Genomic DNA, 134,908 nt, shown 5'->3' with positions numbered 1-134,908 from the left:
TTTTTTAAGTATGACACAGGCCAGGGCCAGGTATGAGGCAAAACACTTCTCTGTTAAATATATTTTTATTGGTTTCAGAGAGGAAGAGAGAGACAGAAACATCTATGATAGAGAAACATCAGCAATCAGCTGCTTCTTGCACGCCTCACCCTGGGGATGGAGCCCGCAACCCGGGGATATGCCCTGACCGGAAATCGAACCTCGACCCGCTGGCTCATAGATTGATGCTCAAATGGTTGGCCATGCCAGCCGGCAGGCAAAACACTTTTTACACAGAATGCTGCCAGATCCTAAGGGACATGCTCCCTAATTGTGTTTTAGTCTTTGTTTGGGGATATTTTTGTGGAGGACCCTTGGGCTCATTATTTTTAACATTACTTTTTTTTTTTCTTTTTTACTTCTGCAATCTCTGACATTTCCTTTACATAGAACTTCCCTTTAGCAGAAAGGTTAGACTGAGTGGGCACATTTATAATTCATCCGCTGGATGAAAATGACTCCATGTCTGAGTCCCTGACCCCATGGTCAAACACTGAACTCTCCCCGGCGGCTACCTCCTACGAGCTCTCTCATGTGAAGACAAGAAGCTTCATTTAATATGGGAAAGTCAGGTTTCTGTTCCCTGCAACTGAATGCATTTCACAGGGAAGCAACTGGCTTGTTTTCACGTGGGTAAAAAGAATACCAGCTTTCCAATAGCTTAGGACCACGGCTCGCGAGCCACATGCGGCTCTTTGGCCCCTTGAGTGTGGCTCTCCCACAAAATACCACGGCCTGGGCGAGTCTATGTTGAAGAAGCAGCTTTAGAAAAAGTGTAAGTTTAAACAATGTGGCTCTCCAAAGAAAATTCAATCGTCGTACTGTTGATATTTGGCTCTGTTGGCTAATGAGTTTGCCGACCACTGGCTTGGGAGGTCAGTAGATAATTGTGGTTCATCTCAGTTTGGGATTCACCATGAAATTCTATTCATGTGCTATTTAAAAGAATTGTGTCTTTAAAATTTTTGTTTAGATAGTATGCTCTGAGATCATATGGCACCAAAAGTAAGTTGTTTTTATAGTGGGAAGAATAGCTAATGAGTACCCTACTATTTCCCCAAGTGGTTGGCTAAACGTGTATATTCACAGCTCTTTTTTTTTTTCTTTTTAAAAAATATATTTTATTGATTTTCCACAGAGAGGAAGGAAGAGGGATAGAGAGCTAGAAACGTCGATGAGAGAGAAACATCTACCAGCTGCCTCCTGCACACCCCCCACTGGGGATATGCCCGCAACCAATGTACATGCCCTTGACCAGAATCGAACCTGGGACCTTTCAGTCCACAGGCCAACGCTCCATCCACTGAGCCAAACCGGTTTCGGCTGTTCACAGCTCTTCACCAGACAATAGATGACATAACTCCATGGACGAACAACCATAATGAGCCATGTCTGATCCCTTGCCCTGCACTCAACCCATACATTTTGACACAGTCCTTTTGTCCCCAACCATCCCTTAACAGCTATTGGTGTCGCACATTGCCAAGAAAAGTGCTCCTGGTGGCAATGCCTTGTCCACTAGGCTGGCCCAACGTGGGCATGGCTGCCTCTGTGGGAAGAACCAAGGTGAGATGCAACATGAACTAGGTTAAGCCAAGAGGAGTTGTGGCAAACACTGCTCATACTTTTCTCTAAATTGCCTCTGCCCACCTGCGTTCTACTGCAGCTGTAGACAGTTCTCAGAACACTGGCAGCCTCACAGCTCAAAAGCCTGAATCTCGCTGCTTCTCCCCACTGGTGCTCTCTCCCTCTCCAAGGTAGGTTACCTGGGTGTGTTGTAGGCATGACCCATGAGCGCCGGGGAATGGATACCACTAGGGACAAAGCTCTGTCGATGGGGATGAAAGTCCGTGATAAAACCTCCCGGTTCTCTGGTGGAATGATTCTGAGATGTGATCCACAGTGTCCCAGAGGCCCCTTCAGTACTGAGCCCCGGTTGCCCACTGCAGGAACCTACTCATTATTACACTTTATTGGCTTTCTCCTTTCCCTGGCCCACTTGTGTTCTCTGGGGTCAGCACCCAAATAGAGCACTTGCAACCAAGTCCTTGTCTCAGTGTCTGGATTTGAGGCAACCAGACCAAGACAAAGAGGTTTATAGGGAAAGTTTCATATTGTGGAAGGAAAGGCAGGGGTTATTCAGAAATAACTAGAACCAGGAACTCAGACCTCACTAGAGAGTGCCAAATTGATTTCTCCAACTCCAGGTTTAAAGATACTGGAGTTCTGATTGCCCAGGGGGTGGGGCCAGGCAAGCGGGGGGAGGGGGGAGGAGGAGAAGGGCTGTGGGGATGCCGTTTGGCCAGCCTCCCTGCCTTCAATCAGGGTGGGAGAGGCCGATGGGGGCGGGGCTGGCTGGCAGAAGGGGCTGCTGGAGGTTGGCTGGCTGGCCCCCACCCCTGATCCGGCCAGTTAGTGGCCACAGTGGGCGTCATAGCAACCGATAGTTCAGCAGTCTGGTCGCTGGCTTTTTATATGTATAGATCCCCATGACTATTCTGTAACTACCAATCTGTACTTCTAAATCCCTATACCTTTTCACCCAGTCCCCCAACCTCCTTCCCATGTGGCAACTGTCAGTCTGTTCTCTGTATCTATGAGTCTGTTTCTGTTCTGCTTCTTCACATATAAGTGGAAGCATATGGCATTTGTCTTTGTCTGACTTATTTCACTCAGCACAATGCCCTCTAGGTCCATCTATGTTGTTGCAGATGGCAAGATTTCATTCTTTTTATGATTGAGCCATATTTCATTATATATATTCACCACTTCTTTACCCATTCATCTATTGATGGACACTTAGATTGATTCCATATCTTAGCTGTTTTAAATAATGCTGCAAAAAACATATGGATGCACATGTCTTTTCTATTGAGTGTTTTGGGTTCCTTTGGGTAAATACCCAGAAGTGTAATTGCTTATTCCTTCTTTGTTTTATAAGCTTTGTATCCATTTTCATTAAATATATTTTTTCTTTCCCTTTCCCTTTACATTCAATCTGTGTGTCTTTTAATCAGAAGTGAGTCTCTTGTAGATAGCATGTTTAAGGAACTTGTTTTGTTTTCCTTCCAGTCACTGTATATCTTTTGGTTGGACTATTTTTTCCATTTTCATCAAAAGTAATTGTTGATATGTATTTATTGCCATTTTATTATTCATATGTTTAATCTTTTTTCTTTTTTTTTCTTAAAGAAGACAGTATAACATTTATTTTAATACTGGTTTGATGCTGATAAACTCTAATAGCTTTTCTTGTCTGGGAAACTCTTTATCTGACCTTTGATTCAAAATAATAGCTTTGCTGGGTAGAATAATCTTGGTTGTAGGTCCTTGCTTTTCATCACTTTGAATATTTCTTACCAATTCCTTCTGACTTACAAAGTTGAAAAATTAGATGACAGTCTTATGTGAACACCCTTGTAGGTAATTAACTGCTTTTTTCTTGCTGCTTTTAAAATTCTCTGTCTTTAACCTTTGGCATTTTCATTATGATGTTTCTTGGTGTGAACTCCTTTGGATTCATCTTGTTTGGGACTCTCTGTGCTTCCTGGTCTTGTATCTATTTCCTTCACCAAGTTAGGGGAGTTTTCTGTCATTTTTTCAAATAAGTTTTCCATTTCTTGCTCTATCTTTTCTCCTTCTGGCACCCCCATGAGGCAAATGTTGGTATCCTTGAAATTGTCCCATAAGTAAGTTACACTATCCTCATTTATGTTTATTCTTTTATTTTTGCTGTTCTGCTTGGGTGTTTTCTGCTACCCTGTCTCCAGATTTCTTATTTGATTCTCTATATTTTATCTACTCTATTGTTGATTCCCTGTAATTTATTCTTCATTTCAGTTAGTATATCCTTCATTTCTGACTGGTTCTTTTTTATGCTTTTCATGTCTTTTTTTAGGCTGTTGAAGTTCTACATTCCTTGAACATCCTTATAACCATTGTTTTGAACTCTATATCAGGTAGTTTGCTTGCCTCGATTTAATTTAGTATTTTTTCTTGAGAATTCTCCTAGTTTTTCATTTGGGACCTATTTCTTTGTCCCCTTGTTTTGGTTGCTTCCCTGTGTTTGTTTCCATGTATTAGGTAGAGCTGCTATGTCTCCCAGACTTGTTAGAGTGGCCTTGTGTAGATGTCCTATAGGGCCCAGTGGCTCAGCCTCCCCAGTCAACAGAGCTGGGCATGTCATGTGTACCCCCTGTGTGGGCTGTGTGTAGTGTCCTGTTGTAGTTGACCTTTTATTATTGTTGGCATATCACGGGGGGGGGGGGGGATTGACCCCCACCCTAGTTGATAACTGGCTGCAAGTACAGTAGAGGAATGCTATGTATGTGCCATCCCGGTGGAGTAGGATTTGCTTCATTGGGATTTTGGTGCCTGCTGAGTCTGCCCCTTGAGTGTGCCCCTTGTGGGAGAAGTTGGGTGGTGCTTTGACATGGTCTGAATCTGTCCACCAGTTGCACTGGCTCTGGAGCCTCCCAGAAGGTGCAGGGCAAAGTCAGCTGCCACCTGTGTTCTGCCCTAGTCCACCCAGCATGGACTACAAAGCTATCTGCAGATGACTGCTATTTGTGGTGGGCTTGGAGGTGCCCTGGAGAGACCAACCTGCAAACAAAGTCTGGCTGTGCTAGTGTCAGGCCTGGGGCCATTTAGCAATAGGTTTGGGGCACACAGATACCAGATGCTACTTGTTTGAAAGATTTTAGGGAAGTCCACAGCTTGGGTAGGCTTGCAAGCTGGGTGAGGTAGAGTCTCAAGGAATTACCAGGGTGGGACAAACAGTATGAGCTAGGTTGGAGTCTCAGCTATGCTGCCCCCCTGCTGGTTTTCTGGGGGGTGGGGAGGCGGGAGGGACAGGTTCATCAAAGGAACAATGGCCTCTGCCAGCACTTCTGTCTGGGAGAAAGCTGCCCCTCCAGCTCTTGCCCTGATGTGTGGGACAATTCAGTTCCTCCCTACGTAACCCTGGTGCCTTTTGAGTTCTACTGCATTGCTGCAATATTTAAACCTGATCAGAGCAAGTAAGTCCAAGTAAGTATCTGTGTGGACCCTTTAAGAAGAATGCTGGGCACTCAATATCTTTTGGTTGTTACAGCCAGAACTAATGGGGACTTCTCTTCCCACCACTGGATCACTGGGCTGGAGGTTCTGATATGGGGTGGGACCCCTTGCTCCTTGGGGGTGATCTCTGCAGCCAAGATATTCCTCCCAGTTTTTATCTGCTACATGTGGGTGTGGAACCTGACTGTTCCTCCACTCTACCCCTCCTACCTGTCTCCATTTGGCTTCTTGCTTATATCCTTAGTTTGTAGGACTTCTGTTTAGCTAGATTTCAGGCGGTTCTGCATGATGGTTGTTTTGTAATTTAGTTGTAATTTTGATGTGGTCGTGGGAGGTTCTGAGGGCCAGGTCTACCTATCCCAACATCTTGACCACTAATCTTATTAGTCATTTTCTAATGAGTGTTAAAATAGACTATTTTTGAAGGATTTGGACAGCCTGTAAGTGTATTTAGAATTATGTTTTCCTGCATTGTCACTCGAGCACTTTATAACCTGGCTCTTTTTTTAAAAATAAGGCAACTCTACTACTTTGTTGACACATGGTACATAGGAGAGGGTCCTCCTCCAGGATCTGAAGCAGTAGCCACCTGGCACATGCACCAGAGATCTGTGGAGGACCCACAGTTCAGCTTCTGGCTGTGCAGCACTCCCGCCATGGGAGTGCACTGACCACCAGGGGGCAGCTCCTGCATTGACCGTCTGCCCCCTGGTGGTGAGTGAGTGTCATAGCAACTGTCATTCTGTGATTCTGTCAATTTGCATATTACCCTTTTATTATATAGGAGGATTCTTGAAATTGGGCCAGCTGGGGCTGGAGGACCCACTCCCAAGATGGCTGCTCCACTCCCATATCCAGCACCTTTTGTCAGGGATGGCTGGAAGACTGGCTCAGCTGGGACTGTCCACCAGAATGCCTACATGAGGCCTCTCCAGAATGGTAATCTCAGGTTGTTGACTTCTTACATGGAGACTCAGGTTCCAAGAGGAAGTTATCCAGTAAAAGGAACAGAAACTGCATGGCCTTTTATGCCTAGCCCTGGAAGGCACATAGCATCACTCCTACTGTGCTCCATTTGCCAAAGCAGTTACACAAACCTATACAGATTCAAGGGAAGGACCTCTTTCTCTATGGGAAGAGGGCCACAAAATGTCTGGCCATATTTAAAGCCACCTCATCATGATTATCATTTAGAGCAGCCGCAAGCTGCAGGGACCTGATTTACACAGATGGCAGGGCTGGCCTCTGTAGAAGCAAGGGCAGCTGACGGGTGTGATGGGTGTGACAGGAGGGGGAAAAGGAATGTGTATGCAGAGGTCAGCAGATTGGTCCACTTGCCAGGGGAAGGGGAAGGGCGTGCTCTTCTGACTGAGAATCATTTTGCAGTGAAATGAGAAGCAAGGTTGACAGCTGAGAGTGAGATGTGAGGAAGACGTTTTGGAGTTTTGAGAAGGTTTAAAATAGCTCTCTCAGAGAGGGAGAGGGAATTACTCCAAAAATATAGTAAGACCATGAGGCAGCTCTTGAGGCCTAATTAAGGTTTGTGGTCATAAATTTCAAGTGAAACCAGGATCAATGTTCATCTGAATAGGTATCATTTTTATTGTGAATAGTAATTGCAGTTTTTACTTCTTTCATTCATTTATTATATATAAGAATTTTAGCCCTAATGGGTTTGGCTCCGTGGATAGAGCATCGGCCTGTGGACTGAAGGGTCCTGGGTTCGATTCTGGTCAAGAGCAAACGCCTGGGTTGCAGGCTCAATCCCCAGTAGGGGGCATGCAGGAGGCAGCCAATCAATGATTCCGTCTCATCATTGATGTTTCTATCTCTCTCTCCCTTTCCCTTCCTCTCTGAAATCAATAAAAATATATTTTTAATTTTTTAAATATGTGTCAGTTAAAGTATTTTTTATACAAATACAGGCCACCAAAATATATCAGTCATGAATCTCTAAGTACTGACAACATTTTGTCAAAATAGAGATTATTATAAATACAAAAACAATTTTTTGGCAAGCCACCTCCTCAGAATTTGGAAAACTGTTTACTTAAAAATGGATATTAATTTTTTTAAATAAAATAAAAATGGATATAGCCCTGGATGGTGTGGCTCAGTGGTTGAAGCATCAGCCCATGCACAGAAGGGTCACGGGTTTGATTCCTGGTTCAAGGGCATGTACCTGGGTTGCAGATTCGATCCTGGGCCCTGGTTGGGGCATATGCAGGAGGAAAGCAATCAATGTGTCTCTCTCACATCAGTGCTTCTCTCCTTCTCTCCCTGTCCCCTCCTTCCCTTCCTTCTACTCTCTCTAAAAATTAATGAAAAAAAATCCTCAGGTGAGGATTAATAACAACAAAAAAAGGATATAAAAGATTGTAATATTACGGTTAGTAAACATAATTGGATATATATGTACACACATACATGATTATATGTATAATACAGATACATTATATGTATATACTAGGGGTCCCTCGGCCTGGCCTATGGAGATCATGCCGAAAACTGCTCTCTGACATCCCCTAGAGGTCCTGGATTGCTAGAGGATGGTTCTCAGGTGATGCACCCCAGAATCCGGCTCCCTTCCAGCTGCAGCTGCCAAGTCACCACAGCTCAGCATGTCTTATGTTGAGCATCTGCCCCCTGGTGGTCAGTGCATGTCATAGCTACCAGTCAGATGCTTGAACAGTCGATGGTGGCTATGGCTTTATATATATAGATATGCATACATACACACACATAAATTTTTAATTCAACATTCATTTTTTACTGCCAAGAAATATTTACAAAAGTGTTTAAGGTACTATGAGATCAAGAAAACCTTGAATCTCCAAATTTAGAAATTTTATATTCCAGAATGCCTGACCCAAATTCTAAAAAGCTAGAAATTAACAACAAAAAGAAAGAAAACTACTTAAAAGACTCTTAAATATTCTTCTAAATAATTTGGGGATAGAAGAAAAAAATCAAAATTCAATCACAATCCTTTATAAATTAACCATAGTGAAAACAGTGCATGAACAGTAAAGGGAAATTCATAGCCCTAAAACTCTACCTCTTGATGGAAGAAGCTGCAAGATAGCAAGGCCATGTTTTTCAATCTACCACAAAGGCAAAAAAAAAAAAAAAAGGAAGGTTTAGTTATGTAACTAGGAAATTGCTGCGGTGTATATCGTATTTTTTCATCTATAAGATTCCCCCATGTATAAGATGCCCCCCACTTTTCCAACACAAAATTAAGAAATTTATATTTTTAACATTTTGCTGGTTTTCCTCTTACGGCCTTTTTTATTATTTATTTATTTTTATTTTTTTTTCATCTTCTGGAGTTGTTCTTCCTGTTTTCTCCACTGTCTGATCCTACACTCAGTGGGAGGAGGTCCCAATTGTCTCTCTGCAGCTCTATTTCCATGCTCTTTTGCAGAGCTGATTACATTCAGTTTGAATTTTTCAGAATAAGACAATCGCTTAAGGGTATTTATCATTTTATTTTTTGACATCTTTATGGGCTCAGAACGCTCGGGTCCCTGTTGCATCTGCAGACTCTCCACCTAGGGCGTAAGCTGACGTCAGTAACAATAAGGCTTGTGATTGGAGGAAGCCTTACTATAACTAACACCCATGCCGCTCCCTCCTCAGATGACTTCTGTGTATAAGACGCTCCTTGATTTCCAGTTTAACAATTTTAGAAAAAAAAATAGCATCTTACACACGGAAAAATACGGTACCTTCTCTTTTAGACAAGGCTTTTGAGATCCCATTTAGTGAGTTCAAATACTTCCTGCCTAAGAATAAGGGGCTCGAAGTGGGGATTAGCAGCAGTCACAACTTCATCCAAAAACAATCACTAACATCTCATCCTGTCCAGCCTACATCTCAAGGATATGACCAGACCAAGAAAAAAAGCATTCTACCTTGCTTCCAAGTCAGGGGAATAGTGGGATAGGAGACTGACTTCTGTCTTTTCCTTCTTTGTTCACTGTTCCCACATGAATAGTCCCTGCTTTCTTTTTAAGTGTCTGGTGGTGGATGCTCAACTAGGTTCATCCACATTGGCAGATTAGGTACGATCAGGGAAAGCCCTTGACTCCACCCTAATTCTTTAGGGCAACTGAAATATCTTTCGGAGTCTGTATAAATACTCGGCATAAGTATGGAAGCTCCAAATGTGTACAAGGGTCACAGGAATAGCTGCTTGGAAGTTTAAAATGCATCACTGAGGCAGGGAATGTGAAGTAGGCAGGACAATACAATGTGTACATTGAATTCACAGGAAATGAGTTAATTCAATACACACTGCCGGGCACTGGAAAATAAAATATGAAACACGCCAAAACCGGTTTGACTCAGTGGATAGAGCATCAGCCTGCGGACTGAAAGGTCCCAGGTTCGATTCCAGTCAGGGGCATGTACCTTGGTTGCGGGCACATCCCCAGCAGGGGGTGAGCAAGAGGCAGCTGATCGATGATTCTCTCTCATCAATGTTTCTAACTTTCTATCCCTCTCTCTTCCTCTCTGTACAAAATCAATAAAATATGTTGGTTTTTTTAAAAAAATATATATGAAACATGTCTTCAGGGAACTCACAGCTCTCATACAGCACACATTAGAACTCTCCCCTCAGTGGTAGAAAGAGTTGAAAATGGAGTTTGCCCATGGAAAACTTTATGTGGAACTACTTGAAAGGTTACAAAACACCGAATTCTATAATATTATATTCACTGGCATGTGATCACAATTGTCTCCCTAATGATATGCAGCAGGGGTCAGCAAACTATGGCCTGCTGCCTGTGTTTGTAAATAAAGCTTTATTGGGACACAGCCAAGCCTGTTCATTCACATACTATCTCTGGCTGCCTTCCCCCTACAAAGGCACAGCCTGCAAAGCCTAAAATATTTACTACCTGGCCTTCACAGCGAAGTCTGTCAACTTCTCATCTGTAGTGTCATTCAAATGTTTCCTGGGTCACTCAATTCTGACTCTTCTTTCTTTTCCCTGTCGGGGGGGGAAGGGGGGGATGGACGGACACAATGACTCTTTTCTTGTATGAAAATTGGTACTTTCATTTAAACAACTTCTTTATAATCATGTGAAAAATATGGGAGGGTATGTTCTTAATTGTTCTAACAATATATCTAATTACTAGAGGCCCAGTGCACAAAATTCATGCACTTGGGGGGGGGGGGGGGGGCTCAACCTGGCCTGCAGACAGCTGTCAGTCAAACCTCCTTAGTGCTGCTGCAGAGGCAGGAGAGGCTCCCATCACCGCCACTGTGCTCGCCAGATCTGAGCCCGGCTTCTGACTGAGCCACGCTCCCCCTGTGGGAGCACAGTGACCACCAGGGGGAAGTTCCTGCATTGAGCATCTGCCCCTTGGTGGCCAGTGCATGTCATAGTGACTGGTCGTTCTACTGTTTGGTCAATTTGCATATTAGCTTTTTATTATATAGGATAGTTATATGTTAATATAATTAACACAGTAACAGCTATTTTTGTTACTTGATATTTTACTGGATTCTTAGACCTGACTTTTTTCTTTTACAAATAAAAAATGTATTCTACATATAGTAACTTACTCTTTTCTATATGCAAGTTTTTTTCCTTACATTCTGACAATCTGTCTTGTAGAAGTTTGTGTCAGTGACTTGCTTTATTCTGTTTTATTATTACCAAGCAACCTCATCTTAAATCTCAAAGTCCTAACTTCTTTTAATAGACACAGAGGTATCTGAGTTCCAGGAATTTATATTAAGCTCTTACAAAGTGTATTATGAATGTAGCCCACACAAACACTGAAATATAACTCTGGGACAGCTGCATGAACCCAAGGTTGGTTTCAGTTACCATTTAATCTTTGAATGTAGCAAATATCCAGCAGTGAAAACCCATTTGAGAAACTAACATATTAGTTGGCATTGGATTAATCTCACATATGCCTTTGTGATCATCGGAAACCTACAGCCACAGCCATGTGGCCTAACCAAGATGACAGCATGAACTTTCTTCTTCCCTGCCAAGTAGCACTTCATTTGTTTATTTGTTTATTTTTTAAATAAATTTTATTGATTTTTCACAGAGAGGAAGGGAAAGGGATAGATAGCTGGAAACATCGATGAGAGAGAACCATCGACCGGCTGCCTCCTGTACACCCCTTACTGGGGATGTGCCCACAACCAAGGTACATGCCCTTGACTGGAATCGAACCTGGGACCTTTTAGTCTGCAGACCGACGCTCTACCACTGAGCCAAACCGGTTTCAGCTAGCACTTCATTTGTATTCTAAAAGTCATCACTATTCCTAGAACCAAGAGGTTTGCTACCCTTTGATATTTAGGTTGTGGTTTGTGTGGGGTTTTTTGGTTGGGGGTTAAATCCTTCGGGTTCTTTTTTAACTAGACCTTAGGAAACCATTGATAAGGCCCTAAAGAAATAAGAACTAAGCAAATGTCCGTTTTGAAAATCCCAAAGATTGTCATACTTAAATATTTACAGTCTTCATTATATTGCCATTTGGACACATCCCTCCCCAAATTCCTGAATTTTCTTCTAATTGTTTCTTCTAGTCACCATCCATTGAATGGCTTAGAAAGTGTTAGGTCACCTTACATTGTCCCAAAATAGAAGTGAAGAAGCAGCCTAGGGTAAGAAAGGGAGAAACATGAGCATGAACAGAAGATGATTCTGGAAAGTAGATGAAAGGGATGTTTTCAGTTCAAAGGAAGGAAGAGCCAAGACCGGTTTGGCTCAGTGGATAAAGCATCGGCTTGGGGACTGAAGGGCTCCAGGTTCAATTCCGGTCAAGGGCATGTACCTTGGTTGCCGGCATATCCCCAGTAGGGGGTGTGCAAGAGGCAGCTGATCGATGACTCTCTCTCATCTATGTTTCTAACTCTCTGTCTCCCTCCCTTCCTCTCTGTACAAAATCAATAAAATATATTTTTTTTAAAAAAAAAAAAAGGAGGGAAGAATCCTGTTTCGTTAGAGAAATGTGCTAGAAAGATTCTTGCTAATTATGAATATATTTTCTGTCCACACTTTATCTGAAGGGCTTACCCATTAGCAATCTACTTCTGGGGCACAGACAAGACTTAGAATCAGCATTGATACTTTCCCTAGTAGTAGGTATTATGAATTGAATTTTATCCCCTCAAATTCGTATATTGAAGCTCTAAACTCCAGTACTTCAGAATGTGACCTTATTTGGAAATAGGATCACTGAAAATGGAATCAGTTAAGATGATGTCATACTGGAATATGGTGGGCCTCTAATCCAATATGACTGGTGTCCTTGTTAAAGGGAAAATTTGAACACAGACATGTGCAGAGGGAGAATGTCATGTGAGGGTGAAGGCAGAGACCCGGGTAATGTATCTACGAGCCAAAGAAAGCCAAAAATTGTCAGCAAATCAACCAGAAGTTTGAGGAGAGGCATAGAACAGATTCTCCCTTACAGCCTTCAGAAAGAACCAACCGTGCCAACACCTTGATCATGAATTTCTAGCCTCCAGAACTTAAATATAAGAAATTTCTGTCTCTTAAGCCCCATAGTGGATGATGCTTTATTATAGCAGCCCTAACAAATTTATACAATAGAGTTACCATCAGATTTTCAGTCAGCACCACTCTAGATCAGAGAGCATCCCCTAGGTCAGTGGTCGGCAAACTCTTTAGTCAGCAGAGCCAAATATCAACAGTACAATTATTGAAATTTCTTTTGAGAGCCACATTTTTTAAACTTAAACTTCTTCTAATGCCACTTCTTCAAAATAGACTCCCCAGGCCGTGGTATTTTGGAGAAGAGCCACACTCAAGAGGCCAAAGAGCCTCATGTGGCTAGCAAGCTGCAGTTTGCCGATCACAGCCCTAGGTTCATTCTTCTGTAGACCACTCTGGAGAAAACTCATGTCAACTGTATTAAGTTAGTGTTCCTATATAAAGTAATGGTTAGTTCACTTTTCCATTCCTCTACTGAAGCAGCTATTTCTCAGCTTATTAATTTTTCACTTCTGGCTTCCAAATGAAAGTTCTTCAGTAAATTTTTTAATTCCCTCATTTGATTAGAATGAGTCAAATGTCTGGGACTGGGAGTAAAGACACTAGTTTCAAACTTCAGATAATCAGAATACTCACATAATACTGTTCTAAGTCAGGATATGTGTAATTACCTCTAGTTTATAATCTCGATTTCTATTTTGTTATTGTTATCCTGATGAGAATAGTAAATATACAAGGACCCACCAAATCTCTCTACTTAAAGAGTTTTGTTTCATCAGACCAAAGAAATCTCAAATATGAATTATTCAAATTCTCTGTCAAAAAGTAAAATTAAGGTAATAAAAGAACACTAACAAAAGATTAATAGACAACTTTGTGAGAGAAGGGGGTTTGGAGACTTTAGCTATGACCAAATTCACAAGACATGAATGAAATGGAAAGAATCCTATATAATAAAAGCCTAATATGCAAAGCAACCAAACGGTGGAACAACTAGTCACTATGACATGACATGTACTGACCACCAGGGGGCAGGCACTCAGCACAGGAGATGCCCCATGGTGATCAGTATGCTCCCACAGGGGAAGCGGTGCTCAGCCAGAACCCCAGCTCACAGCTGGAGAGCACAGTGTGGTGGCAGGAGCCTCTCCTGCCTCCAAGGCAGTGCTAAGGAGCAGTGAGCTGAGTGGTAAGGAACAGCAAGCAGGAGGGCAGTAAAGAGCAAGGGCTCCTGGGCTGTCTGCTTGCAAGAGGGCACAGGCCGAGCTGAGGGCCCCTCCCACCTCTGAGTGCACGGATTTTTGTGCACCAGGCCTCTAGTATACACATAATAAGGTAAAACATATCTGTTTACTATATTGAGTATGCTGAGTGATTTAGTTGTATCAAGTATTCAATTGCACAATTTTATAAGGTAGTAGTACTATTATTTTCTCTATTTTATAAATGTAGAAACTTACACACAAAGAAATTAAGTTAATTGACCAAGATCAAGAGCTAGTCTTGGTAAAGAAAATAATGCTCAGGCAACTTGATTCCGAAGTCCACATTCTGGGCCCTTTGTGACAGCCTCTCAACATTCTGGCAATACATATTTGTATTTCATTTCTTTCCTTCTACATGTGGGAAGTAGAGGCAATTTTTTGAAAATATTACTACTTAAATAAAATATTACTACTTTTGGAGAGAGGAAGGGAGAGGAAGAGAGAGATAGAAACATCAATGATGAGAGAGAATCATTGGTTGGCTGCCTCCTGCACTCCCCTCGCCCACTGAGAATTGAACCCGCAACCAGGGCATGTGCCCTGACAGAGAATGAAATGTAACCTCCTGGTTCATGTGTCAATGCTCAACCACTGAGCAACGCTGGCTGGGCATAGAAGGCAATTTTTTTTAAAAGATAAAAAACCTGGTGACATTTAAAGACATTGAAGGTCAAGAGTTCAGCAAACTGATTTTAATGCTTACAAGGACTCAATTATCATATTTTCTAATTGTAGTTCCACCATCTTTTTATTTTTTTAAATAAATCTTTATTCATATTATTATAAATGTTCCTCATTTTTTTTCTCTCCATTGCTCCACTCCACCAGGTTCCCACCCCATCCTCTGCCCTTTCCCCACCCCTCACCCCTCGTCCTCATCCATAGGTACACAGTTTATGTTCAGTCTCTTCCCGCACCCCCTACTCCCCTTTTCCCTGAGACTCATCAGTACACTCCCTTTCCATACCTCTGATTCTATTATATTCAACAGTTAATATTGTTCATCAGATTTTTTTAACTCCTTTGGTTTTTAGATTCACTTGTTGATAATTACATATTTGTTGTTCATAATTTTTATCTTTATTTTCTTCCTCTTCCTTAAGAACCCCCTTCAGCAACTCATATAATTCTGGTTTGGCGGTGATGAACTCCTTTAGTTTTTTTTTTTATTTGTGAAGCTCTTTATCTGGCCTTCGATTCTGAGTGATAGCTTTGCTGGGTAGAGTATTTTTGACTGTAGGTTCTTGCTATTCATCACCTTGAATATTTCTTGCCATTCCCGTCTGGCCTGCATGGTTTCTGTTGAGAAATCAGCTGACAATCGTATGGGTGCTCCTTTATAGGTAACTACCTGCTTTTCTCTTGCTGCTTTTAATATTCTCTCTTTGTCTTTTGCTCTTGGAATTTTAATTATGATGTGTCTTGGTGTAGTCCTCTTTGGATTCCTTTTGTTTGGGGTTCTGTGCGCTTCCTAGACTTGAAGGTCTATTTCTTTCACCAGGTGAGAGAAGTTTTCTGTCACTATTTCTTCCAGTATTTTTTTGGTATCTTGCTCTCTCTCTTCTTCTGGGACCCCCATAATTCTGACGTTGGTTTGCTTGAAGTTGTCCCAGAGGTTTCTTACATTATCTTCAACTTTCTGGATTCTCTTGTCTTCTTGCTTCTGCAGAGGTGTGTCCTCTGGCTCTTTATGTTTCAAATTTTTTACTTGATTCTTGTGATCTTCCATTCTGTTTTTAGGACTCTGTGTAATATTTTTTATTTCAGACAATGTATTCTTTATTTCTAGTTGATCCCTTTTCATATCCTCATAGGTCTCGTTGATTTTATCGGCCTTTTCTAGAAAATTCTTGAAAAACCTTATAAGCGTGGTTTTTAACTCTATATCCAGTCGCTTTTTGTCCTCCATTTCTTTCATTTGTGATCTGTTTCCTTGTCTCGGCATTTTTGCTGCTTCCCTGAGTTGGTAGGGTGGCTTTGTGTGCTAAGGTGTCCTATATGGTTCAGTGGGTCAGCCTCCCAGTTACCTGAGGTGGACACTCTTGGTGCACCCCTTTGTGGACTGTGTGTACAGCCTTGTTGTAGTTAAGTCTCAATTGTTGTTGGTATCACTGGGAGGAACTGACCTCCAGGCCAATTGGCTGTGAGGATCAGCTGTGTCTATGCCAGGAGACAGCCTTACTCGACTAGACTTGGACAATTGCAAAAGTTTCTGCTCAGCTTGGATGGGGCGGAGTTTCAGGGTAGAGGCCACAGCCTTCGCTTCCGTCAGCCCCACCCTATGAGGTGCCTGAGTCTCAGTGTTCCTCAGTGTCCTTCGGTACTCGCTGCAAGCACCTCTGAGAGAAAGGTGCTACCAGACAGTCTAGTCTCTCCCCCAATGAGCCCGGAACTGGGGTTCAGTGCAGTTGGAACTGGGGTTGGAAGTGGGGTTCAGAGCAGTTCAGAGCTTTTGTCTCCTTCTCACTAGGGTAATCCAGTGGCACAGTCAACGGGACTGCCTTTCACCGCTCCCCTGAAATTCCACCTTACAGCCCAGATTCCCCTTTATATGTAACTACCTGCTTTTCTCTTGCTGCTTTTAATATTCTCTAGTTACCCTTTATAGGGTATGAGCCTGGGTCCCCAGGGTCTGGCCTAGAACTGGGGTTCAGTGCACTCGGAACTGGGGCTCAGCACAGTCCAGAGCTTTTGTCTCCTTCCTGCTAGGGCAATCTAGCAGCAGAGTCAACAGTACATCCTCTGCGAGTAATGTGCGCGACTCTGGGACTGCCTTTCGCCACTCTGCCTTACAGCCTAGATTCCCTCTGTATGAGCCTGGGTCCCCAGGGTCTCGCCCAGAACTGGGGTTCAGTGCTGTCGGAACTGGGGTTCAGCACAGTCCAGAGCCTTTATCTCCTTCCCGCTAGGGAACGCCAGCCAGGCACTCAGCTGCCCCCTCCTCTCCCCGCGCACACGGTGTCTCCGTACCTTAGGCTTTTACAGCTCCTCTGATTTTCCTTCTGGTTTTCTCTTTCCTTCTAGTTGTAGAATTTCCAGTCAGTCAACTTTCCTGTAGTTCTGGGTAATGTCCATTTTGTATTTTAGTTGTATTTTTTTTTTTGAAATTGTTGTGTGAGGCTACAGTTGGGCGTTTACCTATGCCTCCATCTTGGTTCCCTCCCTCTTAAGTCTCCACCATCTTTTTAAATTCTGCTTATAATTCTGAGAAGTAGGACTTAATTTGGTTTGGGGAGTTTATTCATTTGTTTGTGGGGTTTGGGTTTTGTGGTTGTTGTTAATTCTCACCCGAGGATATTTTTCCATTGATCTTTTAGAGAGTGAAAAAGAGAGGGAAAGACAGAGAGAAACATCGATGTGAGAGAAACACATCAAATGGTTGCCTCTTGCAGAAGCCCTGACCAGGGCCCAGGCCAGGGAGGAGCCTGCAAACAAGGTACATGCTCTTGACGGGAATTAAACCTGGGACCCTTTGATCCGCAGGTTGATGCTCTATCCACTGAGCCAACCTGGCTAGGGTTTATTTGGTTTTTAAAGACAAGGAATCCATAAGGAAAGATTCTGTATGTACTTAGCATGAATAATATCAGGTACAAAGGAAATCTATGACATAAGTAGGAGAGACTCTTGCTTTTCAAGGCAACTAACAAACTTTAAGCAAAGGCACTGATTATACAAAAATAGATTGATTGCTATGCCAAATCCAAGGCCAAATTGTGAAGGCAGTGAAACTTAGGTTCTGTGTCCTGATGCCTCATTTTGTATTCCTATCTTTAATAAAACCACCCATTAAAATTTTAAAAAGAGACCTGTTTGGCTCAGTGGATAGAGCATCGGCCTGCAGACTGAAGGGCCCCAGGTTCAATTCTGGTCAAGGGCATATACATTGATCGTGGACACATCCCCAGTAAGGGGTGTGCAGGAGGCAGCTGATTATTATTTCTCTCTCATCGATCTTTCTAATTTTCTATCCCTCTCCCTTCCTCTGTGTAAAAAAAAAAAAATCAATAATATATATATATTTTTTAAATTTTTTAATTGAAAAAAGAAAGAAAGAATCTGTTTGAAAAATAAAAAGTAAAGCATTTCAGGGAACAATTTGGAGTATGAAAGTTCAGCCATAGAAAATCATTTGCCAACACAGTGTGCACTGCGTGATTTGCAAGATGTTAATTCCAATTGGCACTTCTGAGGCTGGTGTGAGGTGTGCTGGCCCTCATCTCAGAGTTGCTGCTGACCTGCTTTCTTCCTGACCACCCACCAGAAAAGAGAAAACTTTGAATTTGCTTTAAGTATTTACCAGAGTACTTTTAATTAAAACGTTTTGAAGGATAATGTGTTTTCGTTAAAATTATAATGGCAGTTTTATTTCTTTCATACTTTATATCAGTGAGCTATTCTGACCTAGATTGAACAAAATTTGGACCTGACTCATTTTTCTATTAATATAGTAATAATCCCTCATGAATATTCACAATAACTTTATTCTTGCTGTTTTTATACATCTCCCTTAGATGGAAGCATCTTAAATTTTCCATTTTATCATGGAAGAAATAGGCATAGACAATTTCAAATAGTTGATGTAAAGTTGTACCAAACTTGGGTTAGTTATCTTCATTGATTTTTGTGTAAGCATAGTTAATTCTCAAATGAAACTTAAGTCAAATGAGTCCCAGTCTTTGAAGACCATCTAATACATCAATTCTTTCTTCCCACTCCATAACGTTTCTCTTCATCTAGTAAAATCATTGTGTGTTCAATTGTTAGCTGCTCAAATGCTCTAGTTTAAGTGTATTTTTCAACAAATATTTATTGGTACCTTTCTGTATGATGAACAATGAACTAGAACTGGGGATACAATGATAAATAAGAAGTGTTCTGCCCTAACTTGTTACGGTCAGTGGGTCCCAGGTTCAATTCCAGTCAAGGGCATGTACCTTGGTTGCAGGCACATCCCCAGGAGGGAGTGTACAGGAGGCAGCTGATCAATGTTTCTCTCTCATCGATGTATCTGGCTCTTTAGCCCTCTCCCTTCCTCTGTGTAAAAAAATCAATAAAATATATTTTTAAAAAGTTTTCTGACCCCTGAGGGTGTCAGGGTGAGGACAGATAAATCTAACCAGATTGGTGGTATAATAGAGGCAGGAACTGAATGCTGTGGAAGTACTGGGGAACTCACCATTAATCTGTTGAAAGGATTTAGGAAAGACTTCAAAGAAATAATAATTTTTGAATTGGGTTCTGAAGGATAAGTAGTTTTCCAGGTTGAGAAGCCTGGGGAAAAAAACTCCAGCTTCGAGATTAAAAAATGTTCAGAAAGCAAAATTGATTAAAAAGTTGAAATGTAAACTTAAATACATCAGTCAAAAAATTGAATAAGAATAATACAAATAAAATACATGGAAATAACTGCTTCTACAAAGGGGAGAAAAATGGGGAGAGAGATTTCAAGTTTATAATGATTACTTCTATATATTTAAAAACAAATTTGATAAGATGTTAATCATTAGCAATTATGGCTTATAGGTACAAAGGTATTTATTATAATGTGTCTGTATTTTCTATATATCTATTTTTTTCAAAATTAAAAAGAAATAAGTAATACCAAAAATAATAAAGGAATGTATTTTATTTATTCTGAAGTGGAAAAGGTTAAGGAAGCTAATAAATTCAATTAGAAGAAAGAGCAAGATTATATTTTATCTATCCCTTATATGAAAGAGTTCCCCAACTCATAAATTGTAGATCTCCTAGGATATCCTGAAATTTTACTTGATCTACTTCCAAACCATTTGCCAAACCAATACCTTCCATCTCTGAACACTAACCTCTATCCCTCCAACTTCCACCTCCTCAATCAAGAATGTTGAAATTATCCCTGGCTGGTGTGGCTCATGGTGAGAGCATCCCCCTGTATACCAAAGGATTGTGGGTAAGATTCACAAGGAAGGGCATGTACCTGGGTTGCAGGTTCCATCCATGGGCTCCATTACCCCAGTCTGGGTGTATGCAGGATGTAACAAATCTCTCTCCCCCTCTCTCTCTGTCTCTCGGGGAGGAAAAGTTTCATATTCAATTAAGTTGATGATTAAATCAGGTAGGTCAAATTCTATAGGCAAAACTATATAGCACAAGACTGAAATGAAAATAGAGAATTTCATTTCAATGGAGAATTTGACTCAAATTCTTTTCTAGAGTTCTTTTACATCATTCTTTCAGGCAAAGATGCTCCCAATACCACTCTCTACCACCTTCACCTTGTTGTTGTGTGGAAAGCTATTGTGGCTTATGTACCTGGTGTTCTTTTGATTGATATTCTATTTTCATCATGCAAATAATAAACAAATTGTTCACTGTTACCATTTTCTAACATAATTTTCTCATTATTTGTTCTCCAGGAGTACTTTGCCTATATATAGTTGTATTTCCTCACATTTCAGTCACTCGCTAACTTTTATTGTCACTCCTCAGGTATTGGGACAATCCCCAAAACTCACTTCTGATGAAAACTTTGCTGACTAGATCCATTAGATAAGTCTTCCATAATGTGCTTGTTAGCACATGTGAAACAGTTTTCATATTCCAAAACCAACTTCAACCCAATTTGAATTTTGTTTAATCCTATAAATATATTTGGAATACATACTTTCATAGAGCACTCCGCTTGGGAAAGGAATACAAAGAGTAATAACTTATGTCTTCCTAAATTTTATCTTCTGTTTGAGGAAATCAACATTGTGATGAGCACTATACTGTATCCAAAGTTTGCACACAGCACTGAGGAAAGGGGGATTCATCTGACTTTGCAAGGTGGCTTTGTAGAGGAAGTGATACTTGAGCTAGGTATTGAAGGATGAGTTAGCCACATGCAAAATGTAGTAAAGGCATAAAGGGAAGAAAGGCCAGATCTTGAGGACAAAAAATTGGGAGAGTGACATAACTAAATATGTCTTGGAAACTCATCAGTGTTTATAGCTGGTAGCAGTGTGAATCATGCCCATTACCTCCTTCTGTTCCATAACCTTAACCACCAGGGTGTCACACAGATATTCCCAGGAGAGAGAGGATCTAGCCTTAAACACCAAAGGAAAGTGCCAGAGAGAATAAATGAAATATGAAGCATCATGGTGTTAAATAAGATGATGAGGAAAAACAAAAGAAAGCTGAGGGAGAAGAGTATATGCAGACATCCAGTGGTTATTTTTGGCTCAGTGGATAGAGCATCGGCCTGCGGACTCAAGGGTCCCGGGTTCGATTCCAGTCAAGGGCATGTTCCTTGGTTGTGGGCACATCCCCGGTAGGGGGTGTGCAAGAGGCAGCTGATCGATGATTCTCTCTCATCGATGTTTCTAACTCTTTATCCCTCTCCCTTCCTCTCTGTAAAAAAATCAATAAAATATATTATATATATATATAAAAAAAAAAGAGCAGGAGTATGGTGTAGCTTATCTCTGTTGTATATGGACCAGACTTCAATCAGCAACTGTAGCCTTTTTGCTTCAGGGCTTTCTTTGGCTGCTACACCCTTCTCTGTGTGTAGGCTAGAAATGACAGAGAACTCAAAGCCGCTAGCAGCAGTCCACGACCAAAAACTGGTAGGAATTGTTAGATCAATATTCCAACTCTCTTTCCCCATGAATGGGATATCTCTGAGATATGTGTTTTACATCCCCAATCAAATAAAGCTCTAGTTGCATGGAGAGGGAACTCTTGATAATGCATCCATTATTGGCTGCCTTCCCTTCCCTGTCTTACTTTCCCACCCCTGAACTGGAATTTCATAGGATCAACTCTCAAAGAAATGACTTGTACTTGACCCCGCTCCCATATGTTGATTAGAAGAAAGTAGGTGTGAGGGAACAAATGAGAATGGAGATGTGAAAGGTTGAAAAAATAAATATGAAAATTCAAACAAGAGGCAGGAAAGATGAAAAGAAAACTTGCCAAGTCCTGGAAGAGATGAAACAGCAGAATCTAATCATAGATCTCTTAAAGCAGAGGCTTTAACTTTGGCTGCACATTAAAATTACAAACAAACCAGTATCTAGGTCCCACAGAGAAATTCTGATTTACCTGATCTGCATGGGGTTTGGGAACATATGGTGTTTTATAAAAATTTCTCATGTGGTTCAAATGTGCAGCCAGGTTGAGAACCACCGCCTTAAAGGGACAAAGACACTGTTTAAAAGGTGGTGGGGACACAATTATAAACATACAGAGTCTGTCTTTTGCCTCTTCTGCCCCCTCCAAGCCTGGTTTTATGCTGCTGTGATATTCAGTATTGTGATCAGGGGATTAAGTAGAAATGCATACTTGTAAGAGCAAGTAGCTGAAAACAATGGGAAAGGAGGGAGAAATAAAAAGAAAGTTAGCTGAGTATTAAATAAAGTTCTCCATTACTCTTGAAATCTTTACAGTTACACTGGGCTTTTCTTTTAGATATGACCTCAGCATGATCTAGTATTTTTCAGGTTCAAAAAATAATTTCTATAAGCATTTGATCTACAAGATCTGTAAGAGAAATGAACAGAGCAAATGTACCTAAGAAAACATATGGCTGGGTCTTGGAGTTTCTTTTGCTTCACTGAGGACAAATCCAATAAACTAAATGACTGTTATTTATTACTAGAGGCCCAGTGCACGAAATTCGTGCATGAGTAGGGTCCCTAGGCCTGGCCAGCAATCAGGGCCAATTGGGGCCTTCTGGCTGCCAGCCAGGGCCTTCCTTCCCTGGCTTCCAGCTGCTGGCAGGGCCTTCCTCCATTCCACACCACCCCCTGGTGGTCAGCACACATCATAGCAAGTGATTGAACTCCCAGTCTCCTGGTAGAACTCCTGAGAAGACACTTTGCATATTAGCCTTTTATATATATTGATGATCTCTATTGTCCTGGGTTAGTGTGGAAAATAATTTCCATATGATTTTGGACAAACTTTTAAGGAAAATAACAACATTGGTCAATGTTTGTTGAGGAACTGGTTTGGTAGGGAGACTCGGGATGGGAATAGATTGAGGATTGGCTCCAAGGACCATCATTGAGTAAGGAGCCAAGGATTCTTACTGTAATGAATGGGAGGGAAATAAACATTGTAATAAATGCAAATTCCCGCAAAATTTATCTCCTCAAAAGTTAGTGGTCCATATAACATTAGTAGCCCCCAAAAGAAATCCACATCAAATTTAGAACTAGAAGAAAAATCAAGTTAACTTATTCTTCAGCTATTCATCACTTGTATCATTAAATTACCATTTTAGAGATAATTGGTGGTGAATGACACTGTATTGTACAATGGAAAAAGTTGGACTTTGAAGTCAAACACAACTGGATATGAATCTCAGGTTACTAGGTGTGTGTTCTGGTGCCTATTTCATTGACTTGTTGCCAGAATTAAATGAGGTAAAGAAATACCAAGCATGTGCCTGATGCATAGCATTTGCTCAATAAAATGAACCAGCAGTCACTATGGTAGCAGTAGTATCAATATTAATTGCTGCCCTTTCTGAGCCTCACTTTCTTGATCTGTAAATGAGAAGTATAAGACCACTTTGTAAGGGTTTTGAGAATACATTTTCAAATGAAATAACTTATAAGCAGGTGTGTGGCTCAAAGTAGGCATTCAATTAATGTAGTGGTTATTGTTATTGGTGTACTTTTGTTTGCCAAGGACCTCATGATCTTCCCTCACTGATCCCAGTCTCTACTCACTGGACATGTCCTCAAAAAACTCTGGGGGTGGGCTATTTGGCCAGGTTTTTCTAGACCATAGTTATTGCTTTATCCTAGGGCACAAATCCTACCCTTAGAAAGGTATACCATGCTCACGAAACAGCAGTTAGAAAGCTGGTTTGGTTTGGTCCCCATTCTAAGTTCTCTTTCCCTGATCCCTTTGGTACTTCTTCACTGGCACTCTTTTTAAAGTAAATTTATTGGCACTCTTTAGCTGTTACCAACCTCCTTTAAGTCATTGCTTAAATACAAGTATTTTTTTTAATATATTTTATTGATTTTTTACAGAGAGGAAGAGAGAGGGATAGAGAGTTAGAAACATTGATGAGAGAGAATCATCGATCAGCTGCCTCTTGCACACCCCCTACTGGGGCTGTGCCAACAACCAAGGCACATGCCCTTGACCGGAATCGAACCCAGGACCTTTCAGTCCACAGGCTGATGCTCTATCCACTGAGCCAAACCGATTTCGGCTAAATACAAGTATTTTTATCTGAGGGAAGTAAATAGGATTATTGCTTAAGACAAAGTCCTCAGGCAGTTGTATTTAGAGATTGTGGTGTGGTGAAATCTCTGTTCTGGAAAGGACTCTGCAGGCTTTTGCTTGGGCAATGGAAGGAGCAGCCCAAGGAACAGATAAAATGGGGGAGAACCAAAATCCTGGTCCTGCAGGATGAGCCAAATGGTATCAGGGGAGTGGTGAAAAGTGGAAACTGCTTTTTGTGTTGTAGTAAACCTGAAGTAATCTCCATTTTGCTGGAGGGGACCTTTACTCTTTGAAATAAAACAAATCTCAGCTTTGGTTAAACACCTTTGTTGTGAACTTATAAGCACCTGAATTTACAAGATGTGGCTCCTGAGAAAGCAAATGGTACAGAAAGATCTGGCTCATGATGACACACACAAGAAATAATCATTTCCTATTCCACTCAGATTGCTGACTTTGCTATCTTTTTTATTTACCTTCAATTTCTTTTTGCTTTAATGTTAAATCATCCCAAAGAATTATTTAATATAATTTTTGGGGATTATTTAAATGAGTGTCTTTTGTATGACCTATTCACATATAACAACTTACTGCATGAATTAGACCTATACTAGCAATGAGTATAAAATAAATGTGCCCTAACTTTTTAAATTAACTATTAAATCCTAAAGGACTTACATTTTCCATTTCCTGTCTGTTATTCCAATTAAACACAATTAATGATACATAGCTTGATTCTGTCAACTCACTTTTTAAAAACATATATTTTATTGATTTTTTTACAGAGAGGAAGAGAGAGGGACAGAGAGTTAGAAACATCGATGAGAGAGAATCATCGATCAGCTGCCTCTTGCACACCCCCTACTGGGCATGTGCCCGCAACCAAGGTATATGCCCTTGACCAGAACCGAACCTGGGACCTTTCAGTTGGAAGGCAGACGCTCTATCCACTGAGCCAAACCGGTTTTGGCCTGTCAGCTCATTTTTAAAAAAAATCATATTTATCTTATCTTCTGGATAGTAAATTAATGGATGTCCATTGTAAAATAAATATAAAAATATTACAAAAGCCAAGAAAGAAAGAAAAATCACTCATCGTCCCACCAGAGAAACAAACACTATTAATACATTGGTGAAGATCATTCCTGTATTTTTCTGTGTATTTGTATGTTTTATTTAATCAGGATCATAGTAAACATGGCTTTTGGGATCACATTTCAAAGTCATTTAGTGTCTTCTCAACATGATTCTTCTGCTGCATAGAATTCCACCAAATTATTTTATTTAATTTAGATAGCCAATCTCAAATCGTTGACAATTGGGGATGTTTCTAGGTGTTTTTGCTATTTTAACACTTCAGGGAACATTCGGTACATACATTTGGGCACATCCGTCATTCTTTATCCAGGATAAATTCTAGGGAGGGAAGTTTCTATGCAAATGGCATGTTTATTTCAAAAGGGCTTTTTTAAAGTATGTTTTTATTTTGTAGAACCTACCACAAGTACAACTAAATGACTAGTCTTATAGTTATTTTTCAAATCACTGACTTTCCAAGTAGTCAGTCAGTGCCAACATTTTGGCTTCCAATCTATCTCTCTCTCACTGTCTTTCACATCGGAAAGAAGTGTAAAAATCTTTAGTCAAAAACATGTGTCTGTGTTTTTAGTTCAGGAAACATGGTAGCCATACCATATGCCATGAAAGCAATCTGTTCTGTAAAGTCCCAGACATTTGCACCTCTAATGCAGATGTTCCTTAGAGCCATCAGTTCTACAAGGGCAAGCATCTCATATCAGCTTACCTCCGTGTCTGCCAACATAGTGTAGCATCTGGCTCCAAGCGGAAGCTGAAAAATTAATTCTTTTTTAAAATATATATTTTATTGATTTTTTATGAAGCTAGATTGTGGAAGGCTTTATTTTTTTAATTAAATTATTATCTGTGTACATATCTTACCATTGCCCCCCCTCGCATACATGCCCTCCATCCCCAGAGTTTTGTGTCCATTGGTTGTACTTATATGCATGTATACAAGTCCTTCGGTTGATCTCTTATCTCCCCCAGATCTCCCTACCCTCCCTGCTATAATTTGACAGTCTGCTTGTTGCTTTACTATTTTACTGATTTTTTACAGAGAGGAAGAGAGAGGGATAGAGAGTTAGAAACATAGATCAGCTGCCTCTTGCACACCCCCCACTGGGGAGATGCCCGCAACCAAGGTACATGCCCTTGATAGGAATTGAACCTGGGACCTTTTAGTCTGCAGGCCGACGCTCTATCCACTGAGCCAAACCGGTTTCAGCTGAAAAATTAATTCTTGAATGAACGAATGACTGATCACCTGATATGGACTACAAAATTTATATTCCACCAATAATGAGAGGAGCTTATAATCTCATAACCTCAGTCAGCCAACTTTTAGGCAAAAATTCTACATATTTCTTCAATTCACAATTGTTTCAGAAAATGTTTTAACAGCTTAAGCAGATAAAACTAAAGGAGTCACTCAGTCTACCAAAGTTAAAGGCATGTGATGTTAATTTACCTATTTCATATGTGACTCTAGAGAACTGTCCAATAAAAATATGATGTAAGCTGCTTATGTAATTTCAAATTGTCTAGTAGCCATATTTAAAAAATAAAAAGAACTGAGTGAAACTAATTTTAATATCTTTTATTTGATCCAATATATCTAAAATATCACTTCAATGTGTAGTTAATATAAAAACTTTTTATTTATTTTTTAAATATATTTTATTGATATTTTACAGAGAGGAAGAGAGAGGGATAGAGAGTTAGAATCATCGATGAGAGAGAATCATTGATCAACTGCCTCTTGCACACCCCCTACTGGGGATGTGCCCGCAACCAAGGTACATGCCCTTGACCGGAATCAAACCCGGGACCTTTCAGTCCGCAGGCCGACGCTCTATCCACTGAGCCAAACCGGTTTCGGCAATATAAAAACTTTTTAATATGTTACATTCTCTTTCTTATACTGTGCATTTTACACTTAGTGCACATTGCAACTCAGACATTAAATTTTCATCAGAAATTCTTGACCTGTGTTTAGATTTTGTAACATTTATAGTTGTTCCATACTCAAGGTGTTCCAAATATACTACAAAGTTTTCCAATAATTGAGGCAAGTGTCATTTCTTCTATTTTAATTCAAATAAAGCAAAATTCAATTCCTCACTGGCACTAGTCATACTTCAAATGCTCAATAGCCACATATAGCTAGTGGCTGCTGTACTGGACAACATTGCAGAAGCCAGCCCTTTAAATTAGTGCCTTTTGTATGACCCATTCACATATAACAACTTACTGCATGAATTAGACCTTATTGTCTCTGTTTTCAGATGAGGACATGGAGGCTCTGAGAAGGTCTCACTTATAACAGATCACACAGGTAGGAATTAGGTCAGGCTCAGACTAGGCATTCAGACCCCAGACGCTTAACCCTTTCCCCTATCCCACTGCTGAAAAAATCAGCAAAACAAACAACTGTGTTAGGTGTGCAAATATCTGAGACTTTCCTAAGGCACTGCTTTCATGGCATATGGTTATGGCTGCTAGCATGTTGCCCGAATTAAAACAGACGCATGGTTGTGACAAAAGATTTTTGCAATTCTTTCAGGTGTGAAAGACAGTGAGAGAGACATCATTTGGAAGCCAAAATGTTAGAATTTGAGGAACTTTCAATAGTGTATGCAGTGGTTTCCAACTTCTTTTAAGCAGCAGAAACATTTTGCTTCTGAGATCTTAGAAGGAATAAAGACTACTCTACCCAGCAAAGCTCTCATTTAGAATTGAGGGTCAGATAAAGATCTTTACAGACAAGAAAAAGCTAAAGGAGTTCATCACCACCAAACCGGGATTACATGAAATGTTAAAGGGTTTTCTTTAAGGAATTAGAAGAAAAAAGGTTGAAAAATATGAACAATAAAATGACAATAAATACATACCTATCAACAATTGAATCTAAACATCAAAATAAATGAACAAAATAAACTTATAAATAAAACAGAACCAGAGGCATAAAAACATGGAATAGACCAAAGAATCTCAGAGGGAAGAGTGGGGTGGGAAGAGATTAACCAAAGAACTTATATGCATATATGCATAACTCATGGACACAGACAATACTGTGTTGAAGGCTTGGGGCAGGGTGGGATCCAAGTGGAGACAGGCAGGGGGAGAAAGGAGGGGACATCTATAATACTCTCAACAATAAAGATTTTAAAAAACAGAACAAAGAAAAGCCATCTCTCTCTAGCCAAAGAACCACAAAAGAGACAGCATAGCAAAACAGAAAACTTTTAGACAATAACTGTTCTGCTCCAGCTAACATCATAGAGAATACTGCAGCCCCTGTTTTCATCAGCAAAGGCCAAGTGGGAAACCGGTACTTCCCACACACCAAGCTGTAATGAGGCACCAAAAGGCCCCCAACAGGGTTTATCAGAGAAGACCAAGTGAGGAGCCAGGACTTTTCATCTCAGCCCAGCAGGAACGAGGCTCCCCCACCTCTGTGTCAGTGGAGACCATGGGGAAACGTTCTCAAAGTGATAAAAGTATAGAAACAGAGAACCAATTAGTGATTGCCAAAGGTATGGATGGTGTGGGGAGAGCAGTGGGTAAAACTATAAAAGGGCAGCATCAGGAAAATCTTTGTGGTAATGGAAGAGTTCTATTTCTTGATTGCACTTTTTTAATCCATCTTTATTTTAAAATTTAAAAAATGATCAGATTGAACCATTCAAATGTCAGTATATAGAGTAACTGAAACTTTCATTCACTGCTGGTAAGAGCATACATTGATACAATCATTTTGGAAAATAGTTTGGTCATACCTAGTAAAGCTAAATATACACTGAGTGGCCATATTATTATGATCTCTGAACACATAATAATCTGGCCTAGTGCATGAATTCATGCATTGGGTGGGGTCTGGCCAGCCTGGCCAGGGTGAGGAGAAATGGGCGGTTGGGCGGCCTGCCTGCTGGTCGAACTCCTGGTCCAGGGGACAATTTGCATATTAGCCTTTGATTATATAGATATACACTGAGTGGCCAGATTATTATGTGTTCAGAGGTCATAATCATCTGGCCACTTAGTGAATATGTGTGTGCGCATGTATGTACGTGGAACTCCATTCCTCAGTATATACTCAAGTGGAATGAGAGCATATGTCTACCAAATGATATGTAAAAGAATCTCATAGTACTTTTATTCATGATATCCCAAAACTAGAAACAACTCAAATATCCAAGAACATTAAGATGGACAAGTAAATTGAAGTCTGTTCATACAGTAGAAATGAGACTGCCCTGGAAATATCTGACTACTTCTACACACAATCACACATTGGAACCTTAGAGACCTTTTATTGAGTGAAAGAACCTGGACACAAAAGAACATGCATCGTTTGACTCTATTTATGTGCAATACAAGAATTGGCAAAACCAACCGATAGAAGTGATAGAGGTCAGAGCACTGATTATCTCAGGCAGGGGCTAGAGGTATTCACTAGAAACAGGCATGAAAGAACCTCCTGGGGCTAGGAAAATGATATCTTACTCTGTGTTATGTCTACATGGGTGTATGCCTATGCAAAAATTCATCAAGCTGTGCCCTTAAGATTAGAGCACTTTACTATATGTAAGTAAACCTCAATGAAAAGTAAGAAACAAACGAAACTACAAACCAAAGCACTGGTCTTGAGGAACTGCTCTGCAATGTCTGGGCTATTGGACCACTTTGATTGGGGCCCAGAAGTGAGGGTCTGTCTGTGAGGGACACAGATACACCTGCCTGCTCTTGGGGGCCACCTTCATGGAATGCCTGTCCCACCTTTGCCACCTCCCTCGGTGGCATCATTTTTTAAAAGTATGTTTTATTAATTTTGTACAGAGAGGAAGGGAGGAGGACAGAGAAACATTGATGAGAAACATTGACCAGCTGCCTCCTACACACCACCTATTGGGGATGTGCCCGCAACCAAGGTACATGCCCTTGACCGGAATCAAACCTGGGACCCTTCAGTCCAAAGACTGACGCTCTATCCACTGAGCCACACTGGTTAGAGCGGTGGCATCATTTAAGCCCCAAACCCAGTGCACTTGACTCCTTGCCCCAAGAAGTGATTATGTTGTGCTATACATTTACTCACCTCTGTTAAATAAGTTATCACGGCTTTAGGGAATATCCTTTCATAAATATTTGCAGGGAGAAATGTGGCAGAGTGCTTGGGTGTGTGGATTGCCTGCGTTTGAATCCTATTCTGTCACCTACTTTCCCTACTTTGGGCAAGACCTTAAGCTCTGTGGCTTTTCAATTTCTCCTTCACAGTGGGTTATAATATCCAGTAAATAATAATGTGAAGGAGAATAGGTAAGATAGGTACAATAATACACAGTTCTCCCACTTGGGGATAAGAAACAAACCTGGTTCGTTCCTGTGTCCCTAGCACTGAACACCATGCTTAGCACACAAAAATTACCAGTATAACATGATCATTAAAAGGAAGGACTTTGGAGCCACACACATCTGGATTCAAAACCCAGCTTACCACTCTGTGGCTTTGGGCATATGTTTCAACTTTTCTGATATCAATCTCATTGTTTATAAAATGAGAGAATTGGATGACATCATTCATGGAAAGTGCTGAACACAGTATCTGCTACCTAGTATAGGAGCTAAAAAAAATATATATATATCTGCTAGCCGAAACCAGTTTGGCTCAGTGGATAGAGCATCGGCCTGCGGACTGAAGGGTCCCAGGTTCGATTCTGGTCAAGGGCATGTATCTTGGTTGTGGGCACATCCCCAGTGGGGGGTGTGCAAGAGGCAGCTGATCGATGATTCTCCCTCATCGATGTTTCTAACTCTCTATCCCTCTCTCTTCCTCTCTGTACAAAATCAATAAAATATATTTTTTAAATAAAAATAAAAAAATATCTGCTTAACTGAATTGAACTGTCAAGGAGTTATAGTTGAATATAGAAGTCTGCACGGGGTTTAGGAGGAATTACTTGCCCCCAGAGGGCCCATCAGAGCTGAAATGTCTAATGGACCATGTGAGGGAGGAAAACTTCTTTTACTTCAGACCAGCCTGTGGGGCAGAAAGGGTGTGGATTGCGTCCATCGGGACAACGTGGGTGAGCTGGAGGGAGGGAAGGAAACGCTGTCTGTCCGTGCCCTCCTGGGGAAAGGCAGGCCACTGTGCAGAGGCTGGTGTGTGGCACCGGGCCCACGGAGGGCTATTGATCTGTTTTTTCCAGGAAGAAATGCACATTTTTCATTTTTTAATAGATTGTCCTGTTCGGGAAGGTAACTGCTGTGACTTTGAAAGAACACGCTGTGTGTTTTAGGTGCGGGCCGCGCTGGAGGGAAGGGGCGCTGTTTTGATTAAGTGGATACAAAGGAGAGCTCTGTCCTGGTACCGAGATTAATGGAGGAAAATGGCCTTAGTCCTGCTCTCTGCCTGCTCCTCACTAGGCTCTCGTGGCACGTGATCTCCTCAGAGCTCATTAGGACCAATAATAAATATCCGCTTCACTGAATTGAGCTGTCAAGGGGTGACAGTTGGACCTAGAAAATGGACAACTGTACCTGGTTGAGAAATCTGAACCCTGAAGTCTGCATGGGGTTTAGAAGGAAATACTTGCCCCAGGGGACCCATCAGAGCTGGAATGTATAATGGACCATGTGAGGGAGGTAAACTTCTTTTACTTCGACAGGGTGGTTTGAAAACTCCCTACTCTGCCAAAACCGGTTTGGCTCAGTGGATAGAGCCTCAGCCTACAGACTGAAAGGTCCCAGGTTCGATTCCGGTCAAGGGCATGTACCTTGGTTGCGGGCACATCCCCAGTAGGAGGTGTGCAAGAGGCAGCTGATTGATGATTCTCTCTCATCGATGTTTCTAACTCTCTGTCCTTCTCCCTTCCTCTCTGTAAAAAAAAATCAATAAAATATATTTTTAAAAAATAAAGCTTCCTTATAAATAAACATTATAAATGCAAGAAGAATTGAAGAAAAAAAACGATTTTGTCCTCAAAGAAATACCCTGTCACTAGCATACTGACCTGATTTGCCACTGAAAAACTGAGGCACAGGCGGCGGAAATGGAGGGCAAAGGAATGGGAGTTAGCCAGCCTGGAAAGGGGGGAGCTGCAGCGGCCCTTGGGACCTAATTAATCACTTAATTAGTTAAGTAATGCTATATAGCAGATAGTACTTTTTCTATTAAGAAATAGCCAGGATTATATGCATGCATGCAAGTCCTTTGGTTGATCTCTCCCCCTCACCCCACCCTCCCCTACCTTCCCTCTGAGGTTTGACGTTCTGATGGATGCTTCTCTGTCTCTGGATCTGTTTTTGTTCATCAGTCTATGTTGTTCATTATATTCCACAAACGAGTGAGATCATGTGATATTTATCTTCCTCTGACTGGCTTATTTCTCTTAGCATGAATGGGGGGGGGCAATGGAGGGATAAGCACACATATGTAATACCTTAATCAATAAAGAAAAAAAATTTTATCATTTACACTAGTTTTAAAAAAATAAATAGACAGGAAAAATAGATATATTGAAATGCTGGGAACTTAAATTAGATACTTAGGAACTTGTCCCCAAATATACTGCCACCACTTGATGAATTAGAGATTGCAAAAAGTTGTGCTAAACATAATTTGCTTCTAGATTCATGAGGTTATTTTTTAATATGTATCTTTATTGATTTCAGAGAGGAAGGGAGAGGGAGAGAGAGATAGAAGCATGTGAGAGAGAGAATCATTGACCTTCACACCCCCTCCTAGGGACCGAGCCTGCAACTCCGGCATGTGCCCTTGACCAGAATCGAACCTGGAACCCTTCAGTCCACAGGCCGAGGCTCTATCCACTGAGCCAAACCGGCGAGGGCCATGAGGTTATTCATTAATTATCTCTGTAAATATCTATTGCATGCCTGTTCAGTACAAGACATGCTGGAGAAATGGAAAAATGGAGAAAAAGCATGTGATCTCAGGAAGTTTACTATATGGTAGAGGGGATTTTTAAGATACACAAAACAGCCCTAACCGGTTTGACTCAGTGGATAGAGCGTCGGTCTGAGGACTAAAAAGTCCTAGGTTCGATTCCGGTCAAGGGCATGTACCTTGGTTGCGGGCACATCCCCAGTAGGGGTTGTGCAGGAGGCAGCCGGTCGATGTTTCTCTCTCATTGATGTTTCTAACTCTCTATCCCTCTCCCTTCCTCTCTGTAAAAAATCAATAAAATATATATTTCTTTAAAAGATACACAAAACCAAATATGGAAAGTGACCTTAGAGTTTCTTTCAGAGGAGGAAGAGGCCGATGGGAGCAGTAAGCGATCCCAGGCAAGATTTCATGAAAGGCACCTCTGAGCCTGGAGGAGCTCAGATCGGCACAGAGAAGGGTACGGGTCCCACCAGACAAAGGGCCTGGGGTACATAAGCACATCGGGGTCTGGAAAGCATGGGGCTTTCTCAAAGTGTCAGAATGACTACAGTTGGGCCTGTTACTATCCATGCATATTTTAGAATGCTCGAGGAGAGGAACATGAACTTGATTATCTCACGTTGTGGATTCTCCCCGTTTGGGTTACGCACTGCACCCATTCAAAGCAGTGTTTGTGTGCCTTCTGGTAGCACTGGCCCAGTTCTTTGTGGCTGGGATGTGGCAGAGGAGAGAACCTTCCAGCCACAATTCATGAAGCTCCGTTTGGTGAGCCCCAACCGAACTGGATAACTGCAGTTCTGGCCTGAGAGCACACCTAGCTAGCTTTATACCGGGTGGCTGTTCTGCTGGTCAGCTTCACCACGTGACCTTTTTTGTTTGGTTGGTTTTTGTTATTAATCCTCACCCCCGGATATTTTTCCATTGATTTTTAGAGAGAGCGGGGGAGAGAGAGAGAGAAACATCGATGTGAGAGAAACACATCAATTGGTTGCCTCCTACGTGCGCCCCAACCAGGGCCCAGGCCAGGGAGGAGCCTGCAACCAAGGTATGTGCTCTTGGACCAGAATGAAATCTGTGGCTCTTTGGCCCGCAGGCCAATGCTCTATCTATTTAGCCAACCTGGCTAGGGCTAAGTGACCTTTATATTGTATATATAATTGATTTTGTACAGAGAGGAAGGGAGAGAGATAGAGAGTTAGAAACATCGATGAGGGAGAGTCATTGATCAGCCACCTCTTGCACACCCCCCACTGGGGATGTGCCCGCAACCAAGGTACATGCTCTTGACCTGAATCGAACCTGGGACCCTTCAGTCCCCAATCCAATGCGCTATCCACTGAGCCAAACCGGCTAGGGCTAAGTGACCATTTTTATTGTTGCCCTACTCGAGGGATAAACCTGGAAGTGATTTACAAACTCCCTTCCCAGCAGGCTGTGGGAGAGGGGGATTAGGGCGCCACCTGGTTTGTGCCCTCATGAAATTACTCACCGCAGTGCCCTGGAATGTCCTCTGCTGTTATTTCTTTTTTTTTTTTTTTTTTTTTTTTTTTTTTAATAAGTTTTTATTTTTCATATTATTACAAATGTTCCTTCCCCCCCCCCCCACCATTGCTCTCCTCCACCAGGTTCCCACCCCACCCTCTGCCCTTTCCCCTCTCCCCATTGTCCTCATCCATAGGTGCACAGTTTATGTTCAGTCTCTTCCCACGCCCCCCTCTCCCCTTTTCCCCAAGAATCATCAGTTCACTCCCCTTCCATACCTCTGATTCTATTATATTCAACAGTTAATATTGTTCATCAGATTTTTTTAATTTCCTTGGTTTTTAGATTCACTTGTTGATAATTACGTATTTGTTGTTCATAATTTTTATCTTTGTTTACTTTCTCTTCTGAAAGAACCCCCTTCAGCAATTCATATAATTCTGGTTTGGTGGTGATGAACTCCTTTAGCTTTTTTTTATTAGTGAAGCTCTTTATCTGGCCTTCGATTCTGAGTGATAGCTTCGCTGGGTAGCTTATTTTTGGCTGTAGGTTCTTGCTATTCATCACCTTGAATATTTCTTGCCATTCCCTTCTGGCCTGCATGGTTTCTGTTGAGAAGTCAGCTGACAATCGTATAGGTGCTCCTTTATAAGTTACTACCTTCTTTGCTCTTGCTTCTTTTAGTATTCTCTCTTTATCTTTTGCTCTTGGAATTTTAATAATGATGTGTCTCGGTGTGGTCCTCTTTGGATTCCTTTTGTTTGGAGTTCTGTGCGCTTCCTGGACTTGTAAGTCAAATTCTTTCACCAGGTGGGGGAAGTTTTCTGTCACTATTTCTTTCAGTATGTTTTCGATATCTTGCTCTCTCTCATCTTCTGGAACCCCCATAATTCTGATGTTGGTTCGCTTGAAGTTGTCCCAGAGGTTTCTTACATTATCTTCAATTTTCTGGATTCTTTTGCCTTCTAGCTTCTGTGGAGGAGTGTCTTCTGGCTCTTTATGTTCCAAATCTTTGACTTGATTCTTGCGATCTTCCCTTCTGTTTTTAGGACTCTGTAGAATATTTTTTATTTCAGACAATGTATTCTTTATTTCTTGTTGTTCCCTTATCATTTCTTGATGGTCTCTTTTCATATCCTCATAGGCCTTATCCATCTTTTCTAGGAAATTCTTGAAAAACCTTATAAGCGTAGATTTGAACTCTATATCCAGACGCTTTTTGTCCTCCATTTCTTTCGTTTGTGATCTATTTTGTTGTCGCATTTCGCAGTTACAGATGGGACGGGATTTCAGGGTGGAGCCTGCAGCTTTGGCTTCCGTCAGCCCCGCCCTATGCGGGTCCTTCAGTGCTCGCTGCCGGCGCCTCTGAGAGAAAGGTGCCCTCGATTTTAGCCTGCTGCCAAACAGTCTATGCTCTCCCACAATGAGCCCGGTATTGGGGTTCAGTTCAGTTGGAAGTGGAGTTGGAGGTGGCGTTCACAGCAGTCTGGAGCCCCAGTCTCCTTCCCGTCAGGGCAATCCCGAGGCACAGCCGACCGTCCCTTCTCTGGGGGCAGTGTGCGTGCCTCCGGGACCTCCTTTCTCCGCTACCCCGGGGTCCCGACTTACAGCCCAGCTCCCTATGGCTGAGCCTGAGTCCCCGGGGTCTGGCCCAGAACGGGGGTTCAGAGCAGTCAGGGGCCCAGCACAGTCGGAGTTTTCTCTCCTTCCCGCTTGGGAACGCCCGCCAGGCACTCGGCCTCCCTCCTCTCCGGCTCCGTCCTCTCCGTGCGCGCGCCGCGTGTCTCCGTACCTTAGGCTTTTACAGCTCCTCTGTGCTTCCTTCTGGTTTTCTCCTTGCTTCTTGTTGTAGGATTTCCAGTCAGTCGACTTTCCTGTAGTTCTGGGTAATGTCCATTTTATATTTTAGTTGTATTTTATTAAAATTGTTGTGTGCGGCTGCGGCTAGTTGCCTACCCGAGCAGCCATCTTGGATTCTCCCTCTGCTGTTATTTCTAAGCCAAGCAGTTGGGAATTAGTCATCACCTCGAATTTAATATGTGTGTTTCTGGGCCTCCGAGCAGAAAACTTTGCTCGGTACGCATGCAATATCCTGCAACGGGCTTACCCTTGTGTGCCACGTGCAATAAAACTGTGCTGTTTTGTAATAGTTGCTCATATCATAGTCCAGGAGGTTGGATCGCCTTGGTTCTTTAGCCACTATTTCGGGCTCCAAAAGTCCCAGCGGTAGGCTTGGCTCAGGATCGGCCCTTATCTGTATACTCGCCCCACAAACCAAGAGCACTCAGGGTGGCCTCCAGGATCAGCAGGAAGGACCTAAGAGGCTTGCTAGCATGTGAGGAATGCCCAAAGGATCGAGGCTTGTTAGTTGCCTGGGTCCTATTGCCTCCTGGACAGCTAGTGAGGCCCCAGTTCCCGACTACTCGGTTCCTGTGGACTCAGCTTCTTTACTGCACAGCTGCCATTTTAACCCTCTGCCTCTCACCCCTGGCTGCTCAGTCTCTGTCTGCTCATCCCCACCCTTCCTAGAGTTCCTGCGGCCCTCTACAAAGAGATTTCCCCAGTTCCTGGCATGTGGTTCTGCCCAATTGCAGCAGATTATAGGAGAACCACGTGGTCCAACTCTCCCAACACATTCTTCTCCTGTACTTGGTTCCAATCCTTGCCTTGGCTCTCTGAACACGTCCTGTCTTTGAAAACCTGTACTGCCTATGTTGGTCCTACTGACACCATGTCCACGTGTAAAAACCATATGAGTCAGCAGTCCCACTCCTAAGTATGTACCTAGAGGAACTGAAAACAGGGACACCAACTGATCTCTGTACATGAATATTCACAGAAGCACTGTTCGCAACAGCCAAGAGGTGGGAATAACCCAGGTGCCTATCAGCAGATGAGTGGACAACCAAATGTGGCCTATCCATCTGATGGAATATTATTCAGCCATAAAAAGAATGAAGGACGGACACATGCTATAGCATGGATGAACTAAAAACATTATGCTAAGTGAAAGAAGACAGATGCAAATATTTTATGACTAGATGCCCCTTGCAGGAAGATTCCTGCAATAGGGCTTCCTGCTGCGGTCTCCATTGCCCTGCTGGCTTCTCTCCCTTCTCCCCACCCCACTGCTTCCCCTCCTTTCCCCCCGCCCCGCTTGCTTGCTTCTCTGCAGCTTCACTCCCTTCAGCAGCGCTTGGCTTCTTTCTACACTGTCTTCAGTCTTCTCTCTGGCCTGGATATGCAAATTAGCCGCCATCTTGGGTGGGTAATTTGCATACTCACCCTGATTGGCTGGTGGGCATGGCTTGTGGGTGTAGCGAAGGTACGGTCAATCTGCATGTTTCTCTTTTATCAGAGAGGATTCCACCTAAATGAAATATCTAGAACAGACTAATTTATAGAGATAGGAAGCAGAATAGAGGTTACCAGGGGCTGGGGAAAAAGGGGGAAGAATAAGGAATTATTTCATGGATACAGAGTTTGTATTGGGGGTGATGAATAAGGTGAGGTATAGATATTGGTGACAGGTACACAGCCTCGTGAATGTAATCAATGCCACTGAATCGTGCACTTATGAATGCTTAACATGACAAATAGTATGTTCTGTATATTTTGCCCCAATTTCTAAAGCTTTAAAAAGTGTCTATAACTAGCACAGTATGCGTTACCCCAAATGGGCTTTCTTCTTCGGGTGCCCTGCAGCCACTTTGCCTCTCAGTACATGTGGACAGTAAGTGGCACTTAGAAGTGCTCAGATGTTAAAAAAAAAAAAAAAAAAAAAAAAAAACAGATGAGCTTACATAAGGATAAAACTGACTGTGCGCTGAAGGCCTCGCCATTTCCAGCAGTTCCATCAGCAGGACTGCCATGGCCTTGAAAGGTAACAAAGACAAACGCACCCCTGCGGGAAAGAGTCCGGGACTGCGTATGTGAGGACGGCAGAGAGAAGCAGCAGAGGACACTGGGAAGGGGGAAGGCGCCTTGGGTATGCTAGCCAGTGGCAACACTGAGCTCATCCCCTGCCTACGCCCTTCCCTCAGCTTCTCTCTTGGCTCAGCACACTAGCAGGAGAAACCTCATCTCTGAACAGCCCTCTGTCTCTGGCCCCGTGGCTTCCCCAAAAAGAACAGGGTCTCTGGAATTCCTCCAAGGGCAAATGGATTTTGAGGCATCGAATACTTAATTCACAGGAAAGGCAAGGTTTACAGCTGGGCAGAATTGCTGTTTAGTGCTTTATTTTCCCCTTTTTGGAATTTATTTCTGCTGTGGTAAGACAGCACTGGGGGAACATTAATGTGATGCTTTTTTTTTTTTTAATTAAGACTGGCTCCAGTGAAGTTTCCATTATACTTCCCAAACCTCAAAATGAAAAAAGACATCATAAGACATACCTCCAAATGTTCTAAATAATTTTAAGATAATCTACGTTTAAATTCTACTTTGTAATATATGTCAATGGCAAGGTCAGGCAAAGGCTCAACGCTCCATTTCTTTTTCTTTTCTTTTTTTATTGTAATATAATATTTTATTGATTTTTTTTTTTTTTTTACAGAGAGGAAAGGAGAGAGATAGTTAGAAACATCCATGAGAGAGAGAAACCTCAATCAGCTGCCTCCTGCACACCCCCTTACTGGGGATGTACCTGTAACCAAGGTACATGCCCTTGACCGGAATCAAACCTGGGACCCTTCAGTCCATAGGCCGACGCTCTATCCACTGAGCCAAACCAGTTAGGGCTTGACACTCCATTTCGTACATGGGAAATAGAAGCCCAGGAAGGAACAGTAGCAGCCCACTTTGGTTTGTTTGCGGGAGATACGGGACTGGAGCCAACATCTCCCAACTCTTCAAATCCAGGCCTCTTTTCCGAAATACCATTCTGAACAGATGCAATGCAGGAACTCAGATCAGGTTTCATGGCCAAGGTCAAAACCGGGCAAGTCAGCAGCATGAGAACATCCAAGGAGTCGGGGATAAAGCACCTAGAACTCAAACTCTAGGACTGGCAGGAGCTGTGTCTGGGCCTTAACCCTCTGGACTGTGTAGGCCCCAGCCAGCTTGGGCCAGCTGGCAGCCATGCTGGGATAGTGCCTCAGCAAAAGATCTATCATGGAGGCATGAGTTAAGGCAGAACTGAGGCCTAGAGTTCAAATCACAGTATTCCAAATAATAGGGAAGCTTGGGTGGGAAAGACCTTTACCACAGAGGGGATGCCATTCAGAGAATGGGACACCAGAGCAAGAATCGTGGGCCAGATTTTGCATCTGGGTGCAGGTGGGTGCGGTATCCTTGGGTCTCAGCCAGTGGCTGAACATAGTCAACTCCAGCACCTTGGAGAGAGAGAAATATAAGAGGTGGAAGACTCTGGAAGCCTGATAGAACAAAAGCCTGATTCCTGGTCAAGGGGTATGCAAATGTGGAGGAAAAAAAACAGCAGTTCATGCACACAAACTAGACACACTGCTGAGAGTTAAGGTATCATTGGGGATACTTCTGGCTCTAAGTAACAGAAAAAGAGCTAAGCGTGGCTTCAATTTTCTGAGCATTTGTTGTTTACTTAATAAAGAGTCCAGAGATAAGCAGTCCCAGGGTTTGTTCAGCAGCTCAGTAAGGACATTGAGATTGAAGGTTGTTGCCATTCTTTCCTTCTACCATTCCTCAGCATACCGGCTTCTTTGCCCTTGGACTTGCTATATAATGGTGACAACATGACTGCTACAGCTACATGCATCATTTCCTCAGGTTACTGCCCCAGAAGGCAGAAAGCAGAGGAAATATTTCTCAGATAAGTTCTCCTTATGTCTCATTGGACAGAGTTCTGTCACATGACTACCCACAAAAACATGTAGTATTTGACTTAGCACGTCTACAGGTAGAGGTGGACAAAGGAAAAAGGGGAGTGATTATAGGATAATCAGCCAACAGCATCTGGCAAAGCAGCTTGATGGGATATTCTAGGGCCAAGGGTCACCCCACCAGTCAGCACAGACACCAGGTTTGGGCACCCAGACCAATTCCAGACCCTCGTGTCCTAGTGAGAATGAACTTCTAATACTCTTATTCAGATGGCTCTGGACCTTTATGAGACTAAACCTTCCATGAAGGTCTTTAGCATGGACATGTCTTTGAAACAATCTTCTTAACCTAAACCTGCATGCATGAATCTTTCTTCACCTGAGCAATAATGGTGAAGTCCATCATTATGTCCCTCCAGGAGCTTGGTTGCAGCCACCAGTTCACTGTCTACCTTGCATGGATGTCCAGAACTGCCAGACCTCTGGTGGGAATAGTGTGGGAGGCAACCAATTGATGTGTCTTTCTCACATCAATACATCAATGTTTCGCTCTCTCCCTCTCTCCCTCCGTTCCACTTGCTCTAAAAATCAATGGGAAAAAATGTTCTCAGGTAAGCATTTAAAAAAAAAAAAAAAGAAGAAGAAGAAGAAGAAGAAGGAACTGCCAGGCCTGCCACTCACTTTCACTTAGGTGAGTGGAGGCATTATCATGCTGGGGCTGCCCAAGCCCCAACCAGTGGCAAAATTTAGTGAAACTGCCCCTAAGGTTCTGGCCTCCTCCAGTGCCCCTTGGGTAAGGTGACCAGACGTCCCGCTTTTGGCGGGACAGTCCCGATTTATCAGGACTTTTTTAAACCGTCGCGGGACGCGGGACAAATTGTTAAAAATCGGGACTGTCCCGCCAAAAGCGGGATGTCTGGTCACCTTACCCTTGGGAGTTCATAGCCTCAAACTAGTTCCTGTGATCGGCTTTCTAGGTGTCTCAGCAACTGAGTGTTCCAATAAACTGAGTGTCAGGAAATGGACCCTCTTTGGACAGATGCCATTCCAAATCACAGCAACTATAACCAGAGGCAGTAGTGACAGCTAACACTTACATAGCATTTACTATGCACCAGGAACACGTTCTATGCCCTTCATATGTCCAAACTCATTTAACCCTCACAGCAACCCTGTGATATGTACTATTCTCACGCCCATTTTGTAGGTGAAGAAACTGAGGCACAGAGAGGTTAAGGAACTTGCTCAAGGTCACACTGATAGTAAATGGCAGAGCCAGGATTTGAATGTGGGCAAGCTGCCACAGAATACGTGCTCTTAACCGCTATGCTGCCTCTTATCCAAGTAACCTTAGCAGTGCTTTGAACCAAACATTGCAAAAATGCAGTTCATAGAGGCAGTAGGAAGTGAACCGGATGAAAAAAGAATGCTAGCACGCCGAAACCGGTTTGGCTCAGTGGATAGAGCGTCGGCCTGCGGACTGAAAGGTCCCAGGTTCGATTCCGGTCAAGGGCATGTACCTTGGTCGTGGGCACATTCCCGGTGGAGGGTGTGCAAGAGGCAGCTGATTGATGATTCTCTCTCATCGATGTTTCTAACTCTCTATCCCTCTCTCTTTCTCTCTGTAAAAAAAATCAATAAAATATATTTAAAAAAAAAAAAAAAAGAATGCTGGCACTGTCATTCATAGTCATTCGCCTATAGGGTCACGTGCCTTCAGCCAGTGCTGTGGTGGTAGGTTGTGATGGTACCCTTCAGGCAGTGAGGACCACTCCAACTGAACAGTGGTAGGCTGTGTTAATATAAGCCTAAAGGAAGAGGGTGTAATCCAAATATTTGTACAAAGAGCAGTCCCTATAGCTAGACTGCTCTAGGCCAGGCACTGTCAGACAGACTTCTGTTCAGATAGAGTTGTCACTGGGGTTATACTTACCATTCCTACATAATGGAGCCTTTGTGGACTTTTTACAATACAAAACAAAACATCCTGTTTCTCAGGCAGTTACTTCTGAGAGATTTTATGGCTGCCTGCCTAATGCTGACAGAAAATCGCTTTTGTCTTAACTGTTGGGGGAGTCATGAAGTACCAATAGTTGAAACACAAAGCTTGCTCCTATCTGTTTTAATTGCTTTGTGCCTTTTCTGTCTGTGAAGCAATAAATATCGAATGCATTTCCAGAAGACTTTTATGCACATGGATTTCCTTCAGGGCTCCTTTGAAAGGTTATTCATGACTTTATAAAATGTGTGAAAATCGGGGTTAAAATATAAGGAACGTTTCATGACCTGGTATTTTGAAGTTGTAATGAATTACCCTCTGACTTTGGAAGCACCTTGAGGTAACTCAGCCTCTGTCAATGGGAATGCCAAAGTCCTACAAGCTCAGAAATAATATTTCATCTATGTTGGGTACTGGGGATTTGCTTCTAGATGACGTGTGATGCACAGGGCAGGTATACAATATTTTCACCCATGACTCTTTAATGACATAATCCAATTATGGGCTGCTATTACCTCACCTGAAGGTGATTCACTTCAAGGACACACAATAACACATAATGTGATAATTGCCGAAGCTGATTTGGCTCAGTGGTAGAGCATCAGTCTGCGGACTGAAAGGTCCCTGGTTCGATTCCGGTCAGGGGCATGTACATTGGTTGCGGGCATATCCCCCGGTGGGGGTGTGCAAGAGGCAGCTGGTCGATGTTTCTCTCTCATCGACGTTTCTAGCTCTCTATCTCTCTCCCTTCCTCTCTGTAAAAAATCAATAAAATATATTTTTTTAAAAACAAAAAACACATAATGTGATAATCAACAGTGATTACCCTAATGCAGCCTCTTTGAGCATTGAAAACTTGATTATGGAAAAAAAATGAGCAATATAGAATGAAGACTTTGTTTTGTATGCTTGTGATGGAAGCTGAAATTTCATATTTAAGATACAGTCCAAAAGCCACCATCTTTGAAGTTGCTTCTGCTCTTGATTAAGGATATGGAATGGCCTCCTGTGAGAAAGTGGGCCACATACACTGAGTGGCCAGATTATAATGATCTCTGAACGCATAATAATCTGGCCACTCAGTGTATATCCTATATAATAAAAGGCTAATATGCAAATTGTCCCCTTGACCAGCAGGCGGGCTGGCCAACCCCCTATGTCCCCTCCCCCTGGCCAGGCCGGCCGGACCCCACCCATGCATGAATTCATGCACTGGGCCTCTAATAAACACACACACACACACACACACACACACACACATATTGAGTGGCCAGATTATTATGAGTTCAGAGATCATAATAATCTGGCCACTCAGTGTAGAATGGTACCATGTAAGGAAGAATCTTCTAAGGCTCAGGAGCAGAGCTAATTCTCAAGATTGGGCCTAAACAAAAATATGCAGTCTGGAAATTTTGCCTACCTGCAAACCCCATGCCCCTTTCTTGGCCTGGCCTTCTTCCCCTCACTCTCCCACCACTTTCCCTTAGTTAAGAAGGGAAAATTTCTAGTGGATAAGGGGTGGTCAGGGAAGACCTCAAAGTCATTGTCTCTTTTCTAAACTCCTGGCTCTGATGTTCCACTTATCTGGGTCGATTACATCCGTTCAGACACTGCTCAACAATCTTGACTCATAGGACATAAATTGTGTAGCAGTATTCCAAATTAATAGCTTATAATAGAAATGTAGTTTCCAAATAGACCAATGGATAATGAGATGGCCTGCTTACCAGGTAGAAGAAAACTGTGATTGTCAGGATAGGCTAAGTTAGCGTGTGGCAACAAAACAACTCCAAAACTTCAGTGGGTTACAACTAACAAAGGGTACTTCTCAGTCACAACCTGTCTAGCACAGCTCTGCTCCATGTCATAGTCACTGATAGAATTATTTCTCAGAAGAGTTCTGGAGTCAAATAACAGGGTCCCCTTCCCATTATGCTACCTAACCAACTCTTGACCTTGAACAAGTCACTTGACCTCCCTGAGCTTCACTTTCACGATCAGGAAAAGAAGGAGACTGAATTCCATGACTCTCAAGGTGCCTTCCACCTCAGAAACTAGAAGAGGTTTCTGATGACTAGAATAGGGACCCTCTTACAAGCTAGGATCTGGAGTACACCCCCAAAGTTTTTCTCTAAAAACTATAAAACTCTTCTAACTTTATCAGAAATTACTTTATTTAGGCTATAAAAAGACTGTTATCTCAACTGGATTTCTAGGTCTGAACCCCAGAACACAGAGGTGATTCGAATGACTCTGTTCTCAGTTTTCCAAAGGGGAGTTGATAACAAGTACCATTCCAGATGTATGTATGTAATTCACTACATACAATGGATGCCCATAGCACATGGGGATCTAATTCTCTCTTGGAACTCTTATAATTATCACCTGTTGGAGGAGTTCAAGTCAAGCCTCACCAAACCTTGTGAGAAATTCAACGCCGTCCCCAAATGTCTTCAAATTCCTAGAAGTTCATCATTTCCTGACCACTTCTTGAGAAAATGTTCAGCTCTTGCTGAATCTCACTCACATATTTCTTCCTATTCTGTTATCTTGTCTCGGTCCAGGTAGGACATGCAGCCCCTTATCCTCCATCTAGTTGAGGGAGATTAGCTATCCTCAGAGCAAAAGACCTCTATGTCATGTTTCGCAAAAGTTCAAAATCCAACTAACAAAGTAGCTGCTGAGTGCTTTATTCCCTCGTTTGATCCCTCTGTTCTTCTGAGTGAGCACTGTAATTCTCTCTTTATAAATTTATTTTTTCTGTTGATAGTATTACAGATACCCTCTAAAGTCTAAATGGTCTCCTGAATCTTTTTCCAGATGGATGCTCATTCTATTTGTTTGACTCCCTTTGTTTTCAAAATTTATACTTGAATTGTTCTTCAAAGTTTTATAGATTGGTTTATGAATCCAAGCCTTCCCATTCCCGGTGGGACCCAAAACAATTTCTGGAAAGGGATAGGAGGAGCAGGGTGCGGCATCCTGGACTGCACTCATGCCTGAGAAAAATGGTAAAACTGATGAGCTAAGAACTGAAACCAATTAACATTTGGCTTGGTCTTGTACTGCTCTACTCCTTTCTTCTCACTTGAATGTTTTTTAGTAAATGTCAAATGCTTTCGTTTCAAAAAAAAAAAAAACAACCTTGGAGTCTGTGTTTTTTTGCAGCCTGAGATTATGGGGATTTCTCTTCCCAGCTCTGGAACCATGAGCGAGGGGTCTAGAGTGGGGCTGGGACACCTTGCTCCTCTCGGGCAGTCTCTGTAGGCATGATCTCCCTCCCAATTAAAAACCTGCCACACACCACCGAGACCAGTTTGGCTCAGTGGATAGAGCGTCGCCCTGCGGACTGAAAGGTCCTGGGTTCGATTCCAGTCAAGGACATGTGCCTTGGTTGCGGGCACATCCCCAGTGGGGGGGGTGCAAGAGGCAGCTGGTCGATCTCTCATCGATGTTTCTAACTCTCTGTCCCTCTCAATTCCTCTCTGTGTAAAATCAATAAAATATATTTAAAATAAAATAATAAAAAATAAATAAAAACCTTCCACACACCACATGCCACACGAGGGTATCAGATCAGCCTGTTCCATGCCTCGGCCCCTCCTACCAGTCTCAATGTTCTTTCTTCTTCTCTAATTGTAGGACTTCCATTCAGCCAACTTTCAGGCAGTTCTGAATGATGGTTGTCCTGTATTTTAGTTGTCATTTTGATGTGGTTGTGGGAGGCTGCTAGTACAGGTGTTTACATCCCCTGTTGCATTGGTCAGCAAACTCGTTAGTCAACAGGGCCAAATAGCAACAGCACAGGGATTGAAATTTCTTTTGAGAGCCACATTTTGTAAACTTAAACTTCTTCTAACACCACTCTTCAAAATAGACTCTCCCAGGCCATGGTATTTTGTGGAAGAGCCACATTCAAGGGACCAAAGAGCCTCGTGTGGCTCTCGAGCCGCAGTTTGCCGACCACGGCCCTATTGGACATGTAAATTGTTGTTTCCCAAGTCTCTTCCTAACTGTCTCCCCCTTCTCCCCGACAAACACATACTCTTCCCAAAGGATCAGGATCTCATCAGAGAAAAATCCATTTCATGTTGCCAAGCATGCCCTTAAGTTAGCCAGAAAAAATCAAGCCACGTTTAAAAGAATTAGGCTTTATGTAAGAAATTCAGGAAATAAAAAATCAATAAATGCATGAGTCTGTACTGTGACCAGGATGATTTGGGCCTTTGGGGGACATGGAAGCTATTTGGCGCCTTTGGTAGTGATTTCTGTTATCCTTTTTGGCCAGGACGGGATTCTCCCAGGCATTCGTGCAGTTCATTAAATATGTTATTATGTTGGCTTATGTTTCTCTTTCAATTTAAGAACTCAGCTCTTAGAAAACATTGCCTGAAATGAGTCCAAGTAGTTTAGGCCTCAGAAGCAAATCCATTTTGACTAATAAAAGACTAATTATCTAAATAAGCAAGATGGCTTTTCTTTAATGAGAATCTAATTTTGAAATCCTATACGCTTAAACCTAGCAGATTATGAGCGTAGACATTTTCTAAGCCTGTGCAACTTGGATCCCATTTCTCATCATCAGAAAAAGAAAGAATTTCTCTATCGCCAGAAATTGTAATGAGTTACAAGAACATGGGCCTCAGCTGGCAATTATGTCTCCAAGTCAACAAAACCATATGCTGGGGCCCTGAGAAGATTTGGGTCTCTTCCATGACTTATCCCATCCCACCTGTGCATACCTGTCACCCTCCTGCCCCACGCCATCCACTAGCCTATCACTTTCAAATCCTTCATCAGCCTTCTTGTCTGCCCTTTCCTGGAGACCAGGAATGGTTCCTGTCTGGAATGACATTTTCTTCCTCAAATTCCAGAGACAAAACATCATCGTTCTTGTTTGCATGCAGAACGGATCACCAGGTGCGACTGATTGACTCTCCTAGGCCTCAAGCCAGAATCGCATAAACTGACATGCCCCCCAAAAAAAGAAAATTAGCATGCAACATCTGGGTCTCTTCACGCGGAAATGCATTCATTAAGAATTAGTCTTCTTGCTATAAAGAAGTAACTTGGAGCAGTGTATCTTACAAAGGCAGATCCTAGACTCTTGGGGGAAGGAGGGGCATGCCTTTGTCCTTTGGCATCCGATCAGCCCCAAGAGCTGATCAGTATTCTGGCTGCATCCTTTGGATTGCTGCAAACATTATCAGCCCAGTTCTGTCTTTTTATTATAGCCACAGTTTGCTTCTCTGCAAACTACTAGGATCACCTGTAAGCTGTCATGTCATGTGTATGTGCATGGCAAAGGGAGATGTGTATAATGAAAATCAATAGCAGGCAGGAGTTGAAAAAATGCAAAGGCTACACACATATTTATTTCATTGCCATGTGTCTTCTAGATAGGTCTAGATCACATGTGTCAAACACAAGGCCCGCGGGCCAAATCCAGCCCGCCAGGCCTTGCAATGTGGCCCGCACCGCGCTGTCATCACTGCACTCCGCTGTCAGTTTATGACATTGTCAGTTTATGACTGTTCAGTAAACCATTCGGCCCGCGATTTAGGCTGGATTTTAGATTTTGGCCCCTTCTCTGATTGAGTTCGACACCCCTAGTCTAGATACTAAGCATTTCAAAATAAACTACTTTGAGTAGACCCTCAGATCAAATTGTATTCTTCTTTTTTAAAAATATATATTTTATTGATCTTCTTACAGAGAGGAAGGGAGAGATATAGAGAGCTAGAAACGTCGATGAGAGAGAAACATCGACCAGCTGCCTTTTGCACCCCCCCCCCCCCCACTGGGGATGTGCCCGCAACTGAGGTACATGCCCTTGACCGGAATCGAACCTGGGACCTTTCAGTCTGCAGACCGACGCTCTACCACTGAGCCAAACCGGTTTCGGCCAAATTGTATTCTTCTTAACAGTTTGTTCTTGCGCATACATACATTCACTAAATAAAAACAAAATCAGTAGTTCCTGTAGGCAAGGCACTAACTATATTAGATGCTAGGGACAGGATGGCAAAATAGAGTCACAGTTTCCAACCTCATGAAGGGAGACAGTTAATTAAATAAGAAAAAAACACCTTGTGCTAAAGGCTCTGATAAAATCAAGTACTGGAGCTGTGGTAATGCAGAAAAGGAGCAACTAATTCAGTTGTACAGCCAATGACATTTACACGAATGGCCAGAAAAAGTAAATATCCTGGGGTGAGTTGACTACACCTTGTCTTCCTGTACCCAGGAATAATTTATGAAAAGGATATTGTTAACGAAAAAAAACATTGAAACATGTAAAGAATTTTTGTGAGTTTATTTGAGCCAAACTGTCGACATAAGCCGGGAAGCAAAACCTCAACTGAGATAATGCTCCGAAGAATGGCGGGTTACATTTCTATTTATACATTGCAATCAAAGGAGGGACATAGGTGGGTTACATGAAATTCATTGGTGATGGAGTAAGGAGGCGGGAGAAAGCAAAGTGGTGGGAAACCCCTGGGATTGGAGAAAAAGTAAAATGATGGACTCTTACTTAGGTGAGTGCTTGAACAATTAACATGATAATGAAGGAATTTGAGGCATCTGGCCTGGCGCCCACCGCATTTGGTTGTGCCCCAGGGGCTCCAGAAAAAGGGAAGTTACAAGTTACCCAGACATCTCACAGATGCAAAAAGGCAAATGGGCTCAGTAAAGATCTAAGTTGATCTTTGTCTGGGAAAATATCGGCCTAGGAAATGACTACGCACTATAACCTGTTGTACTTAAAATATTTAATTTTCAAACCATCTTTTGTGGTTATTTTAGGTCTCTGAGTTTGCAAGACTGCCACAAAGGCCTCCCCTGAGCTTGTCAGGTCAGCATGTGGCTCTTTTCTTTCACAATATGCTTCCGGTAGCAGCTGCTCCTCCAGTGTAGGCTCTAGGTCCAGTCCAGTGGTCGGCAAACTGCAGCTTGTGAGCCATATGCGGCTCTTTGGCCCCTTGAGTGTGGCTCTTCCACAAAATACCACAGCCTGGGCGAGTCTATTTTGAAGAAGTGGCATTAGAAGAAGTTTAAGTTTAAAAAATGTGGCTCTCAAAAGAAATTTCAGTCGTTGTGCTGTTGATATTTGGCCCTGTTGACGAATGAGTTTGCCGACCACTGTCTTAGAGAGATTGTGCTATTATATGTTGGTCTTAGAGAAAAAATAGGTTTTAGATTAAAACAAAAACCCTACAAAATAAGAACACTGTACTAAAGAGCTAATCAGGAGTCAGTGCTCCTTTCTGTCCTCTACCACTGACATCCTAGACAAGCCCACCTTTATTTCTCTCTGGATTAGCAAACTATTTCCCAATTGTTCTCTGCACCAGCTCCAACTGGTCTTTCCCTCAATCTGTTTTCCATAATGGAGCTGAGAGGGCAGGGCGGGGCGAGGATGAGCCCCGACTCCGCCGCGGAGTTATCCCTAGCCCTCACCCAACCAATCAGGGTTAGCCGAGGCAGTGACATCACCACCGACCGGAGTAAAACCCTGGACTGGGCGAAATTCGCTCTCTTCCACTAGGCTGCCGGCGTGAGTGGGACAGAGCCCATGCTAGCATGGAAAAGGCTCTTTTGTTTATTGCATCGGACTCGGCTCCCTGGTGGTCCTTGGGGATCACGAAGTCTGGGCATAACAGAGCCAGGGAGCAACCTACAACTGTGATAAGGTGACCAGATTTTAACATTGGTAAAGCGGGTCACCATTGATTGGGGAGGTAGGTTTCTTGATTAAAAATTTGGTCTATATGGAGCAACAAAAATTTTCATAGAACGCAAAAATAGTATTGTAATATTTTTTTTTAATTTCAACATAAGTACAATTTACAAATATAATAAATAAATAAATTATGTATAGTCGTGTCACTTTCAAGGCCGGCGCTAGACTTTTTGCCACCACTATAAAATATAAATAATACCAGTACTGTCTGCTAAATTCAAGAAAATTTATGTATTTATGAAATAAATAAATTACTTACCTAAATTACCTGAATAGCTGATTTGTATTGACATCATTTGTTTAACTAGCTTACTAGCTCACAGTACGATGTGTATCATCTGAGAGACAGTTACAAAATGTTTTCGTCGTTGCCAATCCCAAAAAATGCCATTGTTCATTAAGTCCAAACAATGTGGTCAAATTCTAACAACTGATCACCAATGCAAACTTTGATAAGCAGTTATCTATAATCAGTTCTCAACAATTATTTGTTATTATTAAAGTTTAACATTATACAATTAAAAATAATATAAAACTCATATCCTTGCTAAACAGTCACATGGCCGCCGAAAACCGTATATTCCCTTCCCGTTCTCCCACCGTTCCCTAGCTTGTCGTGCATTCTTTCCAAAAATCGGAACTTTTTTAAAACACCAGAAAAATTGTTAAAAATCGGGACTGTCCCGCCAAAAGCGGGATGTCTGGTCACCTTAAACTATGACCATGTCACTTCTGTGGAAGAAAAGGGGCCACATGCTAACCCAACAAGCTCAGGGAAGGCCTGTGTGGTGGCCTTGCAAACTCAGAAGCCTACAGTAACCACAAAGGAAAGTCTAAAGTTAAAACTTTTTAACTAAAAGCAGTTTATGGCAGGAAGTCAAGTCCTAGGCTAGAATCTTAACAGGAAAAGGTCTATCTTTACCATAACTGAGCCCATCTATTGTCTTTAGCATCTAAGATAACATATCTTTGGAATGTCACGTAACTTCCCTTTTCCCAGACCCCTTAGGGCACAACTCTTGCATCAGAGCTGACTATAAATCTCCTCATTGTTATTTTTATGAGGTTAAGTGTTGACTATAATGTACCCACCTTTGTACCCTGTTTCCCCAAAAATAAGACAGTATCTTATATTAATTTTTGCTCCCAAAGATGCACTAGGTCTTATTTTCAGGGGATGTCTTAACGGTACACATTTATTGTTAAATGAAAATAAAGGAAATTTATTACCTGTATACAGTACGGTAGTACGGTAGTTGTCAACACAAACCAGACAAACTGTGAATCCTACAGTATCAAGAATTGACTCATTTATTCAATGACAATCATGTCATCATCTTCTGGAATATCATCATAACAATCCAATTCCTGAATTTCCTGGTGAATTTCTTGTGACTCCATTTCTTTCAGAATCAGTGGACCAAATCTCTCATGTTTAGCCTGGGGGAGGGGGCTTATTTTCGGGGGATGCCTTATATTTCACTCAGAAGGGAACCTGTAAGTAGGTCTTATTTTCGGAGGATGTCTCATTTTCGGGGAAACACGGTAAAAGAAGTATAGACCCATCATTGTTAAGACCCATCATTGTTATCCAATCCCAGAGGTCCCCTCCTTTTTGCTTTCTCCTGCCTCCCTCATTTATCACCAATGAGTTTCATGTAAGCCACTTATGTCTTCTAATTGTAATGTCTAAAATAAGGTGCAAAACTGCAATTTCTCTGGAGCATTCTCTCAATCCATTGAGATTTTGCTTCTGAGCAATTGTTGACAGTTGGGCTCAAATAAACTCACAAAAATTCTTCACAGGTTTGAATGTTTCTCATGTTGACACCCCCCTGTGGGAAATGTTGCCATCGGTTTGTGTGTTAGGCTGTTGTTACTGGAAAGCAGCCCTCAAATCTCAGTGGTTTACCAAAATAAATATTTATTTTCATGCTCTTAGGTCTGTGGGTTGGTGGTAGCTTGCCTCCCAGTAGGTCCCCTGGCTTCTGGTTGGGTTTTAGATGTAGTGCATGGACTAGACCACTTTAGTAAATGAATCTCCATCACTTATAGTCTAGACCAGTGGTCGGCAAACTCATTAGTCAACAGAGCCAAATATCAAATCACAACGATTGAAATGTCTTTTGAGAGCCACATTTTTTAAACTTAAACTTCTTCTAGCACCACTTCTTCAAAATAGACTCGCCCAGGCTGTGGTATTTTGTGGAAGAGCCACACTCAAGGAGCCAAAGAGCTGCATGTGGCTCGCAAGCCGCTGTTTGCCGACCACTGCTCTAGGACAGTGGCTAGATAGGCACTGTCCATGTTTACCTAGCTCTCCTTGCTTTTATCCAGGGCTCCAATGCTGGCCAATTCTTGTTTCTGATTGACCCGGGTCTCCACAAAGCCTCTGAAGGCAATTCTCTGCATCAGGGTCATGAGGCTGTCCCATGTGGAATGTACAATGCCAAAAGTTGAATGCAATTTGTTACAAAATAAATAAATAAATAAATAAATAAATAAATAAATAAATAAATATCAACAAGTGAAGTAGTGCTAAAGAAATTAAAATTTGGTTGGCTCTTCTCATAAAGCTGGTTGTAGTACTACAATGCTGGCACACTGATTCTAATTGGGGGAAATTTCACAACTGTTTGAACAATCTGTGGTCTTCCAATGAAATACAAAGTAATAAATCATTTTGCCAGTGGTGTATTCACCTTTACATCTCCTCCATCTAACCCCGAATCACCGAAGCAGCTTTTCAAAATATTGCATGGCACTGACTAAAATGTAAGCACAAACATGTAAAAAATATCACTGTAAATCACCATTCTCGTCACAGTTAGCCTGTGGCCATTTACCCACACATTTATTGGTATCCCAGTTATTGAAACATTTTTCTTTTTAAAAACAAAATATATTTTACTGATTTTCCACAGAGAGGAAGGGAGAGGGATAGAGAGTTAGAAACGTCGATGAGAGAGAAACATCGACCAGCTGCCTCCTGCACACCCCCTACTGGGGATGTGCCTGCAACCAAGGTACATGCCCTTGACCAGAATTGAACCTGGGACCTTTCAGTCTGCAAGTCAACGCTCTATCCACTGAGCCAAACCGGTTTCAGCTGAAACATTTTTCAATGGGCAGTTACTTCAGAATCAACTGGGAGGGTGAGAAGGACAGTCTTTCTATTTCTATTTCCTAACTAAAAGGGGAAGTCCTTCCCTATTTATTTAAAACTAGAGGCCTGGTGCACGAAATCCATACACAATTAGGGTCCCTAGGCCTGGCCAGGCATCAGGACTGGTCTTTGGGGCAACTGGAAGGGTGGTTAGGGGGCCACCCCGCTGGCACCTGCCTTGGCTGGTCTGGGGTTTGTGGGCTGAGAACAGCTCCTGCGTTGAGCATCTGGCCCTGGTTGTTTTGCCTTTCGGTCTATTTGCATATTAGGCTTTGGTTGAATGGCTTGTTAGTATTTCTACTGCAATTGGTACATGGTTTGCATTTTTCTTTTGAGGTATCTGTCATCTCAGCTATCTCGTTCTTTTGGTCTATGAACTCCTATTCCCATGGAGGTACAGGCTACTTGGCCTCATGATATCTATAGGTATTGGCTGAAGGCCAGCCCATATCTAGGTCAATTCCAAAGTTCAAGGGAAGCAGTTAAAAGTGCTCCCAATGTGTAAGTCCTCATGCAAGGCACCAGCCATATCAGGTGCTAAGGACAGGATGGTGAAAGAGTCACCTGTTGACTGCATCCCACTGAGCACATTCTTGTGTCGGGTACTTTGAACCACAGAGAGAAGCCGCCCTTGGAGAAGGCAGTCTCTGTCCGCTATGAGGGTCTGCAGGGAGCAGGGTGATTGCTCGCGGTCTGGCATTCCACCCTGTCTTCAGCCACTCTGCCCTTCAGGAGCACCCGGCTTCTATTTAAGTTACCCCCATCGCCTGCTGCAACCAGTTTGGTCTGGTTTGAGAATGTGTTCCACAAGAGAATCCTGCAGTTACTGTTGCCAGGAGCCTGGCAAGTGTCCCAGCCTGGGACCATTTCTTTCACTAATTTATCAGCTCGGTACTGCCAGACTACCTAGGGAATGTAAATTCAGACTGAAAAACCACCTGAGGGAAGGTGGCGGTTATTCGTTCCAAAGGATATATATATAGTTTTGTTTTACCTCAGCTGGTTGGATGGCTTTGCTTTCACTCCACTGTAGCCCAATCAGGGTCCCAAGTTTATTCAAGATTCTTAGTTCCAACCCAAACCGGTTTGGCTCAGTGGATAGAGCGTCGGCCTGCGGACTGAAGGGTCCCAGGTTCGATTCAGGTCAGGGACATGTACCTTGGTTGCGGGCACATCCCCAGTGGGGAGTGTACAGGAAGCAGTTGATCGATGTTTCTCTCTCATCAATGTTTCTAACTCTCTATTCCTCTCCCTTCCTCTCTGTAAAAAATCAATAAAATATATTTAAAAAAAAACAAGATTCTTAGTTCCAATTCCCCATCTTCGCTGTACCCAAAGCCTTTTCTCCGGACCCCCCAAAGCAGTTAAAACGAAACCCAGAGATAGGAGCACTTGGTTACGAAGATCGGAGTACTCTCTTCCTCCTCCAGGGGAAACAATGCTTTATCAACTGCTTACCATGTGGAGCAGTAGGTGCTGCTCTGATGTTGGCCCTGATGTATTTCCCCTACTATCCTAATGATGGGTTTTATTTTTTTTTCCAATATATTTTATTGATTTTCCACAGAGAGGAAGGAAGAGGGATAGAGAGCTAGAAATGTCAATGAGAGAGAAACATCGACCAGCTACCTCCTGCACACCCCCCACCAGGGATGTGCCCGCAACCAAGGTATATGCCCTTGACCGGAATCGAACCCGGGACCTTCCAGTCCGCAGGCTGACGCTCTATCCACTGAGCCAAACCGGTCTCGGCTAATGATGGGGTTTAAACAATGCTCGCTTTATTTTACCCAGCACTTTTGGGTGTTCTATAGCAGAAGGACGTTCAGGTTATCCACACTGCTGTATGGCCCGAACAGAAGTCCTAGCAAAGCGTAGGGAGCATATAAACATGGGCATGTCTGCATTCCAGCCTCAGATAATCTCAGCCTTGCATGCAGCCGAGGGCAGGGACCAGGGTTATTTTGAAGATACTCCCCACTGGCCCTCCCCTCAAATAAAAAGCCTGGATCATTATATCATGCAAGGAGACTTTATATTTTCCAAGAACTTAATCTTTGCCTATTCTTAAAAAGAAGTGAAATCTTTATTGGCATTCTATAAAGATAAAATGCCTTTGCTACAGATGATTGCATTTTGATGGTTGGTTCTTTTTCTAGCTAGTTGAATGCAGAAAAGTTTGTTGGAATTATGTGTTATTATTATTCCTTAAAGTATAAGGAATAATTCCAAAAGTTTGTTGGAATTATTCCTTATACTTTCAGAAAATTCCATTTTCTGAAAGTATAAGAAAAAAAAATCTATGTTTGCATCATGTCTCCTACATGAAAACTTCCCTTGGCCACAATTTTGCTGGGCTCTGAAAACGTTTTAAAACTTTTGCATCATTTGCTTTGGCCCAGCAATATGCTGAAAACTGGTATCAGAGATTTTGACCTTTGGCAGCTTTTTAGCTGACTGGATAATAATTCAGCAATTTATAATTATGTCACTGATAAGATAACCAAATTAAGTAGATGAAAACTTCCAAGTACCAAGTACAGCTGCCATCTATTGGGTCGGCAGCTAAGTAATTGCGGATTTTTTAAAGAAAATCAAAGACAATTTTTTCATGGAACTAAATAATTTTATTCTGTAATGTATTGCCCATTTTGATCAATGACCTTTTGCCATCTTTCAGGCAGCATCATAATCCCACGTTCAAAAAACTTCTGGTTTTTATTAGCAAAAAACTGAATCAGGTACGATTTGACATCATCATCATTATTGAAATTTTTACCATTCAAGGAGTTTTGTAAAGATCGAAACAAAAAGTAATCAGATGGTGCAAGGTCAGGACTATATGGTGGATGTGGCAAAACATCCCAACCAAGCTCCGTTAATTTTTGCCGAGTGACCAAAGATGTGTGTGGCTTTGCATTGTCATGATGGAATACAACACCTTTTCGATTTGTCAATTCGGGCCGCTTTTCTTCAACTGCATTGTTTAATTTCATTAGTTGTTCAATGTAGACATCAGAATTGATCGTTCGGTTGGGTGGTAAGAGTTCAAAGTAGACAATTCCTTTGTAATCCCACCAAACTGATAACAAAACCTTCTTTTGATGAATATCAGCTTTTGATGTTGTTTGAGTTGGTTCACCTGCCTGCTCCACGATCTTTTCCACTTGATATTGTTGTAAACAACCCATTTTTCATTGCCAGTTATCAGTCGTTTTAAAAATGGATCATTTTCATTACGTTTCTTTAGCAAATCGCAGCTGCTAATGCGTTGCGTTAACTGTGATTCTTTCAGTTCGTGAGGAACCCATGTATCGAGTTTTTGAACATAGCCAAGTTGTTTTAAGTGATTTTCAATGCATGTATGTGATACATGAAGCTTCTCTGCAATCTCACGTGTTGTACTGTGACAGTCCGAATTGATTATTGCTTTGATTAGGGCGTCATCAACTTCAACTGGACGACCAGAGCGTCTTTCATCTTTGAGTGAAAAATCACCAGGACGAAATTTGGCAAACCAATTTTGACACTGCCGTTCTTTTAAGGCTTCGTCACCATAAACAGCACATAACTTTTTATGAGCTTGCGATGCGTTTTTCCCTTTGCGGAAATAAAAAGGAAAATATGACGAAAATGTTCCTTTTGATTTTCCATTTTTCAACGAATGCCAAACAAAAACTACAAAACAGATCAAAAAACTTTTTTTACTGATTAACAGCTGAATAGCCAACTATCAAATACAAAATGTGTTTTACATTTGTACTACGTCTGCAAACCTAAAAATTCAACTGAAGCCATATATGTGTGAAACCCGCAATTACTTAGTTGCCGACCCAATAGTTTGCAATTCTCTCCAAAACACATGAAATCCAAATGGGTAAACTGTTCATTGTGAATATTATACAGCCTGTTGTACAGAATTTGTATAGATGGTACAAACTATATTTTTCAAGTCACAGTCATAATTATTGTTGACACAACTTATGTTTTGTGTAAAAGTAATAAAAATTTAAATTTAAAAATTAAAATTTGGGGTTATCAAAAATATTAGAAAATAAATGCAGAATTTTCTTCTTAGTTATTTTATTTGACAATTCTCATTATCATAGCTAAACAGTGTGCACTTGTCCCAAATTGAACCAATCAGAAATCCATATTTCATGAACCATGATAAGTGTTTTATTTATTTACTTATTTATTTTATTCCTCACCCAAGATATTTTTCCATTGATTTTTCAGAGAGTGGAAGAGTGAAAGCCCAGGCCAGAGAGGAGCCTGCAACCAAGGTATGTGTCCTTGACTGGACTCGAACCCAGGATTCTTTGGTCCACAGACTGACGCTCTATCCACTGAGCCAAACCGGCTAGGACATAAGTGTTTTATATGAGGTAAGTCATTTATTGCTTGCAAGAAGCCCCCGATTCCACATTTTACAAATGAGAAATGAATTTGAAAGATAGGTAGTAGAGTTGTAATTTGAACCCAGGCCATCTGACTCTAGAGTCTATTTTTTAAAATATATTTTATTAAATTTTTACAGAGAGGAAGGGAGAGGGATAGAGAGAAACATCCATCAGCTGCCTCCTGCACACCTCCCACTGGGGATATGCCCACAACCAGGGTACATGCTCTGACCAGAATCAAACCTGGGACCTTTCAGTCCACAGGCCGAAACTCTCCACTGAGCCAAACTGGTTAGGGCTTGAGTCTATTTTTAACTACAAAACTGCATGACACATTAAAAAAACTAAAAAGCAAATCCATACACACAAGAACCTTACTTAAGGAACATTCTAAAATTATAATGATCAAAATCAAATTTTAGCCGAAACCGGTAGTAGAGCGTCGGTCTGCGGACTGAAGGGTCCCAGGTTCGATTCCGGTCAAGGGCATGTACATTGGTTGCGGGCACATCCCCAGTTTGGGATGTGCAGGAGGCAGCTGGTCGATGTTTCTCTCTCATCGACATTTCTAGCTCTCTATCCCTCTCTCCTCCTCTCTGTAAAAAATCAATAAAATATATTTTAAAAATATGTATCAAATTTTATTGGCTAGAACCCCTCCAAATACATTCCCTCTTTCACCACTGCCTCTTCCTGGGACATTGCAGTATTAGACCTCATTGGTTCTCATGTCACAGGGTACTCTCAGGATGAGCAGTATGAGCATCACCTGGAAACTGGTTAGAAATGCAGATTCTTGCTTTGATCAGTTTGGTTCAGTGAATAGAGCATTGGCCTGTGTACTGAAGGGTCCCAGGTTCGATTCCAGTCAAGGGCATGTACCTTGGTTGCAGGCACATCCCAAGTGGGAGGTATGCAGAAGGCAGCTGATCGATGTTTCTCTCTCATCGATGTTTCTAACTCTCTATCCCTCTCATTTCCTCTCTGTAAAAAGAATCAATAAAATATATATATATTTTTAAAAGAAATGCAGATTCTCTGTCCCTCAAATCCCAGACCTGCTGACTCAGAAAGGCTTGCGTTAGGACTAGTGAGCTATGTTTTAACAAGGCCTCTGAGGGAACCTAACACCAGTTTAATGCCTATATATACACTCTGGAGTCTAACAGAAGATGCATTTCACCCAGGCTTCTGACAATTTTGCCAACTTTATACAGTCGCTATTGAACCATCCATCTTTTAAGAGCTACTCTCTTTGCAGAATCAAGTTTTACCTTCAAAAGCACAGTGATCTTCAATGCTTCTCACATATGTACTTCCTTCAACAGCTAAACTGGATCTGCACAAATCCAAAACCTCAGATCTCCTGTGACCCTGATAATTTCCAAAGTCTCATGTACTCAGTCTCTGCACAGAATCCCTTATACTGAAGCAGAGTTTAACAACAAAAACAATTTAAAAGAAGCCCTAATCTCTGTTTATACACCAAGAAGAGCATTAAAGGTGACTAAAATTAAAGGGATGAAAATCTTTGTATGTCAATAATACTATCTAATAAAAGGGTAATATGCAAATTACCTGTCACTCCATCACAAATATGACAGCGCCCATACCCACAAGTGGCAGTGCCCAGTCCTCTCAGCCCCACAAAAGTCCTCCAGTCCCAGGGGAGCGGCCTCTGAGAACGGGCAGTGTGAAGCCTGGTGGAATGCTGCTTTGTCACCATGGCAACAAGGTAAGTGTTCCACGCCGGGTCATAGATGGGCCTCTGGGCCGCAGAGAGCCTCTGCGCAGCGGGTACAGAGCAGCCAGGCCCCACAGAGAGCTACTGGTGCACAGATTCATGCACGGAGCTACTAGTATCTCAATAAAGCTGGAAAACTTTTTTTAAAAATATATTTTATTGATTTTGTACAGAAAGGAAGGGAGAGAGATAGAGAGTTAGAAACATCAATGAGAGAGAGTCATTGATCAGCTGCCTCTTGCACATCCCCTACTGGGGATATGCCCGCAACCAAGGTACATGCCCTTGACCGGAATCCAACCCGGGACCTTTCTGTCCCCAAGTTGACGCTCTATCCATTGAGCCAAACCGGTTTCAGCTGGAAAACTTTTTTAAAATATCAAGTCTAGCTAAGGATGTAGCACAACACAAACTCTCTTGCATTGCTGGTGGGAATATGCATTGGTACAGCCCCTTTGGAAAACTACTTGGCAGCAATCACTGAAGTTAGAGGTAGACATGTTTATGTCCCAGTAATTCCACACTTGGACATATACTCGACATAAATGAATGATTATGTACACCGGAGTATATATATAAGAATGTTCATAGCATTGTTATTCATCAAAGTTAAACACTAGAAACACCTGAATGTCAAGTATAGAACAGATAAATAATTTGTAAAATACTATGCAGTGGTAAAAAAACAAAACAAAAACTGTCTTTGCTACACTACAACAATATTGATTAATCTTACAGATGTAATGTTGAGTGAAAGAAGGCAGACACAAGAGTATATATCATGATTCCATTTTTATAAAGTTAAGTAAACAAATGAAAACAAATCTATGGTGACAGAAACCAGAAGAGTAGTTACTTCTGGAGGGTTGGACGAGGAAGAGGATGAAGAAGACATATGGGGTGGTGGGGTGATATTATGTTCTGTATCTTGATCTGGGTGGTAGTTCCATAGGTGTAGACATATATAAAACATTCCTCAAACCCCATCCTTAAGGTCTGTGCATTTCATTGTCCTTTATCTCTCATTTATTTCAACCGTAACCCCACGTTTGACTTTGCTTTTTACTAAATTCTTTCTTCTTGCCCACCACCTCTCAGGTCCACCTCTTTTTTTTTTTTTTTTAAATATATTTTATTGATTTTTTACAGAGAGGAAGGGAGAGAGATAGAGAGCTAGAAACGTCGATGAGAGAGGAACATCAACCAGCTGCCTCTTGCACACCCCCTACTGGGGATGTGCCCACAACCAACGTACATGCCCCTGACCTGAATGGAACCTGGGACCCTTCAGTCCACAGACTGACACTCTACCACTGAGCCAAACCGGTTTCAGCAGGTCCATCTCTTTCTAAGTCTATCTCATTCTCCCAAACCTGTATCCTGAAAGATCTTGAATAGGATAGCAAAGACAAAATTCTCATTATTAAAGTTGCAGGGACAGATGCATAGAATGCTCAGACAGCAATGTATCTTGTCCTCTCACTCACCCTCAGTTATGAAGTTAATTGAACTTTCCTAGGGAAAAGATGCCACTGAGTAGTTACTTCTTTTTAATGACAGTGAGTATCAGCACAAAGAACTGACTTCTCACCTAGAATGCAATAAACTTTTGTCTTTCTCTTCTTAGCAATATCTACTAGCCCAGTGGTCAACAAACTCATCAGTCAATAGAGCAAAATATCAACAGTACAACTTTTGAAATTTCTTTTGAGAGCCAAAAACCGACTTCTGCGCACGGGCTACCAAGTTTCAATTGCACTGTACGTGCGTGCCCACACGTGGGATTTTGTGGAAGAGCCACACTCAAGGGGCCAAAGAGCCGCATGTGGCTCGCGAGCCGCAGTTTGCAGACCACTGGACTAGCCTATACCAGGAATTCCATGCAGCATGTTTTTTTGCTGAAGATGGTAAAAATAAACTTGGGAAGCCTCATGGCTTCTAGAGAATGGCAGAAGAGCCAAATTGCAGTTTCCTAAAATATGAATATTGGCAGCTCATGTCAACTTTAAAAGGAACTGGTCATGGGCACAGAGCATGGAGGTGATCAATAGCACTTCCCTGAAGCAAGTCCCCAGTGTTAAATTTATAGTCTTTGGCCATTTTTCTCAACCTGGGATCTGAAAATATTTGGGGTTCAGCAGATATACTCTCAAAGATCTACAGTAACATCCTTTTAGAAGAGGCCCATGGAGGTTACCAGAGTCTGGGCGCAGGGGAGAGAGAATACGAAGTTATTATTATTATTTTTTTTTAACTTTGAAGTTATTATTTAATGGATTCAGAGTTTCTCTTTGGGATGATGAAAAGGTTCTGGAAATAGTTGTGATGGTTACACACTACTGGGAATGTATTTAATACCACTGAGTTGTAGACTTTAAAATGATCATTTGTATGTTACCTATAATTTCCACAGTTTAAAAAAGTAAGTCCATAGAGATTTCCATTTCCAGACATCCTGTGGGGTGGAGGGGGGTGGAATTCTAGACAAAAATACATCAAATAATAGATAAATTATTTTTTAAAAATTATAAATACATATTTGAGGTAGTACAAAGCAAGAGGAATATCCAGAGTTTTTAAAAATGCAGGATGAGCCTGGTAAGCATGGCTCAGTGGTTGAGCGTTGACCTATGAACCAGGACAGTGGTCAGCAAACTGTGGCTCATGAGCCACATGCGGCTCTTTGGCCCCTTGAGTGTGGCTCTTCCACAAAATACCATGGCCTGAGCGAGTCTATTTTGAAGAAGTGGCATTAGAAGAAGTTTGTTTAAAAATGTGGCTCTCAGAATTTGGAAACAGCCTAGGTGCCCGTCAGCAGATGATTGGATCCAAAAACTATGGTACATCTACACAATGGAATACTATACTGCCATAAAAAAGAAGGAATTCTCATCATTTGCAGCAACCTGGATGGAATTGGAGAACATCATGCTGAGTGAAATAAGCCAATCAATGAAAGAGAAACACCACATGACCTCACTCATTTATGGATAATAAAGAACATTATAAACTGATGAACCAAAAGATAGATATAGAGGCAGTACAGCAACAAGCAGACTGTCAAATTACAGTGGGGAGGGGAGGAAGATCTGGGGGAGATAATAGATCAACCAAAGGACTTGTATACATGCATGTAAGTACAACCAATGGACATAAAACTCTGGGAGGGAGGGTATATATGGGAGGGAGGGAGGGGGGAAAAATCAATAAAATATATTAAAAAATAAAATAAAAAAATAAAAATGTGGCTCTCAAAAGAAATTTCAATCATTGTATTGTTGATATTTGGCTCTGTTGACTAATGAGTTTGCTGACCACTGAAACAGAAGATGACTGTTCAATTCGCAGTCGGGGCACATGCCCGGGTTTCGGGCTCCATCCCCAGTGTGGGGCATGCAGGATGCAGCCGATCAATGATTCTCTCTCACCATTGATGTTTCTCTCTCTCTCTCTCTCTCTCTCTCTCTCTCTCTCTCTCTCTCTCTCTCTCTCTCTCTCTCTCTCTCTCTCCCTTCCCCCTTCCTCCCTCACTTCCCCTCTGAAATCAATAAAAATGTTTAAAAATAAAATAAAAATGCAGGATGAGAAAACATAAATCCAAAGAGGTGAGTGATCTCTCAAGCTGGTACTGCCCTGATGTCATCTGTGGGCCTTACCTATTTTAATGGGCCTCAGTAGGAACAGAAAACAAAGCCCAGAGACTTGGAAATTTAACCTTCAATGAGTGAAGTAAAACAGACCAAACACTCCCAGAGTGTGACCTTCACAAAACTTGCCTCTCTTGGCTTTGGCTATACTAGTAGATGGAGGAGGAAAAAAAATGTCTTCCATGAAATGTTCTGAGTATGTTGGTTTAAAGCCGTTAAGTCTTGGTAATTTCTATTGCTATTAGAACAGACTTCTTTTCCATCATCTTTTTAAAAATATTGAAAAATCACCATAGATCAATTTTTCAAATAGAACACACATAATTCATTTACCTATTCCTCATATTACATTTTTTTTTTTTTACCTCTTACCCCATTCCCAATAATCTTCCTTTGGCTATTTTCTGGCTTGTCCCAATATCTTCTTAAAGAGTGACACCCAGCCGGGACCGGTTTGGCTCACTGGATAGAGCGTCGGCCTGGGGACTGAAGGGTCCCGGGTTCGATTCCGGTCAAGGGCATGTACCTTGGTTGCGGGCGCATCCCCAGTAGGGGGTGTGCAAGAGGCAGCTGATCGATGATTCTCTCTCATTGGTGTTTCTAACTCTCTATCCCTCTCTCTTCCTCTCTGTGAAAAATCAATAAAATATATTTAAAAAAAAAAAAAAAAAAAAGAGTGACAACCAGCCCTAACTGGTTTGGCTCAGTGGATAAAGCATAGGCCTACAGACTCTAGGGTCCCAGATTCAATTCCAGCCAAGGGCATGTACCTTGGTTGCTGGCACATCCCAGTGGGGAGTGTGCAGGAGGCAGCTGATGGGTGTTTCTAAAAACATAATAAAATTTTTTTTTTTAAAAAAAAGAGTGACAACTATAATGGGAAATAGTAACACAAATTTGACTCAATCTGTACAGAATAGAATGGGACTGTTACCACTCATGGTTGAAATATTAGTTATATACTACTGAATAACAAATTATCCCGCCATTTATGATCTCACTGTTTCTATGGGTCAGGAACCTGGGCAAATATAGCTTAGCCAGCTAACTGGGTCCTCTGGTTCAGGGTCTCCCACAAGGTAGTGGTCAAGTTGTCCTCTAGAGCAGTACTCATCTCTCAAGGCTCAAGTTGGAAAAGGATCTGCTTCCAAGCACACTCATGTGGTTATGGGTAGGATTCAGTTTCTTCACGCTATTGGTCTAAGGGCCTTAGTTCCTCATTGGCTCTTGGCCAAAGGCTACTGTTTGTTCCTTGCCACATGGGCTCACAACATAATAGCTTGCTTCATCAGAGCAAGCAAGTGAGAAGAGAGAGAGAGTGTGTGTCTTTTATAATCTAATCATGAAAGAGACACCCCATCTTTTTTGCCATATTCAGTTTGTTAAAAGCATGTCACTAGATCCAGTCCCCACACAAAGGGAGGGGATTGAACAAGGCATGATTACCAAGAGGTAGGGATCATTGGGAGCCATTTCAGAAGCAGCCTACCACAACTGGACACTACACTTTTAATCCAGAACCTAAAATTGTGACCTAAAATACCCAACATTACTGATTCTGATTTAAGTGACCCCAGGTCAGTGAGGCCCTTAGGTACTTAGAAAAAATAAATGCCAATCCTTTCTGGAGAAACTCACCTTAAGCTTAGGCAGATAGAGTTCCAACAAACAAGAATATGTAATAAAAAAACAAATCCACATCTAGACACACCAAAATCAAACTCAGAATACTAGAAAGAAGCTAAGAAGAAGACAGATTCACAACAGCTTTCTCAACAGCAACAATGGAAGCCAGAAAATATTGTAAGTAGGGTAACATTCTCAAAATGCTTAGATTAAACAGCTTTTGCCCCAGAATTATACACCCCATGAAACTATCATCTACAAATAAGAAGCAAATCAAGATATTTTCAGACAAGTGGTTAAGAGATTATGTTAGAGCCTACTGAATTAAATAACAGAGATGCACTGAAGTTTAATTAAGACCTTGGAATTTGGGATTTGGACTTGGAATTTGGGATTTCAGTTTATCCCTGAGCCTTGCCTTTGGAGTTCAAGTGGCCAAAGGGGAGCAAAATTTGCCAACCCAAAATATGCCTCTCTGGCATAAGGATTATGTTAAGTTGGTCATTTTTCAGAAACAGCAGACACAGGCGAAGCTCTGAAAACTGAGAAAAAGTTACCCCTTTGTAAGAAATGTTTATATTTAAAAAGGAAATCTCCATTTTGTAAGGATGTTTTCCTCTCTGTACCAGGAAGAAGAGGATGACTATAAATCTCTAGAAACTCTTAACAATGCACAAGGCAATGACTTCAATCTGCGTAACAGCCTTACTGTTTTTACTGTGCTTTCCCTAGTGACCTCAATAACTGGGTTCCCTCTCCAACCCAGCATCTTTTGTCTTTGGCTGGAGATGGTATTTAAGATAGTGGCTTGGGCCATCAGGAGAATTACTGTCTTTCTGGGTGTCTCCCAGGTACATAGGACGTATAAATTTTATTCATTTTTTGTTTGTTTTCCTCCTAATAATGTCTTTTATCACAATGAGGTCTTAGTCAAGAACCCAAAAAGATAGAGGGGAAATTATGTTTTCTCTTTCACATGGTCAAATGCCTACTTCAACATCATTTCTGAAGTCCCTGAAAATTTGCACGATTGAACCTATGATGCAGTAGGTATCAAGATATAGAATTAATGAAACAATTACAATAATATGAATAAAGTATGTCATTTTAATGTATTGAAAATATTTTCATATATTCAAGTAACTTAGGCTGAAATTTTTTTGCTTGATTTCTAAGTATAAATACATCACTTGAAGAGCAAATGTGTGTCCCTTACTGAAGAGTAAAATGGTGCAATAATTATGATTTTTAAAACTAGTAAGTTTATGTAAAAAGCCAATTATTGAGAATCTGCACTGCATGCCTTTTCTTTGGTTATACTGCTGCAACAAACTCTAAAATAAAGACCTATATTTAATTTTTTATTATTTACTTCCATTTAAGCCATAAGCTTTATAAGAAAAAGTCTCACTAGGGAATTCTTCACATCTTGCAAGAGTTAATTAATGGCAGAAAGTCAGGTCATCACCTAAAAATTTCATAAGCAGGAAAAATTCCAAAATTCTCTTCAAAAGCATCCTTGATATTATAACTCATCTTCAATTTAGACATATTAATGAATGTAAAGGTTAAGATTAAAGTGTCAGAGCAAAACAAGGTATGAAAATTTTATTCTCACTTATCAACCTTTAAAATATTAGACTTTATAAGGTGGCTTTAACAAGAGAATTCCTTATAGTTCCACTAGAGGCCCAGTGCAAAAAATTCGTAAATGGGTGGGGTCCCTAGGCCTGGCCAGCAATCAGGGCCTATCGGGGCCTTGTGGCTCCAGCCAGGGCCTGCCTTTCCAGCTGCTGGCTGCTGGCTAGGGTCTTCCTTCATTCCACGCCGCCCCCTGGTGGTCAGCACATGTCAGCAAGTGATCAAACTCCTGGTCAAACTCCCAAGGGGACACATTACATATTAGCCTTTTATATATATACTAGAGGCCCAGTGCATGGAATTCACGCATGATCCCTCAACTCAGCCTGCACCCTCTCCAATTGGGGACCCCTTACGGGATGTCTGACTGCCATTTTAGGCCTGATCCCAGGGATCGGGCCTAAACCGGCAGTCAGATATCCATCTCACAATCTGGGACCACTGGCTCCTAACTGCTCACCTGCCTGCCAGCCTGATCACCCCTAACTGCCCTCCCCTGCAGGCCTGATGTTGCCCCCAACTGCCTTCCTCTGCTGGCCAGTTTGGTTCTGATTGATCAGTTCCTATGCCAGCATTAAAAGCTCTACCTCCTAGACCACTATTGGCTCCCCACAGCACTACCCTTTGGTTCTGATTGGTCAGTTTCTATCCCAGTCAGCATCTCCAGGCCTATCTCTGGGCCTTGCTATTGGCGAAGATAAGAAAGAAAGAAAGAAAGAAAGAAAGAAAGAAAGAAAGAAAGAAAGAAAGAAAGAAAGAAAGAAAAAAAGAAAGAAAGGAAGAAAGGGAGATAAAGCAAGAGGTAAGTATACTGATCAACAGCTTCCACTGAGGCTGCAGATCAGACTCTGACTCACTTTCTGGGTCTCAGCCACCTAGGCAGTCAGTGCTGGGTCTCCAAGCTGCAGCTGGGCAACCCATTGCTGACTTCTGGATGGTCAGTTTTCAGTCATGAGCAGTTGTTACAATCCTGGGCTTTTATTATTAAGACTAGGGGCCCAGTGTACGAATTTGTGCACCTTGAAAGGAACTGTGGGCTGTGAGGCTGCGATGGGTACAGGGGCAGGTCTCGGCCCATCCTCCACATCCCTGCTGAGTCCTTCGGTCATGGCCCCTGGTCCCCTGTCTGCTTGTAGCCCCTTTCCCACTGCCACTGCTCCCATGCACTGATGGCGCTGGCCCCACTCATACCTGCTGACAGTACAGAGCAATTTGGGCTAGCACTATCAGCAGATGCAAGTGGGGCTGGTGCTGTCAGCAGGTGTGAGCAGTGGCTGCTGCCCTGATCACCCTTCAGGAGCAGGGGGAGGTGGAGAAGCCCTCAGGGGCGATTGGGGCCAGCAGCTGCCACTTGCATCTGCTGAGAGATCGGGACTGGTGCCAGGAGCAAAAAATTTTCAGTAACCACCAGAGGCTCACCCCGATGACAGTGCCCAGCTCCCCACCTTGGTCTGGCGTCCCCGCTCACCTGCTCCACCATCCTGCCACAGTCGACACCCATCTTGTTCTGCATTCTGCCACCTGCTGCCAATGCCTGCCATCTTCTATGCACACCCCTGGTGATTAGCTCACGTCATAGTGCCCGGTTGTTTAGTTGTTCCACCATTTGGTTATTTGCATATTAGCGTTTTCTATATATAGATGGTGATCGTCTGCTTCATGCAAATAATGATTTTAACATGCAGCTATTTTGTATTCAGCCAAAATGTATATTTGGTGCCCCTCTAAAAAAAATATTAAACAGAAGAATATGAATAAAAGCTTGGTTATGTGCCCTTTACTTAAAAGTTAATTGACAGAAACCTGAAATGACTTGTAATTAGGTCACAAATTTATTCTAAGGAAGAATACCTTTATTTTCTGGAATTTAGGCATTTTTTTACTGCCATCTTGCATCCTCTATCTTGTCTCTTCTGCTGCCACCAGCTGGCTTCCACTACTGATAAATTCCCAAAACCAGCAGGATTCAGTTCAATGTTTTGTTTTGACTGCTGGGTCCCTGATGAGAACACCAAGTCAGTTGAATAAGCAAATTTTTAGGTTTGGAACAGAAAAACACAATCAACTTATTTACTTCATATTTGGGGTAATCAGATAGCTCCACAGCAGCTGGTACTTGTCCCAGCAAGTGGTCCAGACAAGGCTGCAGGCTAACAAAAGAGAAGACATTTCCATTCTTAAGTTAATATTCTTCTCCCAGGGAGTTATACACTGAGTGGCCAGATTATTATGATCTCTGAATGCATAATAATCTGGCCATTCAGTGTATATCCTATATAATAAAAGGCTAATCTGCACATTGTCCCCTCCACCAGGAGTTTGACCAGCAGGCAGGCCGGCCAACCGCCCATGTCCCCTCCCCCTGGCCAGGCTGGCCGGACCCCACCCATGCACGAATTCATGCATTCATGCACTGGGCCTCTAAACACACACACACACACACACACACACACACACACACACTGAGTGGCCAGATTATTATGTGTTCAGAGATCATAATAAATAATAATCTGGCCACTCAGTGTATAAGAGCAAAGGTCAGCTCAAATGCTATTGTGCACCAGTAGTGTTAATGCAATTTTAGGTTTTAATAACTTCAGAAGTACAAATTCTGCAAACGTACACAAAACATCATTTTAAAGTAAAATTATTTCAATTTCCTTCATGCTTATTTGATCTTAAAATTTTTTGAACAGTAAACGTATTTCAATTTCCTTTTTTCAGTTAATGTTGCGACCCACAGGTTGAGAACTGCTGCTGTAGAGCCTAAAACCATCCGAAAACATATATTTACATTACGATTTATAACAGTAGCAAAATTACAGTTATGAAGTAGCAACGAAAATAATTTTATGGTTGGGGGGTCACCACAACATGAGGAACTGCATTAGAAAGGTTGAGAGCGGATGCTTCGGAGGTGTGTTTCTATTTGGGATACTTGTTCTTAAAATAGTATTATGTCCTTGATATTTGGGTATTAGTTTTTTTGTTTTTGGTTTTTGGGTTTTTTTTGAGAGAGAGAGAGAGAGAGAGAGAGAGAGAGAGAGAGAGAGAGGGAGAGAGAATGCGCCCAATCCTGGATCTAAGGACTCCTCCACTGTGTAATCTCCTCTCTTTGCAAGTTCAAATGCAACTAAGTAGGACAAATATTTCATTTTACTATTAAACCTAAAACACAAACAAAACTATTTAAGATGATATTCATGACATGGTTTTACTATTCGTAATTAACATTTTTATTAAGCATTTGGGAATTTATATGATTTTATTCCACACAGAATTACCCCCACTGAACAACCCAGCCAGGACCGGTATTAGTATTTTTATTGATGATGCTTTTCCAGAAAAGGTAGAACAAATAACCTTTAAAGGCTTGAACATTAAGAGAATGCAGGAAAACACTCCATAAATGTTCGTTTTCCTTCCCATCAGAGACCATCTAGTTCAGTGGTTCTGTCTTGGCTGCACAGTGGAATGACTTAAGGAGCTTAAAAAAAAATACTAACGCTTGCCGAAACCAGTTTGGCTCATAAGGGTCCCTGGTTTGATTCTGGTCACACATCCCCAGTGGGGGGGTGTGCAGGAGGCAGCTGATCGATGACTCTCACCGATGTTTCTAACTCTTTCTCTCCCTTCCTCTCTGTAAAAAAATCAATAAAACATATTTTTAAAAAATAATAATGCTTGTATCCTGTGCTGAGATTCTGATTCAATTGCTCTGAGCTACATAACTTTAAAAAGGAATTTTAAATGGAGATTAATAGGAATAAATATGAAATACTGGGACGAGATTTTTTTTCTAATGCCAAATGTAGGACCTATAGTGACAGGGCTTAACAGCAGCTCCTGTGGGATTTAAAACAACAGCAACAACAACAAAACCAGCCCTGGTTGGAGCATCATCCTATGCACCCAAAGGTGTTGGGTTCCATTCCCTGGCAAGGCACATACCCAGGTTTGGGGTTCGATCCCCAGCCAGGGCATGTATGGGAGACAACCAATTAATGTTTCTTTCTCACACTGAAGTTTCTCTCCTTCCCTCTCTCTCTCTCTAAAAATCAATAAAAACATCCTTGGGTGAGGATTTTTTAAAAGTTTAACTCACTGCTTCCTCATCACCTCTTCATTTCATTTTCCCAGTTTCCTTGCATTATTGTAGTATCACTGTTTTTTAAGTGCTTGTTTATCACTAAAGATGTTAACCATTTCTCATGCATTGCAAATGAAATACCATGTTTTTGTTACTATTTTACTCTGGTGTTTTACTTTTTTAAAAAAATATATATTTTATTGATTTTTTACAGAGAGGAAGAGAGAGCGATAGAGAGTTAGAAACATCAATGAGAGAGAATCGTCAATCAGCTGCCTCTTGCACACCCCTACTGGGGATGTGCCCGCAACCAAGGTACATGCCCTTCACTGGAATCGAACCCGGGACCCTTCAGTCCGCAGGCTGACACTCTATCCACTGAGCCAAACAAGTCTCGGCTGGTGTTTTACTTTTTGGTTGTATCAAACTTGTGTATTAAATATAATCATATACTGTTTTTTAAAAATAAAAATAAAAAATAAAAGTTTAATAACCTGCTGGGACCGGTTTGGCTCAGTGGATAGAGCGTCGGCCTGCGGACTGAAAGGTCCTGGGTTCGATTCCGGTCAAGGGCATGTACCTTGGCTGTGGGCACATCCCCAGTAGGGGGTGTGCAAGAGGCAGCTGATCGATATTTCTCTCTCATCGATGTTTCTAGCTCTCTATCCCTCTCTCTTCCTCTGTGAAAAATCAATAAAATATAAATAAATAAAAGTTTAATAACCTGTAGATTCAGGAAAACTGAGTAGATCTCCAAAATGGCTAAAGCCACCACCTGGAGTATTATCCCCAGCTGAAGGCAGGATATTGGGGTTTGGGAGGAGGCCAGTAGGGGCGGTGACCCAGAAAAGCACAGTAAATAAGGATAATGGTTATGCAGGATTAAGGTGTTTGCCCTCCCCATTGATAAAGTGATAGTGTTCCTGCTACCCTTCCTGGAACTGAGAGGGCCACACCTTTGCAGATGAAGATTCCCTTTATAAGTGTAAATGCCTCTTACCAACGGGTAACTTCTAATTGGTTTTTAGAGCTTCTCTTGTCTGTTTTTAATAACCAGTTTAAAATAATATACCAAAAAGGCATATTTTGGGGTCTCAAATTCTCCTCCGCTGCAGCTCTCAAATACATTGTTTAACAAAAGTAGGTTTATAGTTGCATGTGAAACATAGTTTATTCTTGTATTGCTACTTATTGTTTTATTTTAAAACATATTTTTATTGATTTCAGAGAGGAAGAGAGAGGGAGAGATAGATAGAAACATCAACAATGAGAGAGAATCATTGATCAGCTGCCTCCTGCACACCCCACTGGGTATTGAGCCAGCAACCGAGGCAGGTGCCCATGACCGGAATCGAACCTGGGAACCTTCAGTCCACAGGCTGACACTATCCACTGAGCCAAATGATCTAGGGCAAGTGTTTTATTTTTCGTACCAACAACTGTAAACCTACTTTTGCCCCACCCTGTATTTTGTTGAGCAAAATTAAGCCAGACACAAAGAATGCCTATTGTATGATTCTGTTTACATAGAGAGGAGGGCTTGACCAGGAAGGAAATTCCTGATGTAAATGTTCTTTATTTTTATGAGGGTACACCAATAAAACTTATTAGAACTCACTGAAAGGGACAGCTGTCTTCTGTATTGTGATTTCACCAAATGCAAATGCCACTTCAATAAAAAGAACAACTAAAAGCAATAACTTAAGTCTGGAGACATAGAACAAGGTCTGGGAGGTGGGGGTGACCCCAAACCCTCACTAGACTAAAAAGCAACAGGAAACCAGAGAACAGAACACAAGCAGACAGCAGGGAGGGACAAAGCCTAAGAAATCGCTTGGAGGGCCGGCGGTAGCCGCAGCCTAACAGCTGCCTGGACGTCAGCGCGCCAGTGTCCCACCAAAACAAGCCCCCGCCTCCTTTTCCGGCGCGCATGCGTCGGCCCGTGTCGAACCGGAAGAGGCCGGGGGGAAACGGCACCATCGCGAGAAAGGAGCCGGCGGCCGGCTCGTTCCTGCGCAGATGGTGCGCTTATAAGCATCGCGCACACGCTTCCAGGCGCGGCTCGCGGGGAGGACGACGCTGGGGCTCGCCTGCCCTCCGCGGCCCCCGTCGCTGCCATGATTCCGGTGTCGCTGGTGGTGGTGGTGGTGGGCGGCTGGACCGCCGTCTACCTGACCGATTTGGTGCTGAAGGTGAGGGCCTCCGGGCCGCTGCCCGCGTCCATGGCACCCGGGACGGGGGCGCACGACCCGAGGCTTTTTGTCCTCTCCCTCGCGGTTCCCGGGCGGGAAGCCGCGGGCGGACTTCCACGTGCGGCCTCCCGCGTGCTGCCCGGGCCGGCGGAGCGCATTTTGGCGGGCGGCGGGGAGGGGTGTGGCGGGCGGCGCTGCCGCCGCGGTCGCATGGCGGGGCGGCACCCCGCAGTCTTGGGGGCCTGCCCTGCAGGCGATGGCGGTGGTCTCGGGAGGGACGGGGCGCTGCCTTCATCGGCGGCGGTGCCCCAGGGCTGAAAATGTTCGCGTGGGAAAGGCATGGTTCCCCCTCTTTGTCTCCGAGGCCACGACCCCCCCCCCAGAGAGCCGGTGTTGGGGTGAATCGAAATCAAGTTGTGATTTACGTCGAAAACGTCCAAGTGCACCCGGTCCTCGGGGGTTCCGGTTACAATGTATATTCTTATTCATCCGCTCTGGGGCGGGGCCTAAGGTTCTGTGTTTCCCAGGCTGCAGCCTATACTTTAAACTTTAAAGTTTAAAGTAATAAGTATTTAGCATAAGGTGACCAGATCGTCCCGCTTTTTAAGAATTTTTCCCGCGGGATGCGGGAAAAATTGTTGGAAAGCGGGACGATCTGGTCACCTTAAGTTAGCAGCAAGAATTTAGAATCCTGACTAACCGTATTCTAATTTGCATCTTGCACCCCCTTTTTCACATTGACTATCCCCCCCCCCCCCACACACACACACACACACACACACTCTGCGTACATGGTCCATTCTCCAGTTATTTGAAAAGGGTATCAAAAGTTATGACCATTGACCATGTGCTTTGAGCAACCTTTTTGGAATTGAATATCGGAGGGTGGGGGAATCAAAGCATATAAATTCTCAAATGTTTAATCAAAATGTTAATTACGACTAGTAAAACCATGCCATGAAGATCGTCTCAAATAGTTTCGTTTGTGTTTTAGGCTTAAGAGTAAAATGAAATACTTGGTCTACTTTGTTGCATTTGAACTTGCAAAGGTTACACAGTGGAGTCCTTCATATCCAGGATTGGGCTCTTCCGCTTCCCAGTGGTTGTGAGACTGTTGGGCAGGATAGTCTTTTGTGCTTCAGATTATTCATCTTTAAAGTAGGGGGGGGATATGCCGAAACCGGTTTGGCTCAGTGGTAGAACGTCGGTCTGCGGACTGAAAGGTCCCAGGTTCGATTCCGGGCAGGGGCATGTATGTTGGTGGCGGGCACATCCCCGGTAGGGGGTGTGCAAGAGGCAGCTGGTCGATGTTTCTCTCTCATCGACGTTTCTAGCTATCTCTCTCCCTTCCTCTCTGTAAAAAATCAATAAAAATATATTTAATAAAAATAAAGTAGGGGGGATAATAGCAAAGATTTCCTGACATAGTAGAGAAGATTACATTAGTACATCCACAGAAAGCCTCGCTCCTCAACCTGAGGTTCAAGGACCAGCAGCACCTATATTATCTAGAAGCTTCTCAGAAATATAGAATCTCAGTCCTCATCTCTGGACTATAGAATCAGATTCTGCATCTTCACGGGATTCCCTAGGTCCGTGGTCTGCAAACTTCGGCTCGCGAGCCACATGTGGCTCTTTGGCCCCTTGGGTGTGGCTCTTCCACAAAATACCACGGCCTGGGCGAGTCTATGTTGAAGAAGTGGCTTTAGGAGAAGTTTAAGTTTAAACCATGTGGCTCTCCAAAGACATTTCAATCGTTGTACTGTTGATATTTGGCTCTGTTGACTCATGAGTTTGCCGACCACTGCCCTAGGTGCTTCCTCTGCACATGCTTGGCATGGTGCTTAGCATGTCATAAGCAATACAGACTACTGCTTCTTTAAACAGTGGTTTTGTTGTTTAGAAAGAAGCAAAGCCACATGGTTTCTTCATGCTGCATGTGTGACAAAAGTCCAAAATAAAAGGGAGTTTTCAAATCTCGTAGTCCTTGGTCAAGGGTGTGAGGTGATCAGGATGGTGTTTGAGTTTCAGGCTTAAAAGACCACCATTCCTTGAGCAAAAGAACATCTTATTCAGCGTATCTGCCCGGGGAATGCAAAGACCTGAGAGCTTGTGGCGTCTGAACCTTCAGCTCCTCTGTTTCAGGGAGTTATTCTGCTGTTCCCCTCTGGGCTCTTTTAGGATTTCCTCTGTGGACCTCTCCTTGAGGGGTGTCAGGCTCCTTTAAAAGTCTTGGAAAACAAGCAGGTTTCAGAAACTTCACCTGAAGATTGAGAGCAGAGAGCATTCCAGATCCAAAGGCAAATAGATGCCTATATTCAGACTCTGGTCATTTTTTATGACTGTGATAGGGGTGAAATATTCGTCCAGAGACAGATAAGTTTCTCAAATGGACGGGCATCGATAGGACAAAATACTAACTGTACTTTCTGTAACTGAAGTAATAGGGGTCTGTGTATATAAAATAGACGTACATTATCCAAAATCTGCACTGAAGGACTTCAAACTTTCCTAAAAGTAAAACTCTTGTGAGGCTGTATTTAAGCAGCTATCTTGGCAACTCTAAAAAAATATAAGAGAAGTTACTGAGCTCAAGTTGGCTTTAGATAATTTTTTCTTTCTTTTACATAATCAAAGTAGGCTTAAATTCCTAAGGTTGCTCAGAAAAGAATAGAAAGCTGACTCCAACTAACCTGTTTCCTGTTTGACTGGTTGGGGTCTATTTAAATTATAACACAAGACCTCTTTCTATGGTAGCAACGGTAACCACTAACTACAGGTGGCCATCAGGCATTTGAAATGGAGCTGGTCTGAATTGAGATGGGCTGTAGGTATAAAGTTGAAACCAGATTTCAGATTTCAAAGTCTTGGTGCATAAACAAATAGAATTGTAAATTATTACAATATTTAAATTTTTTATTAAATTTATTGGGGTGACTGGTTAATGAGAGATCTAGGTTTCAGGTGTAGATTTTAAAAAATATATATATTATTGATTTTTTTACAGAGAGGAAGAGAGAGGGATAGAGAGTTAGAAACATCGATGAGAGAGAAACATTGATCACTTGCCTCTTGCACACCCCTTACTGGAGATGTGCTTGCAACCAAGGTACATGCCCTTGACCGGAATCGAACCTGGGACCTTTCAGTCCACAGGCTGATGCTCTATCCACTGAGCCAAGCCGGTTTCTGCAGCTTGCTTTACTTTTTATTACCCTCACTCCCTTCCCTCTGGTAACCATGGTGCTGTTTCATATCCTACATATGAATGAAATCATATGGTTCTTACCTTATTTTCTGTCTGATTTATTTGGGTTAGCATAATCTCAATCCACGTGGCAAATGGCAGTAGCTCATCTTTTCTTCAGGCTGAGTAGTATTCCATATTATATATGTGTCACATGTTATTTATCCAATCATTTATCAGAGGACACTTTGGTTGTTTCCATGTCTTGGCCACCGTGATTAGTGCTGCAGTGAACACAGGGGTGCATATATCTATGCAAATAAATGTTTTCAAATTTTTTGGGTTGTTATCCAGAAGAGGGATTTCTGGGTCATTTGTATCTATTAATTTTTTGATGAACCTCCGTACTGTTTTCCGTAGTGGCTGTACCAGTTTACACTCACACCAGCAGGGACAGCCAGTTCCTTTTCCTCCACGGCCTCTCCAACGCTTGTTATTATTTGTCTTGCTGATAAATAGCCATTCTAACGGGCAGAGGGTGGTATCTCATAGTTGTGACTTGCATTTCCCCAATAGCTAGCGATGTTGGGCACCTTTCATATATCTGTTGGCCTTTGTATATCTTCTTGAGAGAAGTGTCTGCTCAGGTCCTCTGCCTATTTTTTTAAAAATGTTTTTATTAATTTGAGAGAGAGAGGAAGGGAGAGGGATAGAGAGATAGAAACATGGATGAGAGAGCGACATCTGGCTGCCTCCAGCATGCCCCACCAGGGACTGAGCCCGCTGCAACCCAGGCATGTGCTCTGACGGCAAGCAAACCAAGGATCTCTTGGTTCCTGGGTCGATGCTCAACCACTGCTGGGCTCATTTTTTTAAAAATATATTTTTATTGATTTCAGAGAGGAAGAGGGAGAAACATCAATGATGAGATCATTGATCAGCTGCCTCCTGCACGCCCCCTACTGGGGATCGAGCCCAAAACTCAGGCATATGCCCTTGACCAGAATCAAACCTGAGATCCTTCAGTCCGCGGGCCAAAGCTCTATCCACTAAGCAAACCAGCTAGGACTGGGCTCTTTATATATATATTTTGTGTGTGTTGTGTTGTTTGGTGTTAAGTTTATGAGCTCTGTATATATTTTGGATATTAACCCCACATCGGAGCTACTGTTTGTAAATACTATCTCCCATTCAATTGATTGCCTTTTTGTTTCTTTTGCTGTGCAGATTTTTAGTTTTATATAGTCCCATTCATTTATTTTTGCCTTTATTTCCCTTGCCTTTGGCGTTCAAACTCAAAATCTTCTCTAAGACCAAGGTCCCTGAGTTTAGAGCCTATGTTCTCTTCTATGTAATTTATTGTTTCAGATCTTATATTTAGGCCTTTGATTCATTCTGAATTAACTTTTGTACATGGGGATAAGCTGTCTAGTTTCTTCCTTTTGCATGTGGCTTTTGAGTTTTCCCAGCACCATTTATTGAAGAGGCTTTCTTTTCATTGTGTATTTTTGGCTCCTTTGTAAACAATCATTTGCCCATGTACATGTGGTTTTAGTTATGGGCTCTCAATTCTGTTCCACTGGTCTGTTTCTGTTTTTCTGCCAGGATCAGGCTGTCTTGATTATCTTTGTCATGAAGTATAATTTGAAGTCAGATTGTGTGATACCTCCAGGTTCATTATTTTTGTTTTGTTTTGTTTTGCTATATTTGTATTGATTTCAGATAGGAAGGGAGAGAGAGAGAGAAACAGCAGTGATGAGAGAGAATCATTGATTGGCTGTCTCCTGCACGCCCCCTACTGGGGATTGGGCCCCGCATGTGCCCTTGAGGGTAATCAAACCTGGGACCCTTCAGTCCACAGGCCGACCCTCTATCCACTGAGCCAAATCAACTAGGGCCCGGTTCATTCTTTTATCTCAGGACTGCTTTCACTATTCCCGGTCTTTTGTAGTTCCAGACAAAACTGATTATTTTTTGTTTTATTTCTTTAAAAAATGACATTTGAATTTTGATGGGGATTACATTAAATCTATATATTGCTTTGGGGATATATATATATATATATATATATATATAATTTTAACTGTTGATTCTTTCAATCCATGGACATGAAATATCTTTTCATTTTATCGTGTCTTTTTCAATCTTTAATAATGCATTGTAGCCCTAACCGGTTTGGCTCAGTGGATAGAGCATCTGCCTGCGGACTGAAAGGTCCCAGGTTTGATTCCAGTCAAGGGCATGTACCTTGGTTGCGACACATCCCCAGTGGGGGGCATGCAGGAGGCAGCTAATGGATGTTTCTCATCATTGCTGTTTCTATCTCTCCCTCTCCCTTCCTCTCTGTAAAAAAAAATCAATAAAATAAAATATTAATAATGCATTGTAATTTTAAGTATATAATTCCTTCACATCCTCTGTTGAATTTATTCCTAGGTATTTTATTCCTTCTGTTGCAATTGCAAAAGGAATTTTTTCTCATTTCTTTTTCTGAATTTTCATTGTTAGTATATAGGAATGCAGTGATATTTGTATCCTGTAATGTTACTATATTTATTATTTCTAATAGTTTTTTAAATATTTTTTAAAATATATTTTATTGATTTTTTTTTACAGAGAGGAAGAGAGAGGAATAGAGTTAGAAACATCGATGAGAGAGAATCATCGATCAGCTGCCTCTTGCACACCCCCTACTGGAGATGTGCCCGCAACTAAAGTACATGCCCTTGACCGGAATCGAATCCGGGACCTTTCAGTCCGCAGGCCAATGCTCTACCACTGAGCCAAACCGGTTTTGGCAAGTTTTTTAAATATTTTTATTGATTTCAGAGAGGAAGGGAGAGGGAGAGATAGAAACAGCAATGATGAGAGAGAATCATGGAATGGAGCCTGCAACTTGGGCATGTGCCCTGCCTGGGAATCGAACCTTGATCTCTTGGTTCATAGGTCGATGCTCAACCACTGACCCATGCTGCCTGGGCTGTAATAATTTGTTTTTATTTTTGTTTATTTTGAAGTTCTGCGTTGAATAAATAGTGAGAATGTACATCCTTGTCTTGTTCCTAATTTTAGAGGAAAAGCTTTCAGTTTTTCACCATTGAGTATATTAGCAGAGGGTTTGTCGTATACACCGAGTGGCCAGATTATGATGATCTCTGAACGCATAATAATCTGGCCACTTCGTGTACTTATGTATAAGGGAAAACTTGCAAATCTTGATATGTCAAGGGACCCTGAGATAGTGGCCTCCAGCCTCTGGCTACTAAGTCCTCTGCTTCTTTCTAACTACCCACAATGCAGTTCTTATACATGGAAAACCGTTATTTTAAAACCCCAACTCTGTGGTCAGTCTACACCGAGTGACCAGATTATTATGCATTCAGAGATCATCATAATCTGGCCACTCGGTATCTGGTACTTTCTTTTCATACTGATTTTATTGAGTGTTTTAATCATAAATTGATGCTGTATCTTATCAAATGCTTTTCCTGCATCTATTGATAAGATCATATGATTTTTATCCTTTGATTTGTTAGTGTGCTGTATTACATTGATTTGCATATGTTGAACCATCCTTGTGCCCTGGAATGAACCCTACTTGATCATGATGTTTTGTTATTTTTATGTTTTGTTGTATGCAGTTTGCTAGTGTTTTATTTAGGATTTTTGCATCTGTATTCATCAGAAATGTTGTAATTTTCTGTTTTTATGTTATCCTTGCCAAGTTTTGATATCAGGGTCATGTTGGCCTTATAAAATGTGTTAGGAAGTATTGTCTCCAATTTTTTTGAGGCGTTTGAGAAGGATAGGTATCAAATCTTTAAATGTTTGGTAGAATTCAAAACAAAGCCACCTGGTCCTGGACTATTATTTTTGGGGAGGCTTTGGTAATTTTTCAATTTCCTCACAGTTGACTGATCTATTTAAGTTTCCTAATTCTTCATGATTCAGTCTAGGAAAGTTACATATATGTAGGAATTTATATATTCATTTATTCCCAGTGCTGTTCCCTGCAGCCACATGCTGTTGTTCCCTGCAGTCGCATGCTGTTCCCTGCAGTCGCATGCTGTTCCCTGCAGCCATATGCTGTTCCCTGCAGCCATATGATGTTCCCTGCAGCCATAATGCTGTTCCCTGCAGCCATATGCTGTTCCCTGAAGCCATATGCTGTTCCCTGCAGCCACATGCTGTTCCCTGCAGCCACAATGCTGTTCCCTGCAGCCACATGCTGTTCCCTGAAGCCATATGCTGTTCCCTGAAGCCACATGCTATTCCCTGCAGCCACATGCTGTTCCCTGCAGCCACAATGCTGTGCCCTGCAGCCATATGCTATTCCCTGTAGCCATATGCTGTTCCCTGTAGCCGCATGCTGATCCCTGCAGCCATAATGCTGTTCCCTGCAGCCATATGCTGCTGGCGGTGTAGCCAAGTGCATGCTTTGCCCTCCTGTCAGTGCCAACCAGTGGACCTTTGCATTGTTCCGCGCCCCCTGACATCCCTGCCCCCCCATCCACCATCACCCCACTCCCACACACACACTACCCCACACCACCCCCTCCCCCTCTCCCTCTCCACCGGACCCTGTGGCTTTTTCTGCCTGGAATGCCAATTGCCAGACAACCGAGGGCCCACCTCTGTGCTCTGTCCTGCCCAGGTAGGTCACTGGGCTCAGCTGCAGCTTGTACTGTCCGCACCTTAGATCTCTGCTTCCTTCCCTCTCCACGCTGAGCCCTTTGTGAGTTCCCAGCTGCAGGGCCGCGTCTGGGGCTGGTCTCAGCTTTTCCCTTCCAGCCTTCCCAGTTTGCTCCCACTTGCCCACCTGTAGATGCTCAGGGTGTGGTTCCCAGGCATGTTTGCACCTTGAGCAGGGAGTCCTTTGTTGAAATTGTTGAAGCTTCAAGGGGAAAGACCAAAGGGATCTCTCATGCCACCATTCCTCTGATGTCACTCAGTACCGTGGTCGGCAAACTGAGGCTCTTTGGCCCCTGGAGTGTGGCCCTTCCACAAAATACCTCGGCCTGGACGAGTCTATTCTGAAGAAGTGACGTTAGAAGAAGTTTAAGTTTAAAAAATGTGGCTCTCAAAAGAACTGTTAATCATTGTACTGTTGATATTTGGCCCTGTTGACTAATGAATTTGCCGACCACTGACCCAGTACACTTTTTTATATTGATTTGAGTTGAAAATGTATTTAAATTAATTACAACCTTCTCAATATTGGCTACAAGGAAATGTAAAATTACATAAATTGAATTGTGGCTGGCATTCGTGGCTCACATACTTCTAGTTGGGCCATCCTTCTAGGCAGAGGTCAGCAAGCTTTCTCTGTAAAGGGTCAGATACTGTTTCAGGCGTTGTGGGCCACACGGGGTGTTGCGTAGTCTTATTTGGCGGTTGTTGTTGTCTTTGTACAATCGCTGAAAGATAAAAACCATCCTTCATTCATAGGCTGTAGGCCAGATTTGGCCCCTGGGCTCTAGTTTGCCAGACCCTAACTTCAGCAGACCAGCTACTGTGAGGCCTTTCCTTTAACTGAGGCATGAACGTGAAGCTTTAACATTATTAGCATTTGAGCAGGCAGTCTTTTGCTTTCCTATAGAAAAGAGCCATTTGTTATTTTCTTAAACATTATAAATTGTTCTTCGAAACTGAATGGTGTGGACCGTTTCTCTCTCTTTCAGTCATCTGTGTATTTCAAGCATTCCTACGAAGACTGGCTGGAAAACAACGGCCTGAGCATCTCCCCTTTTCACATCAGATGGCAGACTGCTGTGTTCAATCGTGCCTTTTACAGCTGGGGCCGGCGGAAAGCGAGGATGCTTTACCAATGGTATGCTTCTTTTTCTTTTTCTTTCTTTCTTTTTCTTTTTTTTTTTTTTTTTTTTTTTTTTTGGTTTAAATGAGTCATTGTGATCATGAGAAATGCTTGTTAATGGAACTGTTTCCATCACATTCCAAACTCCTGAGTTTTAAAAATGTTGAGAGTGTAGACATTTTCCGGTTTTATATAAACTTATGAGATTGCATCATCGTGTTTTTGCATACATTAAAAATCAAGATTCTCTATTTTTCTTTTTCTTTTTAATCCTTACCCAGAGATATGGTTTTACTGATTTTAGAGAGAGGAAGGGAGAGATTGAGAGAGAGTGAGAGAGAGAGAGAGAGAGAGAGAGAGAGAGACATAGATGTGAGAGAAAACTATCGATTGTCTTCTATATACACTGAGTGGCCAGATTATTATGCATTCAGAGATCATAATAATCTGGCCACTCAGTCTATGCCCTAACCAGTGATTAAACCTGCAACCTATGTATGTGCCCCAACTGGGAATCGAACCGACAACCTTTTGGTGCATGGAACACTGCTCCGTGCAAGTGAGCTATCCAGCCAGGGCAACGTTCTATATCTTCATCTGGATGGCAGGTACATGGGTGCACATATGTAAAAATTCAGTGAGCCATACACCTTAGACTTGCTCACTTTATTCTGTACATTGTACACTAATAGAAAAGCAAAAAACCTATGGAGCATTTTTCATCAGGAAAGTAATTCTGGAGAATTCTCTCCCCCATCATCACACAGAGCAACGTGGGGCCTGGGAGTCATAGGTCACCCAGAAGTCTGCATGTTTTCCCTTATACTTTTTTGTGTGATATTCCTCCAAATGTTTTAAAAACATTTAACAACCAGTAAGGCATATGCACAAACCATGTGGGAAAATGGCTAGCCAGAATGCAGTGTTGGGGTCCTTGCAATCCGAGCATATTCCTTTAGTTAAAAAAAAAAAAAGAATTAAAAAATCATGGGACATATAGCGTTTATGGTTAAGGGGTTTCGGATAATCTCTAATACCCTAGAGACAGACAGGTTTTGTAATTGAGAGAATTTCTAATACGGTAGTTTGGGGGCCATTGTCTAAATTGCTTTTTGTTAAAAATTTAGCTCCAAATGTAAATAGATCATCGAAAAGCGGTAAATGCGCCAGCAAATCAAAGCAAAGAAAACAAATGGCAGGAAGTAATAAAGAGCAGAAATAAGTGAAATAAAAAGTATATCATAGATAAAATCAGTAAAAGCAAAAATTGGTTCTTTGAAAAGATTAATAAAATTGATAAACCCCCTACCATGGCTGATCAAGAAAAAAAAGTTCACACACATAACTAAAGATCAGAATTGAAAAATGGAACATTAGTACAGATCCTGTAGACATTTTAAAAAATGAAATTATTTTGAACAATTCTATGCCTATAAATTTAACCATTTAGATGAAATAGACAAGTTCCTTGAAAAATACAACTTATCAACAAGTTAGAAAATGTAATAGATACAAGGGTAACTTCTAATTATTAAAACAGTAAAAGAAAAAAACTATCATTGAATTTTACCATGTTAGTATTTAAGCTCATCACAAAATATAGCTAAAAAAAGGTGCAAATAATAGAATCAGTAAATAAAAAAGAATGGATGTCTGTATAATGTCAAAAGAACTTTCATAACTATATGAGAAAAAGAGCAAAACAGTGTTATGTAAATGAGCAAAAGACCGGAGACAAAACTTTTTATTGGAAAGAATATTCAGCCGCTTCAGTTATGAGAGAGATCTAAGTTACCCTGTTTCCCCGAAAATAAGACAGTGTCTTATATTAATTTTTGCTCCCAAAGATGCACTAGGTCTTATTTTCAGGGGATGTCTTATTTTCCCATGAAGAAGAATACGGTACACATTTATTGTTAAATGAAAATAAAGGAAATTTATTACCTGTATACGGTACGGTAGTACGGTAGTTGTCAACACAAACCAGACAAACTGTGAATCCTGCAGTATCAAGAATTGACTCATTTATTCAATGACAATCATGTCGTCATCTTCTGGAACATCATCATAACAATCCAATTCCTGAATTTCCTGGTGAGTTTCTTGTGACTCCATTTCTTTCAGAATCAGTGGACCAAATCTCTCATGTTTAGCCTGGGGGGGGGGGGGGGCTTATTTTTGGGGGATGCCTTCTATTTCACTGAGAAGGAAACCTGTAAGTAGGTCTTATTTTCGGGGAAACACGGTATTAGAACAGCTTAGATAGACAAGGGCCTGTGCTTCAATCACAGATTTGGAGTTCAGATAAGAAAAAAGAGAGAAGGTCTGCGAGCTGCCCTCGATGTGAAAGGAGCCTACCGGACCTTTGCCGCAGCCCCGCCCCCGCCCCAGGACCCAGCTGCCCCACGCTGCATGCCAGCTGCACAGCACCGCCTCCCGGAGCAGCTGTCCTTCCGAAAGGGGCAGAAGTACTTTGAGCTGGAGGTGCGGGTGCCCCAGGCCAAGGGCCCCCCAAGCGCGTGTCCCTGGTGGGCGCCGATGACCTGTGGAAGGTGCAGGAGGAGGAAGCCCGGAAGCTGCAGCAGAAGCGGGCGCAGATGCTGCGGGAGGCGGCCCAGGTGGGGCTCGCGGACGGGGAGGCCCGGGACAGCGAGAAGCCGGAGGAGGAGCCTCCGTGGTCCGGCGCCCCCGCTGCAGGGCTGCTCCCCGCCTCCCCGGCGCCCCTGGGAGGCAGCGCCCCGGTGCAAAGGGCCGAGGCAGAGCGGCGCCATCAGGAGTGGCTGCGCATGGGGAGCCCGGAGCTGCTGGCGCCCGAGCGGGCCCTGTCCCCACGCTGGAGGCCGAGAAGCCAGCGCTGTGGAGGGCGGCCAGGATGAAGTCCCTGGAGCAGGACGCCCTCCGCGCTCACATGGTCCTCAGCAAGTCCCAGGACAGCTGCCAAGCTGGGCCCCTCTCGCCCCACCCCCACCCCCGAAGACCTCGGCCCGCTGGCCGGCAGCTCCCCGGCCTGCAGGAGGAGGACTGAGAGGTGGCCCTGGTGCTCCTGGGCAGGCCCTCACCCCACGCCGTGGGCCCTGAGGACTGGGCCCTGTGTAGCAGCTGCCGCCCCGCCAGCCTGGGCCCGGTGCCCTCCTTAAGGGCCGTCCTTTCCCCGGACTTGGGGTGGGGCCCGCCAGCACCACCAGACCGGCCCCAAATCTTTTAACCTGGCCTTAGCGTTTTAGAGACCCCGCAGGAGTTCTGGCCGCGACTAACCGCTCCCTCCCCAGCCGGGACCTCTTGTCAAGACTAAGACTCTATTTTGTGGTTTAAGGAAATAAAATTGACTACATTTAAAAAAAAGAAAAAAGAGATAGGGCCAAAACCGGTTTGTCAGTCTGCGGACTGAAAGGTCCAGGGTTCGATTCCGGTCAAGGGCATGTACCTTGGTTGTGGGCACATCCCCAGTAGGGGGTGTGCAAGAGGCAGCTGATCAATGTTTCTCTCTCATCTGTTTCTAGCTCTCTCTCCCTCTCCCTTCCTCTCTGTAAAAAATCAATAAAATTTATAAAAGAAAAAAGATAGGGGTACTGGAATTTTTTGCACATTTTGAAGCTATGAAATTTGCCTGGTCAATGAATTTTTTAGCCCATGAAGTACGAAGAATTAATTATACACTTACGGAATTTTTTCCTTTTAACAGGTTCAATTTTGGAATGGTGTTTGGCGTAATTGCCATGTTTAGCTCCTTTTTTCTCCTTGGGAAAACGCTGATGCAGACTTTAGCACAAATGATGGCTGACTCTTCCACTTCTTATTCTTCCTCTTCTTCCTCTTCTTCCTCCTCCTCTTCTTCCTCTTCCTCCTCTTCTTCTTCCTCTTCCTCCTCCTCCTCACTTCACAACGAACAAGTGCTACAAGTTGTGGTAAGTGCCTTTTTGCTTAAAGTAACTTTTGAAACATAGATATAAGCTATTTCTTTTGGATAACATAACTCCTAATCTGTAATTTAAATATGAAAATAAATTAAAAGTTGCATGATTTCTCAAATTATCTCCCTAAGCAAAAATATTAGTAAGAATATAGCAAAGAATTGCTGCAATATGTAGTAGTAGCAATAATAGAGGTAACAGAACAAATGGACCATCATTAAAACTGTCAAGATTACACGGGTTTTGATTTAATATGTGTTGTCTTGAGATGTTAAATGATTGTTAATATAAAAGACTAAGCATGGTCATTTAAGAACTCTATAATAATTCTCATTTTAAAGCACTTGTGTAAACCTATATACCTTATTAATTCCTGCTCTAGAGTTTGGAAGAGTGATTTTCCATTGGCTAACTTTTATTTCAAATTTTTTAATTTGTAGTTTTCATTTCCATGAGTCAGGTATGTTATATTTTTACTCATATTCTTTTTTTTAATATATATTTTATTGATTCTTTTACAGAGAGGAAGGGAGAGGGATAGAGTTAGAAACATCTATGAGAGAGAAACATCAATTAGCTGCCTCCTGCACACCCCCCACTGGGGATGTTTCCGCAACCAAGGTACATGCCTTTAACCTGAATCGAACCTGAGACCCTTCAGTCCCCAGGCCGACACTCGATCCATTGAGCCAAACTGGTTAGGGTTTAATCATATTCTTATTAACGGAATAGACTGTTTAAGAGTTAGTGATAGATTTTTTTTAAAAAACTCATATCTTTGTGGCATCTATAGGCTGGATCACTATGGGAAAATTTAGAAGTCATTTATAGCGAATGATAAAGAATCTCCCCTACGCCCTAACCGGTTTGGTTCAGTGGACAGTGCGACCTGTGGACTAAAAGGTCTCAGGTTCGATTCTAGTCAATGACACATGCCCGGGTTTCAGGCTCAATCCCCAGTGGGGGGCGTGCAGAAGGCAACAGATCAATGATTCTCTCTCATTGATGTTTCTGTCTTTCTCTCCCTCTCCCCTTTATTGATTTATTGAAATCACTAAAAATATATTTAAGAAAAAGAAACTCCCCTATGATAATAGCTCTTTCTTAGAGGCTAAAAGAAGTTATTTTTCCAGGCGAGGCCTTGGAAGAGATGACTTGTTTCTCAGCAAACATTTAATGTGTGCATTCTGCCTCTTGGGCCTGTGTTGAGTCCTGCTTATACCAGGAACAGAATCGGTTCCTAGCAGTCATGGAGGTTTTAGTTCAGAGGGAGAGCTGCTATGCTTATGCTATGGTTGGACAGAGCGGAAGGTGCTGTGGGACAGAGAGAAGGCGTGCTGAGATGGGCCTGCCACTGTGGGGAGAGTAGAGGAGTGCTTCAAGGGAAGAGTGAAGAGAATCCACATAGCCTGGGAAAGGAAGATAGCAACTGAGCGTCTCAGTAACAGAGGAAACCATGTAACATGGAAAGGTGAAGGAAATAATAATAATAATAAAACCTAGCCAAAACCAGTTTGGCTTAGTGGATAGAGCATCAGCCTGCAGACTGAAGGGTCCCAGGTTCGATTCTGGTCAAGGGCATGTACCTTGGTTGCGGTCACATCCCCAGTGGGGGGTGTGGAGGCAGCTGGTCGATGATTCTATCTCATGGATGTTTCTAGCTCTCTATCCCTCTCTCTTCCTCTCTGTAAAAAAACAATAAAATATATATTTTTTAAAAATAATAAAACCTAGTTAATATGCAGGGCTTCCTGTGTGAGGTTTCTGTGCCCATTTTATTTTATTCTTATAACAATCTGGAGATACATTTCACACATGAGAAAACAAAGGCACAGAGATGTTAAGTCACTTGCCTATGGCCACAGCTAGTAAATTGGGGCGGGGGGGGGGGGGTCCCATCACTCATCCACCATTGACCTCAGAGCCATCCTACTCCCTTAAGAAAGACCAGCAGTTCTTCAAGCAGCTATAAAGTAACTTTGACTTACGTCTAGGAGGTATATGGCAGAAGGTGTATGGTACAGGAGATAAGATGGGGGATACTGGTAGGGTCTGGGTTATGAAAGGCCATTCTAAGAAGTTTTGATTTTACCTATAGATAACAGGTCTATGCACAATGAACCAAAGCAGGTGAGATGGGGAAACTATTTAAGAGGGCAGTTGGAATATTCATGTGAGAAGTGATAAAGATCTAAACTAAATTAGTGTTAAGTAGAATGAAGGGGGTAGATTCAAGGTATCTATTTGAGTGGAGTTCTCAGGCCTTGACCATTAATTGAATGTGAGGCTAATGAAGAGAGAGTTTAGTATAACTCTGGGGATATTCAATTAGTTATTGTTTGCCAAGAAGAGAATAGTATAGGAATAGCAGATTTGGAGAAAATATGACCATTATCCTTTCTGCCTGCTAGGATTAGAATGGCAAAATGTTATGCAAAGAAGAAATAAATTCTTCTTTTTGCTCCTCATTTTATCCATAGAGCTCAGAGTCATGCTTTGGAACAAGCAAGAAGTCAAGTTCGCCGTGCATATTTATGTATACGGTTAAGAATGTTACCTCCTGACTCTGATATGAGCTCTGATAGCTTAGAGAACATACTTCTGTTCAGCTTATAATTCCGTACAGTCTGGCTCAGTATTCATTCCCCAAAACCTGGCACTCTGCTGTTGAGAGATCAGTATTCTGGTACATCTAATACCCTGTTTGATCACGGCCAAGACAGATGGGCAGTCGCGTACTATTGCTAGCAAATAAGACGTACCATCTGTTGGTATAATCACATGCTCAGATCCTTACCTTACCTCATTGTTACATCTATAAAATAATAAAGAGAAAGAACCAATGTCCTATTGCAGCAATTTTCAATCTTTTTCATCTCGTGGCACGCACCAATGATTACTAAAATTCTGCGGCATACCAAAAAAATATTTTTTGACAATTTGGCAAAGAAATAAGTATAATTTTGATTGATTTACCAAAATAATAATTACCCTTTTGCTCCGAAGTAACTGTTAAAAAAAAATCAGATGCTTATACTTGTATATAAATACTAGAGGTCTAGTGCACGAAATTTGTATGTGGGGGGTGGGTCCCCTCAGCCTAACCTACACCCTCTCCAATCCAGGACCTTTTGGGGGATGTCTGACTGCCCTCGCACAATCCTGGACTGCTAGCTCCTAATCACTCATCTGCCTGCCTGCCTAGTAGCCCGTAACTGCCTCCCCTACCAGCCTGATCGACCCTAACTGTCCCCCTGCTGGTCAGGTCGCCCCCAGCTGCCCCCTCCCTGCTGGCCTGGTTGCTCCTAACTGCCCCCCCCACCGACCTGGTCACCCCTTACTGCCCCCCTTTGCCGGCCTGGTTGCCCCTAATTGCCCCCCTCCTGCTGGCCTGGTCCCCCCCAACTGTCCCTCCCTGCCAGCCTAGTCGCCCCTCACTGCCCCACCCCCCGGACTAATCACCTCCCAATGCCCCCTGCCAGCCTAATCACCCCACCCCTTTATTGAAATAGTCGTTGGGTCGTTCCTCACTAACCCCCCTGCTGGCCTGGTCGCCCCACACAGCCTGCTTGTTCAGTTGTTTGGTCGTACCTCACTAACCCCCCTGCCAGCCTGGTCGCCCCACACAGCTTGCTTGTTCAGTTGTTTGGTCGTTCCTCACTAACCCCCCTGCCGGCCTGGTCGCCCCACACAGCTTGCTTGTTCAGTTATTTGGTCGTTCCTCACTAACCCCCCTGCCGGCCTGGTCGCCCCACACAGCTTGCTTGTTCAGTTATTTGGTCGTACCTCACTAACCCCCCTGCCGGCCTGGTCGCCCCACACAGCTTGCTTGTTCAGTTATTTGGTCGTACCTCACTAACCCCCCTGCCGGCCTGGTCGCCCCACACAGCTTGCTTGTTCAGTTATTTGGTCGTTCCTCACTAACCCCCCCTGCCGGCCTGGTCGCCCCACACAGCTTGCTTATTCAGTTGTTTGGTAGTACCTCACTAACCCCTCACTAACCCCCCTGCCAGCCTGGTCGCCCCACACAGCCTGCTTGTTCAGTTGTTTGGTCGTACCTCACTAACCCCCCTGCCGGCCTGGTCACCCACACAGCCTGCTTGTTCAGTGTTTGGTCATCCCTCACTAACCCCCCTGCCGGCCTGGTCGCCCCACACAGCCTGCTTGTTCAGTTGTTTGGTCATCCCTCACTAACCCCCCTGCTGGCCTGGTCACCCACGCAGCCTGCTTGTTCAGTGTTTGGTCCTCCCTCACTAACCCTCCTGCTGGCCTGGTCATAGGCAGCCATCTTGTAAGGGTGTGAGGATTAATTTGCATATTAACTCTTTATTATATAGGATTTCTCATGCCAAGAATTAACCAGACTCAACATTATTATGTGACATGACTAATAAGATGTAACCCGATTATATGACCTATTTATATGGTTCAGGGCAAGGCATTCACACCAGGCAGCTTTTGTTGTGTTGGCTGTTGTAATTTTTTTGTTGTTAATCCTCACCTGAGGATATTTTTCCATTGATTTTCAGAGAGAGTGGAAGGGAGGGGGAGAGACAGAGAGAAACATTAATGTGAGAGAGACACATCCATTGGTTGCCTCCCACATGCACCTCAACCAAGACTGGGGATACAGCCTGCAACTGAGGTACATGCCTTTGACTGGAATCGAACCCAGGACCCTTCAGTCCGCAGGCCAACACTCAATTGACTGAGCCAAACTGGCTAGGGCGGCTGTTGTCATTTTTTATTTGGCGATCTAAGGGAGGAGGTCAGGGCCACTGATAAAATACTCAGGTACTGCACATTTTAAAAACTCTTGTAGCACACCAGTTGAAAACTGCTGTCCTATTATATTAGATCAAGCCTACTGATTTATTTGACATAAAGGCAAAGTAACCAGGATACTTTGTGATATAGTGGGAATGTTTGAGAATTAATCTTCAGTACATAACATTTAGAAAGGGGTCAGAGAAAAGGAAACTACTAATTCGAACAGAAAGATGCCTCACAACATGGGAATGAAGCTGGTATGTAGAAAAAAATCCACTGATGTTCTTGAAAAGAGGTGCTGAGTAGAGACTGGGTAAAGAGGACTATATAATCAGCATCATAAGTGGCCTAAATTTAGGGGAAAAGTAGCATTAACCAAAAGTAGTATTTTCCCGTCCTAGCTGGTTTGGCTCAGTGGATAGAGCATCAGCCTGTGGACTGAAGGGTCCCGGGTTTGATTCCAGTCAAGGGCATGTACCTTGGTTGTAGGCTCCATCCCTAGTCAGGGTGTTTGCTGGAGGCAATCAATCGATGTGTCTCTCTCACATCGATGTTTCTCTGTCTTCCTTCCTTCCATTCTCTCTCAAAAAATAAAAATAAAATATTTTTTTAAAGTAGTATTTCCCTAATATTATTTATTACTACGAAGAACTGGAAACAACCACAATATATATACAAATGGATAAGTTATGGGATTGTCAGTGAAATTTTATGTATACGTCAAAAATGATAATTATGAAAACTAAGGAAAAGACACTTGGAATTACTAATGAATTTAGAAAGCTGTCTATGCAGCATGGTTTGAATCTCCTCCTCAGTTACTAAAGGGGACTTAAAAAGTGAAATTCCTCCGTTGTACACAAAAATAAACTAAAATTGAATGAATTAAAATTAAAACATGAACTCATAAAAGATCTTGAAAAGAAAAAAACAGGTTTCTGTTTATATGAACACAGAATAAGGAAGACATAACCATAAAACTAATGGCAGAAAATAGGAATATTAATAGATTTGATTACATAACATTTTTATATATTAAAAAAACTAACGGCAAAGAAACTTGTAAATACATCTGTGATGTATTAGGGAGGACTGATAACTAATATTCAAAGTTATCTTACAGAGCTCTAAGAAAAATATGAATACTCTAAAAGAATAAAATAGGCAAATCATGAATAGAAGACCTATCAGGGGTCAAAAGTAGGGGTAAGTGCAGCTTTAATAATGATCAAAGAAATATACATCAAAACAATGAGATGCTTTTTTTTTTTTTTTCCCCTCACCCAAGGATATTTTTTCATTGATTTTTTTTTTTTTTTAGGGAGAGTAGAAGAGAAGGAAAGACAGAGAGAAACATCGATGTAAGAGAAATACATTGAGTGGTTGCCTCCTACACGTGCCCCAACCAAGGCCCGGGCTGGGGAAGAGCCTACAACTGAGATTTGTGCTCTTGACCGGAATCAAACCTGAAACCTTTTGGTCCGCAGGCCAATGCTCTATTCACTGAGCCAAACCGGCTAGGACGGGATGCTTTGAATTTCTCTCAAATTGCTGATTTGAGCAGAAACCGGTTTGGCTCAGTGGATGGAGCTTTGGCCTGCGGACTGAAAAGTCCCCGGTTTAATTCCAGTCAAGGGCATGTACCTTGGTTGCAGGCACATCCCCAGTGGGGGGGATGTGGGAGGCAGCTGATCGATGTTTCTCTCTCATCGATGTTTCTAGCTCTCTCTCCCTCTCCCTTCCTCTCTGTAAAAAATCAATAAAATATATTATTTTTTTAAAATTGCCAATTTGAATAAAATGAGCTTGCCCAAGTTATGCAAGTGTCTGCTGTTAGCAGTTTGGTATGTATGAAAGTCCTTCAGATTTTGTGTAATAGCATTTGTTTACCCTTTCTGTGAGGCATAATTTTAAACATTGGACAAGGATTATCTCATGTAATCCTTAAAATCACTCTCTTATTAAATTTGGTTGCTTCCATTTTAAAGATGAGGAACTTGAAGTGGGGAAATAATTGAATTTTCTCCAGGTCACTTAGCTATTTAGTGATAGAGGCAAACTGTTTAACCCAGTGGTCGGCAAACTCATTAGTCAACAGAGGCAAATATCAACAGTACAATGATTGAAATTTCTTTTGAGAGCCAAATTTTTAAAATTTAAACTTCTAACGCCACTTCTTCAAAATAGACTCGCCCAGGCCATGGTATTTTTTGTTGTTGTTGTTTGTTTGTTTTTAAATATATTTTATTGATTTTTTACAGAGAGGAAGAGAGAGGGATAGAGAATTAGAAACATTGATGAGAGAGAATCATCGATCAGCTGCCTCCTGCACACACCCCCAACTGGGGATGTGCCCACAACCAAGGTACATGCCCTTGACCGGAAACGAACCTGGGACTCTTCAGTCCACAGGCCAACACTCTGTCCACTGAGCCAAACCGGTTTTGGCCAGGCCGTGGTATTTTGTGGAAGAGTCACACTCAAGAGGCCAAAGAGCCGAATGTGGCTCGCAAGCCCCAGTTTGCCGACCACTGGTCTAACTCAAGTGATATTTCTCTGGAGCCTGACCAACCATGCTTGTCTAATAATTTATCTCCCCAAAATATTTGGATATATGTGTCAAATTATGTTTATTATAGTATTTATAAGAGCAGAAACTTAGCCCTAGCCAGTTTAGCTTAGTGGATAGAAAGCATCAGCCTGCAGACTGAATGGTCCTGGGTTCAATTCCCGTCAAGGGTATGTACCTTGGTGCAAGTTCCCCGGCCCTCGTCCGGTTGTGTGTATTAGGCAACCAATTGATGTATCTCTCTCACATAGATGTTTCTCTCTGTCTCTCCCTTTCCCTTCCACTTTCTCTATAAATCAATGGAAAAATATCTTTTGGTGAGGATTAACAAAACAAAACAAAAAAGCAGAATTTTTTAAGACAATTAAATGCCCAACAATCTATTCCATAGATTAAAATGCAGCTGTTAAAAACATGTTAAATCAGAAAATACTCATGGGGAAATTTTTGTGGAACTACTAAATGAAAGGGTCAGATTTTAAAACCATCTATAATAATAAACGAGTAATATGTAAGCCGGCCAAACAGCCGAACAGCAAAATGACTATCCGGACAACCATGCTATGACATGCACTGGTCCCAGGCCAGCCAAGGCCAGTGAAGATTCGATTGGTCTGGGGGCGGGGGAGGGAGGGGACACCATCACCCCACAATTGCCCCGCAGAGGGAGGCCCAGGCCACCAGCTGGCAGGCTGCGGCAGGTGGACGGGGCCTCCCTCTGTGGGTGATAGATCATGGGGCGAAAGCACAGGCCAGGCTGAGAACCCCCTTCACGCCCCACAACCCCCCACTCCCGCCAGAGCACAAATTTCGTGCACCAGGGCTCTAGTATTCATAATAAAAGCCCAATTTTAAAAAATAAGTGTACATGAAAAGATAGAAAGACATGCATCAAAACATTGAGAATGTTTTTTGTGTTCTGGGAACAAGATTATAGGCTTCTCTTTATCTTTTGAGTTTTCATGTTTTCCTGCTTTAGACATACTTTATAATTAATTTAAAACAATAGTTAATAATAGAAAGGAAGAATTTCCTCCAGAAGGATACCTTCAGGGTCCCAACTCCTGGACTGTGAGAAATAGATGCTCAGTATAGTATTAATCCCTGGAGGGCCCCACTTAGCCTAATTTATAGAATCTCTCAACAATTGACATAACTTGGGAGTGATTATTTATCTTATGAGCAGATTCTTGGGTATCTAAAAAAATAATAATTTAGAGGGCAGTAAAGGAGGGGAAAATGGAAAATATCTGTAATGCTATCAACAATGAAAAGTATATTTAAAAAAATAAAATAAGCCCTAACTGGTTTGGCTCAGTGGATAGAGCATCGGCCTGTGGTCTGAAGGGTCCAGGTTCGAGTCCGGTCAAGGGCATGTACCTTGGTTTCGGGTACATCCCCTGAAGGGGATGGGGTGTGCAGGAGGCAGCTCATTGATGTTTCTTTCTCATCAATGTTTCTAGCTCCCCCTCTCCCTTCCTCTCTGTAAAAATCAATAAATATATATATATATTTAAAAAAATAAAATAATTTGTCATGCAGCCTTTAAATCACAAACTTCCCTTGTGTATGCAATGCTGAATACCTATACAACATCTTAGGAGCATATGTTTGCAAGACAACTTTTTGTAAAAAAACAAAAAAAAAACAAAAACAAAAACAAAAAAAAACAACTTTTTGTTGTTAATCCTCACCTGAGGATATTTTTCTATTGAATTTAGGGAGAGTGGAAGGGAGCGGGAAAGACAGAGAGAAACATCGATGTGAGAGAAAGACATTGATAGATTGCCTCCTGCAGGAGCCCCAACCAGGGCCCAGGCCGGGAGAAGCCTGCAACCAAGGTTCATGCCCTTGCTGGATTCAAACCCAGGACCCTTTGGTCTGCAGGCCGACGATCTAGTCACTGAGCCAAGCCGGTTAGGGCACAAGACAACTCATTCTTCACAGGTCCTTAATATCTATGAATGTTCCAAATGCTATACCTTCTGAATTGAATATCAATTTTAATACAATATTTATGTATCACTTTGCTCCTACCCATGTACTGGAAAACCGATGCAATCAAAGTAATGGAGGGTATAGTAGTCCTACACCAACAAGGCGCTTTATTACACTACCTTTAATTTACGACTCTCATATAACTTGAGAATACTAAAAGGAAAATCCATTGATGGGGGTGATGATATCCTATTATTCACATAAGTTCTTGGAACCCTGCAATAACAATATGCAGTGATTCCCAAACTTTTGTCATATGTGTACACCTTCTATAATTTTCGTAACGCCGAGTACCCCTCGTACTCATGAGAACGTAGAATTAGGCGCAGCTAAGCACGGTGCAGTGCATATCCCCACTAAACCCCGGTGCAACGTGTACCCCCACCAAACTCTTCCCGTGCCCCTGGGGGTACGCATACCTCACGTTGGGAAACACTGAAGAGGAATAGAGGAAGAACCAGGAACTGTAACAAGAATTCCCACATCAGGCATCCAGCTGACTGCAATGTCACTTCACACTCCCTGGCCCCTAGCACTTTGCCAGGCTCTCTCATTCTTTCCCGTGGTGAAAACTGCAGGAAGCTAAAGTTTCAGCTTTTTAACCTGATGTTTCCTGTTCTCTTTAGATTGGTATTTTGCTTAATTCAAAAGCGGCCTGCTTCAAAAAAAATGACTGGTGGTTTTACTTTTATTATGATAGAAATGAAAAAAATGAACCATTGATATTCACATTATTTTTAGTTTTTAGAACTATCAGCTTTGAAGTTTAAGCTTTTAATACAAAGTGAACATCATGTTCTCTTGGTATCCAAGTGTGTGCTTATCCTTGTGTCTATGAAATTTATAGGTTCCCGGTATAAATTTACCCGTCAACCAACTGACCTATTTCTTCGCTGCAGTCCTCATTAGCGGTGTCGTACATGAAATTGGACACGGGATAGCAGCCATTAGGTAATGCTATTTATCTTTTTATTCCTACTACATGCAAAGCAGCTTGCATTTCGGAGATTTTATTAAAATCTGCTAACATTTGATATTTTTCTTTCTGTGCATGCTACCCAGTGTATATCTGTAATTATTATTTTGAGGTGCCTCTCTTTCGCAGAGGAGAGTTATATAGTGATGAATCTGCTCCGTTAATCGTATGTATAACTATAATCCGGGTCTTTCTGTCCATTGCCCTCTACCAGCACAGTTCTATCCTCAGGGTGCTTCATGATTTTCATCTAATCCTGAAATCTAATCTTTCTGTTCATCACTGGGTCAGACTGATACCTTTGCATTGCCTTCTTAGTACTCTCTCTGGCTTATCAGTTGAAATCCTTTCCTGCTTCAACTCCTGGCCTCTGCTAACTAGAGCAAGAACATTGGAAGCTCTGGACTTGTAACAAATTTCACAGCCTATCAAAACAGCGAACAAGATAAGGAAGGATGAGAACTAGGACTTCCTTCAAGTATCATGCCCTCCTTTGGTTGTGACTGCCCAATTGTATTGTAATTATAGCTGGCTATTTTAAAGGTTCCTAAACCTATAAAATCATGATGGGCGAGTCACTCCCGCTGATAATTACTGCCTGAGGAGTACACATGCTAATGGGAATGTGTCGTTTAATACATTTAAAGACATTTAATACATTTATTTAGTAAATAATATTTTTTTAGTAAAATACAAAATAATTATTTTGTAATGATGTATTTACAAAAATATATTAAAATACTCCCTTCGGTGTATAGACCTGGTTAAAGGTTTTTGAGGAGAAGATTTAATCACCTCTTATTACTTTCCACTTGCTTATGAACAAGAGTCTATAGATTGGCAATAATCCTCATCGTGACAGAGCACATGCTGCCACACAGATGTGCTGTGCAGTGGTTTAAGTGGGTGGCTGCCTTTTTAAAAATCTCTTTCACCGACACCGGTTTGACTCAGTGGATAGAGCGTCAGCCTGCGGACTGAAAGGTCCCAGGTTCAATTCCGGTCAAGGGCATGTACCTTGGTTGTGGGCACATCCTGTTAGGGGGTGTGCAGGAGGCAGCTGGTTTCTCTCATCGATGTTTCTAATTCTCTGTCCCTCTTTTTCTCCCTTCCTCTCTGTAAAAAATCAATAAAATATATTTTAAAAAAAAATAAAAATCTCTTTCACCTTTGCTTCCACATTTTTTAGCCTTGCAGCCCTTAGGGTTTTACATATATTAATAAAAGCATTGTTATTAACAGTTTAATAGTTCACAGTATAATGTGGTTAATTTTTTTAAAAATAAAATCACAACTGCCAAGATAAAGTGAATTTATACAGTCCTCTGATATATTTAGTACTAAGTGATAGCACAGTGTATTTAGATAATGCTTTTTTCAGACTAACTATTTGGTCTTATGAGGCTAAGTAGAATTCCATTTTTAGAGGATGAATTGATATATAGTTCTCCTAAGGAAAGTCTGAGCATAATACATTTTTAACGGTACTTAGTTTAACATGAATAAACTTAGATAAACCTCTACTTAATTTATAATAGCAGAGACAGCCCTAGCAAGTTCGGCTCAGTGGATAGACTGTCAGCCCACATACTGAAGGGTCCCGGGTTCTGATTCTGGTCAAGGACAGGCACATACCTTGGTTGTACGCTCATTCCTCGGCCTTGGTCCGGGCGTGTGTGGGAGGCAACCAATCGATATGTCTCTCTGGCATAGATGTTTCTTTCTCTCTGTCTCTCCACCTCCCTTCTACTCCTAAAAATCAATGGAAAAATATCAGGTGAGGATTAACAAAATAATAATAATAATATAAAAGCTAAGACAAATATGAATATTTAGATAATGTACTTGAATTATATTTTCTACTGTGTCCTCTGTAAATAATTCAGACTAAACCATAATTTTTTTTTTCTTTTAAACATGATGACTCAGTTCCCTGACCACACCTGCCAGCATGGAAGCAGGGACTCACCCTTTTTTTTTCTTCTTTTAATATATTTTATTTATTTATTTATTTATTTTTTAATATATTTTATTGATTTTTCACAGAGAGGAAAGGAGAGAGATAGAGAGCTAGAAACGTTGATGAGAGAGAAACATCGACCAGCTGCCTCTTGCACACCCCCTACCGGGGATGTGCCCACAACCAACATACATGCCCCTGACCGGAATCGAACCTGGGACCTTCCAGTCCACAGACTGACGCTCTACCACTGAGCCAAACCGGTTTTGGCCATAAAAATGTTTTTTATTTAGTTTCTCATAGAAATATTAAACTATATATATATATATATATATATATATATATATATATATGACTAATTTAAGCTATTTGTTCAGCATATTGATTTCTAAGAATTTTCAAGTTAAAAGTCTATTTCAGAATGCCATTTTATAAAATGCAATTTCATCAATGACCAAATATGTATGTTATTGTAAAATTATGAGATGTAGATAAATGATAGCTCGATAATCATATATGTAGGTATAACTTTTTGACTGTCCAGAGAGTCTTGTTTTTCTATAAGAATCTGAACTATAGTGGGAAGTACTAAAATTACATACATTATTAATTTTACAAGTGAATACTAGTGCTAAATTTCTTTTTCTTATGTAATTTCTTAGAGAACAAGTTCGATTTAATGGCTTTGGAATTTTCCTCTTCATTATTTATCCTGGAGCATTTGTTGATCTGTTTACCACTCATTTGCAACTTATATCACCGGTCCAGCAGCTAAGGATATTTTGTGCAGGTAACAGATTTAAATTTTTTTTATTCTTTATGTGTTGTTAGTGGTTTTATGGAAAATACTCAAATCACAAATGAAAGCATTTAAATTCAGTTTATAAGAATCTCAGTCAAAAGTAGTAGTACAAGCCCTAGCACAGTGGTCGGCAAACTGCGGCTCAAGAGCCGCATATGGACTAATGAGTTTGCCGACCACTGTGTAAGGCATTACCCTTACTCAGAAGTTTTGGCTTCAGGTTAAAGACATTAGTACATTATTAAAATGTTTTTTAAGTGTTTTTCCCTAAGGCAGTGGTCGGCAAACTCATTAGTTGACAGCGGCAATCTGCAGCTCACGAGCTGCATGTGGCTCGCGAGCCACAGTTTGCCGACCACTGCTCTAGCTGGTTTGGCTCAGTGGATAGGGTGTCGGGCTGCGGACTGGGGGGTCCCGGGTTCAATTATGGACAAGGACACATGCCCAGGTTGTGGGCTCGATCCCCAGTAAGAGGACGTGCAGGAGGCAGCCAGTCAGTGATTCTCTCTCATAATTGATATCTCTCTCCCTCTCCCTCTCTCTCTCTCTCTCTCTCCCTCTCCCTCTCTCTCTGTTTCTCCCCTCTCTCTCCCCCCCTTTCTCCCTCTTTTCTTCTCCCTCTCCCTCCCCCTCTTCCCCTCTCCTCCTTCCTCTCTGAAATCAATAAAAATATTTTCTTTAAAAAATATAACTAAAACCAACATAATTTTAAAAAGACAAAGTACACTGAGTTGAATAGAAAATACCATGTGACCCTAGCCGGTTTGGCTCAGTGGATAGAGCATCAGCCTGTGGACTGAAGGGTCCCAGGTTCAATTCCAGCCAAAGACACATGCCTGGGTTGCGGGCTCCATACCTGGTGGGGGGTGTGCAGGAGGCAGCTGATCAATGATTCTCTCTCATCATTGATGTTTCTATCTCTATCTCTCTCCCTTCCTCTCTAAAATCAATAAAAACAAAAAGAAAATACCATGTGAATAGAAAATATGACTAAAGCATTAAATGAGACAGAGCACTTAATCATATGGAGTATAATCCACAATGAAAATTGCTGTAAATCTTACTGTACCAAGTAACAAACCATCAAAACGAAAATGGAGAAAGCACAAAGATAAAAACGTGTAACAAAAGAGACTCCTACCTCTTAATATTTGGCACATTGGTATGAAAAAGTCTGATCATAAAAGCTGTTAATAAGAAAAAAATAATTATGTCCAAATCTGTACCATAATTTATTTTTAAGTGCTCATAGTATATAAAAATTGTCCAGTTTTATTCAAAACAATAATTGCAGTACATTTAAAAGGAAAATTCATTGCCTTAGGTAGTTATGAAATAAGTGAAAGTAAATCAGATAAGCAACTGAAGAAGAGGAAAAACTATAAAATAGTTCAGAAATTATTATAATTTGTAAGGATATAGGCAGAAAATAATAATTGGAAAATAGAAATTGGAAAAAATAAAAAATATAACTGTTAAGTCCACGCATTAGTTCTTTGAAGGAGAAAAAGATTAAACAATAGGAGAAAGCTTCTATAGACAGAGTTAGCAGTCAGATTGGGGAATGACAGCTGATAGAAAATTAGAACAATTATTAAAATGTTCTTTGTTCATCTCTGTAAAGAAATTTTCAAAATCCTGGATAGTTATTAAGAAAATAATAAATAGTCTAAATAAAGCCCACAGAAGAGAGGAAAAAAGTATATACACAGGTAATTACAATGGGAGAAATTAAGAAAGTTGAGGAAGGATGCCTCTGAAAGTTTCGTAGGTGGAATTCTTTCAAATCTTGCAGGAAACGATTTTTCTTTTTAATTCCAATTTAGTTTAAACTTTCCAGAGCACATAGAGAAACTAAGATTTTTTCTTAAGCCAATATAACTCAGATAAAAGCACCAAAAATATCTGCAATCGCATGATATATCTAAACAAAGCAAGGATAGTTTAACATTAGTCTATTTGAATGTGGGAATCACTATTAAACATTAAAGGGGAGGGGAATCCTCATCGCAGCAGATATTGAAACCTTTAATAAAATTCAGTATCTATTAATGGCTAAAACCCAAAAATCTTTACTAAGAGTAGGAATAGTTGGGTGCTTCCTAATGATATAGCACTTAGAATAAGGTGACCAGACGTCCCGCTTTTGGCGGGACAGTCTCGTCTCTATTTTTAACAACTTGTCCCGCGTCCCGCGGCGTTTTAAAAAAAAATCCAAAAGATTTAAAAGATTCCTCCCCAAAATCGGGACTTTTTTAAACGCCGCGGGACAAATTGTTAAAAATCGGGACGTCTGGTCACCTTAACTTAGAAGCATTCCTATTTAAAGGACAAGACAAGCAATCCCACGGTCAACTATCACGAATACTATCAAACGATCTATAAAGTGTGGGTCCGTGCAATTAAGAGGGGAAAAAAGAGTATAAATATTAAAAAGCCCCCCCCATACTGTTATACACCGAGGAGACAGATGGATAAAATAAACGGAAGTGAAATATAGAAAAATTAAAGTACCTGGTTAGAGAATTAATATCGAAGCAGCAATAGCGGGTCGGCAGAGCGAAGGGGCCGGAGGCCTCTCTTATCGGTACGTGTGAGCGGCGACCGCAGTCTGCACGCATGCGCCGGCCGGGTGCTTCCAGGGTGACGGGACGCGCATGCGCTGGGTACCAGGATGCCCAGAATCCCCCGCGTCTAAAGCCTAAAACCGCGGGTTCCCTGCTCTTCGCGCCTTTCGCCGCTCGGAGCCGCCCTGCGCTCCTCCTCCTCAGCTTCGCGCTCCTCCTCCTCAGCTTCGCCGCCGCCTGCCGCGCAGCCGCCTCCGCCGCCTCCGCCTCCTCCTCAGCGGAAGCCGCCTCCTCAGCGAAAGCCGCCTCCTCAGCGAAAGCCTCGTCAGGGCGCCCAGCCATGGCTTCCAATAACTTCATCTACATCACCCGCGAGGACGTGGAGGAGGCTGCCAAGTATCTGGAAATGCACCGGGTCCACCTGGAGGGCCTCTCCCTGGACGGTCTCACCCTGGACAATATCTCTTTGGAGAATTTCGACCTGAGTAGCATCTCTTTGGAGGCAATCCCTCTGGAGAACATCTCCGCGGAGAACATCCCTCTGGAGCACATCGCCCTAGAGAGCCTGGCCATGGAGGACATTGCTGTGGAGAACGTCGCTGTGGAGAACATGGCCACAGAGAACATCGCTGTGGAGAATATCGCCGCGGGGGATTGGGCTGTGGAGAATATGGCCGTGGAGAACATCCCCCCGCAGCCCGCAGCGATGGAAACCGTCGCGATTCCCGATTTCAGCGGCAACTGGGTCCACGGCGGCCACCACAGCTCCCCTCTGATCGCGCTGCAGCCGCTCGTGGCGAACGCCGACGAAGGGGACCAGGTCGAGGTGCAGACCCGCGAGGAGGTGGTGGGCTACTCCGGCTCCGACGACGAGCAGGCTAGCTGCCACGAGGTACCTGTGCCGCCGCTGGTCTTGGAGGAGGACGATGAGGAGGAAGAGGAGGAGGAGGAGTCGTCCTCATCCTCGTCCTCGTCCTCTTCCTCGTCGTCGTCCTCCTCGTCGTCGTCCTCCTCGTCCTCCTCCTCCTCCTCCGACGACGACGACGACGAAGACAAGGACGAGGACTATGTCTGCTTTCCGCGGACTGTGGCTTCCCTGTCAGTCTCCGCCGCCCCGGCCGGCAAGAAGGTCCAGAAGCGCAGCGGCCACGACAAAAAGCCCAGCCACGGCCCGCCGAGCGCCGCCGGCCGCGGCACCGAAAGAGCCGGCGGCCACGGTAAGAAGCGCCCCGCCAAGGGCGCGGGCGCGGGCGCGGCGGGCGGCAGCTCCGAGGGCAGCGGCTCCGAGGGCGGCGGCAGGAAGTGGGAGCAGAAGCGGGTGCGGATCCGCACCCTGGAGGGCGAGTTCTCCGTCGCCATGTGGTCTCCCGTAGGCGAAGGAGACCAGGCCGAAGGAGACGAGGCCGAGGAAAAGCAGAGCGCGGCGAGCCCGCCGAGCCCCTCTCCCGATTACTCCGAGTACATGACGGGGAAGAAACTCCCCCCGGGCGGCCTCCCCGGCATTGACTTGTCCGATCCCGTCCAGCTGGCCGAGTTTACCAGAATGAAGCCCAGAAGGCCCCTGGATGACATCCCGAGAACCGTGGCCTGCCTGCAGAGAGGCTGCAGCAAGATGTTCCGGGATACGGCGTCCATGCGGAAGCACCTGCACACGCACGGCCCCAAGGGCCACATCTGCGCCGAGTGCGGCAAGGGCTTCGTGGAAAGCTCCAAGCTGCGGCGGCACCAGCTCGTGCACTCGGGCGAGAAGCCCTACCGGTGCACGTTCGAGGGCTGCGGCAAGTGCTTCTCGCTCGATTTCAACCTCCGCACCCACGTGCGCATCCACACCGGCGACCGGCCCTACGTCTGCCCCTTCGAGGGCTGCGACAAGAAGTTCGCGCAGTCCACCAACCTCAAGTCCCACATCCTGACGCACACCAAGAAGAAAGGCTAGCCGGGGACACGGAGACAGCTCCTCTCCGGCTCCCGGGCGACCCGGGGGTCAGGTGTTCCTAGATGCGTTTAGAAAAATTCAAAGGGTGCAAAGGCTAAGATTACGCTGTTAAGATGTCACGTTCGGATAGAGTAGGGAAAATAGAAGGTTAACGTAAAAAAGGTTCAGCTGTAGGTACGATGACGTTGTTCTGTAGTGTCGTTTGAAAAGCATGCCGTTTCGTCGAGTTTGCTTCCCCCAAAAGGATAATGCGTAGACTTTCGTTAATTCATCAAAAGACTCTTTATGAGACTGAGCTCACAATGGGACTTTTGTTAAAGTTCTGTCTTTTCCAAATCCTCGTGTTTATGCTTTTAGGATTATGTTTGATAATTTTACGTGTGGTGATTTGGCTTTTTTTGGATGTCGATAACTTTGCTTACGGTAGATTTTGTTGATGAGAGTGAATCGTCCGTCGTACATGTACTTTCTTATATTTTCTTGTTTAAAAATAGGCTATGTAGGTTTTATTTGTTTAAAAATAGGCTATGTAGGTTTTATTTCTTTAAAAATAGGCTGTATAGGTTTTATTTGTTTTAAAATAGGCTGTATAGGTTTTATTTGTTTAAAAATAGGCTAATAGGTTTTATTTGTTTAAAAATAGGCTAATAGATTTTATTTGTTTAAAAATAGGCTATGTAGGTTTTTTGGGTTTTTTTTTTTACAGACACTTTAGAAACTTTATTGAAGGATAAAAAGGCGTTGACTCCCAGACTCCCAATCCCATGGCATGGACCGAAAATATAAGAGCTAAAAGGAAGGATCAATACAGGGCAGGAGCAGGTGAAAGTGGATGCCTCAGGTTGGAGAGTTCAGAGTTCCAATTGGAATAAAACATAGGGCATCCTGTCAGTCCAATAACTTGGCCACAGGATTGGTGAAGACATGAGAGAGGCTTGAAGGAGGGCTATGTAGGTTTTATTTGTTTAAAAATAGGCTGTATAGGTTTTATTTGTTTAAAAATAGGCTGTATAGGTTTTATTTGTTTAAAAATAGGCTAATAGGTTTTATTTGTTTAAAAATAGGCTGTATAGGTTTTATTTGTTTAAAAATAGGCTATGTAGGTTTTATTTGTTTAAAAATAGGCTATGTAGGTTTTATTTGTTTAAAAATAGGCTGTATAGGTTTTATTTGTTTAAAAATAGGCTATGTAGGTTTTATTTGTTTAAAAATAGGCTATGTAGGTTTTATTTGTTTAAAAATAGGCTGTATAGGTTTTATTTGTTTAAAAATAGGCTATATAGGTTTTATTTGCTATCTTAATCTTGGTTGTATTCTTTTATATTAACGTAGTTTGCATAACTATCTTTTAGCTGCATGAATGATGTATATGTAGTATTGAATATTAGATGTGATTAATAGTTTTAGTCAATTTGAACCCATTTTAGTCATTTTATTCCTAATACTGCCAAGTAGTATCATTTAGTGTAGTTTCTTTGCTTCTCTTAGAAAGTGCTGCTCAATTGTAGTTGTATTGTTTGTATATTGACTTCTTAAATATTTGATAGGTATAGCTTATGTAGTAGAAAAGGCAAAAGTGAAATACCAGTTCTAAATAAAGGGGAAAAAAACTTGCCTGTATAAATACTGTAGTTAGAAAATAGGAAGGATGCTACTGGCATCTGGGGAGTAGAAGCTAAACATCCTACAGTGCATAAGGAGTTATCTGCCCCAAAATGGCAATAGTAAGAAAACCTGCTTTAGAGAAAGTAAAGTTGTTATGGATTCCTTTCATGTACTTGTAAATATTAATGGATAAGAGGTTGTTTAAATAAAGGAAATGCATGTTTTCAACCACCGTTGTTGTTTCTTAACCATTATGGGCAAATTGGGACTCGAGAGGGGTCCCTGTCCAGAGAGAGGAGGTTGCCAAAATAATCAGGAAATTAGCTGCTGAATTAGCCCCTGATTTGTTCGGAGGGAGAGTTAATGAGGATGCCGGCATCTGGGTAATCCTGGTAGACTTTTTCATCCTGGATTGGAAGGAAAAGCTGAACTTAGTGCATGGTAATGATCATAAAGCTAATCAGTGGGAATGGAGTATTTTGTGGAATTGTGTTGGGACTTGCATCTTGGTGAGTGATGGGTTATAGCGGGATTCCAAAATTAGTTTCATTAGAGTAAATTTCAGTGGGTCAGAGAATTAGTGTTTTTTCGGTTGGTTTGTTTCGATTGTGTTTTTTAAATGATGCTATGAAAGTAATACAAGAAAACACAGATATCTTCTGTAATATTGAACTGGGAAAGGCTTAGTACAAAGGAGCAATTTGACCACACCAACATTTAAAATGTCTGTACCCTAGCTGGTTTGGCTCAGTGGATGGAGCCTCGACCTGTGGAGTTGGTGGGGGAATCCCGGGTTCAATTCCGGTCGGGGGGCATGCCAGATGTGGGCTCGATCTCCAGTGAGGGCATGCAGGAAGCAGCCGATCGATTCTCATTTATGTTTCTGTCTCTCTCTCCCTCTCCCTTCCATCTCTGAAATCAATAAAAATACATATTTTTAAAAATATAATAAAATGTCTGCGTAGGCAACCTATAAACCAAGCCAAACAATACCCTGGATGAAAAAATTTAAATGCCTCTTACAAAAGGCCAAATTATACACTGCAAACAATACTATATATAAATTAGTTTTTAAAAAAAAAAAAAAAAAACACAAACCAAGTCAAAAAATGTAAATAGGGAATGGATGTAGTTCTCAGACAAAGGAAATAGAAATAGCCTTTTAACAAACATGAAAATACTATAAGTCATGCATAATTAAAGAACTAGAAATTAAGCTCTAGCCGTTTTGGCTTAGTGCAGCGGTCGGCAAACTTGCTGCTCTGTTGACTAATGAGTTTGCCGACCACTGCGTAAGGCATTACCCTTACCCAGAAGTTTTGACTTCAGGTTAAAGACATTAGTACATTATTAAAATGTTTTTTAAGTGTTTTTCCCTAGCAGTGGTCGGCAAACTCATTAGTCAACAGCGGCAAACCGTGGCTGGCGAGCCACATGTGGCTCGAGAGTCTGTTTGCCGACCACTGGCTTAGTGGATAGAGTGAAGGGTCCCAGGTTCGAGTCCAGTCCAGGGCACATATCTCAGTTCAGGCTCCTCCCCAGCCCGGGCCCTGATTGTGGCTTGTGCAGGAGGCAAGCAATTGATGTTACTCTCACATCGATATTTCTGTTTTTCCCTCTCTCTTTACCTCTCTCTAAAAATCAATGGGAAGTTATCCTCCAGTGAGGATTAAAAAATAAATAAATAGAAATTAGAACAAAGATTTTACTTTTCACCTAGCAGATGGCAAAGTCTAAAATTACAATAGCATTTGGTGGTGTTTCGAAAGTGAAAAAATGCCAGTTACGAGAACATAAATTAATACAAACTCATTGGAGGTCGACTTCAATGCACATATTTTTTGACCCAACAATTTCATTTCTGTGTAATTTTCCATACCCTCACAGATGCATATTTAATTAGGCACATAATAATATTAGCAAAGCTGTTGAAGCATTGTGTGAACAAGTTAGTAGGGGGAAAAAAGTTAGTAGGGAACCTTATAAGTCAGTATGTTTTAAAAAATGGGTCACTCTGTGGTGGATATAAGAAATGGGATAGCTATGAATGTGCAGATAAGGGAAAAGTCCAAAATTGATAAATGAAAGAGCAAAGGTAATTTTTAAAAGAACTGTGTATAGATCAGAAAATATTGTTTACTCGTGTCCTGGACTAGACGCTCTGGGTATTCTTAGAATGTAACAACTTAAAGCATTCATAAAGGGGGAGGGGATCCATCTTACAAAGTGAATATGGTGTGTGAACACATTAGCTAGGTGTCTGGCTGCTGTAATAACCAAAAATAGCATGCTTAAACTCTCATAAAACATTCCAGATGTTTTAAGTAGCTCAGCGCTTATATGATAATTTTATGATTTGGGCAGCTCAGGCCTTTTCTGTCTTCTTAGCTTATAACACTCAAAAAAGGGGGGAGCCGAAACCGGTTTGGCTCAGTGGATAGAGCGTCAGCCTGGGGACTGAGAGGTCCCGGGTTCGATTCTAGTCAAAGGGCATGTACCTTGGTTGCGGACACATCCCCAGTAAGGGGTGTGTAGGAGGCAGCTGATCGATGTTTCTAACTCTCTATCCCTCTTCGTTCCTCTCTGTAAAAAAATCAATAAAATGTATTTTTTAAAAAGGGGAGTCTAAACAGGTTTAGCTCAGTGGAAGGAGCGTCGGTCTGCGGACTGAAAGGTCCCAGGTTCGATTCCGGTCAAGTGCATGTACCTTGGTTGCGGGCACATCCCCAGTAGGGGGTGTGCAAGAGGCAGCTGATCCATGATTCTCTCTCATTGATGTTTCTAACTATCTTTCTCTCTTCTTCTCTGTAAAAAAAATCAATAAAATATATTTTAAAGGGGGGGGGGCATCTTACAGTGTGAATGAAGTAAACACGTGTTAGCTAGGTACCTGGCAGCTGTAATAACTAAAAATAACGGGTTTAAACTCCCATAAAACATTCCAAATGTAAGTAAATCACAGCTGATATGATAATTTTGTAATATGAGGGATTCGGGCCTTTTCTGTCTTATTAGCTCTGCTGTTATGGACTCAGGTTTAGCTCCCTCCTATGTCTGTATTCCAGCCAGCAGGACAGGGATATTCCCAGAGTTTCCACTCTCATCCTCTTGGGCGCAACAGTCCTATAACGATACTCAGCTTCCTGAGAGTCTGGGAAATGTCTTTAGATTACATTCTGTCATTACGGAATATTGGTTCTCTACTACCATGCGATCACCCTCCTGAGAATGCTTGGAATGTGTGGGGGGAAGGTATTCATTGGCTGTCAGACAGGGGAGTAATAGCGGTATTTAAAGGATGGAGCCAGGAATGCTAACTATCCTGTAATGTGAAGGACAGACTTGCTCCACTAGCAATCATGCTCCTCAGCGCGCTATGACAAAAACCAGCAGAAGTGAAGGATAGGTGTGGAGAGAGGGGTTACCTAGCCGTGTGCTAGTGTATGTTAGCACCTGGCTCTGAAGGGGAGGGGAGGGAGCTCTGGTATGTAGCTTCTGCTGGTTTCTGTCATGTCCATGTGCGGTCCCACCGTGGCCGGTTCAAGGTGCCAGCCTGAAGTCCCTCATTGGGAAGGGATGCACATAGTTGTCTGTGGCAGGCTGGTAGGAACAGACTCCAGCACTCCACTCGGTTTAGCCAACCATCTCTGTATATATGCTGGAGGTGGTTATAGTCTAAGTGACCAGACATCCCGCTTTTGGCGGGACCGTCCCGATTTTTAACAATTTGTTCCGAGTCCCGCAGCATTTTCAAAAAGTCCCGATTTTTGGAAAGATTCTTTCCAAAAATCGGGACTTTTTTAAAACGCCGCGGGACAGATTGTTTAAAATCGGGACGTCTGGTCACCTTATTATAGTCTGTGACATGATGGTAGATACATACTCTATTTGGCCCATCAGTAATATTCTCCTTAATAGTTTTATTCTTAAAACAATCTCTTTTTCCATATACCACTTGGATTTCCATACCCCAGTTCAGCAGGAATGTTTATTCCATCTTAGCTTTTATGTGGATAGTTTAACATTTTTTTCAAAGATCACAGGTATGAGCCGCTGCAGTGTTGCTCAGTGGTTAGCGTCGACCTATGAACCAGGAGGTGACAGCTAGATTCCTTGTCAGGGCACATGCCTGGGTTGTGGGTTCAATCCCCAGTGTGGGGCGTGCAGGAGGCAACCGATCAATGATTCTTTCTCATTTATGTTTCTCTCTCTCCTTCTTCTTTCCTCTCCCTCCCTTTCTGAAATCAATAAAAAATATATATTTTTAAAACATCAGAAGTATGTTTACATTACTAATATATACATTTTCTGAAAAAAGGCTTTAATAAATAGTAGATATTCTGTTTGTGTTATATATATATGTACATCAGGTATAATAGGATGTATATTTTATTGGTGTGAAATCATATTAGCATGTGGTCTTTTTAATGTGGTATTAACATGCTTATTTTACATTTTAATATATGAACTGGAAGAGACGTCTAACTGAACATCCGTCTACTCTACTAATAAGTAGATCTGTTACAAGAAGCTGTTCTTCTGGTTACGTAAGCCCAGGTGTTAATGAGTCCAAGTACCTGTGTCCCTCCTGCCCCTGGTTCCGCTTATTCCTTTTTTCTCTCGTTTCAGGTATCTGGCATAATTTCGTCCTTGCACTCTTGGGTATTTTAGCTCTTGTCCTCCTCCCTGTGATCCTCTTGCCCTTTTACTACACTGGAGTTGGGGTGCTTATCACTGAAGTTGCGGAGGTAAATCATGGATTACTTGGGCATTTTTTTTTTTATATATACTGGATTTTGTGATGTAACAATTTTATGTCAGGTGCTTTATTAATCAACTTCTCATAGCTCTAGCCAGTATGGCTCAGTGGGTAGAGCGTCAGCCTGCAGACTGAAGGGTTCCCTGTTCGATTCCAGTCGAGGGCACGTACTTTGGTTCTTGGTTGCAGGCTCGATCCCCAGCCCTGGTCCCGGCGTATGCTGGAGGCAACCTGTCGATGTCTCTCTAACACCCGTGTTTCTCTCTGTCACTTCCCCCTCCCTCCGTTCTCTCTCTAAAACAAGGTTCTCTTCAGAGACAGAATGCTCCGTCTCTCCTGGAGAAATCATTGCCAATCCTTTCAAATTGAACAGATGGTTTTGTGGAATACGTTATCTTTTTAGAAACACTGACAATTGTTTCTGTTCTGAGTTACAAAGATAGTATAAAGATTCTCTACCTGTCATTTGTTGATAAAATACGTCCTTTACTTTTACTGTTTATTTTTATCATTCTGCTTTTGGGTAAAAGGTCTCTTGACATTTGAAACCTAGGCTAGCTAGCTCGCCAGAACATTTCACGGGAGTTTAGGTCTTCAATTCTGTATTTTATGGCCTTATTTAATAACTACTGAGGTAGCATGAAGTCTTCTATTCAGACCTAGGGAAGAGGGAAATTGCCGTCCTGGGCAACTGGCTCACATATTCATTGTGCTGACAGTATCATCTGCATGTTTGGGACTGTGTTCAAATAAGGATTTTTACAATTTCATCCACGGAAGACAGAAAAATGAAGGCATTTTGATGACTACTTTCACACCAAAAAAAAAAATGAGCAGTTTACCAAAAACTACTAGTTTAACCTTAACGGTTGGCAAATGGGTTTTTGTTTTTTCAGTTGCAAAAAAATCCAAAATCTTGTAGGAGTAGGAAAAGTAACTATCATCGTTGTGTTTTGTTTTAATTTTGTAGTATTTCACATCTTGGGGTCAAAGCTGGATTGTTTTGTGTATTATTCAAACAGTCTACTTATTTAATTCAGTGTCCTTAACGATTATTTGCTCAGATTAGTCATAGCTTGTTTTCACACATTATCTGGTTTGTTTTTGCCTTTTTCCCAAGGACTCACCTGCAGTTGGCCCCAGAGGTCTTTTTGTGGGAGACCTTGTCACCCATCTCCAGGATTGTCCCGTGACTAACGTACAGGATTGGAATGAATGTCTAGACACCATCGCCTATGAGCCCCAGATTGGTTACTGCATAAGCGCGGCCACACTGCAGCAGCTAAGCTTCCCGGTCAGAGGTGCGTATATTTCTCCGCATAACGTAATGCTTCAAGCAGCAGGACTTGCCACTCACAAATCTTAGATCATGTCTATAGATTTGTTTTGTTCTGATTTGTTTAAAACAAATCAGAAAAGTAATAATAGGCCCGAAGTAGTAAACATTCTTGCTGAATTGCATACTACTACAGATGTTTCTTTTATTATAAATATTGGTATTGAAACTCTAATTTCATAACATCATTTCAGGACTCTAGAATCTAATTCTTTGTGTTTAAAAAAAAAAAAAAAAACTTGTGTGCTCTGCGCCGTGGTAAGTGGGTGCCACTGAAAGGACCCGCTGCCATGTGAGAATGCGCCAGCCCCACCAAATGCCCACGAGCCTTGGGCACCTCCTCCCAGCGCTGCCCAGGCCACTGGACCCGGCTACCCTGCTGCTGCTGCTGCTGTTTGGCCATGGCAGCGGCAGGCACTGGGGCACCAGGGCCCAGGAGCCGGATGTGAAATCAGCAGTAAAGAGGTTGAGCAGTGCCCTAACTGGTGTTGCTCAGTGGTTAGAGCGTCGACTACTGAGGACTGAAGGGTCCCGGGTTCGATTCCAGTCAAGGGCATGTACCTTGGTTGCAGGCACATCCCCAGTAAGGTGGTGTGCGGGAGGCAGCTGATCGATGTTTCTCTCTCATCGATGTTTCTAACACTCTATCCCTCTACCTTCCCCTCTGTAAAAAAAAAAAAAAATTCAATAATATATATATATTTAATATTTTATTGATTTATTTTTTAAAAACCAATTAAAACTATATTTTTTAAAATATTTTATTGATTTTTTTACAGAGAGGAAGGGAGAAAGATAGAAATATCTATGTGAGAGAGACATCGATCAGCTGCCTCCTGCACACCCCCCACCGGGGATGTGCCTGCAACCAAGGTACGTGCCCTTGACCGGAATCGAACCCGGGACCTCTCAGTCCGCAGGCTGACGCTCTTTCCATTGAGCCAAACCGGTTTCGGCAATAAAATATATTTTTAAACAGAGTTTAAAAAAAATGTAGGCGTGGGTCTCCTATCCTGCCTGGCCTTGGCAGGAGCTAAATCATGCAGATATTACTGTGGTTCAAGTGGTGGCTATTCAGAAAGGTGAATATATTAAATTTGTGATCTTTTTTTTTTTTTTTTGTAAGCCAACACACTACAGATTCTTCATTAAGTTTCTTTAAAAATGAAACTCATAATCCTTTTGCAAACTATTTTCTGTGGCAATCTATCACCTCCTTTCACTTTCTCTTGATGAAATTGAAATGGTTTTCTTTGAGACTAAAGTAGAGTTGAAAATGAAATTGCTGGACTCTTTTTGCCTCCTCAGTGATACTGGTGAAAGCATCCTCAAAAGCAGTTTTGAACTGCTCACAAGTCTGGAAAGGTAGCCGTGTGGCAGTATTGATATTCCTCTGATCTGAAGGTCACATTGACTTATTAATACTGTGGTTAGTCTGTGGCTCGGGGAAGATTTTAAAAACACTGAAACCCCATACCTCTGGAAGATATTTTCACAGCCACTCGTGGATGTTGTTTCTGTTAACACTGCTCTCACCAGGAGAGGTTTGCCATGCTGAAAGCAATGGTACTTCACCCGTGCCTGGTAAGATAACGCTAAGGTGACCAGACGTCCCGCTTTTTGCGGGACAGTCCTGCATCCCGGGGCGTTTTAAAAAAGTCCCGATTTTGCCGAGACCGGTTTGGCTCAGTGGATAGAGCGTCGGTCTGCGGACTGAAAGGTCCCGGGTTCGATTCCGGTCAGGGGCATGTACGTTGGTTGCGGGCACATCCCCGGTAGGGGGTGTGCAATAGGCAGCTGGTCAATGTTTCTCATCGATATTTCTAGCTATCTCTCTCTCTTCCTCTCTGTAAAAAAATAAATGAAATGAATTTTTAAAAAGTCCCGATTTTCATCTTTCCAAAAATCGGGACTTTTTTAAAGCGCTGCGGGACACAGGACAAATTGTTAAAAATCGGGACATCTGGTCACCTTATAGCGCTGATGCCATCATCTTATGGGTGTCAATATTTGTCAAATACTGTTCAAGGGAGACCTCTATTTATTTCTCATGAGTGGAAGGTTTCTCTGGTTAGGTTAATATGAAGCCAGGTCCATGTAAAGATTTTTAACCTGTTTAAGTCCATGATTAAGATGTGAGGTCTCCCGTGGAAAACGTGGGCACAGGAAGGTCCACAAGGCTTGTGGTGACTGTTTTGTTAACTCATCGAGGGATTCTGGGGCAAGAGGACTGGAGAGGCTTCTCCAGGCCCTGCTGTCGGCGCCCCGGGAGCCTCGCCGCCGCCCTGCAGGCCCTAACTGAAAGCAGTTTCGGTTCTGTCCTGGGCAGTCCTTAGAGGCTCACTGTGCACCCCCGGCCTTGGCGGAGGCGGCCCCTGCGTGAAGAGCGGCACCAGAGCAGCTGCTATGCCCTGCCTCTGCCCGGACAGCCCCAGCCCCTTTGGCATCTGCTCTGGAGAGCCACTCGGATCGTTCCCCTCCGGCCCACCGATACTACCCTTCCGGGGCTGCTCGCAGGCCGCCCCCAGTCGTCTGTACATCCCCCTCCCCCCCTTGTAATATTTTATCTTTCCCAAAGTGCAGAGCCCCTGTCGGGTCTCCCCAGCCCCCACCCCGCCTTTCTTCCCTCCCCAGCCCTGCCCTCCCCTCTCATCTTCTTTCCCCATCCCCCCTCCTCCATCCCTCCTCCCCAAACCATCTCTCCTCCCCCATCTTCCTGTCCCTCTCCTTCACCTTCCTGTCTCCCTTCCCCCATCTTCCTGTCTCCCCTTCCCCTTCTTCCTGTCTCCCCTCCCCCACCTGTCTCCCCTCCCCCACCTTCTTGTCTCCCCTCCCCTCCATCCCGCGCCGCCATGGGCTGTCTCAGAAACTGTAAGACCCAGGACCAAGGCGAGGGCCAATAAAAAGATCTGGTCGCACCTGCAGAAGAACATGCAAGTCCACTGCTGCTGGCGCAGGGAATCCGGTAAAAGCATTGCTGGGAAGCACATGAGGACCCTGCCTGTTAATGGGCTTAGTGGAGAGAGCAGCTAAGGGGTGACCGCAGGCTGCTAGGAGCAACAGCTATAGGATATTTTTCCCTTAGGTCATGGCTGCCTCTTAGCTGTGTCCCATCAGCTTGCATGCTGGATTGTCTTAGGAACTTCTAATAAGAATACTATTCTGCTCTGGGGGAGGGGCCCACACCTAACCTCTAAAGCTAACTAGGGAGAGGAGAAAAAAAAAAATTTAACTCAGGCAAGTCACAAAACAACAAAAGTGGAATAAAATCCTTAATTGTTCAAAGTGAAGTGTGGCACCCAAAATAGGCATCTACATAAAAAGTGACTGTCAGTTTACTGTGCCAAAAGTTGGCATTTGAGAAGTAGTGACAAGTCCTCACTAAACAACTACTGTGTGCTAGATGCTAGCCTAACCCTGCCTTGCTAGTCCCTGCCTGCTGCCTGCTCTTCTGTGACTGTTTTGCAGTAAATACAGTATTTTTTTAAAGTACTAGTTTTTATTTTATTTTTTTTATAATATTTTTTTATTAAATTATTATTTTTGAGTAAATACAGTATTAACATACGTGATAAATAAAACGAATCTGCCCTGACCGGTGTGGCTCAGTGGATAGAGCATCAGCCTGCAGACTGAAGGGTCCCAGGTTCGATTCCGGTCAAGGGCATGTACCTTGGTTGCAGGCACATCCCCAGTGAGAGGTGTGCAGGAGGCAGCTGATCGATGTTTCTCTCGTCAATGTTTCTAGCTCTCTATCCCCCCTCCCTTCCTCTCTGTAAAAAATCAATAAAATACATTATAAATAAATAAGATAAAACTACTCTGCCAAAAATAGTGGGATTAACTTGGCCTAAAAACCAAAGTCGGAAGTAGGCAGGGCTGAGGCAGAGCAAAAAATAGGCCATGCTACATACCTTCAATGCTAGCATCCTTGTAATTCATGCCATTTTTACTATCACCTTTAGAAATAAGCAACAATAAGCCGAGGCTCCCTTGAGATAGCTAAGTGTATGTTCTTTGCCATCAATTTGTTTATAGCATGATACTTTCTAAATAAACTCTTAAAAGGAAAAAATGTGGGTTAATTCAGCATTCCAGCTCAACCATGACCAATTAACTAAATTCCAGTAATTAAATATTTCTGTACTACATGGATGGTGGCCTGTCCAAAGAGCTCTTCGGGGCAGAGTTATTTTATGTGGCAGGCATCCAAAGGAAGTCATCTTGGCTTCCGAAAATATCCCCTGAAGTCAGATCTGCTGTTCCGTGTAGCAGGTGGCAGGGTGAAACAAGTTTATTCTCAGAAGCTGCCAAATTTATTTTGAGTTCTTTCAGCTCTGAAAAATCAGTCTCCCAATTCTTTTTTTATATTTATTTATTTATTTTTTATTTCACAGAGGAAGGGAGAGAGAGAGAGAGAGAGAGAGAGAGAGAGACATCAATGATAAAAGGGAATCATTGATTGGTTGTTTCCTGCACATTGGACTGAACCTGCAATCCAGGCGTATGTCCTTGACCGGAATCAAACCTGGGACCCTTTGGTCCACAGGCTGATGCTCTATCCACTGAGCCAAAATAGCTAGGGCTCCCAACTCTTTATATAAAACTAGAGGCCCAGTGTACGAAAATTCATGCACTGGAAGGGGGTCCCTCGGCCCAGTCTGCCCCCTCTCACAGTCTGGGAGCCCTCAGGGGCAGGAGGCTACCTGGCAATCGGGGGAAGGCAACACCCCCATCAGACCTCTGCTGCTGCCACTGCCGGCATTGCAAGCTGCGGGCAGCCCTAGGTGGCTGGGCAGCCGCCATCTGAGGCTCCCTTCTTATTGGCTGTGGGTACCGCCGTCTTTGTGAGGGCATGATGGTCAATTATCATATTCTCTTTTTATTGCATAGGATTATCAGGTCCCAAATTATTAAAAGTGTTGGAAAACACAAATTATTCTCATAGACTATATCTTTAAATCAAGGAATGCCCTGATCTTTGTCCGCATTTACAGGAGTTAGAAAATATGATTAATAATCAAGAATAACTTTACTAAAGTGCTGTGTGCAGCAATGGCAAAACAGTAAGAAATGATTTTATTTTTTATTTATTTTTTTAATATATTTTATTGATTTTTTACAGAGAGGAAGGGAGAGAGATAGAGAGCCAGAAACATCGATGAGAGAGAAACATCGACCAGCTGCCTCCTGCACAGGGGATGTGCCCGCAACTAACGTACATGCCCTTGATCGGAATCGAACCCGGGACCTTTCAGTCCGCAGATCGACGCTCTACCGCTGAGCCAAACCGGTTTCGGCTAAGAAATTATTTTAAAGTTTTAATATAATTTTGCATGTATAACCCATTTTAAATAACTTCTTATTGTAAATTTTTTTCATGCATGCATAAAAACCAAGAAAGTAGTGTAAATTAACTCATGTATCCTTTCCGCTTCAGCAATTATTGACATTTCGCCAATTTTCTTTATTCAATCACCTCTCCTTTGCGGGGAATATTTAAAGTATATCCTAGGCATCCTATCATTTCATCCATAAGCTTTACCATGTCTTTAACAGATGGTGGCTTTTTAAACATGACCACAGTACTATTATCACACCTAACAAAATTAACAATAATTCCTAATATCTAGTTGGTTTTCCCTTCGGGTTTTTTTTCATAACCATTTTTTTATAGTTGGTTTTTTTCAATTGGATGGTATGTCTTTTAAGTCTCTTTTAACATAACAATTCTTCCTGGCCTTTTTGTTGTTGTTGTTGTTGTTGAAGAAAACGGAGTCAATTGTTTTGTTGAATTTCCCATATTCTGAATTTGTCTGGCTATATCTTATTCTCATGATGTCATTAATATATCCAGATGTCTCCCATATTTCCTTTACAGGCTTGGTTATATTCAGGATCCATAGTGGGGGGTGGAAAGGGGGCAAAAACACTCCTAGGTACCACTCATTACTTCCTGTCGCATCCCTCGTGGTTATGTTGATTGTTCAGTAGGCTACCCCGATTCTTTTTTTTTTTTTTTAATATATTTTATTGATTTTTTACAGAGAGGAAGGGAGAGGGATAGAGAGTTAGAAACATCGATGAGAGAAACATCAACCAGCTGCCTCCTGCACACCATCTACTGGGGATGTGCCTGCAATCAAGGCACATGCCCTTGACCGGAATCAAACCTGGGACCTTTCAGTCCACAGGCTGACGCTCTGTCCATTGAGCCAAACCAGTTTCGGCATAGCCTGATTCTTTAAGGTTGAAATATTTGGCAATTTTTCCTATTCTTAAGAGCCACTTACCATCTTCCCAAATGTTCAGTTGACAGAAAGTAGTATGTAATCCACAATGTGTTCTTCTCTAAGAGAAATAACACATTATTTCTTACTTCTGAACTACTTTAAAGTTTTCCTCCAATTTTTCCAAATTTGGTATACTCTGCACTGAATTACAAGAGCCAAAATGACACAGTGGACAAATAAAGTTCTCTCCAGTATAATTTTTTTTATTTTATTTAAGATATCTGCATTCCAGATGTTTGAGGTTTTGTCCTTTCCCTGTCAGAATGGAAATGAAAATTTTCCTTGAAATACTCTTGAAACTCTTTCCTTATTAACTTTTAGAATATTTCACTATTCTAAGTCATGTGCTATATTCTTAAAGTATTTCTTTAAAAATCTAAGGCAGCCGAAACCGGTTTGGCTCAGTAGATAGAGCGTCGGCCTGCAGACTGAAAGGTCCCAGGTTCGATTCCGGTCAAGGGCATGTACTGTGGTGGCGGAGACATCCCCAGTAGGGGGTGTGCAGGAGGCAGCTAATCGATGTTTCTCTCTCATTAATGTTTCTAACTCTCTATCCTTCTCTCTTCCTCTCTGTAAAAAAAATCAATAAAATATATATTTTTAAAAAATAAAAACCTAAGGCAGGTATTACTCTTCCACACTAATAAAAAATCAGTCTGATAAAGCCACCTTGGAAAGGTGTGACTCTGAGTGCTCATAAGTTGTCCCAACCAATCATTTCTGTCTCCTTACTTCGTATCCTGACTTTCCCTGGTATATTATTAAAATTAACAAAAGGTATTCATTAAGATATTAAGTAGACTAGATGTTCTCCTTAAAATACTAACATTTTTTACAGATTAAAAAAATGTGGTTAATCTGCCTGAAATGACTGTGTATTTTATTAAATTGTTGAGACCTTTTTTTTCCTATTAATCCTTTCCTTTTTATTTTTAAACATTAACCTGCTGAACTATGAATGTCACCAGCAGAGCCAAGGCTGGTTAATTTTACCTCTGCCCTTGATGCATGAGGTAAGCCTAAGGAGTTTATTCCAGACACGCCTTGGAGACTGAAGGGCCTTGCCTGAAGGTCCAAAAAAGGACAGTGGTTGAGGGCTTGGAGTTCTTTGCACCTGTAATAGATCTCTGGTTTATTTGCAGTCGGAACAGAAAACAAAAACTTCCCCTCCTTTCACATTTAAGCCTTTTCTTTTAATATTGTTGGGTGTTCGTATGCCACTTAGTGATTTAAATAGAACTAAAGTTACAGGCAAGAACTAGTCTGGCTCTTTGTGGTTTTTTGTTTTGTTTCGTTTTGTGGTGTTTTTGTTGTTGTTGTTGTTTGTTTGTTTTGGGGGAGGGACTATTTTCCTCTCTTTAGTTTGAGAGGACACTATATCATATGCATAAAGCAAAAATTCTTTTTTATTTTTCTAAAAGCATTATCTTGAGTAAGAAAGACTACACTCAGCAAGGCCAGCGTTTGAACTGCATTTGAAGGAGAATGATATTGAACACTGAAGGCAACTGCTTCCTAAAATGAAGCTGTGAGCCCGGACTCAGACATTCCCTTGAGTAACCTATATTCCTGCTCAGAAGAAGTGAGGGTGTATGCCCATAACTGCTTAGCAATAGGAATATCATTATCTTACATATCTTTAAGGTAATAAAAGGAAAACTGCAGGGATCTTTTCCACATATTTTCAATACCCAGATCATTTTTAGGCCCAAATTTTCTGTAATGTTTTATAAGACTTCTTTGCTATCCTAAATTGAAGAGAGTGTGTGTGTTTTAAATAATTTTTTTAAATATATTTTATTGATTTTTCACAGAGAGGAAGAGAGAGGGATAGAGAGTCAGAAACATCGATGAGAGAGAATCATCGATCAGCTGCCTCTTGCACACCCCCTACTGGGGATGTGCCCGCAACCAAGGTACATGCCCTTGACCGGAATCGAACCCGGGACCTTTCAGTCCGCAGGCCTACGCTCTATCCACTGAGCCAAACCGGTCCCGGCATGTTTTAAATAATTTTTAAACTACTTATTAGTAAGTGATGCTGTAGAACTAAAGATAAATAGGCTTGCCTCTCCCTGTGTTGGAGCTCTAACTACATGTATGTGTTTAATGAGCTAGGTTAAGAAAATTGTTCAGTTCATTTTAGTGATCTAGAAAGTAGTAGTAGTAAGAACTATAAACTATAGATTGAAGAAGTTTCTCTCCAACCTTATTCCAGAATTGCCTCTGGTCTAGACTATTCTTTGAAGAATAGGAGATGTCTATGACTATCTTAAGCCCCGTCTTAGGGTACATTCCGAATATGCAGGTTCTCCCGATAGTGAAATTCTGAAACTAATCTGGTTTTAACTTTTCCTAATTGTCTCCTAGACTGGGGAGATACATAGAATAATTCTAATCTTTAACTCAAATTAAATTGAACCCATAAATGCCTCTGGGACCTCCCGTTGCAGTCTTGAATACTCTTTCCAAAGCAGAATTGGATTGGCTTCTCATGATTCATAGAAGTACCTTTAATGTGAAAGTTTTCCATGGCGTCTCTACTTTATAGGTTAAGAATTGAGTTCCAGAAATTGGTTCAGCAACTTGTTCTTTAATATGATCCAGTAGAAAAGATTCTAAAATAAGATATTTTAGACCCACAACTTTTAAAAAATTGATAAATGCAAATATCAAGTTTACTTTCTTACCTGGTAACAAAATATTTAACTTTTTAGTGGAAAATCCTGCATGTCAAGGGATACTTAATCTTGTCAGAATAGCCACAGTCATGGATTCATGTTTTGGTTGGAAAAATCACCATAAGAAGCAGTCATTACCCAGAGGTTGAAAATTAGTGGTAGACTATTTAGAGGCCAAATGCAGTCTTGGCAGATGTATTTGGTTTGGCTTGCAATGTATTTTTAAAAAATTCATGCAGCTGCTAATATTTAAAATTCAAGAGGGTTCACATGAAGTCCAGATTTCTGATTCCTCTTGGAATAAAATGGAGGAACTATCAAATCTGGGCCCCAAGTTGAGTGGCCTGGCTGCTAACCCCTTAGAATAGTATATATTTTTTCTAATTCATTACAGTCCCCATCACTTGCTACTTTTTCCATTATCCACTTAATTTATTTGATACTAGAGGCCCGATGCCTGGGATTTGTGCACTGGTGGGGGGCGTGGCCTGTGGGGAGCAGCCCGCTGTGGGAGCACCACTCATCCAGGTCAGCCAAGCAGCTGTGGACCTGCCCTCTGAGAGGCTGCTCCCTGGTCCGGCATCTTCTGTGGAGCCGGAGCACTCACCTGTCCAGGGGACCTGGTGGGAGCTGGGCCCAGGGACAGTAGCACTGAGAGGTGGTGGAGTAGGCCTCAGTCCTGCGGTGGCCACAAACCCACCTCCCAGCCTCCAGAGTCAGCTCTGCAAGCCCAGAGGCGTCAGGGAATGAGGAGGAGGAGGAGGAGGAGGAGGAGCAGCCTGGGGCAAGATGATAAAAAATGAAAGTTTAAGTTTTAGGCTATGAAACTTGGACTGTATTTGGGAGCAGTGCAGAGTGTTTGGAAATATTCCGTTAGAAGAGCCATATTCTTGTAGTTCTACCTTGGCAGGTTAATTTGAAACATTTGGCCGAAACCAGTTTGTCTCAGTGGATAGAGCGTCGGCCTGCGAACTGAAAGGTCCCAGGTTTGATTCCAGTCAAGGGCATGTACCTTGGTTGCGGACACATCCCCAGTGGGGGGTGTGCAAGAGGCAGCTGATCGATGATTCTCTCTCATCGATGTTTCTAACTCTCTATCCCTCTCTCTTCCTCTCTGTACAAAATCAATAAAATATTTTTTTTTAAAAAAAGAAAAGAAAAAAGAAACATTCGGTATGTAGGACAGGTTTGCACGTGCGAGCTGGATGCTAAGGAAATAAAACTCATTAGGACTTTGTTCAGATGGGTAAGGTGAGAAGGAATTGGAGTCCACACTCAAGTGCGAACAGATGGTGATAGAAAAATGATTAGGAGGTAAATACTGGTGGGACTTGGCAACTGAACAAAATGAACACTGAGGGTTTTACAGCTTGTATTGATTTTTTTTTTAATTCTAATAATTTTTTGCCTTATACTTTATCATTGTGCTGATGCGTGATTGTAGGCACGGGTTTGTCAGTGCCATTACATATTCACAGTCTGCTTTCATATTTTAAATATGATTTGTAATTCTAGATTTAAATACCATTCAATTATGGCTAAGAAAACAAAACTGCCCATGTCGCCAGCCATTGCGGAGGAGAAGTAGTTGCACTGGTTAGATTGCTTCCTGTTTTGTTCTGTACTTTGTGTTGGCCAAGGAGAGAGAGCAGCAGTGACTAGGGAAGATCCAGTGTAGCCAGTACAAGATATCATTCTTAAATAATCTAGTTTGAAAAACTATTTAGCCAAAACTGATTTGGCTCAGTGGATAGAGCGTCGGCCTGTGGACTGAATGGTCCCAGGTTCGATTCCGGTCAAGGGCATGTACCTTGGATGCGGGCATGTCCCCAGGAGGGATCGATGTTTCTAACTCTCTGTCCCTCTCCCTTCCTCTCTGTAAAAAAATCAATAAAATATTTTAAAAAATAAATAAAATAAAAAACTATTTAAAAACAAACAAAAACCTTTGGCTGAAATACAGTGTCCTTATAAAATCACATTGCATATCAACTAACATTTTCATGCCAGTGTTCCTGAAGACACTCTTGTAATGAAAACCTTTTTTAAAATTTTTTTTTGTACTGGAAAGCACACTTTTTTTTTGCAGTTCTATAGTAACTTTGTTCTTGAATGTCTTCCTCAGTCCGTTTGGTTATATGGCTGTATGAATATAAGATTCTAAATTTCATTGGTCCTTCCCATACATCAATTTATGCTTCACAAGTTTGATGTGTTGAATGCCGAGAACCTTCCAAAATAAATACATGAAAATCATTTTTTATACCACCTGCGTCAGTTTACTTTCCTTATTCTGCCCCAGATACCAGAGAAGCAGTGTACTAAAGAAGTTTAAAACAGCCGAAGCCAGTTTGGCTCAATGGTAGAGCGTCGGTCTGCGGACTGAAGGGTCCCAGGTTCGATTCCGGTCAAGGGCATGTGCATTAGTTGCGGGCACATCCCCGGTGGGGGGCGTGCAGGAGGCAGCTGGTCGATGTTTCTCTCTCATTGATATTTCTGGCTCTCTGTCCCTCTCCCTTCCTCTTTGTGAAAAATCAATAGAATATATTTTTTAAAAAAGAAGAACTTTAAAACAATAAATGAATAGTGGGAATAAACAGTTTCTGTTATCATTCAAAAATGATAACTGGATTATTGGTGTGCAGGCAAATGTGTACACATCTGTGGGGTCAAATTGGGCTGCCCTGGTTCCTGAAGGAAAGCCCCAAGGTAAGGCTGGAGGTGAGATAGGTATCTACACTAATAAAAGAGGAAAATGCTAATTGACCGTACCTTTGCTACACCTACAAGCCACGCCTACCAGCCAATCAGTGTGAGTATGCAAATTAACCCAACCAGGCCAGAGCGAAGACTGAAGACAGCGTAGAAAGAAGCCAAGTGCTGCAGAAGGGAGCGATGCTGCGGAGAAGCAAGCAAGCAGGACGGGGAGAAGGGAGGCGGGAGAAAGGAGGGAAGCAGGCGGGGGGGGGGGTGGGGGGGAGGAGAAAGAAGAGAAGCAGGTGGGGTGGGGAGAAGGGAGGAAAGCAGGTGGGGCAGCAGAGACCACAGCAGGAAGCCCTATTGCAGGAATCTTCCTGCAAGGGGCCTCTAGTGTGATATAACAGTGGTTTCCTTAGGGGTGAGAGTGTCTTGGGCATCCTTTCGCCATTTTGTTTGCTAACATCACCATGCAGGAGCTCTAGTGATACTGGACCAGTGGCATTAGGGCAGCTAACAGTGGCTCATTAAACGTTTGTGCTTGACCAGCTGGAGTTATAAAGCCCACTGAGACTGGAGCTCCAGCTTCACAAGTGGGTCAGTTTATATGAAGAGAGCTAACCTAGGGTAAGTGCTGCTTCTTGATTCCAAACTGAATATCTATCCTTTTGTAATATAAAATGAAACTCTGCACTGAGTAGCCATCAAGCTGGGCTCTGAATTATCCAGAGTCTGAATTCATATGCATCTTACTGTTGTTGTCTTGAAAACAAAATTTTTATTAGAAATGTGATTCTATGTAATAGATTCTAATAAACTATTTCTCTTCAGCATACAAACGGCTAGATGGTTCCATCGAATGCTGTAACAACCAAAGCCTCACCGATGTGTGCTTTTCCTACAGAAATAATTTTAATAAGCGCCTGGTAAGTTGTCTCTGAAGCTGTCTTGCTTATCAGATATAATTATCAATATTATATAATAAGCAGATAGAGCTAAAATGGGATCTATGAAAACTTCTCTTCCTTTTACTTTGTATCATTTTATTAAAATCTCTGCACTTCATGTGTCGCATTCCATCTGAGAATCTTTAAAATTGTATAGTGGTAATCTCTTATTTGGACAAAGTAAAATACTTGAATCTGATTTATAGCAGGTGCACATAAATGGCATTTTTTACGTGAAATTCTTTCCGAATATGCTAGATGACATTTAAAGATATTGACGGACTTGTAACTTGGTGATTTTCTTTTAATAAATCATTTTTAGTATTGACTAATTAATATTTTTTCCATAGCATACATGTCTGCCTGCCCGGAAAGCAGTTGAAGCCACCCAAGTGTGTAGAACCAATAAAGACTGTAAAAAAGGCTCAAGTTCAAGTTTCTGCATAACCCCTTCTCTGGAAACTCACACCCGCTTAATAAAAGTGAAACACCCGCCTCAAATCGATATGTTGTTCGTAGGACATCCTCTGCACCTGCACTACACAGGTGAGTGTTATGATGGTAGGCCCTCAGAAAACCATTCAGACGCCATATTGCATTTGTTTTTGTTGTAAATTTGCTCACTTTTCAAAGTCTTGTTAACTTGTTTTTAATTTTAAAGAATTATCAGTTACAGTTGGCATACAACTTTATATTAGTCTCAGGTGTTGCTAGCTTAAGTATTAAATAAAATGTACGCAGTAGGAAAAGAGTCTGAATTTATAAAAGCAAGATGGAGCTGAATCCCATGTCTGCCTTTGGAGTGTAATACACTTTTCCTTCTCTTCCACTTATGCCCAAGTCATAGAGCTGGTCTCTTAGATATCCTGTGAAAGCTTATTAAATTTTATCCAAGCTCCCAAAAGTAGTGGCAAGCGCAGCATACCCTAAATGCCAGGGATGTAACAATAATTTGATTTGTACATGACACGTCAGTTTTATGTGAACGTAATTTCAAAACTGGGCAGCATAATTATTTGAACAGTATAGAGCTTCTTCATGTGGCTGAAGATCCTATAGTCTAACTCCTCTTGTCTAAGCTTTTTAGTATTCCTTTTTGATATAACTTACTGAAATATAATTTACATTCCATACAATTCATGCTTTTAAAATTTTTTTTTTTTTTTACTGACTTTAGAGAGGAAGGGAAGAGAGATAGAAACAACAGTAATGAGAGAGAATCATTGATCGGCTGCCTCCTGCACTGCGGGGGTTGAGCTCACAGCCTGGACATGTGCCCTGAACAGGAATTGCACCATGACCTCCTGCTTCATAGGTAGAGGCTCAACCACTGAGCCACACTGGCCAGGCAAATTCACGCTTTTAAAGTAAACAATTTATAATTTTTAATATATTCAGAATTGTGCAACTATCACCAAAAATCTAGTTCCAGAATATTTTCACCTCAAAAAGGAACCCCATTCCCATTAAGCAAGCACTCCTCATTTCCCCCCAATATCCCCCAGCCTCTGGCAATGACTAATTTCGGTGTCTATAAATTTGCCTGTTCTTTGAATTTCACATACATGGAATATTTTGTGACCAGCTTCTTTCACTTAGCATAATGTTTTGAAAGTTCACTAAGTTGTAGCCTGTTCCAGTACATCATTGTTATGGCCAAATAATCTTCCATTGTATGGGCATAGCACATTTTCTTTGTTCATTAATCAGTTGATGGGCATGTGGGTTTTATGTTACTTTTGAAAAGGCTCTCAGTTGGTCCGAAGGTTGTGGGTTATTGTTAAGCTGAAAAGGCTCTCATTGCTTCAGTCATATCCTGAGGTACAACCTGAGTTATTTTTTTTTTTAATTTTATACTAAGTGATTCTAGATTACAAATATTAAATACATCCTCCACAAATGAAAAAAGGTCCCCTTTTAGGGTAATGCAGAAGTGTATATTGTAAGTTCTACTTAATTACAAGGAAGTTTTTAAATATTTTGAACAAAAACAGGATTGTGGAATCCACATTGTGGAAGAAACCTTAAAAATTCTCTAGTCTTGCCCTAACCAGTTTGGCTCAGTGGACTGAAAGGTCCCAGGATAGATTCCGGTCAGGGGCATGTACCTTGGTTACGGGCACATCCCCAGTGGGGGTCGTGCAGGAGGCAACTGATCGATGTTTTTAACTCTTTATCTCTCTCCCTTCCTGTCTGTAAAAAATCAATAAAATATTTTTTTTTTAATTCTCTAGTCTTAATCCTTTCAGCAATGAAGGAAAAAACCGAGACCCAAAAGGTTAAGTGTCATAATAGTTGTAGTGAATGTAACTTTGAGGTTATACCTCTTTGAAAGGATAAGGACTCTATGTAAATTCTGTATTTATTAAATCAGTCTCTTGTGTTTGGTATTCATATTTGGTATATAGTTAACTTTATCTTATTCTCACCTCAAAATATAAGTATGTATTGGAGCATGATTTCTATATTCCAGAAATTATTAGATGTTCTTAGAATAATTGATTGTTCTTATATGTGATACAAAGCCTGTCCCATATGTTTGGAAAAGGTTTTCTCAACCAATTTAATAGGCTAGCCCAATTTTTATTATATGGTAAAATTTATAATGTTTATCTATATGAGTAATATGCATTTTTTCTTTTTTCTTTTAGTGAGCATCACCAGTTTTATCCCACGTTTTAACTTTCTAAGCATTGATCTGCCTGTAGTTGTGGAGACATTTGTCAAGTATCCTTTCTGTTGTGAAAATGTTTTAAAATGTGTTATGTGGAACTGGATCGTTCTTACCTTACATAGAACACTCGTAAACCTCACAGATATCAGTTAACAACTAAAGTAGAGACTTCAAGATGAAAAGCATCAACTAAGGAGGGAAGAAATCCAAGGGAGGAGAGGGATTGAAAGGGAAAGAGAAAGTTTAAGGACAGGAAAGGAAAGGAACACAGAATACAAATTGAGCCCTGGCCGGTTTGGCTCAGTGGATGGAGCGTCAGCCTGCAGGATGGGGAGTCCCAGGTTTGATTCCGGTCAAGGGCATGTACCTTGGTTGCGGGTGCATCCCCAGTGGAGGGTGTGCAAGAGGCAGCTGATCAATGTTTCTCTCTCATCGATGTTTCTAGCTCTCTGTCTCTCTCCCTTCCTTTCTGTGAAAAAACACAAATATATTTTTAAAAAAGAATACAAATTGAGAGTTGAGTTACAAAGGATGAAAACTACAGTGACTAGTGAGGTGATGAATTCTGCCTCTTCCGGGCCTGATAGTTCTGAGCAAATGAAGGAATGCATAAGGGACAGCAGACTCATTTCCACTACGAAAATAGGATTCAGAGGACAAAATCTCTTGTATTCTTTAGCATATTATGTTTGCATATACAAGGTGAACTTTAAAAAAAAAATTATCGTGTAGGATTTGAATAAACTGAACAGTGTGGAGGGTTTCCTTTTGCCCCTTTCAAATTTTTTAAACTCCTTTTCTCAGTGATTTGGGGGGAAATGAAATGGAAAACAAATGAGCAGTTACTAAAGAATGTGTACAATCAAGATTGTATCTTATAGATTGTAGCTTTGTCTCAGGGATCTGCACTATAAATGTGCAGATGATAGTAAAATAGAGTTATATTTACATTATTTATGCTATAACCTTATAGATTATGGCAAAATAGAGTTCAAGGGGCCAAAACTTTTGTTTCCTAATGGAATGTAATACTTACAAGGATCAAAAAATAATTTTATTTCTTATTCCTTCCAAATTCCTTTTATCATTAAAGAATTAAAAAGACTCAGTCTTTCCTGGGGTTTATTATAGAATATCTTAGTTTACAAATGGCCTTTAGTTTTCTAGTCAAGGTTTTTGAACTTAGAATAATGTCATTTGTTTTCAGTAATAGAGATCCAAGAAGGAATGGCCTGTACTGGTAGGCACAGAGTCAGAGAAAGGAGGGAAGTCACCTGCAATCTCGAATCCAGTCTTGGTAAAGTATGTTCTTTATGCGATTTCCACTCACACCTCACCATCGGCTCCTTAACTGATTTTCACCAGGTACCTGATCTCGCTCTCAGGAGCTCTGGCTATTGTCAATGCAGTGCCCTGCTTTGCTCTGGATGGCCAGTGGATTCTAAACTCTTTCCTGGATGCCACTCTTACCTCAGTGATCGGAGACAACGATGTGAAAGATCTGATAGGATTTTTCATCTTGCTTGGCGGCAGTGTCCTTTTGGCTGCCAATGTGACTCTGGGACTCTGGATGGTGACAGCGCGGTAATGTCGGCACTCACCCGACACAATCTGTGAGTTACAATATGCAATACTGAAAACCAGTACCTGGTGTGAAATATCAAGTGTTCCCTTAAAATGACATTTTAGCCATCAACTTTTAAGCTCCTCCTATATCCAGAGAATCCAAACGCTAGGATGGGGCTAACAGAAGAAAAGCCAGGTCTAGTCCTTGACTACATTCTAGTTTCAAAGACTGAACTCAATCTGCACGTGCTTGTGGAACAATTCCTCAACAAGTGCAGATTCTTGTTAAACCTTTTTGTGTGACTTCACATTGTCTCATATGAAGATCCTTAGACAACAAAATGAGTTAGACTATAGAATCTTCATAGTTTCAAAGGATAACAAAATTGGGTAAAATTAGTTGAGGAAAACTTCTTAAATCATCAATCCATAGCTGAAGGAAACCACACTTTGGCCAAGTGGAAGGGATGAGCATTTTCTCAACCTGTACTTCTTGTCCTTTGTCTTGTTAGAAAAGTATTTTAAAATTTAATGGCGTATTATTTTATACTCTGATAACTGGGGTCTGATTGCAGTTCATAACATTTTATAAGAGAATCTGCTGACCCAAAAGGGAAAATCTTTGTCAAACGATGCCAAATAATTGAACAATTTAAGAAGTAGGGCCTAATACCTTGACACAGGTTTTGCCCCACAAGTTACCTCTTTGCTAACGTGCCCCCATTCCCTCACAGAAGCACTTGGCCTTGACATTTAGAATCGGCTGCAGGAAGGCTCTCCCACTTGCAGCACGTGAGCTGGAGCAGTTAGGGTTGAACCTCAGAACTAAGCTGAACCTTTCGACATCACAAGCCACGACCCGGGACCTCTGCGGTCCTGATTACCATTCTCTGCAGAGCTTCGAAGCTTGGAACTGTTTCCAGGGTAGACCTTTTTTTTTTTATGCTGCCGGGGCTATTCGAGTCCCAGCTCCCCCGTTCCTGTCTTCGAGAAGCAACTGCCTTAAGCTCCGAGCTATGCTCTGTCCTCACCAGCAGCTCCCACGATTCTCTGTGTTGGGCAATAAAACATCTAATCCTGGCCTTCCATCTTTCCCCCGAGCTACCTCACTGGGTCCACAGAACACTTGGTTGCACAGTGAGGACAGCTTCACATGAGTACCAACGTGGATTTGCCAGAGCCGGGAACCTACTCTTGTGCCGAAAAAGCCCCGCCCAGTTCAGAAGTGTATGAGCACTTGTACATGATGACAAATATGTCCTTTTCTCATACACTCAGGAACACTAGCAGTCCTAACTTCTTCCCAGGGGGTTCACCTTTTTCAGATTAACGAGTTTTTAATTATTTTTAACAAACTCTTTAGACTGTATCACACAATTGCCTGCCTTCTTAAACGAATTACATATTGAGTATGATTTTAGTATTTTAAGCAATGACTCCAGGTTATCAGTTCTTAGCACTACTAAAACCATACAAATTATTAGCCTATCCTAGGGAAAACGTATTTGTTCCGTTTGTACGCAATCATTTCAGGATCAAAATGTATTAGCAGAGTAATGTTCAGACCTGTTCAGGTAGCACTTAGGGAATACCATGAAATACTTGCATAATTAATTTGAACACGTGAGCTGAGCGATTTACTAATGAAAACATTGTATACGTGCAGGTCAGTTTTTTTTTAAGCTGAGGAGAAAATTTAATAGAAAAAAATCCTTCCCATTAATTTTGTTTTCTGGGTGGAAAAAAAAAAATCCCACCCACATTACTTTCTTGTAGCTTTTAAACACCTTGGTCTGTTGCTCCATAGGGTCAGGATTGGGGAGCCACTCTATTAGGGTGCTGAGCAGATCAGTCCCGTTTGTATAGAAATGGCCTCATCCTGTAAGAAAGGGAAGAAATGTTACGTGTTGTCTCTTCACCTTGATTGTGGCACTTCTAGAGCAAGGACCGTGTCATACTCCTCTTTGCATCCCTAACACAGTGCATGTGACATCATAAACACTCAATAAATATGGTTGAGTGGATGACAATTAGTGTTATTTATGGATTAGGGAAGCATGTATCTATTTAAGTAAGCTATAAAAACTATTGAATATTTACTGTAAATATATGTTAACATAAAAAATAACTCGGAAGGTCTGTGTGTCCCTGGAAGATTATCATCTCTGAAAATAATCCATTTTGATTTCTGTAGAGCAATTAGGAAAATTGATTTGTTTTGAGGCTTTGAAGAAAAGTGTACTTTTTGTTGTGTTGTTATTTTGTTCAATGAAATTTTATTTTCAGTGTTCCTCCTCTGCATTGTTTACATTTTTGAGGATCTTAAAAAATCACCCATGATCTGTAAAGAATGTATATATTTCTTTCAGCATCTCAGTTTGAAAAGACATGCAGTTAAACTTGACCATTTGATAATCACTCTTATAGGTCATTGTCTGTTCTAGTAGTAAATTGTAAACTTGTACTTCATGGATATGTAGCACTCAGACATCAGTCTGTCCTATGGTATTTATTGAATGTCTATATACTAATGGTGCACAGAGATTTTTTTTCTCTAAATCTTTTGACTGTGTTGTAATTCACTCATAGGACTGAACTTGAAGATACCATAGTTGCTGGCATTGGATGTTTAGCAATAAAAGAATAAATGTGTATTAGCAGTCTATATTTTATCATCTGTGTGTTCTCTTTTAAAAAATACTTGTATTCTTTTCTATCAAAATTGTTTCTTTTACATACAGTATGAACTTAGCCGTTGTGTTGTTGTTTTTTATATTTAGAAAGAGGATGGGGGAGAGAGAGCAACATTGATCGGTTGCCTCCTACATGTACCCCAACCAGAGATTCAACTTATAACCTAGGTACGTGCCCTGACTGGGAATCAAAACTACCACCATTTGGTATATGGGATGACTCTGCAGCCAAATGCACCACACTGGTCAGGGCTGATCTTATTTGTTTTCAAATTCTCTTTTTTTTTTATTAATTTATTTGATTTATTAATCCTCACCTGAGGATATTTTTTCCCATTGTTTTTTTAGAAAGAATGGAAGGGAAGGAGGGGAAAACATCGATGAGAGAGCCACATTGATTGGTTGCCTCCTTGCACGTCCACCTACTGGGCTGGGATTGAACCTAAACCCAGATATGTGCCCTTGACCAGGAATTGAACCCAAGACCCTTAGGTGCGTGGGGTGACACTAACCACTGGAAACACCAGTCAGGGCTTGATTCTAAAAGCAGCCTTCAGTTTTTACTCCGGCGATCTGTATGTGAAAGTCCTTGCAGGCACGGAAAGAAGTCTTTCAAATAATATTCCTGCGCTCTCACTACTGTTCTGGAAATGGCCTGTTTATGGATGAAGAAAGAGGACTGCTATCGTGTTTCCTTTCATTAGTGTCTGACAGAAGTCTTTAAATTAGTCTATATTTTTAGGAATTCGTGAAAGGAAAGTGCTTCAACTATGACATTTGGTTCTTCTTGACCTTTTGTCCTCTGCTTGTCCGAAGAGTCTACCCCTCTCCGTACTTCATATGCACACATGCATGCACACATTCTCTTTTGGGCCAGATAAAATAGACTGAAAATTTAACCCAATTCCTGATTGGTTGGCCTCATTTTCCTACTCCTCCTTGCCTCTGAGCCATTGTACCACACTGGCCAGGGCTGATCTTAGTTGTTTGGGGGGGGAGGGGGCTAGTAATTGATTTTTTTTTCCTTTTTTAAATATATTTTTATTGATTTTGTACAGAGATGAAGGGGGAGAGAGAGATAGAGAGTTAGAAACATCGATGAGAGAGAGTCATTGATCAGCTGCCTACTGCACACCCCCCACTGGGGATGTGCCCGCATCCAAGGTACATGCCCTTGACTGGAATCGAACCCGGGACCCTTCAGTCCCCAAGCCGACGCTCTATCCACTGAGCCAAACCGGTCCCGGCTGACTTTTTTTTTTTACAGAGAGAAAAGGAGAGAGATAATGAGTTAGAAACATTTGGAACAGCTGCCTCCTGTATACCCCCCTGTTGGGGATGTGCCCACAACCAAGGTACATGCCCTTGATCGGATTCAAACCCGGGACCCTTCAGTCCACAGGCCAATGCTCTATCCACTGAGCCAAACCGGTTAGGGCTAATTGAACCTTTATATGAACATGTAATAAGACTGGAAAGAAAAATGTTTCTGTGATGTCAGAGCTATTTCAACTTCGAAGTAATTTTAAGCACTAGCATTTTTTTAATAACAAATTTATTTCTTTTGTTTTTTTAAACCGGAGTTGTTTTTTATTTTTATTTATTTCAGACAGGAACGGAAAGGGAGAAAGAGATAGGGACATCAATGATAAGAGAGAGTCATTGATAGGCTGCCTTCTGCATGCCCCCTACTGGGGATCAAACCCGCAACCACAACCCAGGCATGTGCCCTGACCAGGAGTCGAACTGTGACCTCCTGGTTCATAGGTCAACACTCAACTACTGAGCCATGCCAGCCGGGCAACAAATTTATTTTATTTATTTATTTTTATATTTTTTTTTTATTGATTTTTGTACAGAGAGGAAGGGAGAGAGATAGAGAGCTAAAAACATGGATGAGAGAGAGTCATCGATCAGCTGCCTCTTGCACACCCCCTACTGGGGATATGCCCGCAACCAAGGTACATGCCCTTGACCGGAATCGAACCCGGGTCCTTTCAGTCCCCAAGCCGACTCTCTATCCATTGAGCCAAACCGGTTTCGGCCAACAAATTTATTTTTAAGGTGAAGTATGTGATGTACTTTGAGACAATAAGCCTTTTAATCAGTGTATTTGCAAGCTACTCTTACTGTTTAGGTCATACTAATTTGAATAGTTCATGGTATTTTATCAGACCATGGCAAATTAATTCAATGAAAGGAAAGCCTGTATTTCAGAACCTAAGGCTAGAATAGATTATACTCGGGGTGAGGTAGAAAAAAATGGCTAAAGGAAGTTGCAATTTCTAATTAGCAAGCAGGTTATATTGTTTGTGTAATTTAATTTTCCATTAAAGAGAGAGGAAAACATCCTTATACCTTAGTTTTATTTAGCTAAAGATTGATAGGTATTCAATAATTGTCCCTGCTTGTTAACTGTTTCTCAAATTCTACTGAGGTGTTCCTGACACTTTAGAGGGAAAACCCAGAAGGAGCTAAGAATATTACCCTGTAATTGGCTCTCCATCTACAAAATTCAAGTCACACTTTATTTTATTATTTTTTTAAATATTTTTATTGATTTCAGAGAGGAGGGGGGGGGGGAGATAGAAGCATCAACGATAAGAGAGAATAGTTGATTGGCTGCTTCCTGCACGACCCCCTCTGGGGATCAAGCCTACACTTCAGGCATGTGCCCTGACCGGGAATTGAACCATGACCTGGTTTGTAGGTCGACACAACCACTGAACCACACAGGCCAGGTAGGTCTGTCTCTCTCTCTCTCTCTCTCTCTCTCTCTCTCTCTCTCTCTCTCTCTCCTCTCTCTCTCTCTTTTTTTTTTTTTTTTTTAATTCATGTGAGTTTTGCATGCCATTAATCAGGCTTTGTAAAGCCAGTTCTCTTAAAGATAGAAAACTAAATGATAAAAGAATTAGATGCTAATTATATTAAGATTTTCTACATTTTTAAAATACATTGGTAGAAAGTAGTCTATAACATATGGTCTGTAGACTAATGGCAGTCTATGATAGTGTTTTTGTTTATTATTGAAATAAGAAAAATAAAGTTTATGTAGATAGTCTATAATTACAGAATTTTTTTAAAGTATGTGTGTTGTGCTTTAGCTGGCTTGGCTTAGTGGATAGAACATCGGCCTGTGGAATGAAGGGTCATGGGGTCGATTCCGGTCATGGGGTCGATTCCGGTCAAGGGCATATGCCTGGGTTATGGGCTCAATCCCCAGTGGAGGGCATGCAAGAGGCAGCTGATCTGTGATCCTCTCTCATCATTAATGTTTTTCTCTCTCTCCCCCTCCCTTCCTCTCTGAAATCAATAAAAATGTACTTTTTTAAAAAAGTATGTGTGTTGCTTTAAAGTTGCAGTATGGAAAGACTTCATTTCACTTAGCACTTCCAGATTGCTCTCCAGGATGGCTCTCCATAACACACTCCTTGGCAAGGCATAAGCGTTTCATGTTTCCCCACACCCTTCCCTCCGCCTAAGCTATCTGACGTCCATGTTCTGACAGATCTGTTGAATGCAAACTGGAATTGTTTAATTTGCATTTCTCAGACTATTAATAAAGTTGCACATCCATAAACTTGTTTAGCCATTGGATTTTTTTATTCTTCCAATTGCTTATTGATATCCTTTGCCTGGTTTTCCATTGAGTGTTTCAAATTTCTCTTATTGATCCATGGGAATTTGTTGTATACACTATATTAGGAGGTAACAAACAACAGCCCACAGGCCAAATCCTGCCCACCACCTGTTTTGTAAATAAGGTTTTATTGGAACCCAGTCACTTTCATTCATCTATGTATTGTCTATGGCTGCTTTTGTGCTATAACACGAGATTTGAGCAGTTAAAACAGAGAGCCACAAACCTAAAATATTTACTAATTAACTGGTTACAGAACAACCCATGTTCTAAATACCTATCTCACCCACTTAAGATGTTGCAAGTAATTTTTAAAATATATTTTTTTATTGATTTCAGAGAGGAAAGGAGAGGGAGAGAGAGATAGAAACATCAGCGATGAGAGAGAATCATTGATCAGCTGCCTTCTGCACACCCCTCACCGGGGATGGAGCTTGCAACCGTGGCATGTACCCTTGGCTGGAATCGAACCTGGGACCCTTCAGTCCACAGGCTGAAGCTCTATCTATTGAGCAAAACTGGCCAGGGCTGTTGCAAGTGATTTTTTCCAATCCATCATCCATCTATAAATTTTCCTTTCTTGAACAAGGATATGTTTAGTTTGATATAGTCAAATCCATTAGTTTCTAATTTCATTGTTTATAATAATGATTACATAATATGCTAATTAGACCAGACATCCTTCTGGGTGAAGCTGGGGCCAGAGGGAAGCCTGGGCCCAGGTGCCTGCCCCCTGGTGGTCAGTGTGCTCCTACAAGGGGAGCACCACTCAGCCAGAAGCCTTGAGTCTGGCTCACAGCTGGTGAGTGCAGCAGCGGTGGCAGGATCCTCTCCCACCTCCAAGGCAGCGCTAAGGATGTCCAACTGTGGGCTTAGACCTGCTCCCCATGGGGAAGGGGCCTAAGACATCAGTTAGACATCCCCTGAGGA

At 42.0% G+C, this 134,908-nt stretch overlaps 2 protein-coding genes across 2 annotated transcripts; both read left to right on the top strand.

Annotated features, from left to right (window-relative positions):
* The first annotated feature begins 72,360 nt into the window (after nt 1-72,360).
* On the top strand, nt 72,361-130,317 carry MBTPS2 (membrane bound transcription factor peptidase, site 2). The gene is made up of 11 exons (XM_084869701.1): nt 72,361-72,596; nt 81,465-81,613; nt 85,281-85,503; nt 95,694-95,797; nt 98,445-98,572; nt 109,322-109,440; nt 110,572-110,752; nt 123,290-123,384; nt 123,756-123,951; nt 126,057-126,132; nt 127,445-130,317. The coding sequence occupies exons 1-11, from the start codon at nt 72,522-72,524 to the stop codon at nt 127,665-127,667; spliced, it is 1,569 nt and encodes a 522-aa protein (XP_084725827.1). The 5' UTR covers nt 72,361-72,521; the 3' UTR covers nt 127,668-130,317.
* Nucleotides 101,445-104,915, top strand: YY2 (YY2 transcription factor). Its single transcript, XM_084870034.1, has 2 exons — nt 101,445-102,368; nt 102,525-104,915. The coding sequence occupies exons 1-2, from the start codon at nt 101,492-101,494 to the stop codon at nt 103,085-103,087; spliced, it is 1,440 nt and encodes a 479-aa protein (XP_084726160.1). The 5' UTR covers nt 101,445-101,491; the 3' UTR covers nt 103,088-104,915.
* Nucleotides 130,318-134,908: the final 4,591 nt, after the last annotated feature.

The sequence above is a fragment of the Pipistrellus hanaki genome (assembly GCF_964339955.1).
Source record: "Pipistrellus hanaki genome assembly, chromosome: X".
NCBI lineage: Eukaryota > Metazoa > Chordata > Mammalia > Chiroptera > Vespertilionidae > Pipistrellus > Pipistrellus hanaki.
Note: the sequence above shows the minus strand (reverse complement) of the source record. Positions and strands in the feature narration are given on the sequence as shown.

Bases quoted from the DNA above. Each gene is read 5' to 3' on its own strand.
- MBTPS2 (XM_084869701.1), top strand. From the start codon at position 72,522: ATGATTCCGGTGTCGCTGGTGGTGGTGGTGGTGGGCGGCTGGACCGCC. The intron at 81,614-85,280 runs GTATGCTTCTTT...TCCTTTTAACAG, and splicing joins GCGAGGATGCTTTACCAATG to GTTCAATTTTGGAATGGTGT. The intron at 98,573-109,321 runs GTAACAGATTTA...CTCTCGTTTCAG, and splicing joins GCTAAGGATATTTTGTGCAG to GTATCTGGCATAATTTCGTC.
- YY2 (XM_084870034.1), top strand. From the start codon at position 101,492: ATGGCTTCCAATAACTTCATCTACATCACCCGCGAGGACGTGGAGGAG. The intron at 102,369-102,524 runs GTAAGAAGCGCC...GGTCTCCCGTAG, and splicing joins CGAAAGAGCCGGCGGCCACG to GCGAAGGAGACCAGGCCGAA.